The 143,351-nt window shown below is 43.1% G+C and overlaps 6 protein-coding genes across 6 annotated transcripts in view; all 6 read right to left on the bottom strand.

Annotated features, from left to right (window-relative positions):
* The window catches only part of LOC310822770 (myosin heavy chain, fast skeletal muscle-like), a 16,424-nt gene extending 12,096 nt beyond the window's left edge, over positions 1-4,328 (bottom strand). The window contains exons 1-12 of the mRNA XM_083695242.1: positions 4,296-4,328; positions 2,936-3,000; positions 2,592-2,810; positions 2,200-2,343; positions 1,880-2,036; positions 1,735-1,762; positions 1,420-1,534; positions 952-1,044; positions 814-877; positions 628-726; positions 277-380; positions 1-8 (exon numbers count right to left, since the gene is read on the bottom strand). The exon at positions 1-8 is cut by the window's left edge and continues 131 nt beyond it. Of these exons, the coding sequence (XP_083551368.1) occupies positions 1-8; positions 277-380; positions 628-726; positions 814-877; positions 952-1,044; positions 1,420-1,534; positions 1,735-1,762; positions 1,880-2,036; positions 2,200-2,343; positions 2,592-2,798 (1,019 nt within the window). The 5' untranslated portion in view covers positions 2,799-2,810; positions 2,936-3,000; positions 4,296-4,328. The remainder of the gene's footprint in view (positions 9-276; positions 381-627; positions 727-813; positions 878-951; positions 1,045-1,419; positions 1,535-1,734; positions 1,763-1,879; positions 2,037-2,199; positions 2,344-2,591; positions 2,811-2,935; positions 3,001-4,295) is intronic.
* A 16,097-nt stretch (positions 4,329-20,425) lies between these two features.
* LOC310815196 (myosin heavy chain, fast skeletal muscle-like) lies at positions 20,426-36,714 on the bottom strand. Its single transcript, XM_083684888.1, has 41 exons — positions 36,682-36,714; positions 35,319-35,383; positions 34,975-35,193; positions 34,583-34,726; positions 34,263-34,419; positions 34,118-34,145; positions 33,803-33,917; positions 33,335-33,427; positions 33,197-33,260; positions 33,010-33,108; positions 32,659-32,762; positions 32,252-32,390; positions 31,693-31,811; positions 31,126-31,275; positions 30,855-31,025; positions 30,301-30,604; positions 29,804-29,868; positions 29,598-29,685; positions 29,398-29,515; positions 29,157-29,280; positions 28,250-28,386; positions 27,793-28,048; positions 27,364-27,606; positions 26,843-27,019; positions 26,407-26,552; positions 26,106-26,196; positions 25,400-25,789; positions 25,138-25,264; positions 24,805-24,923; positions 24,434-24,630; positions 23,802-23,985; positions 23,456-23,621; positions 23,084-23,208; positions 22,530-22,838; positions 22,237-22,440; positions 22,017-22,142; positions 21,483-21,653; positions 21,259-21,363; positions 21,075-21,170; positions 20,599-20,730; positions 20,426-20,513 (listed from the first exon to the last, which is right to left on the bottom strand). The coding sequence occupies exons 3-41, from the start codon at positions 35,179-35,181 to the stop codon at positions 20,496-20,498; spliced, it is 5,808 nt and encodes a 1,935-aa protein (XP_083541014.1). The 5' UTR covers positions 35,182-35,193; positions 35,319-35,383; positions 36,682-36,714; the 3' UTR covers positions 20,426-20,495.
* Positions 36,715-52,498: 15,784 nt separating this feature from the next.
* Positions 52,499-67,896, bottom strand: LOC310815188 (myosin heavy chain, fast skeletal muscle-like). Its single transcript, XM_083684874.1, has 40 exons — positions 67,829-67,896; positions 67,485-67,703; positions 67,061-67,204; positions 66,741-66,897; positions 66,596-66,623; positions 66,277-66,394; positions 65,809-65,901; positions 65,669-65,732; positions 65,484-65,582; positions 65,128-65,231; positions 64,714-64,852; positions 64,155-64,273; positions 63,592-63,741; positions 63,321-63,491; positions 62,768-63,071; positions 61,827-61,891; positions 61,621-61,708; positions 61,421-61,538; positions 61,173-61,296; positions 60,364-60,500; positions 59,907-60,162; positions 59,464-59,706; positions 58,951-59,127; positions 58,498-58,643; positions 58,171-58,261; positions 57,470-57,859; positions 57,208-57,334; positions 56,884-57,002; positions 56,465-56,661; positions 55,832-56,015; positions 55,518-55,683; positions 55,158-55,282; positions 54,603-54,911; positions 54,284-54,487; positions 54,058-54,183; positions 53,557-53,727; positions 53,333-53,437; positions 53,149-53,244; positions 52,671-52,802; positions 52,499-52,585 (listed from the first exon to the last, which is right to left on the bottom strand). Exons 2-40 carry the CDS (start codon positions 67,689-67,691, stop codon positions 52,568-52,570), a joined length of 5,811 nt encoding a protein of 1,936 aa, XP_083541000.1. The 5' UTR covers positions 67,692-67,703; positions 67,829-67,896; the 3' UTR covers positions 52,499-52,567.
* Positions 67,897-84,403: 16,507 nt separating this feature from the next.
* On the bottom strand, positions 84,404-99,632 carry LOC310815205 (myosin heavy chain, fast skeletal muscle-like; the record flags this gene model as incomplete). The annotated part of the gene is made up of 40 exons (XM_083684899.1): positions 99,575-99,632; positions 99,228-99,446; positions 98,797-98,940; positions 98,477-98,633; positions 98,332-98,359; positions 98,014-98,131; positions 97,543-97,635; positions 97,403-97,466; positions 97,218-97,316; positions 96,862-96,965; positions 96,448-96,586; positions 95,812-95,930; positions 95,301-95,450; positions 95,029-95,199; positions 94,469-94,772; positions 93,683-93,747; positions 93,477-93,564; positions 93,277-93,394; positions 92,984-93,107; positions 92,353-92,489; positions 91,993-92,248; positions 91,528-91,770; positions 91,015-91,191; positions 90,579-90,724; positions 90,251-90,341; positions 89,545-89,934; positions 89,283-89,409; positions 88,950-89,068; positions 88,523-88,719; positions 87,729-87,912; positions 87,383-87,548; positions 87,011-87,135; positions 86,459-86,767; positions 86,140-86,343; positions 85,914-86,039; positions 85,636-85,806; positions 85,384-85,488; positions 85,200-85,295; positions 84,774-84,905; positions 84,404-84,421 (listed from the first exon to the last, which is right to left on the bottom strand). Exons 2-40 carry the CDS (start codon positions 99,432-99,434, stop codon positions 84,404-84,406), a joined length of 5,811 nt encoding a protein of 1,936 aa, XP_083541025.1. The 5' UTR covers positions 99,435-99,446; positions 99,575-99,632.
* Positions 99,633-111,335: 11,703 nt separating this feature from the next.
* LOC310815214 (myosin heavy chain, fast skeletal muscle-like) lies at positions 111,336-126,885 on the bottom strand (the record flags this gene model as incomplete). Its single annotated transcript, XM_083684910.1, has 39 exons — positions 111,336-111,419; positions 111,772-111,903; positions 112,193-112,288; positions 112,380-112,484; positions 112,632-112,802; positions 113,509-113,634; positions 113,735-113,938; positions 114,047-114,355; positions 114,530-114,654; positions 114,894-115,059; positions 115,240-115,423; positions 116,026-116,222; positions 116,453-116,571; positions 116,786-116,912; positions 117,048-117,437; positions 117,754-117,844; positions 118,081-118,226; positions 118,517-118,693; positions 119,030-119,272; positions 119,547-119,802; positions 119,907-120,043; positions 120,538-120,661; positions 120,825-120,942; positions 121,025-121,112; positions 121,231-121,295; positions 122,017-122,320; positions 122,571-122,741; positions 122,843-122,992; positions 123,354-123,472; positions 123,901-124,039; positions 124,315-124,418; positions 124,671-124,769; positions 124,856-124,919; positions 124,996-125,088; positions 125,464-125,581; positions 125,783-125,810; positions 125,928-126,084; positions 126,248-126,391; positions 126,679-126,885. 39 exons carry the CDS (start codon positions 126,883-126,885, stop codon positions 111,402-111,404), a joined length of 5,811 nt encoding a protein of 1,936 aa, XP_083541036.1. The 3' UTR covers positions 111,336-111,401.
* Positions 126,886-138,894: 12,009 nt separating this feature from the next.
* Positions 138,895-143,351, bottom strand: part of LOC310801320 (solute carrier family 35 member F3-like) — a gene marked incomplete at both ends in the record, with an annotated part of 4,781 nt that continues 324 nt past the window's right edge. Inside the window, 7 exons of the mRNA XM_083665315.1 lie at positions 138,895-139,173; positions 139,463-139,569; positions 139,753-139,842; positions 140,468-140,660; positions 140,859-140,984; positions 141,802-142,021; positions 142,919-143,258. Of these exons, the coding sequence (XP_083521441.1) occupies positions 138,895-139,173; positions 139,463-139,569; positions 139,753-139,842; positions 140,468-140,660; positions 140,859-140,984; positions 141,802-142,021; positions 142,919-143,258 (1,355 nt within the window). The remainder of the gene's footprint in view (positions 139,174-139,462; positions 139,570-139,752; positions 139,843-140,467; positions 140,661-140,858; positions 140,985-141,801; positions 142,022-142,918; positions 143,259-143,351) is intronic.

The raw sequence follows: 143,351 nt of genomic DNA, 5'->3' as shown, positions 1-143,351 counted from the left end.
ATGGCTTCCTGAAAAAGAGGGATTTCACATTAGAGAGGACGAAAACAGTGAGGAATTGAAGACAAACTCACTCTGTCAGTGTACGGCTCTGTAAGCTCCAAATCTAGCAGAATGGATGGAAATGTCAGACTTCTCTATTCCTTTAGTAGAGTAGCAGCACAACAGGATTTTAACAATGTTACACAGTAGGCCTTTGTGGATGTACCCGTATAAGAGGATTAATTAACACTCCAAAACAAATTATTGATACAAATAAAAACCCTTTGCGCGACTCACATCTGTGGCGACCAGCTCTACCGTGTCGTCGATGCTGGCCACAGTGATCTGCCCCTGGCTGATCATGGGGAAATCATACGGGTTGGTGGTGATGAGTGTCATTTCTGTGGAGACCAGAGAACAAAGTTGTCCATTAAATCAAATGCAGTATATGGACCACTTGTACTCAATACATATGCTGAAGAGCCAGTGTACTGCTTTACCTATTCCCCCCGCCAGGCACATTTCATCAACTCAACCAAAGCCCAATTCTTATACCATCTCTGACTCTACTTAGTGCAGCAGCTACTGTATGAGTATTTCACTTTGACAGCAGGGCGCTAGTTTTCCCTGCTCTCTGCTTTGGCGTACCGACTATCTCAGGTTTGTGGTTGGTCATCATCTGGTAGAAGATGTGGTAACCCCTCTCATCAGGAAGCTGGAAGGCCACCCTGGACTTCTCCAGCAGATCTGATAGAGAGAACAGGACAGAGATGGGTATTTTGCAACAAAAAAAAAGTGTAGAATGAGTATGGAGAATGACTAATACCAACTTACAGGTCTCAATGTCAGCACTAGCCAGTTTGCCGGACGTAGCGAAGTGAATCCTGATGAATTTACCCTACAGTAGAGCGGGGTGGTTAGAAATCAGTCAACAAAAAAACTACAACTGCCAGTGTATTCCCTCATACTTACAAAGCGAGACGAGTTGTCGTTCCTCACAGTCTTGGCATTACCGTAAGCCTCCAGCAGGGGGTTAGCTGCAATGATCTGATCCTCAAGAGACCCCTGTAAGAGACAAAGTTGCTGAAGTGTGAGTAACTTAAAATCTCTTTTAATTTGTCTTTCGACAAAAGACCTGTTCCTTTTAGCTGAGAAAATGGCAATAATGAGATACAGATCTTAAATAATAAAAATTTAAGAAAAATTATAATCTGAAATGTGATTGGCTCCCACCGTGAAGCCCAGGGTTCCACTCAGATGACTCTGAGCCCACTGGTTCCCAACATCACATATACCCAACCCTAATCCTCTGTCAAACTACTTTTGATATGTAGGACTACAGTATGGAAAACATGACTATAATAGGGTAAAGTTTAGGCGTTTCCTATCATTCATCATTCACCTCAATTTACTCTAAATTGTGACATCAGCACAATTTACCTGTATTTTACCAGCGCTAACAGGTGCTTCCTTCTTCCCGCCAGCCACAGCAATGGTGGCAAAGTACTGGATGACACGCTTGGTGTTGACAGTCTTTCCTGCACCAGATTCTCCACTGGTTTATAGACAGAGAAAGAGGGGTTTAGGGTTCGGATCATATCAGCATTCATTAAGCAAGAAAAGACAATGGCATTGCTTTAACTTTTTTCATAAGCTAACACATATTCTCATTCAGTTACTCGTTATTGTCTTCATGACCCAACATACTGCAAAAGGAACACCTTTTAAAAAGTAAGATGTTAGTGAACAACTTACGTAATCAGGACGGACTGATTCTCTCTATCTGCAAGCAAAGAAACATTGTTCATACTCATTCATTGGATGTTGGTACATTATTGCATTCAAGACATCATCATAAAGTATCTCATCTATCCATCTATCCATCCATGAGAGCTCGTACCAGTCAGCATGAACTGATAGGCGTTGTCAGAGACAGAGAAGATATGGGGTGGAGCCTCCATACGCTTCTTCCCTCTGTAGGCGTTCACACATTCCTGGTCGTACACGGGGAGCCACTTGTAGGGGTTCACCGTGGCACAGAAGAGCCCAGAGTAGGTCTGGATGAATTGGATCAAATATGGGAATTAGCCAAGTCAGATGAACCGGAATGTGGAAGTTTAGGTTTCTTTGAATGTACTGACATGCCATATATTGTGGTTTCTTGTGTTTGCTAATGTGTGCTAGGTTTCTTGTGTTGACCGATGTGTATGTATCTCTTACGTAGATCATCCATGCTGCGTAACGCTCTTTGAGGTTATACAGCACAGAGGCTTCATTCAGGTAGGTCATCATGGCCATGTCCTCAATCTTGTCATACTTTGGGGGGTTCATTTGCAAGACGTCATCTTCTTTGAAGTCTTTAGTCTGAAACAGTGGGATATTTAGATAATACTCAAATCAACACTACATGGATAAGTTTTCACTGATAAACAAATAGAATATTTTTCATGATTTATTGTTTCTAGCATAATCCATGCAATTGATTTATTTGAATTACAGTACCAGTGCTATGCTATACTCCACTCTACTCGAATATTAAAGGTCAAATCAAAGATTCCATTTGTTTTCAATAATATTTTTGTGTGTGTAGTTTGGTGATGTTATAGGCTTACCTCCTGAGTGTCCAGAATCTTCACAGAAATTTTTGCCCCATCCCTGGCAAGAATTAAACCCTTGAGGTACAGCTCCTTGACATCAGTCACATAGCAGGCATTCTTTGCATCAAAGGGTGCACTTTGAGCTTCGATCCTCTCCCTCTCTGGCTTACGAAGGTATATGGCAGCTGCGCCATACATTTTCATTTCCGCATCCGTACTCATGGTGGCGGCTCACTAGGAAATAAAGAATAAAAAACAAACATGTTTGAGTCTGTACTAACCCCTCCCCAGTCAACAGAGTTAGAGGCAGCATATTTAAGGGAATGTATTGTAATAATGTGACTCAAACCATGTCTCACCTTCTTTTCTCCACCCAGATGAAATCGTATCTTTGTGGTGACCCAAGTCCTACAAACACAGTCAGCTAAAAAGCAAACAAAGACATTTAAAGAAGAATTATATCAAGGGTGAATACAGGGATACATACAGTTATCTCTGTAATTATTGGGACGCTGAAGTATCGATTCTCAGGCATTATTCGAGGGTTGTTTTTTTTTGTACATATTGGCATCACCATTTAGAAATAGCAACACCTATTATACATAGTCCCCCTATTTCTTGACCACCGTTTTGGACTGTTTTGGATAATTGTTGTTTTGGATAATTATTGCCTCATTTACCAAAATGTTTCTATTGTATAATTCAAAAGCGAAACTGTCAGGCCAGATTGTATAATTCAAAACTGGAACCAATGTTAGGCCCTACTATATTATTCAAAACTGAAACTGTCAATTTCAAGCTCAAGCTCAATGATGAGTTTTAGCAAACTGTAACCTGACCATCCTGTTTTTGAGTATAACTAGTGGTTTGCACCTTGTAGTGGAGCCTCTGTAGTTTGACTGGTGAAGTCTTCTGTGGATGGTAGTCTCTGACACATACACGCTTACCTCCTGGATATGTATTACCTCCTGTTCCTGATCAGTGGGAAAGTTGTTTTGGGGTTTTTCTTAATCATGGTGAGCATTTTTCAGTCATCCACTATTGAAGTCTTCCCTGGCCTACTCGCTGTTGTTAATGAACTTTTCCAAACTTTTGATTTTGGCAAGCCAAAGGTTTTGGCTATGTTTTTTATAGATTTTTATTTGTATTTTCAGCCTGGCTTCCTTGACTTTCAGTGACACCTCTTTGGTCCTTTTCTTGACGGACACGAATAGCAGACTCCAAAGGCAAACGCAAAGCCAAGAATCAAGACTAGACATTGACAGCTCTCTTATGCCCGCACAAAGTATGTGACAGAACACACCTGACTAACCTGAAACACTTTTTCCAATTTTCCAAATACTTTTGGTGCCATGAAATAGGGGGACAACGTTGTCATTTCTAAATGGTGAAACAAATATGTACACAAATAGCATAAAATAAAATCTAAGACTCTATACTCTAAAGGTACTTTTGACGAGAAAAGTTTTAAGATTGCACCTTTCAATGTCCACTTGGTATAAACATGCCCACTTTCTTTCAAACTATGTGGAGTAAAACATATTTTGAATTATCAAAACATTAAAAACAATGCCATTTTACTGCCAAATAGAATGCAGGACTTGCAATAGAGCTAATCAAGTGTAATGTAAAAACATCCAGAACAACTCTCACAACACATCAGATACAGAGATCATCGATAAGACAAGTGAAATCATGTAAGGAGGTGGAGGGTCTTACCACAGAGGTTGAATCTGCCTGTGGATGTTGTGGTCTCAGACCCCTTATATCTGGTTCCAGATTGCTACCCAAGCAGAAGTTAATTATGGACCACACGGCTAGAGGAGATGGATTGGATGAGAGACTTAGCTGTTTCCTTATGCCCTTTTCTGATATTCTGATGTGATATTCATCTCTTAACGCCAAGTCCAGCCAACTCTAATGGGTCTGATTTCAGATGCACACAAAATCCTGGCTTTTTTGTAGCAGTCATGGCAGGAATAAGAAAACTGAGATCAACCGTTTATTGGCAGATGTTAATGATGAAATGTGATGAAAGCTCTTTTTCTGTGAAATAAATCCAAGCAATCCAGACTCAGGACAGATCCTTGTATTTTCAGATAAAGGTCAGCGATAGAGCAATAATATAGATTTTTCAAACTTTGCTGATGCAAATTACATTTGCCTTTGTCCAAATGTGACTACAATTTGTAATGAATCGTAGTTTTAGCTGTAATGACCCTTTTATAAATGCTGCTTCTCTTGCATATTTATTATTATTATAAATCTTTCCACTGCTACTCCTCCTTCAACTTTGAAGCTATAAATACCAATCCAACTTTACAACATGCAGAGAGGTCTTACCGAAGTTGCAATGTCTTTTGGTTTTTAATAATTGTTAGACTTTTTTATTAAAGTGCAAATGTTAACATGGAGGTCTATGAAAACCAAAATATTAAATGTTTGTTCCTCTGCTGCTCGTACATCTTTCAAACGATTTACACCAATCCAGCTTTAGGGTGCAGAAACCTCCGAATTATGAACTCTGATGAAAAGCTTTCTGATATCTAATATACCTTTTCGAGCTTTTTGTAACTCCAAAAACTCCCACCTGCATGATGGAGTGTTGAGTTAGGTCAGCATTCTGTGAGTTCCATTGTTGCTGCAGGTGCCATGGAGCTTTCAGAACTCTTCAATAAAAGGGAGTGGCTCCTGGACCGTGCCAGAGCTTTTATATCTGAGGTATATGGAAGGCCAAGAGGCTGGTATCGTCTCATTTAAACACACTTCTGGATTCAAAAACAGTGAGTAGTGCTAGAGAAATACAGAACAGAGGAAAACTGAAAACACATGTGTCTGATATTCAAACAAAAACAATTTATATATTTACTCACGTTCTCAGTGAGGCATATTCCTCATTGTAGCCTATTATTCCCAAGTGTTTCATATTCACAACACATCATTATTCCAGAGGCGGACATCAACTCATTATTGGCTCCAAAGTATCAACCTGTCCTGCACAACAGACAGTTGTACTGTGTATGTAAATGTCTTTCTTTCTTTTAAATTTCGCCATCTTTGATCTCCTTGATGTTCCTGTATGTTGATCATGCTGCTCCAAAGTCCAATTAAAGGTATAAAGTGAGAAACAGTAAACCATTCTAGAGTGTATAATATTCACACCTTACATAAGTGGTGGCAGATGCTTCAATCTCCAGTGTATAATATCCACGTCTTACATAATATAAGAATAATAACTAACAGGAAAATATTTCATTTCTGTAGCCCCTCTCACAAACGTACGCATGATCAGAAGTTTGCGTGGAGCTAAGCACACGTGTTGGGGTCTATTTAGTGCACAATGGTTATAAATGAGGCCCCAGAGGCCCAGAAGAGAACAGAAGGGAACAGCTGGAGAGACCCCTGTATTGTATTATCATAGCTGCTGCTGCTGCTGTTGACACCAGGAGGGGTATATGGTCCAAAGCCACAGCCTGCTAACCTGGGCATCTATATTGGCCAGCCTAGCTCTGCAAGGGGTTCAGTATCTCCCATCAAATGTGTACTAAACCAGAGGGGGGAGCTGAAGGGAAGTGGAGAAGGGAACTGTGGATGACAATCAGGAGGAGCAAACCAGCAAGGCTGCTACTGTGTGTGCTCTTCCCATCTCGGCAGCCAAAGCTAATTGTTGTCAGCTTTTTGAATGATTGTGTAGAAGCCAACTATTTTGTACAGCCTCATTCTTGAAGCTATGCCACTGTAAGGGCTCAGAGCAAATGCACTTGACTTGTTTGTGTGTAGAGAGCATTGGCACTATGCAGACATTCAAATGGGAAATTTGCCATTAACATTATTTCCCTGACAGTGCGTTCCAATCAGGCAGTTACTCCCTGCGCCCGGCACTGCACAGGGTATTCAGCCATTCTGACCTGCAACCTGGGCGTAACCATAGGGAACAGGTGTATTCAACCATTCTGACCTGCAACCTGGCTGTAACCGTAAGCAACAACAGGTGTGCCCTATAGAGGAAATGAGAAAGCTGAGCAAGGATTGCGGGAACCTTTAAAAATAAGTTGTTATATTTTCATTGTTGTGTGCATTGTTTGTAGCTATTTGAGAAGTCTGTATAGCATCTAACTTAAAATACTGTAGTTACTTAGCATAAATGTCTGCCGAAGATCTTTAGTTTACGTCTTGTTTGTTTTGGTGACTGAAATACATAACATGGCTTAACCATTTCAGGTAAGAATTTTAAACTGACCTTGGAACAATGTTGAAGGAATATGTGCACACCTGACAGCCTGCTGGAGGGCCTGTACACCTGACTACAAAGACCTCAACTGACTCAAAACCAAGGATCAACTCTAAAAGTCTCACTGTGTTCAGATTGGTAATGGGGGTGACCTGCACAGGTTGAAGTAATGGTGTACTGATGGTGAATGCAGACAACAGATAAATGTTTTATTTTTTTCCTTTTTTACTGAAATAAAAACAAGACATAACAGATAACAACACAATTGGTGAAAAACATCCACATGGGGATACATTAATTATATCCAAAACATGCATTTCAGTGCTGGAATTAAATATATTAGTTAACCAATTCCACTGTTGTTGAGTATATTTAAGGTATTTTGGCAGTAGTCTTAGGGGATCGCGTTGTTACTCTTCATCACATATTTTAAAAGCCACTGTGGTCAAGGGCATTTGGCCCGCATCAGCATTTTGTAACATGATTAAACGATTAAAATGCCCCCACATTAAAAATCTAATTTGGGATATGAAAATGTCACAAGCAATGGCAGGGCTCCATTTGGGATTGCGATTTGACCATCGGCCATAAAGATGACAATCAAGACAGATCTGTGCCATTTGAGCTGTGCACCAGGAAATATGGCCATTTAGGGATCAGCCCTAATATGGTAAATATGTGGCTCCTTTTTTAACAGCTATATTTTTAGATTTTAGATTTCAACACCAGTGGCCATGCCCCCCATGAACCCCGAAACTCAAGGCCAAGGGTTGGGGTTCGTTGGAGATGCTGCTGTTGGGGTACGGGGTCATGGGGGTACAGGAAAGATGTCCAGTCCAACATTTTCTATTTAACAGGTTTTACCAAGCATACTTCTAAATTATAAATCATGTAAATCAATAGAAACAAGTGTCCCTTCTTGTCTTTCCATGAATCTGTCTCTGGTTTAATACTGTGGATATTTAGTCCACCAACACGACCATATCTTGAGGGACTAGAACTTCTACCTGTCATAATAACAGTAAACTTTATTTAGAGATCATTTCAAAAGCGTAGTATGTAATAGGCTACAAAATTAAAGTGATGATGATTTGTTGGATCCAAATTGAATTCTGCTGCAAAGCATTGCCTTGGCTTCTCTGTAAGCTGTCTAGTAAAACTCGGCTGGCCGCCTGGCACCACTGCCTCTACGAGGATACAGTGGTCGCACTGTTCAGTTTTGGTTTTTCACTGTCTTGGCACCACGGTTGTGGAACGAGCTTCCCACTAATGTCAGGACTGCAGAGGTCCACCGTAGACTGAAGACCCATCTCTTCAGGCTGCATCTTGACTGTGCCTCCAAAAGACTGCTTCAACCCCCACTACCCCTCTGTACAGTTCCTCTTCTGTTAATAATACAAAATACAAATAAAAAGAATCCTTCCTTCTTGTTGCATTGTGACTGCCAATGGCACTTGGTCCTAGCATAGATTTTTGCTGATGATGACTGGATGTATAGATGATTCACTTACTTTAGACAAATGTACTTGTTGTAAGTTGTTTGGATAAAAGCCTCTACTAAATGTCTAAAATGTAAATGTAAATGTGAATGTGAATATGAATGTAAATGTAAATGTAAATGTGGATGTAAATGTGAATGTAAATGTAATAGCTGTGTGTGCCTTATAGCCTTACTATGACTTTGTAGCTTACTTCCCTGTCTGTAGTTTATCAGTTAAAATACATATTTTATAATCACCCCCTCACTTATTTACACGATGGTAATTAACAAAAACTTTGAAACATACACTTAATATTTTAATAGGAGCTGTAGCTTGAAATGGTCAGCCCCCAAACTCTGCCTCTGCCTCTACGAGGATGCAGTGGTCACGCTATTCAGTCACGGCTTTTCACTGTCTTGGTGCCCCGGTGGTGGAACGAGCTTCCCACTGCTGTCAGGACTGCAGAGTCACTACCTATCTTCCATCGTAGACTGAAGACCCATCTCTTCAGGCTACATCTCAACGGTCCCTCTTAAAGACCTCTTTATCCCCACTACCCCCCTGTACATCTGGATAATCTGGATAATAGACCATACATGAAAAACAACCATGAATTACCAGGATAATGAGTAAACAATGTGAAAATAACCAAACCAAGGAAAACCCCTGAATTGGTTTTGAGCTTTCTCAAAGACTCAAAGCACTTACATGTCAATGACAGGAGAGTCACAGAGCATACAGCACGACAATATAGGTGATCAATAAGGTGACGAGCAGGGTCATGTAGGTTCTTGTAGATGAGGTGGACTTTATTTTTATTTTATTTTATTTATGCATTATTTATTCAGGGGAGTCCCTTTGAGACCAATATCTCTTTTTCAAGGGTGCCCTGATTACAACATATACAGACATCACAATTAATGACATGAAGATTGGTGGTGTCAGATGAGCAGTCTTATGACCTGCGGGTAGAAGCTGTCCCGGAGCCTGTTGGTCCGGGTCTGGATACTGAGCCTTACGGTCGAGGGCGGTGCAGCTGCCTTACCGGCCGTTCTGATCATTGTATGGGTGTGGTGTGTGGTGGATGTGGATGGGGGCGTGCCCCCCCCCCCCTTCTTTCTGCAGTCCATGATCAGCTCCTTAGTTTTGCTGATATTGAGGGAGAGATTATTGTCCTGGCACCAGTCCACAAGGACTCTTACCTCTTCTCTGTAGGCTGTCTCATCATTCTCAGGGATCAGGCCAACCATTGTGATGTCATTATGTCATTGTTTTATTATTATTATATTGTATTGGAGGAGGGGGTGGATGTGAGGAGTCAAGTCGTAACGATTGAGAAAGGGCTGTAGAGTACAATGATGTGATGGCAGGAGGGGGTGGATGTGAGGAGACGGACAGCAGAGTTCTGTTTGTGTTGTAAACTGCTGAGCAGACGGGAGGGGAGTCAGAGGAGCACGGTGTTACAGTAGGATATGAACGCATGTATGAGTCGATCAGCATCAGAGAAGGAGAGCCACCTTATGTCATTGTTTTATTATTATTATATTGTATTGCATTGTTGATTGTTGCATTGTTGATTGTTTGATTGTTGTTTGCTGCATTGTTGAAGAGCTAGCTTGCTCTAAGCATTTCACTGCATCGCCTACGGCTGCATTTTATGTACATGATGAATAATCTTTGATTTGATTTCAGAAATGGGCGGATCCAGGCAATGTTCCTGAGGTGGAAATAAGACAGCTGTGATATGGGTCTGAAATGACAGGGTCGTGTCAAGGAGAACTCCTAGGTTCTTGGGATGTGGGGAAGCTGTCACCTTCGCAACCTCAATGGTCAGGAGGAAGTTAGGGACGTTGTCGATGTGTGATTTTTAACCGATGAGGATGACCTCTGTTTTGTCACAGTTTAAAAAGCTGCTGTGCATCAAGGTTTTAGGCTTTGTAGACAGTGTGGTCACTGCAGGTGAGGTGTCAGGCTACGTAGATGTAGATTTGCGTGTCGTCTGCGTAGAGGTGGTAGCTAAGACTGTGGCCAAGGGGGAGCATGTAAATACTAACCTCGTCCCCAGGCTATTGTACATATAAACCTGGAATAACGACTCAAACCTGTCCTTAATGGTAATGAATTTACTGAGTAAAGTATATGTCATTATTTGATTTGAAGCAAATCACACAACTATGAGACGTTGCTCCGAACCAGAAATGCGTGGTGTGCAAGCAGTGGGAGATGGTTGATCTGTGGGTAATGCTGAGATGGTAATGCCAATGGATATGAGACCTGCAGTTACTCCTGGCCTTTCTATTGGATAAACGAAAGCCAGGTTTGACGCGTGGGTCCACTAGACCTTCCCTGGCATTTGGCCAGAAGCGTCTGGGGTCAAGATTATGTAAATACAGAACAGCAGAGGACAGAGCCTTGTGGGACACCATAGAGAACAGTGGATGGGGCCAACTGAACACTGCTGATGGTGACAAACTGTTTGACAGTTGATGAGGTATGATTTGAACCAGAACAGGGCCAGGTCAGAGAGACCAGCGAGGCTCTCCAGCCGTTCCTGCAGGATGGTATGAAGGGGAGTTTAGTTATGGGCCTGTAGCTGGTCAGAGCATCTGTGTCTAGGCCTGGTTACACAGGAGTGAGGGAGTCCAGGCGTCCCTTCCCGCCATGGTGGATTCTATTCATAGCTGGCTCATAATGTCTGAAGACTCCGCTATGTGTGTTGCATGATGGACATACTTTAATGGCTGTTTAATGGCTGATGATTAAATACATGCTGACAAAGTGCTGAAGACTTCAGTCAGTGCAACTAGAAGCCACTGGTAAGTGTGGGTAAGAGTAACATTTACTTTGCTGAATATATTAAACACTTGTTTTTATTGTTTCTTGTACAGTCACTACCTTACTGTTACAGAATTAGTGGGAAAGCTTTTCCCTTAAATGGTCAGTCCAACTAAAACTGTGATTTATACCAAACTGTATTCACATTTGAACCAAGGCAGATTAAATTGAGGAATACATTCAAAATGCCCACTCAGGTTAAGAGAAGTAAACAAAGAGCTTTGAAAAGAAGCATATAGCCATATCGCCATGTAACAAGTGAAATTGTGATGTTATCAACTCATCAATAGCTTGCGTCGCAGGTCAGTTCAATTAGTTACTGGATGGCATGAACTTACGGAATGTTTAATTTTTCCACTCCAAGGATAGGGCCATATTAACAATCCGAAACTTGCTATCTGTTTATTTAAAAAGAAGCAATGGAAATAGATTGATGCTTTAGCAGGTGACAGTGTTAAAGGTAGAATTCATGGAAATTGATAACTAACAATCCTCTTCAATGGTCGATTTGAGGAGAGAAGCATTGTTTTTACCAAAAATGATTGTATTTCTCTAATGTCTGAAATATAGTTATAATATAAGTTAATGTATGGGATGTGTCAGACTGGTCGCTTGCTAACATTGACACGTCTGTACACACAATTATAAAAATAAATGATTAAATTAAGTCTTTTTTACCATTAACATGGGCCTCTGCTGCTAGAGAGCTGCTGTAACTGAGCAAGTCGCCCGCATAGTAGTGGACAAACGACTCAATCAGAAGGAGTGGTGGTGGTTATTTCAGTGCTATGTGTGGTCTAGGCTAAGACGACCATGCTACAGTAGGTCAGTGGTAAATCAATTAAACTGTCAGCTTTTATTTGAGGGTATTTGTATCATTTATTACCAGAACATGTCGATACCCTTAACTGCATGCTAGAATTATAGACATGTTATTATGACATATCTATAATTCTAACATGCAGTTAAAGGTGTCAAGATGTTTTGCTATGATACGAATACCCTGCAAAAATATGAGTGAACAAATGAAACTGTCAATGAATATATTTGAAGTATTTTTGCAGTCTAGATATTTTTAAGGGTGCTTTAAAAGCCAAGAGTTATCACCAACAGCATGAGTTTGTTGGAGAGACGTCATGCTGTATGTTGGCTAACAAACCTTTTTTGTAACATGATTTAATCCACTGAATGTCTCCACAGTAAATAGTCTAATTTGGGATGGTGAAATGTCACATGCAGTGGCAGGGCTCCACCAAACAAACATATTTGAAAGACCTTGGAGAGGCTCACTCTTATTTTCCAAGCCACATAACAGGACCAACTAATATGGTCAAACTTATGTGCTGCCTAACACCTGACCTTTCTCACTCTGCAGCACAGTACAGTATTATGTTTTCAGCTGAGTATATGGAGTGCTGAATATGGTCATGTTCAGAAACTGAGGTGTCACAAATACATCTATCCATTACAGCACAGATTGGGTCATTTGGGTGTGCGATATGACCGTCATAGAGATGAGTATCAAAGCAGATCTGCTTCTATTTGAGGTGTGCACCAGGGAATATGGCCATTTAGGGCTCAGCCCTGAAGAAAATAGTGTCTCCTTTTTTATCAACGATATTTTTAGATTTTCAGATTTACTGACACCACAGACTGTCACGAGGCTGTCCAACCAGCAGATGGCGACAGAGAGCACTTCCAGGGGGACCAAGAGGAAGTACCTAGGAGATGCCCATATTTGGTCCTTCCTGCCCTAGGGACTCACCTGCTACCAATGACAGGAGTGATTGTGTTTTGTGTTTATGTTTCTCACCTGTGTTTTACTCGTTAGCCCTTATTAGTTGTAGTATTTTAAGACCTCTGTTAGCAGTGCCTCCTTGCCGAGTTATGAACGTTTATGCCTGAGACAGTTTTGCTGCCTATTGTAAAGATCCCTAAGTTTTCGAGTAAAAGCCTTGGACCTAGTGATTACACGCACGAACACACACACACACACACACACACACACACACACACACACCTCAGTGAGCAGTGTTGGAGAAACTACTTTACTTTTGTAGAAAAGATCTTTTGTTCTGAAGCATCTTTGCTTTGATCACCCTTGGATTTAAAGTATTGTATCGACCCTGTGAAAGGCCCGTTAGCAACTCCGCCAAGGGAATTACTTCTCTTGGTGTTGTGGCTAGCGCGGCCGGTTTGTAAGCGAAAGATTGCGAGTTCGATACCCGCTTAAGGCAAGCTGCCCCGCCGTTGATACAGTATCTTTGCTTTGATGAAATTCTTTGATTGTTTAGAGCGGTTATAAAGTGTTGAGGCACTCAAATTCAAAACTGTCGCAACCTATCACCTGTCAGAATCGAGACGAGGCAGTGCCAGTGAATCACCTGATTGGACCGCGAACCAGTCAGGTGATTCATTCAGGCAACGAAGCAGTTGCTGCTTCGGACGTCATATGTCACATGATTTTTTTCGCACCAAAGCAAGCTTTGAAGCAGTGCTTCGATGGAATTGTTGTTCAGTGTTTGAAGCACGTATCGAAGCTTCAGTGTCACACTGCCATCACTACTTGGACCTCCCTACTGCCTCTGACTCTGCATTTTTGGGGTTTTGCCTGGTTACCATCAGCCTTGGCTAAGGTGTATAGAGCCACTGGTGGTCAACTCTCAATCTACCGTGACACAGACTGTGGAACGGAGAGAAAGTCTGCTGTTTGCAACAACTTGACGTCTGTTTCATTGGTGCCATTACCAAGATATGCAGTTGGGCTCAGCTCGACGGCTGGGTCTGCTGTGGTGGAGTGAGTGTAACCAAGTTTGAGATGGTAAAACTCACTCCTCAAGTTCAAATACCCCCACTGAACGTCTGGAGCCTCTGCTGTTCTTTTCATCAACCGCGATGTCAAATTGATAGATTTTTGGTAGTGTAGCTGGTTTACATCGGGGATTTGAGGAGACGGTCACGTGTATTGGCAAGCCAGAGGTCGCAAATCAACGGAAACATTAAAGTGTCCCTTCTTGTCTATCCATGAATATCTTAAATACAGTATGAGGTTGTTCATTAGTTTAATTTCTTCATGATTTTGTACATGATCTCTATGAAGCAGCTGTTGTCTCTGGTTTGACACTGTGAGTACCACAGGTTTCATTAAAGACGTCATGAAAGGAACCTCAGCTATTTCGTCTTGCAATCCAGCCCACCAACAGGACCATATCTTGACCATATGTTTAGAGATCAAAAGCGTAGTATGTAATAGGCTGTGAAATTGAAGTGATGATTACTTGTTGGATCCAAATTAAATTATACTGCAAACCATTCTTTGTGAGCTGTCTAGAAGTAGCTTCTAATACTGAGTGCCATGTGGTTTTGACTGGGACTGTCTGCCTTCTCCCCAGGCACCCCTTCTTGCCATGGTGGATTCTATTTATAGCCGGCTCATAAATGTCTAGAGCCTCTGCTGTTTTGCATGGTGGGCATACTAGAAATCTGAGATCAGACATTTTGATATGGTTATTTAAAAGGCTTATAAATAAATACATACTGACATAAGGCATAAGTGGCTTAACTTGAAGCCACTGGTAACTGTGAGTAAGTGTAACATTGCTGAATATAAATTAAATAAATTATAAATTACAACTTAGAAAGGCTTAATGAAACTTTCATAAAAACCTTGATAAGGCCTACATAGATGCTTAACCAAACATTTATCAGCAAATTCATATTATAGACACAGTGTTATTACAGGTCCTTACATCTTAACTCTTCATATACTTGATTTGGGAAGCATAGGCCTTATTATAGGTAATGAAGGTTTCTTAAAGCCTTTAAAGTTTATTAAACAGGACAGTATTTTAAAGACTGCTTAATTATAACAGTTTTCCCTGCTTAGGTCACATGGTCAAAACAAAGTCCTGCCCATGACTATATTCCGACCCTGTGTCATTGTTTCCCTTGTATGATTATGTGGTGATAACAGTGTACTGGTCATGCTTGAGATGCATTACACAACCAACAATGGGAATGTTCAACAATGCATGGGTTAGGGTTACCAATATTATCATGCAATATTATCTATGTCTTATATTTTTAATTTTAATGTTTTAATCTTGAGCACTGTGATGCAAATATTGTGCAGTGCGCGGTACAAGCTACGTAGGCCTAATATTAAATAATTTAGACCACTGTAAATCATTGTAAACAATTCCCACCCAATAGTGCTAATTTCCAAACAGGATTCACAATCTGGTTTTATGCTTGGCAGCATTACGCACCATAACATTACGTACCGTAATTGCCACGAGTCCAGTTAAAAGCCGAAACACCTTTTCCTATTTCAAATTCCCTCACCCTGTCTTAGAAATTGTGTGAGCGATGCCGGCTGCAATATATTCTCACTCTGATTGGTCATTACCGTTGCAGATTGGATTAGATCTAATCAAATCCAGTCTATAGAAAAAAGACGACTGTTTCACTGAAACCATCTCAACCCAGCAGTGCTAACCGGGATTTAGAATCTGATTTAACTGAGTGGCACAGGCAACATTGCGCGTACAGTATAGAGGCACAGACTTTTTGGAGTTTTATCTTGGTCATTTGTGACGGCACCACAGTGTTGATAGGTATATCGTTTCCTTAGTGTAGTGGTTATCACGTTCGTACAGTCCAGTTTCTACACATATAATAGGCATGTGTAAGATTGCACTAATATGTACATTTTAAAGATCAAAAATACTTTTTAAAAATGGCTTATACTTTCTGTTGGGTAATTTGTCCTTATTTCAGCAAAAATTAGAGAAAATATTGTGATCCCATCACTTTCCATTCATGTTTTAATTCGCGAAAACTTATTGAAGCTCACAGAACACAGATTGAAAAGATGGTGGAGTATAGCTTGGATATAAATTCAGACAGACGACCCAGTCAAAGACCGTTGAATGCATTGATTATAGTTCTATAGTTCTGGAGGACAGGGTTCTGGAGTACAGCTATGAGTCCAGAGTTCTGGAGGACAAGGTTCTGAAGGAAATTGTTCTGGAGGACAGGGTTCTCGTTATGTCCCCACATTTGTGTGCGTGTGGTGTCGTTTGTCTGTTTGTTTTTCCCTCTGTCTCTCTCCCAGGTATTGGTTCATCCCCCTGTCAATCATCGTTTCGTCCGTCACTCCCCCTGTTGCCCTTCGACCAATGGGTTCACCTGGCGGCTTACATCAACATATCAGACCATCGTCCGTCTCTGTTTAAAAGTCCCGCGCACTCTTCAGGAAGAGAGAGGGGTGTGGTAGCATCGTAGCGGTTTTTTTTTTTCATCTGTCAATTGTAATCCTCGTATCCGACTGTTCTGTTAGTGTCTGTCCTACCATTGTGTCCGCTGCCACACCTGTAGTTAGCCCCAAGGGAGGGCGAGTTAGGCAGGTAAGACGCCCATGGGCTTACATCTCCATCACGCAGGTTGGTCTTGTTATATACATTAGGTTAGTTTCCTCAGGCGGGCGCCACCTCTTGTATTTTGGGTCTAGGGTAGGCGGGCAAGATTTAGTTAGTTAGTTAGCCGATGGTTCGTAGTTAGAACAGATAGGACTAGAAATTAGCTTTGGGGTTATTTTTGTTTTCATTTATTTGGCGCCGTCTGGCGTCCTCCCCTTAGTTCCCTCTCGATGTTTCCCCTGTGTTGTCTGGTTGTTTGTTGTATATATTTCTAATAAATCTGTCTTATTTTCATTTTATACTCAGTAGTTGTGTGTGTTGCATTACCACCGCACCAGCGGGTCTCAGCCGCATACACAGATACAGTATGTTACGTTTCTCCCCCCTTTTATATCCCTAGACGTAGTATCTGGGGGGGGTTCGTAACAGTTCTGATGAACAGAGTTCTGGAGGACAGGGTTTTGGAGGGCAGGGTTCTAGAGGACAGGCTTCAAAAGGACAGGGTTCTAAAGGACAGGGTTCTGGAGGACAGTTTTGAGTCTAGGGTTCTAAATAACAGGGTTCTGGAGGACAGGGTTTTGGAGGACAGGGTTCTAGAGGGCAGAGTTCTGGAGGACAGGTTTCTGGAGGACAGAGATCTGAAGGACAGGGTTCTGGAGGGCAGGGTTCTGGAGGACAGAGTTCTGGAGGGCAGGGTTCTGGAGGACAGAGTTCTGGAGGCAGGGTTCTCGAGGACAGGGTTCTGGAGGACAGGGTTTTGGAGGACAGGGTTCTAGAGGGCAGAGTTCTGGAGGACAGGTTTCTGGAGGACAGAGATCTGAAGGACAGGGTTCTGGAGGGCAGGGTTCTGGAGGACAGAGTTCTGGAGGGCAGGGTTCTGGAGGACAGAGTTCTGGAGGCAGGGTTCTCGAGGACAGGGTTCTGGAGGACAGGGTTTTGGAGGACAGAGACCTGAAGGACAGAGTTCTGAAGGACAGGGTTTTGGAGGACAGAGATCTGAAGGACAGAGTTCTGGAGGGCACAGTTCTGGAGGACAGAAGTTTATGATGTCAAGGCAGCAATGCCAGCAGGTCTGGGTTTGGTCCTTGCCCCTGGGTCAGGCCCGGCCTCCCCCCCCACCAGGCTCTTCTCCCTCCAGCCTCCCTGCCACAGCCCCTCGGCCCAGCACTCTATATGTATATACTGTATGTATCTAGATAGGTGTTGGTAGGAGATAGGAGCTAGGAGGTAGGATAGTAGGTGTTGGTGTTACCCAGGAGCAGGGCGGCCATCACAGCCCCACACAGGACATCAACACACTGGACGCACCCGGACGCACTTGCCCCACACACCTCCTAAACAACACCTGCGCACGCACGCACGCACACACACACACACACACACACACGCACGCACACACCCTCACTGTATGGCCTGTGAGTGTGTGTGTGTGTGTGTGTGGTGAGGACCTTGTTGAGTGCAGAGGTTGAAGCAGAGCCTACTGCCAGTGCCACTCCTGTGATGGAGTCGCAATGGAAACCATCAGTGTATGCCGTTATGACAGATAGACAGACAGACAGACAGACAGACAGATAGGCAGACAGACAGGCAGACAGGCAGGCAGACAGGCAGGCATTGTGACAGACAGACAGGCAGACAGAACAGCCCAAACAGAAACACTCAATCACAAGTCTATCAACACCTTTGACGGCTCTCCCCTGCCACCATGTGGTAGAGAGATGAAAGGCACTCTTGGTTCATCTGTGTTGATCAGCTTAATGGATTTGCTGCCCTTTTAAACCTTTCAACGGCTTAGCCCTTGAACCGTCATGGTGTCCTCTACCAGGAAGTCACCACACTGCCTGGGACCACAACCACAGGTGTTACTGACCTGCCTGTTTCTACTGACCTACCTGTTTCTATTGACCTGCCTGTTTCTACTGACCTGCCTGTTTCTACTGCTGCTTCTGACCTGCCTGTTTGTTCTACTGTTACTAATATGCCTGTTTCTACTGTTGTTACTGACCTGCCTGTTTCTACTGACCTGCCTGTTTCTACTGATCTGAACTGATCTACTTTCGAGAGCGGAGGGTTGTTTGGTCCTGGGGAGGGTTGTTTGGTTCGGCGGAGGGCTGTTTGGTCCTGAGGGCTGTTTGGTCCTGCTGAGGGCTGTTTGGTCCTGGGGAGGGCTGTTTGGTCCTGGGGAGGGCTGTTTGGTCCTGCAGAGGGCTGTTTGGTCCTGCAGAGGGCTGTTTGGTCCAGCGGAGGGCTGTGTGGTCCTGGGGAGGGCTGTGTGGTCCAGCGGAGGGCTGTCAGGCAATGATGTGTGTATGGAGCTTAGAGGTGTTAAAGCAGGGGATCTACCCAGCTAGCCTAGAGATTACTATCATCACCAGCTCTGTGTCCATGGACAGGCCATCTAATACCACTAGCTCTCTCCATGGACAGGGTGTCTAATACCACCAGCTTAACGCTGTGAGCACAACTAACCCTCCTTCTCACCTGCAGCATCCAACTCCCCTCCTTCTCACCTGCATCATCCAACTCCCCTTCTTCTCACCTGTATCATCCAACTCCCCTGCTTCTCACCTGCAGCATCAGGTCCCGCCTCCAACGACAGAAATGATTCTCTCCTTCTAGCTCTACTCAATCTGATGCCGGTATGTGTTGAAGCCAGAGTGTATGATGTTTACATTGGCTTGGATGCTAACTGGTTGAGGGTATCATAATGGGTTAATCATAACTTTCTGTTGTGATCATTGGCCAAAGCTACACTTCCATATCAAACAATGCCCTAGGATAGCACATGAAAGCATTTCTAACATGTTTCTGTTTTTTGTCATCAAAGTTATAAACGTGAAATGCAGGAAGCACGAGAACCAGCACACAGTCAAAACAGAGTCTGTTGCCATGGTATCAGTGTTCCCATATCTCTGTTGCCATGGTATCCGTGTCCCCATGTCTCTGTTACCATGGTATCTGTGTCCCCATGTCTCTGAGAGGTTGAGTACTACTGTACATCTCTCTCACCCTAACAGTGACACCTTCAAACAAGACAATAACTTATCTAACTTTATGGGCTCCATTTTCAGCTGGTGCAAATCAGAACTCATCCAGAATGCTGCCACCCGTCTCGTGTTCAATCTCACCAAATTCTCCCATGTCACCCCCCTCTTTAGCACCCTTCACTGGCTCCCGGTAGCAGCTTACATCAGATTCAAGACCCTGGTGCTCGCCTTCCGGGTGGCAAAGGGAACAGCCCATTCCTACTTTCAACCAATGGTCAGCACCCAAACCGCTGCCCGATCACTCTGCTCTTCCACCTCGGCTGCCCGCCTGCTCTTCCACCTCTATGTGTAGGATTGGAGGACCAGGTCCCTGGTTCTAGCATAGATTACTTCTTGTTATGATGACTGATGGATAGATGATTCACTTACTTGGACAAATGTATTTGTTGTCAGTCGCTTTGGATAAAGGCGTCTGCTAAATGTCATGAATGTAAATGTAAATGTAAATGTAAACGCAATGAGGCACAGTAAAGTCAATAAGCATAGATAATAAGTGTAGAGCATTGGATATTTGGAATATATACAGATAAATAGTATGAATGTAGCAGCAATGATGGAAGTGTGTGTGTGTGTGTGTGTGTGTGTGTGTGTGTTGTGCAGAGAGTGAGTGCAAATTGTCTCTAGTGCAGGTTGTGGACAGTTAGGGGTGATCCTTCAAAAGTATTATGGCCTGGAGATTGAAGCTGTCTTGGTGAGGACTGACGTGTCGTAGAGAGGAAAATCAATGTGTGTTTTTTTCCAGTGCCCTTCACAGATCTTATGAAACATTGTTTGGGCCACAATACAAAGACAAAATGACCACAAAGTCACAAAGGAATTTTTTTTTAATCAATGCTCAGAATTTCACCATGAAAATCATATTTTATGTTTTCACGATCGGTGCACCACAGAGTGTGTGGTCTTGTTTATTCAGCCTCTTTGGCCTGTGAAAAGAAAAAGAAATTAAGGACATGAATGAACCTCTTACGTATGATTACTTCAAAGAACACAATAGACTGTTTAGGGTACCTTTCCAGAATCGCGGCTCTTAGCCCTGAGCTTGTTGACCTGGGACTCAGCGATGTCAGCACGCTCCTCAGCCTCCTCCATCTCATGCTGAACCTTACGCAACTTAGACATGTGGGAGTTGGCTTGTTCCTCCTGGGAGAGGAAAAGAGAGGTAGAGAATGAGAGAGGGAGACAATAACATTCAGCCTACAATGTTTGAAATGTTGTTAAAGCAAATTAACCAAAATTAAAACATTATATTACTCTATAATGATGTTAATATAGAAGCAAACACTATGCACTATGTGTATTATTACCTCAACAGTTACTTGTGATATACATTGTCATTGTGGATAGACATGCGTGAGCAGAAATTACTTAAACTTAACGACTGTATATGGATACCAAATGTTGTAATGTAGGTTGACTAGGGTTAGGGTTACAAAACATGTGTCTTATATGCTGTAAGAATATTTGACTCTCAGTATGTGACTCACCGCTTCCTCAGACTGCCTCTTGTAACCCTTCACTTTAAGCTGCAGCTTGTCTACCAGGTCCTGAAGTCTGGCAACATTCTTCTTATCCTCCTCAGTCTGTGGGAGAAAGTCAATGCCCATACTTCAATTGCATTCAGGTGCCTGACTGTACCAGAATGTGTGAAGGTGTTTCTGTTATTCTTACCTGGTAAGTGAGCTCCTTGACTCTGCGCTCGTACTTGCGGACACCCTTGACTGCATCTACACCCCTTCTCTGCTCAGCATCCACCTCAGTCTCAAGCTCACGCACCTGTATGGAGGGAACACAGCCATGTGTTTAAGGTAGTGAAATCAGTCATGGGTTATTGAAAAGAAGTAGAGGTTGATTCGTCTAAGCTATTATAAATAGACTGTGTGAACAAAAGTTACCCTGGACTCCAGTTTCTGCAGCTGTTTCTTGCCGCCCTTCATTGCCAGGTTCTCAGCCTCATCCAGACGGTGCTGCAGGTCCTTGACGGTGACCTCAAGGTTCTTCTTCATCCTCTCCAGGTGAGAGCTGGTGTCCTGCTCCTTCTTCAGCTCCTCTGCCATCATGGCCGCCTGAAATGGTAGTGTGTGGAATCATTTAATTCATCCACAATGTGTCACAGATCATGTGCTCAGCCCAACTACAATTGGCCCATGGCGTAGAGGTCTTTACAGGTCAGAAGACATGGACCTGTTCTGAAATGGACCCATGCATTTTCGACTCCAACCAGGACCAAGCTTAACTTTCTGTTTTTGACTACCTCGGTAAATTAGGCCTCCTCATGTTCGATACTTGGAGATGGAAAATATGTCATTTACCCTGGTCTCGAGTTTTCGGGTTCTGATGGATCTGTAAAGACCTCTATTTTGGATAACAGATAACAGATAAACAGATAACGTTCATTGTATTGTTTTGTTTTGAATATGGGGACTTACATCAGTGATGGCCTTCTTTGCCTTCTCCTCTGCGTTTCTGGCCTCCTGCACTGTGTCGTCCACCTCTCCCTGCACTTGAACCAGGTCAGTCTCCAGCTTCTTCTTAGAGTTCAGAAGGCTAGTGTTCTGTATGAGGAAACTCAATGATTAGTTGGAACTGTATTTCAAGAAAGCATACAAAAGTCACACTAAGATGAGACTGCCTAGAAATCACCTATACCTGGGAGTGAAGCAGTCCCACACGCTCACTGGCGTCCACCAGCTCCTGCTCGGCCACTTTGCGGCCTCTCTCTGTCTGCTCCAGAGCAACCCTAAGCTCCTCAATCTCAGCCACCATCAGACCGTTCCTGCGCTCCACCATGGCTGCCTGCTCCTTCAAATCTTCTGCTGCACGAACAGCATCATCAAGGTGCAATTGGGCATCCTGGGATTCACAAAGACATAGTGCATTAAAACTTAGGAAAGGTATGGCTAGGGGTAATGCTTACATTGACTGATTTCCCAGCCCCTTACCTTGAGCTGTCCCTGGACGTTCCTCAGCTGTTTCTGGGACTCGGCTGCCTGCCTGTTGGCGTGGCTCAGCTGGACCTCCATCTCGTTCAGGTCTCCCTCCATCTTCTTCTTCACCCTCAGGGCGTCGTTCCTGCTCCTCACCTCTGAGTCCAGGGTGCTCTGCATGGAATCAACCACCCTCTGGCTGTTCCTCTTGATCTGCTCCATCTCCTCATCCTTCTCAGCAAGCTTCCTGTCCACCTCACCCTTGATCTGGTTTAGCTCTAGCTGCACACGCAGAATCTTGGACTCCTCGTGCTCCAGTGTACCCTGAAATAAACAAAACAGTTGTCACACGTTGATTGTGGGAGAGAGTAGTGGACTGGCACTCATTAAGTAAGGCTTGTCCTGGAAAGGGCCCTGCTACTGTATGCAACGAAAATGTGGTAATAGGATAGGAGGACCAGGTCTAAAAAATTATTTTATCTCAATGAGACTAACCTGGACAGTAAAGCTTAAATGAAAGGATGAGTATATGTTCCAAATGAACAGGATTAAACTGCATGAGTTCTTACCTCAGCCTCCTCCAGGGCAGTCTGGATCTCAGACTTCTCTGTCTCCACAGTCTTCTTGGCCTTCTCCAGCTCATGGATGCTCTTGCCAGTCTCCCCGATCTGCTCAGTCAAGTCAGAGATCTCCTCTGCAAACAGAAACACAGAAGTCATTCAGAACAGGGAGATTTTCTTTGAACATTGGAACACACTGGAGTTCATAATGAATTATGAGAAGAATAAATGTAAATGTTTGTTCTGTCTGGCGAAGCTTAGGATCGTAAAAAGTTTTAGACGATTTGAACATTGTTCTGAAGAATCAGGTCACTACATACGTAGCTTGATGAAATAAAACAGCGCATCATGAGCCAAATAAAACTACTGCTGCTCACTCACGTTGCAGGTTCTTGTTCTCTCTCTTCAGAGTCTCCAGTTGATCCAAAGTCTCCTCATAGGAGTTCTTCATTTTGAAGAGCTCCGTGCTCAGAGAACGAGTCTCCTTCTGAGCTCCTTCCAACTCTGCCTGGCCCTCCTCAAACTTCTGCTTCCACTCTGCCAGGACCTAGGGAAATCCATGTGATTTTAATATTTAGCTTTCTTCTTTTATCTGTCTGTTAGCGAATTGATGGGGCTTTTGTAATAAGAAATATGATTTAACAATACACTCTATTTATCATTTCAATTTAAAGAGGTCGATATGGTGCGAGAATGAATACATTTGATTTATTTAGTTATTTCACACCTTGTCAAAGTTCCTCTGCTTCTTGTCGAGGTTGGCAGCAAGAGCATTGGCTCTCTCCACGTCAACCATGAGGTCCTCCACCTCTCCCTGCAGCCTCTGCTTGGTCTTCTCCAGAGAGGCACACTTTGAGTTGGTCGCCTCGATTGTCTCCTCTGCCTCCTGCAGACGCTGGGCCAGCTTCTTCCTGTTAGACAGATGAGGGATCATAAAGCTTCCCCTCTGAGGGATTGTGTCAGAGAATGTCTGTAAATCTGGCTCTTACAGGTGATGGGAGAAACAGTATACAGTAACTCATATGTGTTGTTCTGATGATGAAGTGAAATTAAGAAGCCCTGCTCTGGAGCGTCTACATTTCTACTTCTACATTCTGGTTTCCTTTCATTGTCAACCTGTACCAAACAGTGGGATAGACTGTTTTTGCTGTTATGTGTGACTCACTTGGCTTCCTTCAAATATATATCTGGGAAATAATTCCATTTCTATTTCTACGAAATATAATGGAAAAATTATTTTGCAATAAGTGTCCCCTTTAAATTCTTTGATTAAAATGTGTCAACTCATCTCCAGAATGAACAGAACAGAAATGAAATACCCCCCAACCATGGTAAATAAGATCTTTGTGTGTGACTCACTTGGCCTCCTCTAGCTCCTCAGTGCGCTGGATGGCATCAGTCTCGTACTTGGTCCTCCACTGAGCCACTTCACTGTTGGCCTTGGACATGCCGCGTTGCAGCTCTGCCTTGGCCTCCTGCTCCTCCTCAAACTGCTCCCTCAGGAGGTCACAGTCATGGCGAGCAGACTGGACACCGTGGGCCAGTGCGTTCTTAGCCTAGGGAGAGAAATAGAAGAGGTGACGGGGATAGGGAGAAGAGAGATGAGAGGGAGTAGGAGGTGTGGAGAAGGTGTAAGAGCATTATTGAAAAAGAAAGACAAAGAGAGAGACATGCAGAGAGACTAAATATTACAGTTAGAAGTGACTGGGTGTCTATTTTGAGTTCCTTACCTTGAGCTCCTCCTCAACATGTCTCTTCAGCTCCTCAATCTGCTGGGTGAAGGCCTGTTTGCCTCTGGTCAGCTGGGACACCAGGGCCTCCTTCTCCTCAAGCTGGCGACCAAACTCACCTGTGGGGAACAGAGCATCTTGTTAAGCGGGTCTCTGTTCACTAAGTCCTAATGGTTAATGTTCATTGTTGTCACTGTCAGTCATATTTCTGAGCTTATAGGGTATCAAGTTTGATTTATGGTCAGTTATGTGTTTTTAAGGTTAATGGTAGGATTTGGGGTTGGTAAGCTGGTCCTAGATGAATTTCTACAATATCTGGAGTATCATTGGTACCGTTCTCAGTCAGGAGTCTGGCCCTCTGTCCGCTCATGTCATTGACCTGGCGCACATTCTCTTCATTCTTAGTCTTGATCTCGCTCAGCTGATCCTCAAGAGTACGGCACATCTTCTCCAGATTGCCCTGGTAGTGAAACATAAACCATTATTACTTTCCATGATTATCTTGAGCCAAGCCTTGAATGTCAAGCTTTCCATTTCTAACTTGTATTTGAATTGGCCCCCACAAACACAGCTCCATCCAAACATTGCTACTGACCTTAGCCTTGGCGACGGCCTCCATGTTGCTGGAGAGGTCATCTATCTCCATCTTGTACTCGCTCTTCTCCTTCTCCAGCTTCTGCTTGACGCGCTGCAGGTTGTCGATCTGCTCCCCGAGCTCTGCCACGCTGTCTGCCTGCTTCTTCCTCAGAGCGGAGGCTGTGGCCTCATGCTGCAGGGTGGACTCCTCTAGGTCGCGTCTCAGTTTCTGAAACTCTGCTTCGCGCTTCTTGTTCATCTCTATCTGAGAAGCGGTAGCACCTCCGGCCTCCTCCAGCCTCTCACTGATCTCCTCAAGTTCCCTGGAGAGATCGGCCCTCTGCTTCTCCACCTTAGCTCTGGCAGCACGCTCAGCCTCGATCTCCTCCTCCAGCTCCTCAATACGGGCCTACAATAGGGAGACACAAACAGAGAGATGAAATCTACAACACAGTCAAAGCAAAGGAGCTCACAAAATAATAGTAAACAAATGATTATTTTAATATTAAGATGTGTTTATCCAAAGCAACTTACAATTAACATACAGAATGTACTGTATGGTGTTTAAGCATCATGCTTAAACCAACTGAACCGTTGCAAACCAGGACTGTGCTAACAGGAGAATGAATTGATCACTGTTTCTCATAGTGATCCTGACAATGTTAATTGCAGTGTAGTTAGACACTATACCGACAACTATGCCATCTGATGGTCCTGTTCTGTACCTGGAGTTCCTTGATCTTCTTCTGCATCTGAGCACCCAGAGACTGTTCATCCTCAATCTTGCTGAGAAGCTGGGCGGTCTCAAAGTCCTTCCTAAAGAACACAAACAGATTGATTGCAGTTTGATAGTGGAAATGGAATCGAACTGTTCACTTTGGTCTATAGAAAGACATCTGTTCAGATTTGTCTATTTTCTAATTCAATAGAAACACAATGATCATTCTGACAATGGCAACAATGTAAAGAAAAATGAATGCTCAATTAATATCAAATACAACTTTGTTGTCATTTGTTTGTGTTTACTTCTTGATCTTCTCGTCAGACTGCTGCTTGTCGTTCTCCAGGTCCATTATGGACTCCTGGGCCAGTTTCAGATCTCCTTCCAGCTTTCTCTTGGATCTCTCTAGGTCCATACGGAGCTTCTTCTCTTGCTCCAGAGAACCCTCGAGCTAGAAGATGAACACACATATGTGTCATCAAATTCTAAATAATGAACCACAATGTTGTTGATAAAGTAAACTCGATTAATAAAGTAATGCCTTTGAGAGTATAAACCGGGGTGCAGGTTCATGATGATTGCCTCAAACTGAATGGCTAATCTTGGCTAATAATTCCCACCTTGTATGTGACTGTTTCATTTTCTTGTGTATTTTAACTTGGAATGGAAAACAATTAGCTTTACTCTTCTATTACAATCCTGGTTGACACTAGCACAGCTTTATTTGCATTGCCCACTCACATCGTCCACTTGCTGTTCCAGCTTGGTCTTCGCCTTGGTCAGAGTGTTGACTTTGTCCTCCTCTGCCTGCAGGTCGTCCAGTGTCTGCTGGTGGGCCTCTTGGAGGGCTTTCTTCTCCTTGGTGAGCTTTGCAACAGCCTCATCCTGAGACGCCATTTCCTCAGTCAGGTTTTTCACCTGAACACAGACACAACAGAAATGGTCTTTTGTCACTTCACCTCACAAAGGGAAATGCAGTTTTTATTGCATATAATGTAGCTTGCAAATGTTAGCATGTAATAAAAGTGATCCTCTAGATGGCAGTGTATACCATGAATTCATATCAGATATGGAATGAAGAGTCCAGAATATGCTATGAATGTGGGGAGTACTATGCTGCTGAACTCTGCTACTATTTCATGTCTTCTCATTCCAGGACCAACATCACTTGGATTTAGTTATTATTTTGCTATGGTTGGATTCATTGATTGTTTCACATTGACAGTTTGATCAGATTGTAGTTTGTATGTGTTATATTAGACCTTGTTTTCAGTGGCGTGTTTCTCCTTCTCCACTTTGGCCAGAGTTAGCTCCAGGTCATCAATGTCTTTCTTCAACTCAGAACACTCATCCTCCAGCTTCCTCTTCTTGGCTGTCAACTCAGCATTGATCTCCTCCTCATCTTCCAGCCTCTCGGTCGTCTCTTTGAGTTTGGCCTCCAGCTGGATCTTGCTCTTGATGAGCCCCTCACACCTCTCCTCAGCATCGTTCAGACACTCTCCTTCCTGGTTTCAAAGGGAAGAAAAGGCAAACGGCTTCAAAACTCAATGTGTATGCAAATATAAACTGATTCTTGTCCAAGGGTACACAGCAAATCAATACAAATCTATGAAAAATGCTTGTGTGTTTGTGTTTGCGTGCATGTGTGTGTGTGTGTGAGTGTGTGTGCCCCAGGTTGGTCGCCCACTCACAGATGCAACTTGGAGGGCAAGGTCATTCTTCTCCTGCAGGAGGGATACCATCTTCTCCTCCAGCTCCTTCTTACGGGCCTCTGCCTTAGCCAGGTTGACTTTGCACTTCTCAAAGTCCTCCTTCATGTTGGCCAGCTCCTTCTCTGTCTCAGCGCTCTGCAGCATGGGCTTGATCTTGTAGTAGACCTTCATCCATGGCCAATGTTTGACATTCATGAATGAGCGGACGTTGTACTGGATGGTGTAGATGGACTCTCTGGTTGACGGCAAGGAGGAAGGCAATTGTGGCGTATTGAGTTTTATTCTTTTGAACGGCTCAATGATAACAAAGGTACATGGTAAAGTACCCCAGGCTACATTATGATATGATTATATGATTTCTTGTAAGTGCATTCATATATCATCACATACAGGTGGTTCATATGTAGTGCTAGAGAGATTATCTTTCATCCCATACCTCCTCTCCATCATCTTTGAGAACTCCCTCCTCATCAGGTATCCACGGCAGAGAGCTTGAGTCATGGTTACCAGAGTTGCCAGCTTCTCATCTCGCATTTCCTCCAAGACCCCCAGCAGACCAGCTTTGAAGAACACCTGAGCACAGATAAACAAACATGTCAAATGGAGGAGCTAGACATTGTGACGTACGTATACGAAGGGGCAGAATGGGTGGTTCAACACCACTAGACTTGGTTGTAACAGCATTGAAATGCATGTAATTTCACCATGAGATTTTGAAGAACAGATCGCTAATGCTCTGGGACAGATTAGCTATAGCCATACGACTCAAACACAAAGCATCAAAAAGGAATTAAAGTTATCTGAAGCTTGGGTTCATACAACTTTGAAAATGTTACGGTGTGGGCAATATTTTTCTCCTCTTAATATAGCTCCAAATGCTACATAAGGAAAGAGAGATTAAGAGATGAGGGAGATTTTTTATAGATTGTTTCAATTGAAGAGATGCTTTGCAGGATCTCCGCAACTACAGTATGTCTGTACTTTTTAAACCTGTTATTTTGGGCATGGATGGTCAATGTTTAGTTTGTACAAATATAATCTATCACTGTTTTACCTCATTCAGCCACGGCATCACTAGTTTTTCAGTGCCAATTTTTTGAAGCAGCAGTATTTTAACTTTCATGTTCTGCTAGCGTGCCCGTGGATTGGGCTCAGTGGAATTCTCACGAACACGCCCACACTGCAGGGCATGCGACAGGGACCCGTTTTTGCTCATAAGCTTGACTTTTAGAACTGTATAAGCTCGACTTTTAGAAATGAAATTATCCAAACTATCCTGTAGCATCTCTAATGTTTTAGTCCTGTTATGTGGTAACATTTCCTGGGTGAATTTGAGCCCTTACCTTGGTGTGTCCAAACTTGTACTCATCCTGAGGAACATCAATTGACGCAAGCAGCTTCTCAGAAGCCTTCTTGTTGTCCATGAACTGACCCTCAGGGATGACACCAGCATTCAGTACTTTGTACCTGTATGGGGAGAATTGTTAAATATGTTAGTCTCAAAGCTGTTTCGTATGTTGTCAAGGAAGGGCACTGTATATGAGTGTGTGTCTGTGTGTGTGTACTGTGTATTGTGTACTCTACCTCTGCTTGAAGTCAGCATAGAGGATTCTGCTGGGGAAGCCCTTTCTGCAGATCCTGATACCTTCCAGTACACCGTTACACCTCAGCTGATGGATAACCAGGAAGTTCTCCATCAGACCTGGAAAACACAAAATGCATCTTAACCCCTACATAAACCTGTTATAGGATTTATAGTTTTAAAATTTCTCTCTGTGTTGTACCTGGAGTCTTTGACTCGTTGGGGATCAGGCAGCGCACAAAATGAGGGTGGGTGCTCCTCAAGTTGGTCATCAACTTGCCCAAGTTCTCCTGTGAGGGGATACAAACCATAGTGTTCTCACAAATAATTCAATCTTAACATACATTTTTAAAATATATTAAGTTTCAACAGACACTCAACAGGCAGTCATGACTATCAAAAGCTCACCCTGAACTGGGAGGACACAGTCTGCATGGAACCTCCCTTCTTCTTGCCTCCCTTCTTTGTGGTGTCTTTTTCAAGGAAATGATTTGAGTAAATAAAAGAGTGTTAGAAATTATATAAATCTCTGATTAAGTTCAAGTTGTATCTGCTGCAGTAATTAACTCTAAAGCCAAGGTTCTGGACAGAAACTTCCCATACGATTACATTGTAGCTATTCATTTAAGTATTATATTGTAATGTGGCAAGGAATGTAAAGTCTCATTCACACCGAGTTAATTGTGTGACTTCAAATGTCAGAATACAAATGGGTCTTCTCTTCATGTTGTTGACCAACTCACACTGCGAGTCAAGGTTCACCGCACATGACCTGCGTTTACGTGAACATTTCGTCATGAGAACTTGGCTCTTGGCAAATTTGTGGCTGAAACCGTGTAGTATCTGCCTGGCTTAATGCTAATCATCATCATAATGCTTAGTTATTAACATGATGCTAATGTTACCTTCAGCTGCAGGAGGAGGATAAATGACAGCTAGCAGTTTGACTGAAGACTTCTGGTAGAGCTGCACCACAGAGTCGTTCAGGGGGTCCTTATTCTTGTCCAGCCAGCCAGTGATGTTGTAGTCCACAGTGCCAGCATAGTGCACCAGGGAGAAGTGGGCCTCAGCTTTGCCCTTGGCAGGCTTGGGCTTCTCAAATGCCTTGGTTTTGCCAAGATGCTGGTCGTTCAGCTTGTTCTTGAAGGTTGTGTCTGAAGCTTTGGGGAACATGCACTCCTCTTCAAGGATGGAGAAGATGCCCAATGGCTGTGCAAAAAGACATTTTAATTAAATTAGTATGTTCATATTTTCATGTTCTTTACTTCAACAGTCACCTTTATATGATGATATGCATGTGGTGGAAGCATATTAAACAAGTACTAACATATTGAGTTACGAACAGTAAGATGTGTTGTACCAAAATGAGGACATCTTACAGTAGTCTCAAACACCTACCTCTATTAAGTCTGCTTTTGACACCCATCATTAAATGGTATAATCCTCACAGGCTGCTTACCTTCTCAATAAGCTCAATGCAGGCAGCCAAGTCCATGCCGAAGTCAATGAACGCCCAGACGATTCCCTCCTTCTTGTACTCCTCTTGCTCCAGGACGAACATGGTGTGGTTGAAGAACTGTTGCAGTTTCTCATTGGTGAAGTTAATACACAGCTGCTCCATGCTGTTGTACTGTTGAAGGAATTTCAGAATAAAGGAATCCTTTCGTCATACATGGGGCTGTAATCTTTCATAATCGCAACTTGTTTTCTTGTCTTGACAACATACTCACATCAAAGATCTCAAAACCGGCAATGTCGAGCACACCGATATAGAACTGCCTTGGCTGCTTGGTGTCCAACATTTCATTGATACGGACGACCATCCACAAGAACATCCTTTCATAGATGGACTTAGCCAGAGCCATCACAGAATTATTCACCTGTAAACAATTATACCTCGAGTTAATACATAAGATATTGACCATGTGTAGTTGAGTTGATGCAGGTGGACGGTGGTATGCATATTAGAGAGGTTTTTAGGGCTTAAGGATTAGGACACTGAATCAGAGAAACTATAGGCAAGTGTTGTGACTGCATAAACTTGGTGGAGAGGGAGGGGGGCTGTTTGTTTGTCTTTCTTTTTCTGTGTTGACATCAGAGGGGGGGGCTATTTGATTTTATTTGATACTGGTGTTGACTGATTAGGGAAATTGTGTTTTATGATTTCTTATCATTGTTGAACCACAGCGTGGCACTTTTACACTCAAGCACTATACAACCAATACAAACCAAAAGATTGTTCACAACATGTCAGAGAAGTATCTTATGAATTAAAGAATGATCCATGAATGCCTTACCTGGGCTACTGTCTGTCCCTTGGTCACATACTCATTGCCAACTTTCACTCTGGGGTAGCACATAGCTTTAAGCATGTCGGCTGAGTTCAGGCCCAGGAGGTAAGCGATTTTATCAGCCACTGGAAAGAGAAGGAGCAACAACAGACTCAAGGACAGAGCCATATTATTTAAACTTTATTTAGGCGGGGGTTAAGGCTGACCCTAACCCTACTGAGAGCGAGGTCTCTTTTTCAGAGCAGCCCTGCTTACAAACATGGAACAATCACATGTACATTCAGATTGACAAACATGGTACAGTTTATTTATGACAAATAAATTACAACAACAATTTACACGCTAGCATGTTCTATGTGTTTTATCAGTGAAACTGAAATCTATGTATCTGAAATAACTGTTTTTAATTTGAATCAATCCACATATTTCCATTATTTCAAATAATTGGTAGAGGGTCTACATATTCTGTCTGGCCAGAGTGAACAGCTATTCTGATGTAAGATTTCATGAGGAACAAATTCTAAATGTTCTTTTTTCCATGTTTGGGGCTAGAGGTGGAACTCACCCTCTGTGCCGTCCGGCTCGGCCTGCTCCTCACGCTGCTTCTGCTTGAAATGCATGTTGCCGTGATGCATGACAGCGCCTGTCAGCTTGAAGATGTAAATTTTATCCTCAGCGGTGAAGCCCAGGATGTCAATGGCTTCCTGAAAAAGAGGGATTTCACATTAGAGAGGACGAAAACAGTGAGGAATTGAAGACAAACTCACTCTGTCAGTGTACGGCTCTGTAAGCTCCAAATCTAGCAGAATGGATGGAAATGTCAGACTTCTCTATTCCTTTAGTAGAGTAGCAGCACAACAGGATTTTAACAATGTTACACAGTAGGCCTTTGTGGATGTACCCGTATAAGAGGATTAATTAACACTCCAAAACAAATTATTGATACAAATAAAAACCCTTTGCGCGACTCACATCTGTGGCGACCAGCTCTACCGTGTCGTCGATGCTGGCCACAGTGATCTGCCCCTGGCTGATCATGGGGAAATCATACGGGTTGGTGGTGATGAGTGTCATTTCTGTGGAGACCAGAGAACAAAGTTGTCCATTAAATCAAATGCAGTATATGGACCACTTGTACTCAATACATATGCTGAAGAGCCAGTGTACTGCTTTACCTATTCCCCCCGCCAGGCACATTTCATCAACTCAACCAAAGCCCAATTCTTATACCATCTCTGACTCTACTTAGTGCAGCAGCTACTGTATGAGTATTTCACTTTGACAGCAGGGCGCTAGTTTTCCCTGCTCTCTGCTTTGGCGTACCGACTATCTCAGGTTTGTGGTTGGTCATCATCTGGTAGAAGATGTGGTAACCCCTCTCATCAGGAAGCTGGAAGGCCACCCTGGACTTCTCCAGCAGATCTGATAGAGAGAACAGGACAGAGATGGGTATTTTGCAACAAAAAAAAAAGTGTAGAATGAGTATGGAGAATGACTAATACCAACTTACAGGTCTCAATGTCAGCACTAGCCAGTTTGCCGGACGTAGCGAAGTGAATCCTGATGAATTTACCCTACAGTAGAGCGGGGTGGTTAGAAATCAGTCAACAAAAAAACTACAACTGCCAGTGTATTCCCTCATACTTACAAAGCGAGACGAGTTGTCGTTCCTCACAGTCTTGGCATTACCGTAAGCCTCCAGCAGGGGGTTAGCTGCAATGATCTGATCCTCAAGAGACCCCTGTAAGAGACAAAGTTGCTGAAGTGTGAGTAACTTAAAATCTCTTTTAATTTGTCTTTCGACAAAAGACCTGTTCCTTTTAGCTGAGAAAATGGCAATAATGAGATACAGATCTTAAATAAGAAAAATTTAAGAAAAATTATAATCTGAAATGTGATTGGCTCCCACCGTGAAGCCCAGGGTTCCACTCAGATGACTCTGAGCCCACTGGTTCCCAACATCACATATACCCAACCCTAATCCTCTGTCAAACTACTTTTGATATGTAGGACTACAGTATGGAAAACATGACTATAATAGGGTAAAGTTTAGGCGTTTCCTATCATTCATCATTCACCTCAATTTACTCTAAATTGTGACATCAGCACAATTTACCTGTATTTTACCAGCGCTGACAGGTGCTTCCTTCTTCCCGCCAGCCACAGCAATGGTGGCAAAGTACTGGATGACACGCTTGGTGTTGACAGTCTTTCCTGCACCAGATTCTCCACTGGTTTATAGACAGAGAAAGAGGGGTTTAGGGTTCGGATCATATCAGCATTCATTAAGCAAGAAAAGACAATGGCATTGCTTTAACTTTTTTCATAAGCTAACACATATTCTCATTCAGTTACTCGTTATTGTCTTCATGACCCAACATACTGCAAAAGGAACACCTTTTAAAAAGTAAGATGTTAGTGAACAACTTACGTAATCAGGACGGACTGATTCTCTCTATCTGCAAGCAAAGAAACATTGTTCATACTCATTCATTGGATGTTGGTACATTATTGCATTCAAGACATCATCATAAAGTATCTCATCTATCCATCTATCCATCCATGAGAGCTCGTACCAGTCAGCATGAACTGATAGGCGTTGTCAGAGACAGAGAAGATATGGGGTGGAGCCTCCATACGCTTCTTCCCTCTGTAGGCGTTCACACATTCCTGGTCGTACACGGGGAGCCACTTGTAGGGGTTCACCGTGGCACAGAAGAGCCCAGAGTAGGTCTGGATGAATTGGATCAAATATGGGAATTAGCCAAGTCAGATGAACCGGAATGTGGAAGTTTAGGTTTCTTTGAATGTACTGACATGCCATATATTGTGGTTTCTTGTGTTTGCTAATGTGTGCTAGGTTTCTTGTGTTGACCGATGTGTATGTATCTCTTACGTAGATCATCCATGCTGCGTAACGCTCTTTGAGGTTATACAGCACAGAGGCTTCATTCAGGTAGGTCATCATGGCCATGTCCTCAATCTTGTCATACTTTGGGGGGTTCATTTGCAAGACGTCATCTTCTTTGAAGTCTTTAGTCTGAAACAGTGGGATATTTAGATAATACTCAAATCAACACTACATGGATAAGTTTTCACTGATAAACAAATAGAATATTTTTCATGATTTATTGTTTCTAGCATAATCCATGCAATTGATTTATTTGAATTACAGTACCAGTGCTATGCTATACTCCACTCTACTTGAATATTAAAGGTCAAATCAAAGATTCCATTTGTTTTCAATAATATTTTTGTGTGTGTAGTTTGGTGATGTTATAGGCTTACCTCCTGAGTGTCCAGAATCTTCACAGAAATTTTTGCCCCATCCCTGGCAAGAATTAAACCCTTGAGGTACAGCTCCTTGACATCAGTCACATAGCAGGCATTCTTTGCATCAAAGGGTGCACTTTGAGCTTCGATCCTCTCCCTCTCTGGCTTACGAAGGTATATGGCAGCTGCGCCATACATTTTCATTTCCGCATCCGTACTCATGGTGGCGGCTCACTAGGAAATAAAGAATAAAAAACAAACATGTTTGAGTCTGTACTAACCCCTCCCCAGTCAACAGAGTTAGAGGCAGCATATTTAAGGGAATGTATTGTAATAATGTGACTCAAACCATGTCTCACCTTCTTTTCTCCACCCAGATGAAATCGTATCTTTGTGGTGACCCAAGTCCTACAAACACAGTCAGCTAAAAAGCAAACAAAGACATTTAAAGAAGAATTATATCAAGGGTGAATACAGGGATACATACAGTTATCTCTGTAATTATTGGGACGCTGAAGTATCGATTCTCAGGCATTATTCGAGGGTTGTTTTTTTTTGTACATATTGGCATCACCATTTAGAAATAGCAACACCTATTATACATAGTCCCCCTATTTCTTGACCACCGTTTTGGACTGTTTTGGATAATTGTTGTTTTGGATAATTATTGCCTCATTTACCAAAATGTTTCTATTGTATAATTCAAAAGCGAAACCACTGTCAGGCCAGATTGTATAATTCAAAACTGGAACCAATGTTAGGCCCTACTATATTATTCAAAACTGAAACTGTCAATTTCAAGCTCAAGCTCAATGATGAGTTTTAGCAAACTGTAACCTGACCATCCTGTTTTTGAGTATAACTAGTGGTTTGCACCTTGTAGTGGAGCCTCTGTAGTTTGACTGGTGAAGTCTTCTGTGGATGGTAGTCTCTGACACATACACGCTTACCTCCTGGATATGTATTACCTCCTGTTCCTGATCAGTGGGAAAGTTGTTTTGGGGTTTTTCTTAATCATGGTGAGCATTTTTCAGTCATCCACTATTGAAGTCTTCCCTGGCCTACTCGCTGTTGTTAATGAACTTTTCCAAACTTTTGATTTTGGCAAGCCAAAGGTTTTGGCTATGTTTTTTATAGATTTTTATTTGTATTTTCAGCCTGGCTTCCTTGACTTTCAGTGACACCTCTTTGGTCCTTTTCTTGACGGACACGAATAGCAGACTCCAAAGGCAAACGCAAAGCCAAGAATCAAGACTAGACATTGACAGCTCTCTTATGCCCGCACAAAGTATGTGACAGAACACACCTGACTAACCTGAAACACTTTTTCCAATTTTCCAAATACTTTTGGTGCCATGAAATAGGGGGACAACGTTGTCATTTCTAAATGGTGAAACAAATATGTACACAAATAGCATAAAATAAAATCTAAGACTCTATACTCTAAAGGTACTTTTGACGAGAAAAGTTTTAAGATTGCACCTTTCAATGTCCACTTGGTATAAACATGCCCACTTTCTTTCAAACTATGTGGAGTAAAACATATTTTGAATTATCAAAACATTAAAAACAATGCCATTTTACTGCCAAATAGAATGCAGGACTTGCAATAGAGCTAATCAAGTGTAATGTAAAAACATCCAGAACAACTCTCACAACACATCAGATACAGAGATCATCGATAAGACAAGTGAAATCATGTAAGGAGGTGGAGGGTCTTACCACAGAGGTTGAATCTGCCTGTGGATGTTGTGGTCTCAGACCCCTTATATCTGGTTCCAGATTGCTACCCAAGCAGAAGTTAATTATGGACCACACGGCTAGAGGAGATGGATTGGATGAGAGACTTAGCTGTTTCCTTATGCCCTTTTCTGATATTCTGATGTGATATTCATCTCTTAACGCCAAGTCCAGCCAACTCTAATGGGTCTGATTTCAGATGCACACAAAATCCTGGCTTTTTTGTAGCAGTCATGGCAGGAATAAGAAAACTGAGATCAACCGTTTATTGGCAGATGTTAATGATGAAATGTGATGAAAGCTCTTTTTCTGTGAAATAAATCCAAGCAATCCAGACTCAGGACAGATCCTTGTATTTTCAGATAAAGGTCAGCGATAGAGCAATAATATAGATTTTTCAAACTTTGCTGATGCAAATTACATTTGCCTTTGTCCAAATGTGACTACAATTTGTAATGAATCGTAGTTTTAGCTGTAATGACCCTTTTATAAATGCTGCTTCTCTTGCATATTTATTATTATTATAAATCTTTCCACTGCTACTCCTCCTTCAACTTTGAAGCTATAAATACCAATCCAACTTTACAACATGCAGAGAGGTCTTACCGAAGTTGCAATGTCTTTTGGTTTTTAATAATTGTTAGACTTTTTTATTAAAGTGCAAATGTTAACATGGAGGTCTATGAAAACCAAAATATTAAATGTTTGTTCCTCTGCTGCTCGTACATCTTTCAAACGATTTACACCAATCCAGCTTTAGGGTGCAGAAACCTCCGAATTATGAACTCTGATGAAAAGCTTTCTGATATCTAATATACCTTGTTGAGCTTTTTGTAACTCCAAAAACTCCCACCTGCATGATGGAGTGTTGAGTTAGGTCAGCATTCTGTGAGTTCCATTGTTGCTGCAGGTGCCATGGAGCTTTCAGAACTCTAAAAGGGAGTGGCTCCTGGACCGTGCCAGAGCTTTTATATCTGAGGTATATGGAAGGCCAAGAGGCTGGTATCGTCTCATTTAAACACACTTCTGGATTCACCTGTATTCAAAAACAGTGAGTAGTGCTAGAGAAGTACAGAACAGAGGAAAACTGAAAACACATGTGTCTGATATTCAAACAAAAACAATTTATATATTTACTCACGTTCTCAGTGAGGCATATTCCTCATTGTAGCCTTTTATTCCCAAGTGTTTCATATTCACAACACATCATTATTCCAGAGCTGGACATCAACTCATGATTGGCTCCAAAGTATCAACCTGTCCTACACAACAGACAGTTGTACTGTGTATGTACATTTCTTTCTTTCTTTCTTTTAAATTTCGCCATCTTTGATCTCCTTGATGTTCTTGTATGTTGATCATGCTGCTCCAAAGTCCAATTAAACGTATAAAGTGAGAAACAGTAAACCATTCTACAGTGTATAATATTCACACCTTACATAAGTGGTGGCAGATGCTTCAATCTCTAGTGTATAATATCCACGTCTTACCTAATATAAGAATAATAACTAACAGGAAAATATTTCATTTCTGTAGCCCCTCTCACAAACGTACGCATGATCAGAAGTTTGCGTGGAGCTAAGCACACATGTGTTGGGGTCTATTTAGTGCACAATGGTTATAAATGAGGCCCCAGAGGCCCAGAAGAGAACAGAAGGGAACAGCTGGAGAGACCCCTGTATTGTATTATCATAGCTGCTGCTGCTGCTGTTGACACCAGGAGGGGTATATGGTCCAAAGCCACGGCCTGCTAACCTGGGCATCTATATTGGCCAGCCTAGCTCTGCAAGGGGTTCAGTATCTCCCATCAAATGTGTACTAAACCAGAGGGGGGAGCTGAAGGGAAGTGGAGAAGGGAACTGTGGATGACAATCAGGAGGAGCAAACCAGCAAGGCTGCTACTGTGTGTGCTCTTCCCATCTCGGCAGCCAAAGCTAATTGTTGTAAACTTTTTGAATGATTGTGTAGAGGCCAACTATTTTGTACAGCCTCATTCCTGAAGCTATGCCACTGTAAGGGCTCAGAGCAAATGCACTTGGCTTGTTTGTGTGTAGAGAGCATTGGCACTATGCAGACATTCAAATGGGAAATCTGCCATTAACATTATTTCTCTGACAGTGCGTTCCAATCAGGCAGTTACTCCCTGCGCCCGGCACTGCACAGGGTATTCAGCCATTCTGACCTGCAACCTGGGCGTAACCATAGGGAACAGGTGTATTCAGCCATTCTGACCTACAACCTGGCTGTAACCGTAGGCAACAACAGGTGTGCCCTATAGAGGAAATGATAAAGCTGAGCAAGGATTGCGGGAACCTTTAAAAATAAGTTGTTATATTTTCATTGTTGTGTGCATTGTTTGTAGCTATTTGAGAAGTCTGTATAGCATCTAACTTAAAATACTGTAGTTACTTAGGATAAATGTCTGTTTAGTTTACGTCTTGTTTGTTTTGGTGACTGAAATACATAACATGGCTTAACCATTTCAGGTAAGAATTTTAAACTGACCTTGGAACAATGTTGAAGGAATATGTGCACACCTGACAGCCTTCTGGAGGGCCTGTACACCTGACTACAAAGACCTCAACTGACTCAAAACCAAGGATCAACTCTAAAAGTCTCACTGTGTTCAGATTGGTAATGGGGGTGACCTGCACAGGCTGAAGTAATGGTGTACTGATGGTGAATGCAGACAACAGATAAATGTTTTATTTTTTTCCTTTTTTACTGAAATAAAAACAAGACATAACAGATAACAACACAATTGGTGAAAAACATCCACATGGGGATACATTAATTATATCCAAAACATGTATTTCAGTGCTGGAATTAAATATATTAGTTAACCAATTCCACTGTTGTTGAGTATATTTGAGGTATTTTGGCAGTAGAGTCTTGGGGGATCGCGTTGTTACTCTTCATCACATATTTTAAAAGCCACTGTGGTCGAGGGCATTTGGCCCGCATCAGCATTTTGTAACATGATTAAACGATGATGATTAAAATGCCCCCACGTTAAAAATCTAATTTGGTATATGAAATGTCACAAGCAGTGGCAGGGCTCCATTTGGGATTGCGATTTGACCATCGGTCATAAACATGACAATCAAGACAGATCTGTGCCATTTGAGCTGTGCACCAGGAAATATGGCCATTTAGGGATCAGCCCTAATATGGTAAATATGTGGCTCCTTTTTTAACAACTATATTTTTAGAATTTAGATTTCAACACCAGTGGCCATGCCCCCCATGAACCCCAAAGCTCAAGGCCAAGGGTTGGGGTTCGTTGGAGATGCTGCTGTTGGGGTACGGGGTCATGGGGGTACAGGAAAGATGTCCAGTCCAACATCTTCTATTTAACAGGTTTTACCAAGCATACTCCTTAATTATAAATCATGTAAATCAATAGAAACATTTAAAATGTCCCTTCTTGTCTTTCCATGAATCTGTCTCTGGTTTAACACGGTGGATATTTAGTCCACCAACACGACCATATCTTGAGGGACTAGAACTTCTACCTGTCATAATAACAGTCAACTTTATTTAGAGATCATTTCAAAAGCGTAGTATGTAATATGCTGCAAAATTGAAGTGATGATGATTTGTTGGATCCAAATTGAATTCTGCTGCAAAGCATTGCCTTGGCTTCTCTGTAAGCTGTCTAGTAAAACTCGGCTGGCCGCCTGGCACCACTGCCTCTACGAGGATACAGTGGTCGCACTGTTCAGTTTTGCTTTTTCACTGTCTTGGCACCACGGTTGTGGAACGAGCTTCCCACTACTGCCAGGACTGCAGAGGTCCGCCGTAGACTGAAGACCCATCTCTTCAGGCTGCATCTTGACTGTGCCTCCAAAAGACTGCTTCAACCCCCACTACCCCTCTGTACAGTTCCTCTACTGTTAATAATACAAAATACAAATAAAAAGAATCCTTCCTTCTTCAAGCATTGTGACTGCCAATGGCACTTGGTCCTAGCATAGATTTTTTCTGATGATGACTGGATGTATAGATGATTCACTTACTTTAGACAAATGTACTTGTTGTAAGTTGTTTGGATAAAAGCCTCAACTAAATGTCTAAAATGTGAATGTGAATGTGAATGTGAATGTAAATGTAAATGTAAATGTAAATGTAAATGTGAATGTGAATGTAAATGTAAATGTAAATGTAAATGTAAATGTAAATGTGAATGTAAATGTAATAGCTGTGTGTGCCTTATAGCCTTACTGTGACTTTGTAGCTTACTTCCCTGTCTGTAGTTTATCAGTTAAAATACATCTTTTATAATCACCCCCTCACCTATTTTCATGATGGTAATTAACTAAAACTATGAAATATACACTTAATATTTGAATAGGAGCTGTAGCTTGCAATGGTCAGCCCCCAAACACTGCCTCTGCCTCTATGAGGATGCAGTGGTCACGCTATTCAGTCACGGCTTTTCACTGTCTTGGTACCCGGTGGTGGAACGAGCTTCCCACTGCTGTCAGGACTGCAGAGTCACTACCTATCTTCCATCATAGACTGAAGACCCATCTCTTCAAGCTACATCTCAACGGTCTCTCTTAAAGACCTTTTCATCCCCACTACCCCCCTGTACAGTTCCTCTACTGTAAAATAAATAAATAAAGATTCTAATCTGGATCATAGACCTTACATGAAAAACAACCATAAATTACCAGAAAATAACCAAACCAAGGAAAACCCCTGAAATGGGTTTGAGCTTTCTCAAAGACTCAAAGCACTTACATGTCAATGACAGGAGAGTCACAGAGCATACAGCACGACAATATAGGTGATCAATAAGGTGAGGAGCAGGGTCATGTAGGTTCTTGTAGATGAGGTGGACTTTATTTTTATTTTATTTTATTTATGCATTATTTATTCAGGGAAGTCCCTTTGAGACCAATATCTCTTTTTCAAGGGTGCCCTGATTACAACATATACAGACATCACAATTAATGACATGAAGATTGGTGGTGTCAGATGAGCAGTCTTATGGCCTGCGGGTAGAAGCTGCGGGTAGAGCCTGTTGGTCCAGGTCTGGATACTCTGACGATAATGAATTGTTTTCACCACCCTCTGCTGAGCCTTACGGTCGAGGGCGGTGCAGCTGCTTTACCAGCCGGTGATACAGCTGGACAGGATACTCTCTACGGTGCACCTATAGAAGTTCGTGAGGATCTGGGGGGCCATGCCGAATTTCCTCAGCTGCCTGAAGAAACACAGGCGCTAAAATGCCGTCCTGATCATTGTATGGGTGTCGTGTGTGGTGGATGTGGATGGGGGCGTGCCCCCCCCCCCCCTTCTTTCTGCAGTCCATGATCAGCTCCTTAGTTTTGCTGATATTGAGGGAGAGATTATTGTCCTGGCACCAGTCCACAAGGACTCTTACCTCTTCTCTGTAGGCTGTCTCATCATTCTCAGGGATCAGGCCAACCATTGTGATGTCATTATGTCATTGTTTTATTATTATTATATTGTATTGGAGGAGGGGGTGGATGTGAGGAGTCAAGTCGTAACGATTGAGAAAGGGCTGTAGAGTACAATGATGTGATGGCAGGAGGGGGTGGATGTGAGGAGACGGACAGCAGAGTTCTGTTTGTGTTGTAAACTGCTGAGCAGACGGGAGGGGATTTATTATTATTATATTGGGCCTTTTTTATTATTATATTGTATTGCATTGTTGATTGTTTGATTGTTGCATTGTTGATTGTTTGATTGCTGAGGAGCTAGCTTGCCCTTAGCATTTCACTGCATCGCTTAGGGCTGAATTCTATGTACATGATGAATAAACTTTGACTTGATTTGATTTGAGAAATGGGCGGATTATGGCAATGTTCCTGAGGTGGAAATAAGACAGCTGTGATGTTTTGTTGATATGGGTCTACCGATGAGGATGACCTCTAAACTGTTTTGTCACAGTTTAAAAAGCTGCTGTGCATCAAGGTTTTATGCTTTGTAGACAGTGTGGTCAGTGCAGGTGAGGTGTCAGGCTACGTAGATGTAGATTTGAGTGTCGTCTGCGTAGAGATGGTAGCTAAGACCGTGGCCAATGGGAAGCATGTAAATACTAACCTCGTCCCCAGGCTATTGTACATATAAGCCTGGAATAATGACTCAAACCTGTCCTTAATGGTAGTGAATTTACTGAGTAAAGTATATGTCATTATTTGATTAGAAGCAAATCACACAACTACGAGACGTTGCTACGAACCAGAAATGCGTGGTGTGCAAGCAGTGGGAGATGGTTGATCTGTGGGTAATGCTGAGATGTTAATGCCAATGGATATGAGACCTGCAGTTACTCCTGGCCTTTCTATTGGGTAAACGAAGGCCAGGTTTGACGCGTGGGTCCACTAGACCTTCCCTGGCATCTGGGCAAAAGCGTCTGGGGTCAAGATTATGTAAATACAGAACAGCAGATTATGAAGGACAGAGCCTTGTGGGACACCATAGAGAACAGTGGATGGGGGCAACTGAACACTGTTGATGGTGACAAACTGTTTGACGGTTGATGAGTTTGGTTATGGGCCTGTAGCTGGTCAGAGCATCTGTGTCTAGGCCTGGTTAGACAGGAGTGAGGGAGTCCAGGCATCCCATCCCGCCATGGTGGATTCTATTCATAGCTGGCTCATAATGTCTGAAGACTCTGCTATGTGTGTTGCATGATGGACATACTTTAATGGCTGTTTAACGGCTGATGATTAAATACATGCTGACAAAGTGCTGAAGACTTCAGTCAGTGGAACTAGAAGCCACTGGTAACTGTGGGTAAGAGAGACTTTGCTGAATATATTAAATACTTGTTTTTATTGTTTCTTGTTCAGCCACTACCTTACGTATGTTACAGAATTCGTGGGAAAGCTTTTCCCTTAAATGGTCAGTCCAACTAAAACTGTGATTTATACCAAACTGTATTCACATTTGAACCAAGGCAGATTAAATTGAGGAATACATTCAAAATGCCCACTCAGGTTAAGAGAAGTAAACAAAGAGCTTTGAAAAGAAGCATATAGCCATATCGCCATGTAACAAGTGAAATTGTGATGTTATCAACTCATCAATAGCTTGCGTCGCAGGTCAGTTCAATTAGTGACTGGATGGCATGAATTTACGGAATGTTTAATTTTTCCACTCCAAGGATAGAAGGCCATATTAACAATCCGAAACTTGCTATCTGTTTATTTAAAAAGAAGCAATGGAAATAGATTGATGCTTTAGCAGGTGACAGTGTTAAAGGTAGAATTCATGGAAATTGATAACTAACAATCCTCTTCAATGGTCGATTTGAGGAGAGAAGCATTGTTTTTACCAAAAATGATTGTATTTCTCTAATGTCTGAAATATAGTTATAATATAAGTTAATGTATGGGATGTGTCAGACTGGTCGCTTGCTAACGTTGACACGTCTGTACACACAATTATAAAAATAAATGATTAAATTAAGTCTTTTTTACCATTAACATGGGCCTCTGCTGCTAGAGAGCTGCTGTAACTGAGCAAGTCGCCCGCATAGTAGTGGACAAACGACTCAATCAGAAGGAGTGGTGGTGGTTATTTCAGTGCTATGTGTGGTCTAGGCTAAGACGACCATGCTACAGTAGGTCAGTGGTAAATCAATTAAACTGTCAGCTTTTATTTGAGGGTATTTGTATCATTTATTACCAGAACATATCGATACCCTACATCTCTAACCCTAACCCTAACTGCATGCTAGAATTATAGACATGTTATTATGGCAGTTAACAACATATCTATAATTCTAAAATGCAGTTAAAGGTGTCAAGATGTTTTGCTATGATACAAATACCCTGCAAAGAAAAAAAAGAGTGAACAAATTAAACTGTCAATGAATATATTTGAAGTATTTTTGCAGTCTAGATATTTTTAAGGGTGCTTTAAAAGCCAAGAGTTATCACCAACAGCATGAGTTTGTTGGAGAGACGTCATGCTGTATGTTGGCTAACAAACCTTTTTTGTAACATGATTTAATCCACTGAATGTCTCCACAGTAAATAGTCTAATTTGGGATGGTGAAATGTCACATGCAGTGGCAGGGCTCCACCAAACAAACATCTTTGAAAGACCTTGGAGAGGCTCACTCTTATTTTCCAAGCCACATAACAGGACCAACTAATATGGTCAAACTTATGTGCTGCCTAACACCTGACCTTTCTCACTCTGCAGCACAGTACAGTATTATGTTTTCAGCTGAGTATATGGAGTGTTGAATATGGTCATGTTCAGAAACTGAGGTGTCAGAAATACATCTATCCATCACAGCACAGATTGGGTCATTTGGGTGTGCGATATGACCGTCATAGAGATGAGTATCAAAGCAGATCTGCTTCTATTTGAGGTGTGCACCAGAGAATATGGCCATTTAGGGCTCAGCCCTGAAGCAAATAGTGTCTCCTTTTTTATCAACGATATTTTTAGATTTTCAGATTTACTGACACCACAGACTGTGGAACGTTGAGAAAGTCTGCTGTTTGCAACAACTTGACGTCTGTTTCATTGGTGCCATTACCAAGATATGCAGTTGGGCTCAGCTCAACGGCTGGGTCTGCTGTGGTGGAGTGAGTGTAACCGAGTTGAGATGGTAAAACTCACTCCTCAAGTCCAAATACCCCCACTGAATGTCTGGAGCCTCTGCTGTTCTTTTCATCAACCGCGGTGTCAAATTGATAGATTTTTGGTAGTGTAGCTGGTTTACATCGGGGATTTGAGGAGACGGTCACGTGTATTGGCAAGCCAGAGGTCGCAAATCAACGGAAACATTAAAGTGTCCCTTCTTGTCTATCCATGAATATCTTAAATACAGTATGAGGTTGTTCATTAGTTTAATTTCTTCATGATTTTGTACATGATCTCTATGAAGCAGCTGTTGTCTCTGGTTTGACACTGTGAATACCACAGGTTTCATTAAAGACGTCATGAAAGGAACCTCAGCTATTTCGTCTTGCAATCCAGCCCACCAACAGGACCATATCTTGACCATATGTTTAGAGATCAAAAGCGTAGTATGTAATAGGCTGTGAAATTGATGTGATGATTACTTGTTGGATCCAAATTAAATTATACTGCAAACCATTCTTTGTGAGCTGTCTAGAAGTAGCTTCTAATACTGAGTGCCATGTGGTTTTGACTGGGACTGTCTGCCTTCTCCCCAGGCACCCCTTCTTGCCATGGTGGATTCTATTTATAGCCGGCTCATAAATGTCTAGTGCCTCTGCTGTTTTGCATGGTGGGCATACTAGAAATCTGAGATCAGACTTCAGACCATTTTGATATGGTTATTTAAAAGGCTTATAAATAAATACATACTGACATAAGGCATAAGTGGCTTAACTTGAAGCCACTGGTAACTGTGAGTAAGTGTAACATTGCTGAATATAAATTAAATGAACTATAAATTACAACTTAGAAAGGCTTAATGAAACTTTCATAAAAACCTTGATAAGGCCTACATAGATGCTTAACCAAACATTTATCAGCAAATTCATATTATAGACACAGTGTTATTACAGGTCCTTACATCTTAACTCTTCATATACTTGATTTGGGAAGCATAGGCCTTATTATAGGTAATGAAGGTTTCTTAAAGCCTTTAAAGTTTATTAAACAGGACAGTATTTTAAAGACTGCTTAATTATAACAGTTTTCCCTGCTTAGGTCACATGGTCAAAACAAAGTCCTGCCATAACTGTATCCCGACCCTGTGTCATTGTTTCCCTTGTATGATTATGTGGTGATAACAGTGTACTGGTCATGCTTGAGATGCATTAAACAACCAACAATGGGAATGTTCAACAATGCATGGGTTAGGGTTACCAATATTATCATGCAATATTATCTATGTCTTATATTTTTAAAATAAACATTTTATTTTAATGTTTTAATCTTGAGCACTGTGATGCAAATATTGTGTAGTGCGCGGTACTAGCTACGTAGGCGTAATATTAAATAATTTAGACCACTGTAAATCATTGTAAACAATTCCCACCCAATAGTGCTAATTTCCAAACAGGATTCACAATCTGGTTTTATGCTTGGCAGCATTACGCACCATAACATTACGTACCGTAATTGCCACGAGTCCAGTTAAAAGCCGAAACACCTTTTCCTATTTCAAATTCCCTCACCCTGTCTTAGAAATTGTGTGCGCGATGCAGGCTACAATATATTCTCACTCTGATTGGTCATTACCGTTGCAGATTGGATTAGATCTAATCAAATCCAGTCTATAGAAAAAAGACGACTGTATCACTGAAACCATCTCAACCCAGCAGTGCTAACCGGGATTTAGAATCTGATTTAACTGAGTGGCACAGGCAACATTGCGCGTACAGTATAGAGGCACAGACTTTTTGGAGTTTTATCTTGGTCATTTGTGACGGCACCACAGTGTTGATAGGTATATAGTGTAGTGGTTATCACGTTCGTACAGTCCAGTTTCTACAAATATAATAGGCATGTGTAAGATTGCACTAATATGTACATTTTAAAGATCAAAAATACTACTACACACATTTGTGTGCGTGTGGTGTCGTTTGTCTGTTTGTTTTTCCCTCTGTCTCTCTCCCAGGTATTGGTTCATCCCCCTGTCAATCATCGTTTCGTCCGTCACTCCCCCTGTTGCCCTTCGACCAATGGGTTCACCTGGCGGCCTCCATCAACATATCAGACCGTCGTCCGTCTCTGTTTAAAAGTCCCGCGCACTCTTCAGGAAGAGAGAGGGGTGTGGTAGCATCGTAGCGGTTTTTTTTCATCTGTCAATTGTAATCCTCGTATCCGACTGTTCTGTTAGTGTCTGTCCTACCATTGTGTCCGCTGCCACACCTGTAGTTAGCCCCAAGGGAGGGCGAGTTTGGCAGGTAAGACGCCCATGGGCTTACATCTCCATCACGCAGGTTGGTCTTGTTATATACATTAGGTTAGTTTCCCCAGGCGGGCGCCACCTCTTGTATTTTGGGTCTAGGGTAGGCGGGCAAGATTTAGTTAGTTAGTTAGCCGATGTTTCGTAGTTAGAACAGATAGGACTAGAAATTAGCTTTGGGGTTATTTTTGTTTTCATTTATTTGGCGCCGTCTGGCGTCCTCCCCTTAGTTCCCTCTCTATGTTTCCCCCGTGTTGTCTGGTTGTTTGTTGTATATATTTCTAATAAATAAATAAGTCTTATTTTCATTTTATACTCAGTAGTTGTGTGTGTTGCATTACCACCGCACCAGCGGGTCTCAGCCGCATACACATGTATGTTACGTTTCTCCCCCCTTTTATATCCCTAGACGTAGTATCTGGGGGGGGGGGTTCGTAACAGTTCTGATGAACAGAGTTCTGAAGGACAGAGTTCTGGAGGACAGGGTTCTCAAGGACAGGGTTCTGGAGGACAGGGTTTTGGAGGGCAGGGTTCTAGAGGACAGGCTTCAAAAGGACAGGGTTCTAAAGGACAGGGTTCTGGAGGACAGTTTTGAGTCTAGGGTTCTAAATAACAGGGTTTTGGAGGACAGAGTCCTGGAGGACAGGTTTCTGGAGGACAGAGATCTGAAGGACAGGGTTCTGGAGGACAGAGTTCTGGAGGACAGGGTTCTGGAGGACAGAATTCTGGAGGACAGGGTCTTGGAAGACAGAGATCTGAAGGACAGAGTTCTGAAGGACAGGGTTTTGGAGGACAGATCTGAAGGACAGAGTTCTGGAGGACAGAAGTTTATGATGTCAAGGCAGCAATGCCAGCAGGTCTGGGTTTGGTCCTTGCCCCTGGGTCAGGCCCGGCCTCCCCCCCCACCAGGCTCTTCTCCCTCCAGCCTCCCTGCCACAGCCCCTCGGCCCAGCACTCTATATGTATATACTGTATGTATCTAGATAGGTATTGGTAGGAGATAGGAGCTAGGAGGTAGGATAGTAGGTGTTGGTGTTACCCAGGAGCAGGGCGGCCATCACAGCCCCACACAGGACATCAACACACTGGACGCACCCGGACGCACTTGCCCCACACGCCTCCTAAACAACACCTGCACACACACGCACGCACGCACGCACACACACACACGCACGCACACACCCTCACTGTATGGCCTGTATGTGTGTGTGTGAGTGTGTGTGTGTGTGTGTGGTGAGGACCTTGTTGAGTGCAGAGGTTGAAGCAGAGCCTACTGCCAGTGCCACTCCTGTGATGGAGTCGCAATGGAAACTATCAGTGTAGGCCGTTATGACAGATAGGCAGACAGACAGGCAGGCAGGCAGGCAGACAGACAAGCAGGCAGACAGGCAGGCATTGTGACAGACAGACAGGCAGACAGAGACACAGGCAGGCAGACAGACAGAACAGCCCAAACAGAAACACTCAATCACAAGTCTATCAACACCTTTGACAGCTCTCCCCTGCCACCATGTGGTAGAGAGATGAAAGGCACTCTTGGCTCATCTGTGTTGATCAGCTTAATGGATTTGCTGCCCTTTTAAACCTTTCAAAGGCTTAGCCCTCGAACCGTCATGGTGTCCTCAACCAGGAAGTCACCACACTGCCTGGGACCACAACCACAGGTGTTACTGACCTGCCTGTTACTACTGACCTGCCTGTTTCTTTTTACCTGCCTGTTTCTTTTTACCTGCCTGTTTCTACTGACCTGCCTGTTTCTACTGCTGCTACTGACCTGCCTGTTTGTTCTGCTGTTACTGATATGCCTGTTTCTACTGCTGTTACTGACCTGCCTGTTTCTACTGACCTGACTGTTTCTACTGATCTGCCTGTTTCTACTGACCTGCCCGTTTTTACTGTTCTTACTGACCTGCCTGTTTCTACTGACCTCCCTGTTTCTACTGTTGTTATTGACCTGCCTGTTTCAACTGCTGGTACTGATATGCCTGTTTCTACTGCTGTTACTGATATGCCTGTTTCTACTGACCTGCCTGTTTTGCTGATCTGCCTGGTTCTTCCGATCTGCTTGTTTCTGCTGACCTGACTGTTTCTACCGACCTGCCTGTTTCTACTGACCTGCCTGTTTCTACTGCTGTTACTGACCTGCCTGTTTCTATCGACCTGGCTGTTTCTACTGACCTGCCTGTTTCTACTGATCTGACTGTTTCTACCGACCTGTGGACCCAGCAGGGTGTTACTAAAACAGACAGACCAGGGTTAGAGTTAAGATGATTAAACCAGGAGATTAAGGAACAAAGTGTCCTAAACAGCAGGTTTGATTCTTTAGGTGTTCATAATGCTCTTCAAAGACAACATTTCAGTCACATGTCATTAAAAGACAGTTGGTATAAATCAACATGAAGACGCAAGGTCCAGGTCTGCCCGCCTGGCAAACGATAGTCTGAATGAGACCAACATGAATAAAGGTTCAATGCAATAAAAACAGATGATTTCCCATTTCCTCATCCCATAGTCTCACCTGAAGCAGGAGATAGGTCAAGTAGGGCAAGTCTCCGCCCCCAGCAGATGCCCCAGGTAGAAGAGAGGAAACAGTAGGAGGTTCAAAAACGAACAGAACCAGGTGATGAAGAAGGGAGAGGGGAGCTTCTCCAGCGCCTACCTAGCACTGTGTGTGCCCCCCGCCCACGCCAGCGCCACGCCGCCCCCCAGGACCAGCCCCCAGCTGGCAGCGGCCACAACAGCCCCTCCTGCCCTGCTCCCTCTCCTCCTCCTCTGCCTCTCCTCCACTCTGTCTATCCTCAGCCTCCGTCTGGCCATCCCTCACTCTCTGGTCACTCTCTGCAGACAAGAGGAGAGAAAATGTTGCGTCTCATCACAAAATGACCCATACAGGTGTATGACAGAGTTAAGGTGACTCACCTGGTGTTGTGAGCAGAAACACAGGACTGGGAGAGATGGCAGGACTGGGAGAAACTTTGGACGTTAGTTTGTTCATGTTCACTCCCTGTGCTGCTGTCCTTCTACTTTTTAGACCTCTTCTACTTTCAAGAGCGGAGGGCTGTTTGGTCCTGGGGAGGGCTGTTTGGTCCTGGGGAGGGTTGTTTGGTCCTGGGGAGGGTGTTTGGTCCTGGGGAGGGCTGTTTGGTCCTGGGGAGGGTTGTTTGGTCCTGGGGAGGGCTGTGTGGTCCTGCGGAAGGCTGTCAGGCAATGATGTGTGTATGGAGCTTAGAGGTGTTAAAGCAGAGGATCTATCCAGCTAGCCTAGAGATTACTATCATCACCAGCTCTGTGTCCATGGACAGGCCATCTAATACCACTAGCTCTCTCCATGGACAGGCTATCTAATACCACCAGCTTAACGCTGTGAGCACAACTAACCCTCCTTCTCACCTGCAGCATCCAACTCCCCTCCTTCTCACCTGCATCATCCAACTCCCCTGCTTCTCACCTGCAGCATCAGGTCCCTATCTCTGTTGCCATGGTATCCGTGTCCCCATGTCTCTGTTGCCATGGTATCTGTGTCCCCATGTCTCTGTTGCCATGGTATCTGTGTCCCCCTGTCTCTGAGAGGTTGAATACTACTGTACATCTCTCTCACCCTAACAGTGACACCTTCAAACAAGACAATAACTTATCTAACTTTATGGGCTCCATTTTCGGCTGGCGCAAATCAGACGCAAGTCCCACCACAGGCATATTGGTAATTTGTGTCGGCAGAAACAGGTGAAAATACCATAGCGTTGGAATGCTGTCTCGTCTGTCCTCAGGTGGGTGGAGTAGCAGTACTAGAGGCGTGTTCACAACAATGAGCAGGCCAAGTGCTATAATTAATAGAGCCTCATCATTTTTGGATGATGTGAAAAGACTTGTCTGAAATATACATGACAGATGTACATGTATGACATACACCAGTTCATGATGCATAGTTGTGATCAGAGCCATGTATGGCGATACACTGCCTCAATAAGTAGTTGTGTAACAGGTGTACAGGTAGGCCTACTACCATAAGAATGGCCAGGCTCCCCGCCTCCACCATCAGGCCTCTGCAACTCATCCAGAATGCTGCCGCCCGTCTCGTGTTCAATCTCCCCAAATTCTCCCATGTTACCCCCCTCCTTAGCACCCTTCACTGGCTCCCGGTAGCAGCTTACATCAGATTCAAGACCCTGGTGCTACACCTACCGGGTGGCAAAGGGAACAGCCCCTTCCTACTTTCAACCAATGGTCAGCACCCAAACCGCTGCCCGATCACTCTGCTCTTCCACCTCGGCTGCCCGCCTGCTCTTCCACCTCTATGTGTAGGATAGGAGGACCAGGTCCCTGGTTCTAGCATAGATTACTTCTTGTTATGATGACTGATGGATAGATGATTCACTTACTTAGACAAATGTATTTGTTGTCAGTCGCTTTGGATAAAGGCGTCTGCTAAATGTCATGAATGTAAATGTAAATGTAAATGTAAACGCAATGAGGCACAGTAAAGTCAATAAGCATAGATAATAAGTGTAGAGCATTGGATATTTGGAATATATACAGATAAATAGTATGAATGTAGCAGCAATGATGGAAGTGTGTGTGTGTGTGTGTGTGTGTGTGTGTGTGTGTGTGTGTGTGTGTGTGTGTGTGTGTGTGTGTGTGTGTGTGTGTGTGTGTGTGTGTGTGTGTGTGTGTGTGTGTTGTGCAGAGAGTGAGTGCAAATTGTCTCTAGTGCAGGTCGTGGACAGTTAGGGGTGATCCTTCAAAAGTATTATGGCCTGGAGATTGAAGCTGTCTTGGTGAGGACTGACGTGTCGTAGAGAGGAAAATCAATGTGTGTTTTTTTCCAGTGCCCTTCACAGATCTTATGAAACATTGTTTGGGCCACAATACAAAGACAAAATGACCACAAAGTCACAAAGGAATTTTTTTTTAATCAATGCTCAGAATTTCACCATGAAAATCATATTTTATGTTTTCACGATCGGTGCACCACAGAGTGTGTGGTCTTGTTTATTCAGCCTCTTTGGCCTGTGAAAAGAAAAAGAAATTAAGGACATGAATGAACCTCTTACGTATGATTACTTCAAAGAACACAATAGACTGTTTAGGGTACCTTTCCAGAATCGCGGCTCTTAGCCCTGAGCTTGTTGACCTGGGACTCAGCGATGTCAGCACGCTCCTCAGCCTCCTCCATCTCATGCTGAACCTTACGCAATTTAGACATGTGGGAGTTGGCTTGTTCCTCCTGGGAGAGGAAAAGAGGTAGAGAATGAGAGAGGGAAACAATAACATTCAGCCTACAATGTTTGAAATGTTGTTAAAGCAAATTAACCAAATTAAAAGGGAACATTATATTACTCTATAATGATGTTAATATAGAAGCAAACACTATGCACTATGTGTATTATTACCTCAACAGTTACTTGTGATATACATTGTCATTGTGGATAGACATGGGTGAGCAGCAATTACTTAAACTTAATGACTGTATATGGATACTAAATGTTGTAATGTAGGTTGACTAGGGTTAGGGTTAAAAATCATGTGTCTTATATGCTGTAAGAATATTTGATTGTCAGTATGTGACTTACCGCTTCTTCAGACTGCCTCTTGTAACCCTTCACTTTAAGCTGCAGCTTGTCTACCAGGTCCTGAAGTCTGGCAACATTCTTCTTATCCTCCTCAGTCTGTGTCAGAAAGTCAATGCCCATACTTCAATTGCATTCAGGTGCCTGACTGTACCAGAATGTGTGAAGGTGTTTCTGTTACTCTTACCTGGTAAGTGAGCTCCTTGACTCTGCGCTCGTACTTGCGGACACCCTTGACAGCGTCTACACCCCTTCTCTGCTCAGCATCCACCTCAGTCTCAAGCTCACGCACCTGTATGGAGGGAACACAGCCATGTGTTTAAGGTGGTGAAATCAGTCATGGGTTATTGAAAAGAAGTAGAGGTTGATTCGTCTAAGCTATTATAAATAGACTGTGTGAACAAAAGTTACCCTGGACTCCAGTTTCTGCAGCTGTTTCTTGCCGCCCTTCATTGCCAGGTTCTCAGCCTCATCCAGACGGTGCTGCAGGTCCTTGACGGTGACCTCAAGGTTCTTCTTCATCCTCTCCAGGTGAGAGCTGGTGTCCTGCTCCTTCTTCAGCTCCTCTGCCATCATGGCCGCCTGAAATGGTTGTGTGTGGAATCATTTAATTCATCCACAATGTGTCACACCAACTACAATTGGCCCATGGAGTAGAGGTCTTCACGGGTCAAAAGACATGGACCTGTTCCAAAATGGACACATGCATTTTCGACTCCAACCAGGACAGCTTAACTTTCTGTTTTTGACTACCTCGGTAAATAAGGCCTCCTCATCTCCGATGCTTGGAGAGGCAAAATCTGTCATTTACCCTGGTCTCGAGTTTTTGGGTTCTGATGGATCTGTACAGACCTCTATTTTGGAAACAAATAACGTTCATTGTATTGTTTTGTTTTGAATATGGGGACTTACATCAGTGATGGCTTTCTTTGCCTTCTCCTCTGCGTTTCTGGCCTCTTGCACTATGTCGTCCACCTCTCCCTGCACTTGAACCAGGTCAGTCTCCAGCTTCTTCTTAGAGTTCAGAAGGCTAGTGTTCTGTATGAGGAAACTCAATGATTAGTTGGAATTGTATTTCAAGAAAGCATACAAAAGTCACACTGTGGGTAAGATGAGACTGCCTAGGAATCGCCTATACCTGGGAGTGAAGCAGTCCCACGCGCTCGCTGGCGTCCACCAGCTCCTGCTCGGCCACTTTGCGGCCTCTCTCTGTCTGCTCCAGAGCAACCCTAAGCTCCTCAATCTCAGCCACCATCAGACCGTTCCTGCGCTCCACCATGGCTGCCTGCTCCTTCAAATCTTCTGCAGCGCGAACAGCATCATCAAGGTGCAATTGGGCATCCTGGGATTCACAAAGACGTAGTGCATTAAAACTTGTTGTTTTAGGCCAATAGGAAAATATCTGAAATGTATGGTTAGGGGTAATGCTTACATTGACTAATTTCCCAGTCCCTTACCTTGAGCTGTCCCTGGACGTTCCTCAGCTGTTTCTGGGACTCGGCTGCCTGCCTGTTGGCGTGGCTCAGCTGGACCTCCATCTCGTTCAGGTCTCCCTCCATCTTCTTCTTCACCCTCAGGGCGTCATTCCTGCTCCTCACCTCTGAGTCCAGGGTGCTCTGCATGGAATCAACCACCCTCTGGCTGTTCCTTTTGATCTGCTCCATCTCCTCATCCTTCTCAGCAAGCTTCCTGTCCACCTCACCCTTGATCTGGTTTAGCTCTAGCTGCACACGCAGAATCTTGGACTCCTCGTGCTCCAGTGTACCCTGAACAAAACAAAACAGTCGTCACACATTGATTGTGGGAGAGAGTAGTGGACTGGCACTCATTAATTTAGGCTTGTCCTGGAAAGGGGCCTGCAACTGTATGCAACGGAAATGTGGTAATAGGATAGGAGGACCAGGTCTAAAAAATGATTTTAATCTCAATGAGACTAACCTGGACAGTAAAGCTTAAATGAAAGGATGAGTATATGTTCCAAATGAACAGGATTAAACTGCATGAGTTCCTACCTCAGCCTCCTCCAGGGCAGTCTGGATCTCAGACTTCTCTGTCTCCACAGTCTTCTTGGCCTTCTCCAGCTCATGGATGCTCTTGCCAGTCTCCCCGATCTGCTCAGTCAAGTCAGAGATCTCCTCTGCAAACAGAAACACAGAAGTCATTCAGATGAGGGAGATTTTCTTTGAACATTGGAACACACTGGAGTTCTGAATTATGAGAAGAATAAATGTAAAGGTTTGTTCTGTCTGGCGAAGCTTAGGGTCTTAAAACGTTTTCGACAATTTGAACATTGTTCTGAAGAATCAGGTCACTACATACGTAGCTTGATGAAATAAGACAGCGCTACTAAAAAACTACTGCTGCTGACTCACGTTGCAGGTTCTTGTTCTCTCTCTTCAGAGTCTCCAGTTGATCCAAAGTCTCCTCATAGGAGTTCTTCATTTTGAAGAGCTCCGTGCTCAGAGAACGAGCCTCCTTCTGAGCTCCTTCCAGCTCTGCCTGGCCCTCCTCAAACTTCTGCTTCCACTCTGCCAAGACCTAGAGAAATCCATGCGATTTTAATATTTTCTGTCCATTAGCGAATTGATGGGGCTTTTGTAATAAGAAATATGATTTAACAATACACCCTGTTTATCATTTCAATTTAAAGAGGTCGATACATTTGATTTATTTAGTTATTTCACACCTTGTCAAAGTTCCTCTGCTTCTTGTCGAGGTTGGCAGCAAGAGCATTGGCTCTCTCCACGTCAATCATGAGGTCCTCCACCTCTCCCTGCAGCCTCTGCTTGGTCTTCTCCAGAGAGGCACACTTTGAGTTGGTTGCCTCGATTGTCTCCTCTGCCTCCTGCAGACGCTGGGCCAGCTTCTTCCTGTTAGACAGATGAGGGATTTAAAGCTTCCCCTCTGAGGGATTGTGTCAGAGAATGTCTGCACATTTGGCTCTTACAGGTGAGAAACAGTATACAGTAGGAGAAACAGTATACAGTAAATCATGTGAGGTGTTCTGATGTGAAATTAAGAAGCACTGCTCAGGAGCTTCTACATTTCTACTTCTACATTCTGGTTTTCTTTCATTGTATCAAATAGTGGGATAGACTGTTTTTGCTGTTATTATGTGACTCACTTTGCTGCCATGAAATATATATCTGGGAAATAATTCCATTTCTATTTAGGATTAAATATAATGAAAAAATCATTTTGCAGTAAGTGTCCCCTTTAAATTCTTTGATTAAAATGTGTCAACTCATCTCCAGAATGAACAGAACAGAATTTAAATACCCCCCAACCATGGTGAATAAGAGGTTTGTGTGTGACTCACTTGGCCTCCTCCAGCTCCTCAGTGCGCTGGATGGCATCAGTCTCGTACTTGGTCCTCCACTGAGCCACTTCACTGTTGGCCTTGGACATGCCGCGTTGCAACTCTGCCTTGGCCTCCTGCTCCTCCTCAAACTGCTCCCTCAGGAGGTCACAGTCATGGCGGGCAGACTGGACACCATGGGCCAGTGCGTTCTTAGCCTAGGGAGAGATAGAAGAGGTGACGGGGGATAGGGAGAAGAGAAGTGAGAGGGAGTAGGAGGTGTGGAGAAGGTGTAAGAGCATTATAGAAAAAGACAAAGAGAGACACATGCGGAGAGACTAAATATTACAGTTAGAAGTCACTGGGTGGCATAATCACAGTCAACATGAATCTGTAGTTCAAAACGTTGTGGTTGGTGGTGTCTATTTTGAGTTCCTTACTTTGACCTCCTCCTCAACATGTCTCTTCAGCTCCTCAATCTGCTGGGTGAAGGCCTGTTTGCCTCTGGTCAGCTGGGACACCAGGGCCTCCTTCTCCTCAAGCTGGCGACCAAACTCACCTGTGGGGAACAGAGCATCTTGTTAATCCACGCTAAATTCTAATGGTTAATGTTCATTCTTGTCACTGTCAGTTATATTTCTGAGCTTATAGGGTATCAAGTTTGATTTATGGTCAGTTATGTGTTTTTAAGGTTAAGGGTAGGATTTGGGGTTGGTAAGCTGGTCCAAGATGAATTTCTACAGTATCTGGAGTATCATTGGTACCGTTCTCAGTCAGGAGTCTGGCCCTCTGTCCGCTCATGTCATTGACCTGGCGCACATTCTCTTCATTCTTAGTCTTGATCTCGCTCAGCTGATCCTCAAGAGTACGGCACATCTTCTCCAGATTGCCCTGGTAGTGAAACATAAACCATTATTACTTTCCATGATTATCTTGAGCCAAACCTTGAATGCCAAGCTTTCCATTTCTAACTTGTATTTGAATTGACCCCCACATACACAGCTCCATCCAAACATTGCTACTGACCTTAGCCTTGGCGACGGCCTCCATGTTGCTGGAGAGGTCATCTATCTCCATCTTGTACTCGCTCTTCTCTTTCTCCAGCTTCTGCTTGACGCGCTGCAGGTTGTCTATCTGCTCCCCGAGCTCTGCCACGCTGTCTGCCTGCTTCTTCCTCAGAGCGGAGGCTGTGGCCTCATGCTGCAGGGTGGACTCCTCTAGGTCGCGTCTCAGTTTCTGAAACTCTGCCTCGCGCTTCTTGTTCATCTCTATCTGAGAAGCGGTAGCACCTCCGGCCTCCTCCAGCCTCTCACTGATCTCCTCCAGTTCCCTGGAGAGATCAGCCCTCTGCTTCTCCACCTTAGCCCTGGCAGCACGCTCAGCCTCAATCTCCTCCTCCAGCTCCTCAATACGGGCCTACAATAGGGAGACACAAACAGAGAGATGAAATCTACAACACAGTCAAAGCAAAGGAGCTTACAAAATAATAGTAAACAAATGATTATTTTAATATTAAAATGTGTTTATCCAAAGCAACTTACAGTTAACATACAGAATGTACTGTATGGTGTTTAAGCATCATGCTTAAACCAACTGAACTGTTGCAAACCAGGACAGTGCTAACAGTAGAATGAATTGATCACTGTTTCTCATAGCGATCCTGACAATGTTACTGTAGTATCGTTAAACACTATCGTTAAACACCATCTGATGGTCCTGTTCTGTACCTGGAGTTCCTTGATCTTCTTCTGCATCTGAGCACCCAGAGACTGTTCATCCTCAACCTTGCTGAGAAGCTGGGCGGTCTCGAAGTCCTTCCTAAAAAACACAAACACATTGATTGCAGTTTGATAGTGGAAATGGAAAGTCTATCGTACCGTTCGCTTTGGTTTATAGAAAGACATCTGTTCATTTTTGTCTATTTTCTTATTCAATAGAAACGTTTTTTCATTTTGTTTCAACACAATGATGATTCTGACTATTGCAACAATGTAAAGACAAATGAATGTTCAATTAATATCAAATACAACTTTGTTGCATTTGTTTGTGTTTACTTCTTGATCTTCTCATCAGACTGCTGCTTGTCGTTCTCCAGGTCCATTATGGACTCCTGGGCCAGTTTCAGATCTCCCTCCAGCTTTCTCTTGGATCTCTCTAGGTCCATACGGAGCTTCTTCTCTTGCTCCAGAGAACCCTCAAGCTAGTAGATGAACAGACATATTTCTCATCAAAATCTAAATAATGAACAATAATGTCCAAACCATTAATAAGTAGGTTAATGAAGTGAATCATTTGGGCGATAACACAGGGTGTAGTTTCATAATGATTGCCTCAAACTAAATTACTAACCTAGACTTTCATACTATTATGGCCATCTAATAATTCCACGCTCGCATGTGACAGTTTCATATTCTTGTGTGTCTTAAGTTCTGTAAAACAATTAGCTTTACTGTACTCTTACAATCCTGGTTGACACTAGCACAGCTTTATTTGCATTGCCCACTCACATCGTCCACTTGCTGTTCCAGCTTGGTCTTCGCCTTGGTCAGAGTGTTGACTTTGTCCTCCTCTGCCTGCAGGTCGTCCAGAGTCTGCTGGTGGGCCTCTTGGAGGGCTTTCTTCTCCTTGGTGAGCTTTGCAACAGCCTCATCCTGAGACGCCATTTCCTCAGTCAGGTTTTTCACCTGAACACAGACACAACAGAAATGGTCTTTTGTCACTTCAGCTCACAAAGGGAAATGCAGTTTTTATTGCATATAATGTGGCTTGCAAATGTTAGCATGTACTAAAAGTGATCCTCTAGATGGCAGTGTATACCATGAATTCATATCAGATATAGACTGAAGAGTCCAGAATATGCTATGAGCGTGGGGAGTACTGAACTCTGCTACTATTTCATGTCTTCTCATTCCAGGACCAACATCACTTGGATTTAGTTATTGTTTTGCTATGGTTGGATTCATTGATTGTTTGACATTGACAGTTTTATCATATTGTAGTTTGTATGTGTTATTTGAGACCTTGTTTTCAGTGGCGTGTTTCTCCTTCTCCACTTTGGCCAGAGTTAGCTCCAGGTCATCAATGTCTTTCTTCAACTCAGAACACTCATCCTCCAGCTTCCTCTTCTTGGCTGTCAACTCAGCATTGATCTCCTCCTCATCTTCCAGCCTCTCGGTCGTCTCTTTGAGTTTGGCTTCCATCTGGATCTTGCTCTTGATGAGCCCCTCACACCTCTCCTCAGCATCGTTCAGACACTCTCCTTCCTGGTTTCAAAAGGAAGAAAAGGCAAATGGCTTCAAAACTCAATGTGTATGCAAATATAAACTGATTCTAGTCCAAGGGCACACAGCAAATCAATACAAATCTAAGAAAAGTGCTTGTGTATTTGTGTTTGCATGCATGTGTGTGTGTGTGTGTGAGTGTGTGAGTGTGTGTGCCCTTGTGAGGCTGGTCGCCCACTCACAGATGCAACTTGGAGGGCAAGGTCATTCTTCTCCTGCAGGAGGGATACCATCTTCTCCTCCAGCTCCTTTTTACGGGCCTCTGCCTTGGTCAGGTTGACTTTGCACTTCTCAAAGTCATCCTTCATGTTGGCCAGCTCCTTCTCTGTCTCAGCGCTCTGCAGCAGGGGCTTGATCTTGTAGTAGACCTTCATCCATGGCCAATGTTTGACATTCATGAATGAGCGGACGTTATACTGGATGGTGTAGATGGACTCTCTGGTTGACGGCAAGCAGGAAGGCAATTGTGGCGTAGTGAGTTTTATGCTTTTGAATGGCTCAATGATAACAAAGTTACATGGAAAAGTAGCCCAGGCTACATTATGATATGATTATATGATTTCTTGTAAGTGCATTCATATATCATCACATACAGGTGGTTCATATGTAGTGCTAGAGAGATTATCTTCCATCCCATACCTTCTCTCCATCATCTTTGAGAACTCCCTCCTCATCAGGTATCCACGGCAGAGAGCTTGAGTCATGGTTACCAGAGTTGCCAGCTTCTCATCTCGCATCTCCTCCAAAACCCCCAGCAGACCAGCTTTGAAGAACACCTGAGAACAGATAAACAAACATGTCAAATGGAGGAGCTAGACATTGTGACGTATGTATAAGAAGGGACAGAATGGGTGGTTCAACACCACTAGACTTGGTTGTAACAACATTGAAATGCATGTAATTTCACCATGAGATTTTGAAGAACAGATCGGTAATGCTCTGGAACAGATTAGCTATAGCCATACGACTCAAACACAAAGCACTCAAAAAGGAATTAAAGAGAAGAATAAATTAAGAAGAAGAGAAATTACGAGCTGAGGGAGATTTTTTATGGATAGTTTACATTGAAGAGATGCGTTGATCTCCGCAAGTACAGTATGTATGTACTTTTTAAACCTCTTATTTTGGGCATGGATGGTCAATGTTTAGTTCGTACAAATATAATCTATCACTGTTTTACCTCATTCAGACACGGCATCACTAGTTTTTCAGTGCCAATATTTTGAAGCAGCAGTATTTTCACTTTCACGCTAGCGTGCCCGTGGGTTGGGCTCAGTGGAATTCTCACGCACACACCCACACTGCGGGGCATGCAACAGGGACCCGTTTTTGTTCATAAGCTCGACTTTTAGAACTGTAGGCTGAAATTATACAAACTAACCTGAAGCATCTCTAATGTTTTAGTCCTGTTATGTGGAAACATTTCCTGGGTGAATTTGAGCCCTTACCTTGGTGTGTCCAAACTTGTACTCATCCTGAGGAACATCAATTGACGCAAGCAGCTTCTCAGAAGCCTTCTTGTTGTCCATGAACTGACCCTCAGGGATGACACCAGCATTCAGTACTTTGTACCTGCATGGGGAGAATTGTTAAATATGTTAGTCTCAAAGCTGTTTCTTATGTTGTCAAGGAAGGGCACTGTGTATGAGTGTGTGTTTGTGTGTGTGTACTGTGTATTGTGTATTGTGTACTCTACCTCTGCTTGAAGTCAGCATAGAGGATTCTGCTGGGGAAGCCCTTTCTGCAGATCCTGATACCTTCCAGTACACCGTTACACCTCAGCTGATGGATAACCAGGAAGTTCTCCATCAGACCTGGAAAACACAAAATGCATCTTAACCCCTACATAAACCTGTTATAGGATTTATATTTTAAAAATGTCTCTCTGTGTTGTACCTGGAGTCTTTGACTCGTTGGGAATCAGGCAGCGCACAAAGTGAGGGTGGGTGCTCCTCAAGTTGGTCATCAGTTTGCCCAAGTTCTCCTGTGGGGGTTTACAAACCATAGTGTTCTCACAAATAATTCAGACTTAATACACACTTTTAAAAGATATTAAGTTTCAACAGACACTCAACAGGCAGGCAGGACTATCAAAAGCTCACCCTGAACTGGGAGGACACAGTCTGCATGGAACCTCCCTTCTTCTTGCCCCCCTTCTTTGTGGTGTCTTTTTCAATTTGAGTAAATAAAAGAGTGTTAGAAATGATATACATCTCTGATTAACTATCTGCTGCAGCAATTAACTCTAAAGCCAATTCTCACAAATGCGATGAGAGGGTCACATACTGCAAGACAAATTATCCACGCCACGCTGTCTTGATGCAATGTATGCTGCACATGTAGACCTGATTGTAGCCCTCACGCTGGGCGAGGCGACCGAGCCCACTCTCACCCTTGCCTTCAAATGCTTTTTCATTGGTAGAAATGGCGCTAGCCGCGTAATAGTAAAATATTTTGTCTGTATAGCCGTAGTCTATGTCTTATTCACAGAGAAAAAGCCTTAATAACATAAGGCGAATTTGGACACAATCTCCAGGCACAAACTATGGCAGCCTGGTTGTCAATTCTTCAGAAATAATTGGAATTTGTAACGATCATCATCATTTTCGCGTGATATTGTACAACAGCTGTCTTTCTGCAGTTTTTCTTTAATTTCATGATTCCAAACCAATAATTAGAATGTATATTGTAGCTATGTAGAAAAGAGGTTCTGAACAGAAACTTGATCCCTATAAGATTACATTGTAGCTATTCTTTTAAGATTCATTTTGTAATGTGGCAAGGAATGTAAAGTCTCATTCACACCGAGTTAATTGTGCGACTTCAAATGTCAGAATTCAAATGGATGAGCTCTTCATTTTGTTGACCAACTCACACTGTGTGAGTCAAGGTTCACCTCAGATGGATGACCTGCGTTTACATGAACATTTAGTCATGAGAAATTGTCTCTAAGCAAATTTGTGGCTGAAACCGTGTAGTATCTGTCCGGCTTAATGCTAATCATCATCCTAATGCTTAGTTATTAACATGATGCTAATGTTACCTTCAGCTGCAGGAGGAGGATAAATGACAGACAGCAGTTTGACTGAAGACTTCTGGTAGAGCTGCACCACAGAGTCGTTCAGGGGGTCCTTGTTCTTGTCCAGCCAGCCAGTGATGTTGTAGTCCACAGTGCCAGCGTAGTGCACCAGGGAGAAGTGGGCCTCAGCCTTGCCCTTGGCAGGCTTGGGCTTCTCAAACGCCTTGGTTTTGCCAAGATGCTGGTCGTTCAGCTTGTTCTTGAAGGTTGTGTCTGAAGCTTTGGGGAACATGCACTCCTCTTCAAGGATGGAGAAGATGCCCAATGGCTGTGCAAAAAGAGATTTAATTAAATTAGTATGTTCATAATGTCATGTTCTTTACTTCAACAGTCACCTTTATATGATGATATGCATGTGGTGGAAGCATATTAAACAAGTACTAACATATTGAGTTACGAACAGTAAGATGTGTTGTACCAAAATGAGGACATCTTACAGTAGTCTCAAACACCTACCTCTATTAAGTCTGCTTTTGACACCCATAATTAAATGGTATAATCCTCACAGGCTGCATACCTTCTCAATAAGCTCAATGCAGGCAGCCAAGTCCATGCCGAAGTCAATGAACGCCCAGACGATTCCCTCCTTCTTGTACTCCTCTTGCTCCAGGACGAACATGGTGTGGTTGAAGAACTGTTGCAGTTTCTCATTGGTGAAGTTAATACACAGCTGCTCCATGCTGTTGTACTGTTGAAGGGATTTCAGAATAAAGGAATCCTTTCGTCATACATGGGGCTGTAATCTTTCATAATCGCAACTTGTTTTCTTGTCTTGACAACATACTCACATCAAAGATCTCAAAACCGGCAATGTCGAGCACACCGATATAGAACTGCCTTGGCTGCTTGGTGTCCAACATTTCATTGATACGGACGACCATCCACAAGAACATCCTTTCATAGATGGACTTAGCCAGAGCCATCACGGAATTATTCACCTGTAAACAATTATATCTTGAGTTAATACATGAGATATTGACCATGTGCAGTTGAGGTGATGCAGGTGGACGGTGGTATGCATATTAGAGAGGTTTTTAGGGCTTAAGGATTTCACTGAATCAGAGAAACTATAGGCAAGTGTTGTGACTGCATAACCTTGGTGGAGAGGGAGGGGGGCTGTTTGTTTGTCTTTCTTTTTCTGTGTTGACATCAGAGGGGGGGGCTATTTGATTTTATTTGATACTAGTGTTGACTGATTTGGGAAATTGTGTTTTATGATTTCTTATCGTTGTTGAACCACAGCGTGGCACTTTTCACTCAAGCACTATAAAACCAATACAAATCAAAAGATTGTTCACAACATGGCAGAGAAGTATGTCATGAATTAAAGAATGATACATGAATGCCTTACCTGGGCTACTGTCTGTCCCTTGGTCACATACTCATTGCCAACTTTCACTCTGGGGTAGCACAGAGCTTTAAGCATGTCGGCTGAGTTCAGGCCCAGGAGGTAAGCGATTTTATCAGCCACTGGAAAGAGAAGGAGCAACAACAGACTCAAGGACAGAGCCATATTATTTAAACTTTATTTAGGCAGGGGTTAAGGCTGACCCTAACCCTACTGAGAGCGAGATCTCTTTTTCAGAGCAGCCCTGCTTACAAACATGGAACAATCACATGTACATTCAGAATGACAAACATGATACAGTTTATTTATGACAAATAAATTACAACAACAATTTACACGCTAGCATGTTCTATGTGTTTTATCAGTGAAACTGAAATCTATGTATCTGAAATAACTGTTTTTAATTTGAATCAATCTACATATTTCCATTATTTCAAATAATTGGTAGAGGGTCTACATATTCTGTCTGGCCAGAGTGAACAGCTATTCTGATGTAAGGTTTCATGAGGAACAAATTCTAAATGTTCTTTTTTCCATGTTTGGGGCAAGAGGTGGAACTCACCCTCTGTGCCGTCTGGCTCGGCCTGCTCCTCACGCTGCTTCTGCTTGAAATGCATGTTGCCGTGATGCATGACAGCGCCTGTCAGCTTGAAGATGTACACTTTATCCTCAGCGGTGAAGCCCAGGATGTCAATGGCTTCCTGAAACAGAGGGAATTCACGTTAGAGAGGAAGAAAACAGTGAGGAATTGAAGACAAACTCACTCTGTCAGAGTACGGCTCTGTAAGCTCCAAATCTAGCAGAATGGATGGAAATGTCAGACATCTCTATTCCTTTAGTAGAGTAGCAGCACAATAGGATTTTAACAATGTTACACAGGGGGCCTTTGAGGATGTACCCATATAAGAGGATTCATTAACACTGGATACTCCAAAACAAATCATTGATACAAATAAAAACCCTTTGCGAGGCTCACATCTGTGGCGACCAGCTCTACCGTGTCGTCGATGCTGGCCACAGTGATCTGCCCCTGGCTGATCATGGGGAAATCATACGGGTTGGTGGTGATGAGTGTCATTTCTGTGGAGACCAGAGAACAAAGTTGTCCATTAAATCAAATGCATGTAGATATATGGACCACTTGTACTTAATACATATGCTCAATAGCCAGTGGATTGCTTTACCTATTCCCCCCGCCAGGCACATTTCATCAACTCAACCAAAGTCCAATTCTTATACCCTCTCTGACTCTACTTAGTGCAGCAGCTACTCTATGAGTATTTCACTTTCACAGCAGGGCGCTAGTTTTCCCTGCTCTCTGCTTTGGCGTACCGACTATCTCAGGTTTGTGGTTGGTCATCATCTGGTAGAAGATGTGGTAACCCCTCTCATCAGGAAGCTGGAAGGCCACCCTGGACTTCTCCAGCAGATCTGATAGAGAGAACAGGACAGAGATGAGTATTTTGCAACAAAAAATGTGTAGAAGAAGTATGGAGAAATGACTAATACCAACTTACATGTCTCAATGTCAGCACTAGCCAGTTTGCCGGACGTAGCGAAGTGAATCCTGATGAATTTACCCTACAATAGAGCGGGGTGGTTAGAAATCAGTCAACAAAAAAACTACAACTGCCAAAGTGTATTCCCTCATACTTACAAAGCGAGACGAGTTGTCGTTCCTCACAGTCTTGGCATTACCGTAAGCCTCCAGCAGGGGGTTAGCTGCAATGATCTGATCCTCAAGAGACCCCTGAATGAGACAAAATCGCTGAAGTGTGAGTAACTGAAAATCTCTTTTAATTTGTCTTTCGACAAAAGACCTGTTCCTTTTAGCTGAGAAAATGGCAATAATGAGATATAGACCTTAAATAATAAAAATGTAAGAAAAATTATAATCAGAAATGTGATTGGCTCCCACCGTGAAGCCCATGGTTCCACTCAGCTGACTCTGAGCCCACTGGTTCCCAACATCACATATACCCAACCCTAATCCTCTGTCAAACTACTTTTGATATGTAGGACTACAGTATGGAAAACATGACTATAATAGGGTAAAGTTTAGGTGTTTCCTATCATTCATCATTCACCTCAATTTACTCTAAATTGTGACATCAGCACAACTTACCTGTATTTTACCAGCGCTGACAGGTGCTTCCTTCTTTGCGCCTCCAGCCACAGCAATGGTGGCAAAGTACTGGATGACACGCTTGGTGTTGACAGTCTTTCCTGCACCGGATTCTCCACTGGTTTAAAGACAGAGAAAGAGGGGTTTAGGGTTCGGATCATATCAGCATTCATTAAGCAAGAAAAGACAATGGCATTGCTTTAACTTGTTTCATAACCATAACACATATTCTCATTAAGTTACTCGTTATTGTCTTCATGACCCAACATACTGCAAAAGGAACACTTTTTGAAAAGTAAGATGTTAGTAAACAACTTACGTAATCAGGACGGACTGATTCTCTCTATCTGCAAGCAAAGAAACATTGTTCATACTCATTCATTGGATTTTGGTACATTATTGCATTCAAGGCATCATCATGAAGTATCTCATCTATCCATCTATCCATCCATGAGAGCTCGTACCAGTCAGCATGAACTGATAGGCGTTGTCAGAGACAGAGAAGATATGGGGTGGAGCCTCCATACGCTTCTTCCCTCTGTAGGCGTTCACACATGACTGGTCGTACACGGGGAGCCACTTGTAGGGGTTCACCGTGGCACAGAAGAGCCCAGAGTAGGTCTGGAAGAATTGGATCAAATATGGGAATTAGCCAAGTTAGATGAGCCGGAATAGTGAAGATTAGGTGTTTTTGAATGTACTGACATGCCGTATATTGTGGTTTCTTGTGTTTGCTAATGTGTGCTAGGTTTCTTGTGTTGACCGATGTGTATGTATCTCTTACGTAGATCATCCATGCTGCGTAACGCTCTTTGAGGTTATACAGCACAGAGGCTTCATTCAGGTAGGTCATCATGGCCATGTCCTCAATCTTGTCGTACTTTGGGGGGTTCATTTGCAAGACGTCATCTTCTTTGAAGTCTTTAGTCTGAAACAGTTGGATATTTAGATAATACTCAAATCAACACTACATGGATAACTTTTCACTGATAAACAAATAGAATATTTTTCATGATTTGTTGTTACAAGCATAATCCATGCAATTGATTTATTTACATTATAGTACCAGTGCTATGCTATCCTCCACTCTACTTGAATATTAAAGGTCAGATCAAAGATTCCATTTGTTCTAAATAATATTTTTGTGTGTGTTGAAAGGTTTATCCTGCTTATGGAAGCTGCAGTTTGGTTATATGTTATAGGCTTACCTCCTGAGTGTCCGTAACTTTCACAGAAATTTTTGCCCCATCCCTGGCAACAATTGTACCCTTGAGGTACAGCTCCTTGACATCAGTCACATAGCAGGCGTTCTTTGCATCAAAGGGTGCGCTTTGAGCTTCGATCCTCTCCCTCTCTGGCTTACGAAGGTATATGGCAGCTGCGCCATAAATGGCCATCTCCGCATCCGTACTCATGGTGGCGGCTCACTAGGAAATAAAGAATAAAAAACAAACATGTTTGAGTCTGCACTAACCCCTCCCCAGTCAACAGAGTAAGAGGCAGCATATTTAACAGAATGTATTCTAATAATGTGACTCAAACCATGTCTCACCTTCTTTTCTCCAACCAGATGAAATCGTATCTTTGTGGTGACCTACAAGTCCTACAAACACAGTCAGCTAAAAAGCAAACAAAGACATGTAAAGAAGAATTATATCAAGGGTGAATACAGGGTTACATACAGTTATCTCTGTAATTATTGGGACGCTGAAGTATTTTTTCTTCACGAGGTATCGATTCTCAGGCATTATTTGAGGGTTGTTTTTTTTTGTACATATTGGCATCACCATTTAGAAATAGCAACACCTATTATACATAGGCCCCTATTTATTGACCACCGTTTTGGACTGTTTTGGATAATTATTGCCTCATTTAGCAACATTTTTCTATTGTATAATTCAAAAGCGAAACCACTGTCAGGCCAGATTGTATAATTCAAAACTGGAACCAATGTCAGGCCCTACTGTATTATTCAAAACTGAAACTGTCAATTTCAAGCTCAATTATGAGTTTTAGCAAACTGTAACCTGACCATCCTGTTTTTGAGTATAACTAGTGGTTTGCACCTTGTAGTGGAGCCTCTGTAGTTTGACTGGTGAAGTCTTCTGTGGATGGTAGTCTCTGACACATACACGCTTACCTCCTGGATATGTATTACCTTCTGTTCCTGATCAGTGGGAAAGTTGTTTTGGCTGTTTTTCTTAATCATGGTGAGCATTTTTCAGTCATCCACTATTGAAGTCTTCCCTGGCCTACTAGCTGTTGTTAATGAACTTTTCCAAACTTTTGATTTTGGCAAGCCAAAGGTTTTGGCTATGTTTTTAATAGATTTTTCTTTATATTTTCAGCCTGGCTTCCTTGTCTTTCAGTGACACCTCTTTGGTCCTTTTCTTGACAGACACGAATAGCAGACTCCAAAGGCAAACGCAAAGCCTAGAATCAAGACTAGACATTGACAGCTCTCTTATGCCTGCACAAATTATGTGACAGAACACACCTGACTAACCTGAAACACTGTTTCCAAATTTCCAAATACTTTTGGTGCCATGAAATAGGGGGACAACGTTGTCATTTCTAAATGGTGAAACGAATATGTACACAAATTGCATTAAATAAAATCTAAGACTCTATACTCTAACCTCATACTTTTGGAGTACAGAACCAAAGAGGTACTTTTGACGAGAAAAGTTTTAAGATTGCACCTTTCAATGTCCACTTGGTGTAAACATGCCCACTTTCTTTCAAACTATTTGAAGTAAAACATATTTTGAATTATCAAAACATTAAAAACAATGCCACTTTACTGTCAAATAGAATGCAGGACTTGCAATAGACCTAATCAAGTGGAATGTAAAAACATCCAGAACAACTCTCACAACACATCAGATACAGAGATCATCGATAAGACAAGTGAAATCATGTAAGGAGGTGGAGGGTCTTACCACAGAGGTTGAATCTGCCTGTGGATGTTATCGTCTCAGACCCCTTATATCTAGTTCCAGAGTGCTACCCAAGCAGAAGTTAATTATGGACCACACGGCTAAAGGAGATGGATTGAAGGAGAGACATAGCTGTTTCCTTATGCCCTTTTCTGATATTCTGATGTGATATTCATCTCTGAAAGCCAAGTCCAGCCAACTCCAATGGCTCTGATTTCAGTTGCACACAAAATCCTGGCTTTTTTGGAGCAGTAATGGCAGCAATAAGAAAACTGAGATCAACCGGTTATTGGCAGATGTTAATCAGCAACTATGTGATGAAAGCTCTTTCTCTGTTAAATAAATCCAAGCAATCCAGACTCAGGACAGATCCTTGTATTTTCAGATAAAGGTCAGCGATAGAGAAATAATATAGATTTTTCAAACTTTGGTGATGCTAATTACATTTGCCTTTGTCCAAATGTGACTACAATTTGTAAAGAATCATAGTTTTAGCTGGAATGACCCTTTAATAAATGCTGCTTCTCTTGCATATTTATTATTATTATAAATCTTTCCACTGCTACTCCTCCTTCAACTTTGAAGCTATAAATACCAATCCAACTTTACAACATGCAGAGAGGTCTTACCGAAGTTGCTATATCTTTTGGTTTTTAATAATTGTTAGACTTTTTTATTAAAGTGCAAATGTTAACATGGAGGTCTATGAAAACCAAAATATTAAATGTTTGTTCCTCTGCTGCTCGTACATCTTTCAAACGATTTACACCAATCCAGCTTTAGTTTGCAGAAACCTCCAAATTATGAACTCTGATGAAAAGCTTTCTGATATCTAATATACCTTTTCAAGCTTTTTGTAACTCCAAAAACTCCCACCTGCATGATGGAGTATTGAGTTAGGTCAGCATTCTGTGAGTTCCATTGTTGCTGCAGGTGCCATGGAGCTTTCAGAACTCTAAAAGGGAGTGGCTCCTGATCTGTACCAGAGCTTTTATATCTGAGGTATATGGAAGGCCAAGAGGCTGGTATCGTCTCATTTTAAACACACTTCTTTATTCACCCAGCAAAAACAGTGAGTAGTGCTAGAGAAATACAGGACAGAAGAAAACTGAAAACACGTGTCTGATATTCAAACAAATTTTTTTTTTTCAGAAAGGATATTCACTCACGTTCTCAGTGAGGCATATTCCTCATTGTAGGCTATTATTCCCAAGTGTTTCATATTCACAACACATCATTATTTCAGAGGCGGACATCAACTCATGATTTGCTCCAAAGTATCAACCTGTCCTACACAACAGACAGTTGTACTGTGTATGTACATTTCTTTCTTTCTTTTAAATTTCGCCATCTTTGATCTCCTTGATGTTCCTGTATGTTGATCATGCTGCTCCAAAGTCCAATTAAACGTATGAAGTGAGAAACAGTAAAGCATTCTACAGTGTATAATATTCACACCTCACATAAGTTCTTCAATCTCCAGTGAAAATATCCACGTCTTACATAATATAAGAATAATAACTAACAGGAAAATATTTCATTTCTGTAGCCCCTCTCACAAACATACGCATGATCAGAAGTTTGCGTGGAGCTGAGCACACGTCTTGGGGTCAATTTAGTGCACAATGGTTATAAATGAGGCCCCAGAGGCCCAGAAGAGAACAGAAGGGAACAGCTGGAGAGACCCCTGTATTGTATTATCATAGCTGCTGCTGCTGCTGTTGACACCAGGAGGGGTATATGGTCCAAAGCCACGGCCTGCTAACCTGGGCATCTATATTGGCCAGCCTAGCTCTGCAAGGGGTTCAGTATCTCCCATCAAATGTGTACTAAACCAGAGGGGGGAGCTGAAGGGCAGTGGAGAAGGGAACTGTGGGAACTGTGGTTGACAATCAGGAGGAGCAAACCAGCAAGGCTGCTACTGTGTGTGCTCTTCCCATCTCGGCAGCCAAAGCTAATTGTTTTCAGCTTTTTGAATGATTGTGTAGAGGCCAACTATTTTGTACAGCCTCATTCTTGAAGCTATGCCACTGTAAGGGCTCAGAGCAAATGCACTTGGCTTGTTTGTGTGTAGAGAGCATTGGCACTATGCAGACATTCAAATGGGAAATCTGCCATTAACATTATTTCTCTGACAGTGCGTTCCAATCAGGCAGTTACTCCCTGTGCCAGGCACTGCACAGGGTATTCAGCCATTCTGACCTGAAACCTGGGCGTAATCGTAGGGAACAGGTGTATTCAGCCATTCTGACCTACAACCTGGGCGTAACCGTAGGCAACAACAGGTGTGCCCTATAGAGGAAATGAGAAAGCTGAGCGAGGATTGCGGGAACCTTTAAAAATAAGTTGTTATATTTTCATTGTTGTGTGCATTGTTTGTAGCTATTTGTGAAGTCTGTATAGCATCTAACTTAAAATACTGTAGTTACTTAGCATAAATGTCTGCCGAAGATCTTTAGTTTACGTCTTGTTTGTTTTGGTGACTGAAATACATAACATGGCTTAACCATTTCAGGTAAGAATTTTAAACTGACCTTGGAACAGTGTTGAAGGAATATGTGCACACCTGACAGCCTTCTGGAGGGCCTGTACACCTGACTACAAAGACCTCAACTGACTCAAAACCAAGGATCAACTCTAAAAGTCTGAGATTGTTCATGGGGGTGACCTACACAGGTTGAAGTAATGGTGTACTGATGATGAATGCAGACAACAGATAAATGTTTTATTTTTTTCCTTTTTTACTGAAATAAAAACAAGACATAAAAGATAACAACACAATTGGTGAAAAACATCCACATGGTGATACATGAATTATATCCAAAACATGTATTTCAGTGCTGGAATTAAATATATTAGTTAACCAATTCCACTGTTGAGTATATTTGAGGTATTTTGGCAGTAGAGTCTTGGGGGATCGCGTTGTTACTCTTCATCACATATTTTAAAAGCCACTGTGGTCAAGGGCATTTGGCCCCCATCAGCATTTTGTAACATGATTAAACGATTAAAATGCCCCCACAGTAAAAATCTAATTTGGGATGTGAAATGTCACAAGCAGTGGCACGGCTCCATTTGGGATTGCGATTTGACCAGCGGTCATAAAGATGACAATCAAGACAGATCTGTTGCCATTTGAGCTGTGCACCAGGGAATATGGCCATTTAGGGATCAGCCCTAATATGGTAAATATCTGGCTCCTTTTTTAACAAATATATTTTTAGAATTTGATTTCAACACCAGTGGCCATGCCCCCCATGAGCCCCGAAAGCTGAAGCCCAAGGGTTGGGGTTCATTGGAACTGCTGCTGTTGGGGTACAGGGTCATGGGGGTACAGGAAAGATGTCCAGTCCAACATCTTCTATTTAACAGGTTTTACCAAGCATACTCCTAAATTATAAATCATGTAAATCAATAGAAACATTTAATGTGTTCCTTCTTGTCTTCCCGTGAATCTGTCTCTGGTTTAACACTGTGGATACCACAGGTTTCATTAAAGATGTCATGAATGGAGCCTCAGCTATTTAGTCTTGCAATCCAGCCCACCAACATGACCATGTCTTGAGGGACTAGAACCCCTACCTGTCATAATAACAGTAACATTTATTTAGAGTTCATATCAAAAGCGTAGTATGTAATAGGCTGTGAAATTGAAGTGATGATGAGTTGTTGGATTCAATTTAAATTCTGCTGCAAGCATTGCCTTGGCTTCTCTGTAAGCTGTCTAGGAAAACTCGGCTGGCCGCCTGGCACTGCCTGGCACCACAACCTCTATGAGGATGCAGTGGTCGCACTGTTCAGTTATGGCTTTTCACTGTCTTGGCACCCCGGTTGTGGAACGAGCTTCCCACTGCTGTCAGGAATGCAGAGGTCTGCCGTAGACTGAAGACCCATCTCTTCAGGCTACACCTTGATTGTGCCTCCAAAAGACTGCTTCAACCCCCACTACCCCTCTGCACAGTTCCTCTACAAAATAAAAATAAAAATAATCCTTCCTTCTTGGTCCTAGCATAGATTTTTTCTGATGATGACTGATGTACAGATGATTCACTTACTTTAGACAAATGTACTTGTTGTAAGTTGTTTGGATAAAAGCCTCTACTAAATGTCCAAAATGTAAATGTGAATGTAAATGTGAATGTAAATGTAAAAGTAAATGTGAATGTAAAAGTAAATGTAAATGTAAATCTGAATGTAAATGTAAATGTAAATGTGAATGTAAATGTAAATGTAATAGCTGTGTGTGCCTTATAGCCTTACTATGACTTTGTAGCTTACTTCCCTGTCTGTAGTTTATCAGTTAAAATACATATTTTATAATCACCCCCTCACTTATTTACATGACGGTAATTAACTAAAACTTTGAAATATACACTTAATATTTGGATTTGAGCTGTAGAAATCATATCAAGCTGACTGAAGACCCATCTCTTCAGGCTACATCTCAACGGTCCCTTCTAAAGACCTCTTCATCCCCACTACCCCCCTGTACAGTTAATCTCCTGTAAAATAAATAAATAAATAAAGATTATAATCTGGATCATAGACCATACATGACAAACAACCATAAATTACCCGAATAATGAGTAAACAATGTGATAATAACCAAACCAAGGAAAAACCCTGAAATGGCTTTGAGCTTTCTCAAGCACTTACATGCCAAATAAAACCAAGAAAGAAATGACAGGAGAGTCACAGAGCATACAGCACGACAATATAGGTGATCAATAAGGTGAGGAGCAGGGTCATGTAGGTTCTTGTAGATGAGGTGGACTTTATTTTTATTTTATTTTATTTATGCATTATTTATTCAGGGGAGTCCCTTTGAGACCAATATCTCTTTTTCAAGGGTGCCCTGATTACAACATATACAGACATCACAATTAATGAAGATTGGTGGTGTCAGATGAGCAGTCTTATGACCTGCGGGTAGAAGCTGCGGGTAGAGCCTGTTGGTCCAGGTCTGGATACTCTGACGGTAATGAATTGTTTTCACCACCCTCTGCAGAGACCTTACGGTCGAGGGCGGTGCAGCTGCCTTACCAGCCGGTGATACAGCTGGACAGGATACTCTCTACGGTGCAGCTATAGACATTTGTGAGGATCTGGGGGACCATGCAGAATTTCTTCAGTCGTCTGAAAAAAAACTGGCGCTAAAACGCCGTCCTCATCATTGTATGGGTATGGTGTCACCATGTTAAGTCTTCAGTGAAGTGGACACAGAGGAACATGAAGCTGCAGACTCTCCACTGCAACCCCACCGATGTGGATGGGGGCGTGCCCCCCCATCTTCTTTCTGAAGTCCATGATCAACTCCTTAGTTTTGCTGATATATAGGGAGAGATTATTGTCCTGGCACCAGTCCACAAGGACTCTTACCTCTTCTCTGTAGGTTGTCTCATCATTCTCAGGGGTCAGGCCAACCATTGTGATGGCGGTGGATGTGAGGAGATGGACAGCAGAGTTCTGTTTGTGTTGTAAACTGCTGAGCAGACGGGAGGGGATTTATTATTATTATATTGGGGTTTTTATTATTATTATATTGTATTGCATTGTTGATTGTTTGATTGTTGAGGAGCTAGTTTGCCCTTAGCATTTCACTGCATCGCTTAGGGCTGAATTCTATGTACATGATGAATAAACTTTAACTTGATTTGATTTGAGAAATGGGCGGATCAGGGCAATGTTCCTGAGGTGGAAATAAGACAGCTGTGATGTTTTGTTGACATGGGTCTGTCGATGTGTGATTTTTAACCGATGAGGATGACCTCTAAACTCTTTTGTCACAGTTTAAAAAGCTGCTGTGCATCAAGGTTTTATGCTTTGTAGACAGTGTGGTCAGTGCAGGTGAGGTGTCAGGCTACGTAGATGTAGATTTGAGTGTCGTCTGCGTAGAGGTGGTAGCTAAGACCGTGGCCAACTGAACACTGCTGATGGTGACAAACTGTTTGACGGTTGATGAGGTATGATTTGAACCAGGACAGGGCCAGGCCGGAGAGACCAGCGAGGCTCTCCAGCCGTTCCAGCAGGATGGTATGAAGGGGAGTTTAGTTATGGGCCTGTAGCTGGTCAGAGCATCTGTGTCTAGGCCTGGTTAGACAGGAGTGAGGGAGTCCAGGCATCCCTTCCCGCCATGGTGGATTCTATTCATAGCTGGCTCATAATGTCTGAAGCCTCCGCTATGTGTGTTGCATGATGGACATACTTTAATGGCTGTTTAATGGCTTATGATTAAATACATGCTGACAAAGTGCTGAAGACTTCAGTCAGTGCAACTTGAAGCCGCTGGTAACTGTGGGTAAGAGAGACTTTGCTGAATATATTAAATACTTGTTTTTCTTGTTTCTTGTTCAGCCACTACCTTACGTATGTTACAGAATTAGTGGGAAAGCTTTTCCCTTAAATGGTCAGTCCAACTAAAACTGTGATTTATACCAAACTGTATCCACATTTGAACCAATGGAGATTAAATTATCATCACCACTATTGTAAAATCAATAGTATTGTTCTATCTGTTGGCCTTTATATGAAATACATCATCGCTCATTAACATCTGCCAACAACGTGTTGATCTTATAAGCCACAAATAGCTATCTGTTTATTTAAAAAGAAGCAATGGAAATAGATTGATGCTTTAGCAGGTGACGGTGTTAAAGGTAGGATTCATGGAAATTGATAACTAACAATCCTCTTCAATGGTCGATTTGAGGAGAGAAGCATTGTTTTTACCAAAAAGGATTGTATTTCTCTAATGTCTGAAATATAGTTATAATATAAGTTAATGCATGGGATGTGTCAGACTGGTCGCTTGCTAACGTTGACACGTCTGTACACACAATTATAAAAATAAATGATTAAATTAAGTCTTTTTTACCATTAACATGGGCCTCTGCTGCTAGAGAGCTGCTGTAACTGAGCAAGTCGCCCGCATAGTAGTGGACAAACGACTCAATCAGAAGGAGTGGTGGTGGTTATTTCAGTGCTATGTGTTGTCTAGGCTAAGACGACCATGCTACAGTAGGTCAGTGGTAAATCAATTAAACTGTCAGCTTTTATTTGAGGGTATTTGTATCATTTATTACCAGAACATATCGATACCCTAACTGCATGGTAGAATTATAGACATGTTATTATGGCAGTTAACAACATATCTATAATTCTAACATGCAGTTAAAGGTGTCAAGATGTTTTGCTATGATACAAATACCCTGCAAAAATATGAGTGAACAAATGAAACTGTCATTGAGTATATTTGAAGTATTTTTGCAGTCTAAATATTTTTAAGGGTGCTTTAAAAGCCAAGAGTTATCACCAACAGCATGAGTTTGTTGGAGAGACCTCATGCTGTATGTTGGCTCACATCATTTTTTGTAACATGATTTAATCCACTGAATGTCTACACAGTAAATAGTCTAATTTGGGATGGTGAAATGCCACATGCAGTGGCAGGGCTCCACCACGCAAACGTCTTTGAAAGACCTTGGAGAGGCTCATTCAGATCTTAATTTCCAAGCCACATAACAGGGCCAACTAATATGGTCAAACTTATGTGCTGCCTAACACCTGACCTTTCTCACTCTGCAGCGCAGTACAGTATATGTTTTCAGCTGAGTATATGGAGGGCTGAATATGGTCATGTTCAGAAACTGGGGTGTCAGAAATACATCCATCCATCACAGCACAGATTGGGTCATTTGGGCATGCGATATGACCGTCATAGAGATGAGTATCAAAGCAGATCTGCTTCTATTTGAGATGTGCACCAGCGAATATGGCCATTTAGGGCTCATCCCTGAAGCAAATCGTGTCTCCTTTTTTATCAACGATATTTTTGGATTTTCAGATTTACTGACACCACAGACTGTGGAACAGAGAGAAAGTCTGCTGTTTGTAACAACTTGACGTCTTTTTCATTGGTGCCATTAACAAATACCCCCACCCGCGCTGTCAAATTGCTAGATATTTGATAGTGTCTTGAATGTCTTAAATACAGTATGAGGTTGAGCTGATGCTGTTGGGGTACGGGGTCTTGAGGGAGCAGGAAAGATGTCTAGTCCAACCCCTTCTACTTAACAGGTTTGACCTAGCACACTTGGAATATTATAAATCATGTAAATCAACTGAGACATTTAAAGTGTCCCTTCTTGTCTATCCATGAATTTCTTAAATACAGTACGAGGTTGTTCATTAGTCTAATTGCTTCATGTACATGATCTCTATGAAGCAGCTGTTGTCTCTAGTTTAACACTGTGAGTACCACAAGTTTCATTAAAGACGTCATGAAAGGAGCCTCAGTTATTTTGTCTTGCAATCCAGCCCACCAACAGGACCATATCTTGACCATATGTTTAGAGATCAAAAGCGTAGTATATAATAGGCTGTGAAATTGAAGTGATGATTACTTGTTGGATCCAAATTAAATTATACTGCAAAGCATTGCCTAGTCTGTCTAGAAGTAGCTTCTAATACTGAGTTACTTGTGGTTTTGACTGGGACTGTCTGCCTTCTCCCCAGGCACCCCTTCCTGCCACTGTGGATTCTATTCATAGCCGGCTCATAAACGTCTAGAGTTTTGCATGGTGGGCATACTAGAAATCTGAGATCAGACATTTTTATATGGTTATTTAAAAGGCTTATAAATAAATACATACTGACATAAGGCATAAGTGCCTTAAGTTAGTACAACTTGAAGCCACTGGTAACTGTGAGTAAGTGTAACCTTGCTGAATATATGAAAATAAATTAAATAAATTATAAATTACAACTTTGAAAGGCTTAATGAGACTTTCATAAAAACCGTTATAAGGCCTACATAGATGCTTATCCAAACATTTATAAGCAAATTCATATTATAGACATAGTGTTATTACAGGTCCTTACATCTTAACTCTTCATATGCATGATATTTGATTTGTGAAGCATAGGCCTTATTGTAGGTCATGAAGGTTTCTTAAAGCCTTTAAAGTTTATTAAACAGGACTGTTTATTAAACAGGACAGTATTTTAAAGACTGCTTAATTATAACAGTTTTCCCTGCTGAGGTCACATGGTCAAAACAAAGTCCTGCCCATGACTATATTCCGACCCTGTGTCATTGTTTCCCTTGTATGATTATGTGGTGATAACAGTGTACTGGTCATGCTTGAGATGCATTAAACAACCAACAATGGGAATGTTCAACAATGCATGGGTTAGGGTTAGCAATGTTATCATGCAATATTATCTATGTCTTATATTTTTAATTTTAATGTTTTAATCTTTAGCACTGTGATGCCATCATTGCACAGTGCGCGGTACAAGCTACGTAGGCCTAATATTAAATAATTTAGACCACTGTAAATCATTGTAAACAATTCCCACCCAATAGTGCTAATTTCCAAACAGGATTCACAATCTGGTTTTATGCTTGGCAGCATTACGCACCATAACATTACATACCGTAATTGCCACGGGTCCAGTTAAAAGCCAAAACACCTTTTCCTATTTCAAACTCCCTCACCCTGTCTTAGAAATTGTGTGAGCAATGCAGGCTGCAATATATTCTCACTCTGATTGGTCATTACCGTTGCAGATTGGATTAGATCTAATCAAATCCAGTCTATAGAAAAAAGACGACTGTATCACTGAAACCATCTCAACCCAGTAGTGCTAACCGGGATTTAGAATCTGATTTAACTGAGTGGCACAGGCAACATTGCGCGTATAGAGGCACAGACATTTTTTCAGTCCAGTTTCTACAAATATAATAGGCATGTGAAAGGTTGCATTTGAAAGATGGCATGTAATTGCACCAATATGTGCATTTTAAAGATCAAAAATACTTAAAAATGTCATATACTTTCTGTTGGGTAATTTGTCCTTATTTCAGTTGGAGCTCAGAGAACACAGATTGAAAAGATGCACGGACGGGTGGAGTATAGCTCGGATAGAAATTCAGACAGGCGACACAGTCAAAGACCGTTGAATGCATTGATTATAGTTCTATAGTTCTGGAGGACAGGGTTCTGGAAGACAGTTATGAGTCCAGAGTTCTGGAGGACAGGGTTTTGGAGGATAAGGTTCTGAAGGAAAGGGTTCTGGAGTACAGGGTTCTGATGGACAGAGTTCTGGAGGACATGTTTCTAAAGGACAGGGTTCTGGAGGACAGGGTTCTAGAGGACAGGGTTCTGGAGCACAGATCTGAGTTTAGGGTTCTGGAGGACAGTTATGAATCCAGGGTCCTGAAGGACAGAGTTCTGGAGGACAGGGTTCTAAAGGACAGGGTTCTGGAGGACAGGGTTTTGGAGGGCAGGGTTCTAGAGGACAGGGTTCTAAAGGACAGGGTTCTGGAGGACAGTTTCGAGTCTAGGGCTCTGTAGGACAGGGTTCTAAAGGACAGGGTTCTAAAGGACAGGGTTCTGGAAGACAGAGTTCTGAAGGACAGATTTCTTGAGGACAGACTCCTGGAGGACAGGGTTCTGGAGGACAGATTTCTGGAGGACAGGGTTCTGGAGGACAGAGTCCTGGAGGACAGGGTTCTGGAGGACAGGTTTTTGGAGGACAGAACCCTGGAGGACAGGGTTCTGGAGGACAGAGTTTTGGAGTACAGGGTTCTGGAGGACAGAGATCTGAAGGACAGGGTTCTGGAGGACAGAGATCTGAAGGACAGGGTTCTGGAAGGCAGGGTTCTGGAGGACAGGGTTCTGGAGGACAGTTCTGAAGGACAGGGCTTTGGAGGACAGGGTTCTGGAGGACAGAGATCTGAAGGACAGGGTTCTAGAAGGCAGGGTTCTGGAGGACAGAGTTCTGGAGGACAGGGTTCTGGAGGACAGAGTTCTGAAGTCAGGGTTTTGGAGGACAGAGTTCTGGAGGACAGGTTTCTGGAGGACAGAGATCTGAAGGACAGGGTTCTGGAGGGCAGGGTTCTGGAGGACAGAGTTCTAAAGGACAGGGTTCTGGAGGGCAGGGTTCTGGAGGACAGTGTTCTGGAGGACAGGGTTCTGGAGGACAGAGATCTGAAGGACAGGGTTCTGGAGGACAGAGATCTGAAGGACAGGGTTCTGGAGGACAGAGTTCTGAAGGACAGGGTTTTGGAGGACAGAGTTCTGGAGGACAGGGTTCTGGAGGACAGAGATCTGAAGGACAGGGTTCTGGAGGGCAGGGTTCTGGAGGACAGAGTTCTGGAGGACAGAGTTCTGGAAAACAGAGATCTGAAGGACAGGGTTCTCGAGGGCAGGGTTCTGGAGGACAGAGTTCTGGAAGACAGGGTTTTGGAGGACAGAGTTCTGAAGGACAGGGTTCTGGAGGACAGAGATCTGAAGGACAGAGTTCTGGAGGGCAGGGTTCTGGAGGACAGAAGGTTATGATGTCAAGGCAGCAATGCCAGCAGGTCTGGGTTTGGTCTTTGTCCCTGGGTCAGGCCTGGCCTCCTCCCCCACCAGGCTCTCCTCCCTCCAGCCTCCCTGCCACAGCCCCTCGGCCCAGCGCTCGCTCTCTCTCTCTCTCTCTCTCTCTCTCTCTCTTCTCAGACAGGCAGACAGACAAGCAGGCAGACAGGCAGGCATTGAGACAGACAGACAGGCAGACAGAACAACCCAAACAGAAACACTCACTCACAAGTCTATCAACAACTTTGACAGCTCTCTACTGCCACCATGTGGTAGAAGGATGAAAGGCACTCTTGGTTCATCTGTGTTGATCAGCTTAATGGATTTGCTGCCCTTTTAAACCTTTCAAAGGCTTTGCTGCAGCAGATCCCTCCTCTCTGTCCCCTTCTTACCCGTACTCCCATGAAGCGGTCTTTGAGGCCGATCCAGGAGAGCAGAAAGATGAAGGCTTGGCTGCAGCAGAGGATGGCACTGGCATTGCCGGGGGCGATGCGTCGCAGGGCCAGTAGGTACAGGTAACCAGAGAGACTCCATAGCAAAGAGAAAGGAGCCGCACCCCAAACCAGCCCTCGAATCATCATGGTGTCCTCTACCAGGAAGTCACCGCACTGCCTGGGACCACAACCACAGGTGTTACTGACCTGCCTGTTTCTACTGACCTGCCTGTTTCTTCTGCTGTTACTGACCTGCCTGTTTCTTCTGCTGTGACTGACCTGCCTGTTTCAACTGCTGTTACTGACCTGCCTGTTTCTACTGACCTGCCTGTTTCTACTGACCTGACTGTTTTACTGATCTACCTGTTTCTACTGACCTGCCCGTTTCTACTGTTGTTAATGACCTGCTTGTTTCTACTGACCTCCCTGTTTCTACTGTTGTTATTGACCTGCCTGTTTCTACTGCTGTTACTGATATGCCTGTTTCTACTGACCTTCCTGTTTTGCTGATCGGCCTGGTTCTTCCGACCTGCTTGTTTCTGCTGACCTGACTGTTTCTACCGACCTGCCTGTTTCTACTAACCTGCCTTTCGACTGACCAAGGCATTGATGTGTGTATGGAGCTTAGAGGTCTTAAAGCAGGGGATCTACCCAGCTCGCCTAGAGATTACTATCATCACCAGCTCTGTGTCCATGGACAGGCCATCTAATACCACTAGCTCTCTCCATGGACAGGCTATCTAATACCACCAGCTTAACGCTGTGAGCACAACTAACCCTCCTTCTCACCTGCTTTATCCAACTCCCCTGCTTCTCACCTGCATCATCCAACTCCCTAATCGAATCTAATACCACTAGCTCTTCTTCTTCTTCTTGTAGCGAGCTATCTCCTCCATCTGGAGTGATTGGGCCATTTGTCTGAAGTATACATGACAGATGTACATGTATGACATACACCAGTTCATGATCCATAGTTGTGATCAGAGCCATGTATGGTGATACAGTGCCTCTATAAGTATAGTGTAACAGGTGTACAGGTAGGCCTATTACCATTCCAGAATGTAATAGGTGTACAGGTAGGCCTACTACCATTCTAGAGTGTAACAGGTGTACAGGTAGGCCTACTACTATTCTCGGGTGTAACAGGTGTACAGGTGCACAGGTAGGCCTACTACCATTCTAGGGTGTAACAGGTGTACAGGAAGGCCTACTACCATTCTAGAATGTAACAGGTATACAGGTAGGCCTACTATCCATTCCAAAATTCAATCATCTGCCTCTGACCCAAGGAAAGGCTGACCCTTTGTCACCTACTTTGAAAAGAAGGTTGATGACATTAGCAGCTCTTTCCCTCTCCCTCTCGCCAACACTGCTACCTCTCCTCCCAAACCCACTGCGATACACCCAGTTTCTGGTTTATCAGCTTTTTCCCTCCTCTCCCCTGATGATATTCTGAAACTGGTCACATCCTAGCAGGCAACCACCTGCCCTCTCGATCCTATCCCTTCCCCCTTTCTCCAATCCATCTCCAAAGACCTCCTTTGTTCCTTACCACCTTAATCAATTCCTCTCTAGCCACAGGATTTGTCCTAGCTGCCTTTAAGACAGCCAGAGTCAAGCCTCTTCTCAAGAAACCAACTCTTGACCCGTCTGCTGTCCATAACTACAGACGGGTATCCCTTCTTTCCTTCTTATCTAAAACCCTTGAACGTGCTGTCTCTAACCACCTGTCTCACTACCTCCTTCAGAACAACCTCCTTGACCCTCACCAATCGTCTTTAAGGCTGGGCACTCTACTGAGATTGCTCTCCTTGCTGTCATGGAGGCCCTCCACTCTGCTCGAGCTTCCTCCCTCTCCTCTGTTCACATTCTTCTGGACCTGTCTGCTGCATTCGACACAGTAAACCACCCAATCCTTCTCTCCACCCTCTTAAAACTGGGCATCTCTGGCTTTGCACTCTCCTGGTTTGCATCCTACATGGCCAATCGGTCTTACCAGGTGACGTGGAGAGGGTTCCTCCTGGGGAAAGCCTGCCCTCTCCAAGACTTCTCCATCACAGTAGAGAACTTTATTGTGACCTCCTCCCAGACAGCTAAGAACCTTGGGGTGATCCTTGACAACCACTTATCCTGTGCGGCGACACACAAGGACAGCATGCTCCTGTAGATTCTTCCTCTACAACATCAGAAGGATACGACCATTCCTCACCAGAGAAGCAGCACAACTCTTGTCCCAGACACTTGTGATCTCTCGCCTTGACTACTGCAACGCACTCTTGGCCAGGCTCCCTGCCTCCGCCATCAGGACTCTGCAGCTCATCCAGAATGCTGCCGCCCGTCTAGTGTTCAATCTCCCCAAATTCTCCCATGTCACCCCCCTCCTTAGCACCCATCACTGGCTTCCGGTAGGAGCTCAAGACCCTGGTGCTCGCCTACCGGGCGGCAAAGGGAACAGCATAGCTTGCAAGCAATGGTCAGCCCCCAAACCCCTGCCCGACCACTCCGCTCTTCCACCTTGGCCAGCCGCCTGGCACCACAGCCTCTACGTGGATGCAGCAGTAGCGCTACTTGGTCACAGCTTTTCACTGTCTTGGTGCCCCGCTGGTGGAACGTGCTTCTCACTGTTGTCAGGACTGCAGTCACAACCAATCTTCTGCCGTAGATTGAAGACCCATCTCTTCAGGCAACATCTTAACTGTCCGTCCTCAATACATCTTCATCCCCACTACCCCCCTGTACAAGTTTCTCTCCTGTCAAAAAAAAAAAAAGTAATTATTCCTTCTTCTAGCAGTGTGACTGCCAATAGCCCCTGGTCCTAGCATAGATTACATTTTCTTATGATGACTGATGGATAGATGATTCACTTACTTAGACAAATGTATTTGTTGTAAGTTGCTTTGGACAAAAGCATCTGATAAATGCCATAAATGTAACTGTAAATGTAAATGTAAATGTAAATGTAAATGTAAATGCAATAAGGCACAGTGAAGTCAATAAAATTGAAGTCAAATTGTCTCTAGTGCAGGTAGAGAGTGCTCTAGTGCTGCTGGGCAGCTAGAGGTGACCGTTCAAAAGTATTATGGCCTGGAGATTGAAGCTGTCTTGGAACCTGCTGGTCCGAGACCGGAGGATAGCAGAGAAAACAGGGCGTGACACTCAAGGGCGTTGACACTCAAGGTGAGGACTGATGTAACGTAGAGAGGAAAGTCAATGTGTGTTTTTTACCAGTTCCCTTCACAGATCTTATGAAACATTGTGTGTACCACAATTCAAAGACGAAACGACCACAAGTCACAAAGGAAACGTTTTTTAATCAATGCTCAGAATTTCACCATGAAAACCATATTTTATGTTCACAATCGGTGCATCACAGAGTGTGTGATCTTGTTTATTCAGCCTCTTTGGCCTGTGAAAAGAAAAAGAAAATAAGGACATGAATGAACCTCTTATGTATGATCACTTCAAAGAACACAATAGACTGTTTAGGGCAAGCAGTTCTTTGGCTCTGGGCTCAGCTTTGAGTTTAAGTTTGAGTGTCAGCTTGGATTGTATTAATCTGTTATTAACAGGAGGACCCTAATGCATTGTGCAATGCCAAAAAGAACGTTTTTACCCCCCCGAAGGATACGTTTCTCAGAGATGTCCAAGACAGTTGTGAATGGAAAAGTCAATATTGACCTCTATGTGGACACTGAACCTGAAATGGTGTGATCATATTTGGACGTGAGTCAGGTATTGGTTTGATAGCAGCTTTGTACCTTTCCAGAATCGCGGCCCTTAGCCCTGAGCTTGTTGACCTGGGACTCAGCGATGTCAGCACGCTCCTCAGCCTCCTCCATCTCATGCTGAACCTTACGCAACTTAGACATGTGGGTGTTGGCTTGTTCCTCCTGGGAGAGAAAGAGAAGTAGAGAATGAAAGAGGGAGACAATAACACTCAGCCTACAATGTTTGAAATGTTGTCAAAACAAATGAACCAAAATGATATTAGTTATATTGATTACTTAATTGTTTCTTATAGTGATGGTAATATAGAAGCAAAGGAAGCACTGTGTGTATTATTTCCTTAACATTTACTTGCAATGTACATTGTGGATACCAAATTTGGTCATGTATGTTGACTATGAACACAACCATGTGTCTTATATGCTGTAAGAATATTTGACTGTCAGTATGTGACTCACCGCTTCTTCAGACTGCCTCTTGTAAACCTTCACTTTAAGCTGCAGCTTGTCTACCAGGTCCTGAAGTCTGGTAACATTCTTCTTATCCTCCTCAGTCTGTGGGAGAAAGTCAATGCCCATACTTGAATTGCATTCAGGTTCCTGACTGTACCAGAATGTGTAAAGGTGTTTCTGTTTCTCTTACCTGGTAAGTGAGCTCCTTGACTCTGCGCTCATACTTGCGGACACCCTTGACTGCGTCTACACCCCTTCTCTGCTCGGCTTCCACCTCAGTCTCAAGCTCACGCACCTGTATGGAGGGAACACAGCCATGTGTTTAAGGTGGTGAAATCAGTCATGAGTTTTTGGAAAGAAGTAGAGGTTGATTCTTCTATGGTGTTATAGATAGATTGTGTGAACAAACGTTTATTGAATACATTAAGTTCTGCAAAATTACCCTGGACTCCAGTTTCTGGAGCTGTTTCTTGCCGCCCTTCATTGCCAGGTTCTCAGCCTCATCCAGACGGTGCTGCAGGTCCTTGACTGTGACCTCAAGGTTCTTCTTCATCCTCTCCAGATGAGAGCTGGTGTCCTGCTCCTTCTTCAGCTCCTCTGCCATCATGGCCGCCTGAAATGGTCGTGTGTGGAATCAATTAATTCAAAGATCTGTAAAGACCTATACTTTGGAGACAAATAACGTATATTGTATTGTTTGTTTTGAATATGGGGATTTACATCGGTGATGGCCTTCTTTGCCTTCTCCTCTGCGTTTCTGGACTCCTGCACAGTGTCGTCCACCTCTCCCTGCACTTGAACGAGGTCAGTCTCTAACTTCTTCTTAGAGTTCAGAAGGCTAGTGTTCTGTATGAGGAAACTCAATGATTAGTTGGAACTGTATTTCAAGAAAGCATACAAAAGTTACACTGTGGGTAAGATGAGACTGCCTAGAAATCACCTATACCTGGGAGTGAAGCAGTCCCACGCGCTCACTGGCATCCACCAGCTCCTGCTCAGCCACTTTGCGGCCTCTCTCTGTCTGCTCCAGAGCAATCCTAAGCTCCTCAATCTCAGCCACCATCAGACCGTTCCTGCGCTCCACCATGGCTGCCTGCTCCTTCAAATCTTCTGCTGCGCGAACAGCATCATCAAGGTGCAATTGGGCATCCTGGGATTCACAAAGACGTAGAGCATTAAAACTTGTTGTTTTTGGCCGAAAGGAAAATATCTGAAATATATAGTTGGGGGTAATGTTTACATTGACTGATTTCCCAGCCCCTTACCTTGAGCTGTCCCTGGACGTTCCTCAGCTGTTTCTGGGACTCGGCTGCCTGCCTGTTGGCGTGGCTCAGCTGGATCTCCATCTCGTTCAGGTCTCCCTCCATCTTCTTCTTCACCCTCAGGGCATCATTCCTGCTCCTCACCTCTGAGTCCAGGGTGCTCTGCATGGAATCAACCACCCTCTGGCTGTTCCTCTTGATCTGCTCCATCTCCTCATCCTTCTCTGCCAGCTTCCTGTCCACCTCACCCTTGATCTGGTTTAACTCTAGCTGCACACGCAGAATCTTGGACTCCTCGTGCTCCAGTGTACCCTGAACAAAACAAAATAGTAGTCGCGTTGATTGTGGGAGAGAGTAGTGGACCGGCACTTATTAAGTAAGGCTTGTCCTAGAAAGGGGCCTGCTATTGTATGCAAGGAAAATGTGGTAATGGCATAGGAGGACCAGATCTAAAAACAATTTTTATCTCAATGAGATTAACCTGAACAGTAAAGCTTAAATGAAAGGATGAGTATATGTTCCAAATGAACAGGATTAAACTGCATGAGTTCCTACCTCAGCCTCCTCCAGGGCAGTCTGGATCTCAGACTTCTCTGTCTCCACAGTCTTCTTGGCCTTCTCCAGCTCATGGATGCTCTTGCCAGTCTCCCCGATCTGCTCAGTCAAGTCAGAGATCTCCTCTGCAAACAGAAACACAGAAGTCATTCAGAACAGGGAGATTTTCTTTGAACTATGGAACACACTGGAGTTCATATTGAATTATGACAAGAATAAATGTAAATGTTTGTTCTGTCTGGCGAAGCTTAGGGTCTTAAAACGTTTTCGACAATTTGAACATTGTTCTGAAGAATCAGGTCACTACATACGTAGCTTGCTGAAATAAGACAGCACATCATGAGCCAAATAAAACTGCTGCTGCTGACTCACGTTGCAGGTTCTTGTTCTCTCTCTTCAGAGTCTCCAGTTGATCCAAAGCCTCCTCATAGGAGTTCTTCATTTTGAAGAGCTCCGTGCTCAGAGAACGAGCCTCCTTCTGAGCTCCTTCCAGCTCTGCCTGGCCCTCCTCAAACTTCTGTTTCCACTCTGCCAAGACCTAGGGAAATCCATGTGATTTTAATATTTCGCTTTCTTCTTTTATCTGTCTGTTAGCGAATTGATGGGGCTTTTGTAATAAGAAACATGATTTAACAAAACATCCTGTTTATCATTTCAATTTAAAGAGGTCGATATGGTGCTAGAATGAATACATTTGATTTATTTAGTTATTTCACACCTTGTCAAAGTTCCTCTGCTTCTTGTCGAGGTTGGCAGCAAGAGAATTGGCTCTCTCCACGTCAATCATGAGGTCCTCCACCTCTCCCTGCAGCCTCTGCTTGGTCTTCTCCAGAGAGGCACACTTTGAGTTGGTCGCCTCGATTGTCTCCTCTGCCTCCTGCAGACGCTGGGCCAGCTTCTTCCTGTTAGACAGATGAGGGATTTAAAGCTTCCCCTCTGAGGGATTGTGTCAGAGAATGTCTGCACATCTGGCTCTTACAGGTGATGGGAGAAACAGTATACAGTAACTCATATGTGGTGTTCTGATGATGAAGTGAAATTAAGAAGCCCTGCTCAGGAGCTTCTACATTTCTGCTTCTACATTCTGGTTTCCTTTCGTTGCCAACCAGTAGCAAACAGTGGGATAGACTGTTTTTGCTGTTATGTGTGACTCACTTGGCTTCTTTGAAATATATATCTGGGAAATAATTCCATTTTTATTTAGGTTTAAATAGAATGAAAAAATCATTTTGTAATAAATGTCCCCTTTAAATTCTTTGATTAAAATGTGTGAACTCATCCTAATATAATAATATATATATGCCATTTAGCTGACGCTTTTATCCAAAGCGACTTACATTGCAGTGAGTGAATACATTTCAGTATATATGGTCCCAGCAGGAATCAAACCCACAACCTAAGCGTTGTTCGTGCCATGTTCTACCAACTGAGCCACAGAGGACGCCAGAATTAACAGAACAGAAATGAAATACCCCCCAACCGTGGTGAATAAGGGGGTTGGGTGTGACTCACTTGGCTTCCTCCAGCTCCTCAGTGCGCTGGATGGCATCAGTCTCGTACTTGGTCCTCCACTGAGCCACCTCACTGTTGGCCTTGGACATGCCGCGTTGCAGCTCTGCCTTGGCCTCCTGCTCCTCCTCAAACTGCTCCCTCAGGAGGTCACAGTCATGGCGGGCAGACTGGACACCGTGGGCCAGTGCGTTCTTAGCCTAGGGAGAGAAATAGAAGAGGTGACGGGGGATAGGGAGAAGAGAGGTGAGAGGGAGTAGGAGGTGTAGAGAAGGTGTAAGAGCATTATTGAACAAGAAAAAGACAAAGAGAGAGACATGTGGAGAGACTAAATATTACAGTTAGAAGTCACTGGGTGGCATAATCACAGTCAACATGAAGCTGTAGTTCAAAACCTTGTGGTTGGTGGAGTCATTTTTGAGTTCCTTACCTTGACCTCCTCCTCAACATGTCTCTTCAGCTCCTCAATCTGCTGGGTGAAGGCCTGTTTGCCTCTGGTCAGCTGGGACACCAAGGCCTCCTTCTCCTCAAGCTGGCGACCAAACTCACCTGTGAGGAACAGAGCATCTTGTTAAGCGGGTCTCTGTTCGCTAAGTTCTAATGGTTAATGTTCATTGTTGTCACTGTCAGTTGTATTTCTGAGCTTTTTGGGTATCAAGTTTGATTCATGGTCAGTTATGTGTTTTTAAGGTTAAGGGTAGGATTTGGGGTTGGTAAGCTGGTCCTAGAGGAATTTCTACAGTATCTGGAGTATCATTGGTACCGTTCTCAGTCAGGAGTCTGGCCCTCTGTCCGCTCATGTCATTGACCTGGCGCACATTCTCTTCATTCTTAGTCTTGATCTCGCTCAGCTGATCCTCAAGAGTACGGCACATCTTCTCCAGATTGCCCTGGTAGTGAAACATAAACCATTATTACTTCACATCATTTTCTTGAGCCAAGCTATGAATGCCAAGCTTTCCATTTCTAACTTGTATTTGAATTGGCCCCCACAAACACAGCTCCATCCAAACATTGCTACTGACCTTAGCCTTGGCGACGGCCTCCATGTTGCTGGAGAGGTCATCTATCTCCATCTTGTACTCGCTCTTCTCCTTCTCCAGCTTCTGCTTGACGCGCTGCAGGTTGTCGATCTGCTCCCCGAGCTCTGCCACGCTGTCTGCTTGCTTCTTCCTCAGAGCGGAGGCTGTGGCCTCATGCTGCAGGGTGGACTCCTCTAGGTCGCGTCTCAGTTTCTGAAACTCTGCCTCACGCTTCTTGTTCATCTCTATCTGAGAAGCGGTAGCACCTCCGGCCTCCTCCAGCCTCTCACTGATCTCCTCAAGTTCCCTGGAGAGATCGGCCCTCTGCTTCTCCACCTTAGCCCTGGCAGCGCGCTCAGCCTCAATCTCTTCCTCCAGCTCCTCAATACGGGCCTACAATAGGGAGACACAAACAGAGAGATGAAATCTACAACACAGTCAAAGCAAAGGATCTCACAAAATAATAGTAAACAAATGATTATTTTAATATTAAGATGTGTTTATCCAAAGCAACTTACAGTTAACATACAGAATGTACTGTATGGTGTTTAAGCATCATTCTTAAACCAACTGAACCATTGCAAACCAGGACAGTGCTAATAGGAGAATGAATAGATCACTGTTTCTTATAGCGATCCTGACAGTTTTAACTGTAGTGTAGTTAGACACTATACAGACAACTATGCCATCTGATGGTCCTGTTCTCTACCTGGAGTTCCTTGATCTTCTTCTGCATCTGAGCACCCAGAGACTGTTCATCCTCAATCTTGCTGAGAAGCTGAGCGGTCTCAAAGTCCTTCCTAAAGAACACAAACACATCGATTGCAGTTTCTATTGGAAATGGAAAGTCTATTGTACTGTTCACTTTGGTTTATAGTAAAGACATCTGTTCAGATTTGTTTATTTTCTAATTCAATAGAAACTTTTTTTCGTTTTGTTTCAACACAATGATGATTCTGACTATTGCAACAATGTAAAGAAAAATGAATGTTCAATTAATATCAAATACAACTTTGTTGTCATTTGTTTGTGTTTACTTCTTGATCTTCTCGTCAGACTGCTGCTTGTCGTTCTCCAGGTCCATTATGGACTCCTGGGCCAGTTTCAGATCTCCCTCCAGCTTTCTCTTGGATCTCTCTAGGTCCATACGGAGCTTCTTCTCTTGCTCCAGAGAACCCTCAAGCTAGAAGATAAACACACATATTTGTAATCAAAATCTAAATAATGAACAACAATGTTGTTGATAAAGTAAACAAGATTAATAAAGTAATGCCTTTGAGAGTATAAGCCAGGGTGCAGGTTCATGATGACTGCCTCAAACTAAATGAATAACTTTGGCTAATAATTCCCACCTTGTATGTGACTGTTTCATGTTCTTGTGTATTTTAACTTGGAATGGAAAACAATTAGCTTTACTCTTCTATTACAATCCTGGTTGACACTAGCACAGCTTTATTTGCATTGCCCACTCACATCGTCCACTTGCTGTTCCAGCTTGGTCTTCGCCTTGGTCAGAGTGTTGACTTTGTCCTCCTCTGCCTGCAGGTCGTCCAGTGTCTGCTGGTGGGCCTCTTGGAGGGCTTTCTTCTCCTTAGTGAGCTTTGCAACAGCCTCATCCTGAGACGCCATTTCCTCAGTCAGGTTTTTCACCTGAACACAGACACAACAGAAATGGTCTTTTGTCACTTCACCTCACAAAGGGAAATGCATTTTATATTGCATATAATGTAGCTTGCAAATGTTAGCATGTACTAAAAGTGATCCTCTAGATGGCAGTGTATACCATGAATTCATATCAGATATAGAATGAAGAGTCCAGAATATGCTATGAATGTGGGGAGTACTGAACTCTGCTACGATTTCATGTCTTCTCATTCCAGGACCAACATCACTTGGATTTAGTTTTTGTTTTGCTATGGTTGGATTCATTGATTGTTTCACATTAACAGTTTGATCAGATTGTAGTTTGTATGTGTTATATGAGACCTTGTTTTCAGTGGCGTGTTTCTCCTTCTCCACTTTGGCCAGAGTTAGCTCCAGGTCATCAATGTCTTTCTTCAACTCAGAACACTCATCCTCCAGCTTCCTCTTCTTGGCTGTCAACTCAGCATTGATCTCCTCCTCATCTTCCAGCCTCTCGGTCGTCTCTTTGAGTTTGGCCTCCAGCTGGATCTTGCTCTTGATGAGCCCCTCACACCTCTCCTCAGCGTCGTTCAGACACTCTCCTTCCTGGTTTCAGAAGGGAAGAAAAAGCAAAACGCTTCAAAACTCAATGTGTATGTAAATATGAACTGATTCTAGTCCAAGAGAACACAGCAAATCAATACAAATCCATGAAAAATGCAAACTTGGGGACAAAAGTGTGTGTGTGTGTGTGTGTGTGTGTGTGTGTGTGTGTGTGTGTGTGTGTGTCAGTGTGTGTTGCCCTTGTGAGGCTGGTCGCTCACTCACAGATGCAACTTGGAGGGCAAGGTCATTCTTCTCCTGCAGCAGGGATACCATCTTCTCCTCCAGCTCCTTCTTACGGGCCTCTGCCTTGGTCAGGGCAATTTTGCACTTTTCAAAGTCCTCCTTCATGTTGGCCAGCTCCTTCTCCGTCTCAGCACTCTGCAGCAGGGGCTTGATCTTGTAGTAGACCTTCATCCATGGCCAATGTTTGACATTCATGAATGAGCGGACGTTGTACTGGATGGTGTAGACGGACTCTCTGGTTGACAAGAGGAAGGCAATTGTGGCAAAGTGAGTTTTATGCTTTTGAAAGGCTCAATGATATAATAAGTAGTGCTAGAGAGATTATCTCCCATCCCATACCTCCTCTCCATCATCTTGGAGAACTCCCTCCTCATCAGGTATCCACGGCAGAGAGCTTGAGTCATGGTTACCAGAGTTGCCAGCTTCTCATCTCGCATCTCCTCCAAGACCCCCAGCAGACCAGCTTTGAAGAACACCTGAGTACAGATAAACAAGCATGTCCAATGGAGGAGTTAGACACAGTAACGTAGGAAGGAGCAGAATAGAAAGGGTAGGAAGAGGCAGAATAGAAAATCAAAGGGAGGTTCAACACCACTATACTTGGATGTCACAGGAAAAGCATTGAAATGCATGTAAAGAGAAATTAAGAGGTGAGGTTTTGAATGGATATCTTACATTAAAGAGATGGTATGTGATCATCACGATTTTGTGTGTATTTTTTTAACCTCTCATTTTGGGCACAGATGGTCAATTTATAGTTTGTGCAACTCTAATCTATGAACTGAATCACTGTTTTATCTCATTCAGCCACGGCATCACTAGTTTTACACCGCCAATATTTTTGAAGCAGCAGTACTTTTACTTTCACGTTCAGCTAGCGGTGTTTTAGAACTGTAGGCTGAAATGACACCAATGATCCTGTAGCATCTCTTTGATGTTTCAGTCCTGTTATGAGGTCACATCTGCTGACCTTGGTGTGTCCAAACTTGTACTCATCGTGAGGCACATCAATCGACCCAAGCAGCTTCTCAGAAGCCTTCTTGTTGTCCATGAACTGACCCTCAGGGATGACACCGGCATTCAGTACTTTGTACCTGTATGGGGAGAATTGTTAAATATGTTAGTTTGAAAGCTCTTGCTTATGTTGTCAAGGAAGGGCTGTGTGTGTGTGTGTGTGTGTGTGTGTGTGTGTGTGTGTGTGTGTGTGTGTGTGTGTGTGTGTGTGTGTGTGTGTGTGTGTGTGTGTGTGTGTATGTTCTGTACCTCTGCTTGAAGTCAGCATAGAGGATTCTGCTGGGGAAGCCCTTTCTGCAGATCCTGATACCTTCCAGTACACCGTTACACCTCAGCTGGTGGATAACCAGGAAGTTCTCCATCAGACCTGGAAAACACAAAATGCATCTTAACCCCTACATAAACCTGTTATAGGATTTATATTTTTAAAAATTCTCTCTGTGTTGTACCTGGAGTCTTTGACTCGTTGGGGATCAGGCAGCGCACAAAGTGAGGGTGGGTGCTCCTCAAGTTGGTCATCAGTTTGCCCAAGTTCTCCTGTGAGGCGTGACAAACCATAGTGTTCTCACAAATAATTCAGACTTAATTTACACTTTCAAAAGACATTACGTTTCAACAGATACTCAACAGGCAGTCAGGACTATCAAAAGCTCACCCTGAACTGGGAGGACACAGTCTGCATGGAACCTCCCTTCTTCTTGCCTCCCTTCTTTGTGGTGTCTTTTTCAAGGAAATAATTTGAGTAAATAAAAGAGTGTTAGAAATTATAGAAATCTCTGATTAACTTCAAGTTGTATCTGCTGCAGTAATTAACTCTAAAGCCAGACGAACACTGTCCAATTTTCACAAATGCAGACGATTCCAAACGATGAGAGGATCTCAAACTGCAAGACAAATTATCCACGCCATGCTGTGTTGATGCAATGTATGCTGCACGTGTAGACCTGATTGTAGCCCTCACACTGGGCGATGCGACCGTGCCCCCTCTCACCCTTGCCTTCAATGCTTTTTCATTGCCAAGACAATGGTAGAAATGGCGCTGGCCACGTAATAGTAAAATATTTTGTCTCTATAGCCGTAGTCTATGTCTTATTCACAGAGTAAAAGACTTAAAAACATGAGGATAATTTGGACAGTTGTAGCTATGTAGCTATTCTTTTAAGTATTATATTGTAATGTGGCAAGCAATGTAAAGTCTCATTCACACTGAGTTAATTGTGTGAGTTCAAATGTCAGAATTCAAATGGATCTTCTCTTCATGTTGTTGACCAACTCACACTGTGCGAGTCAAAGTTCACAGCAGATGACGTGCGTTTACGTGAACATTTAGTCATGAGAACGTGGCTCTTGGCAAATTTGTGGCTGAAACCGTGTAGTATCTGTCCGGCTTAATGCTAATCATCATCCTAATGCTTAGTTATTAACATGATGCTTATGTTACCTTCAGCTGCAGGAGGAGGATAAATGACAGACAGCAGTTTGACTGAAGACTTCTGGTAGAGCTGCACCACAGAGTCGTTCAGGGGGTCCTTGTTCTTGTCCAGCCAGCCAGTGATGTTGTAGTCCACAGTGCCAGCGTAGTGCACCAGGGAGAAGTGGGCCTCAGCCTTGCCCTTGGCAGGCTTGGGCTTCTCAAATGCCTTGGTTTTGCCAAGATGCTGGTCGTTCAGCTTGTTCTTGAAGGTTGTGTCTGAAGCCTTGGGGAACATGCACTCCTCTTCAAGGATGGAGAAGATGCCCAATGGCTGTGCAAAAAGACATTTTAATTAAATTAGCATGTTCATATTTTCATGTTTTTTACTTCAATAGTCACCTTTATATGATGATATGCATATCGTGGAAGCAAATTAAGCAAGTACTAACATATTGAGTTACTAACAGTAAGATGCGTTGTACCACAATGAGGACATCTTACAGTAGTCTCAAACACCTACCTCTATTAAGTGTGCTTTTGACACCCATCTTTAAATGGTATAATCCTGGTATAAACAGGCTGCTTACCTTCTCAATAAGCTCAATGCAGGCAGCCAAGTCCATGCCGAAGTCAATGAACGCCCAGATGATTCCCTCCTTCTTGTACTCCTCTTGCTCCAGGACGAACATGGTGTGGTTGAAGAACTGTTGCAGTTTCTCATTGGTGAAGTTAATACACAGCTGCTCCATGCTGTTGTACTGTTGATGGAATTTCAAAAGAATAAAGGAATCTTTTCGTCATACATGGCTGTAATCTTTCATAATCGCAACTTGTGTTCTTGTCCTGACATCATACTCACATCAAAGATCTCAAAACCGGCAATGTCGAGCACACCAATATAGAACTGCCTTGGCTGCTTGGTGTCCAACATTTCATTGATACGGACGACCATCCACAAGAACATCCTTTCATAGATGGACTTAGCCAAAGCCATCACGGAATTATTCACCTATAAACAATTATACCTCGAGTTAATACATGAGATATTGACCATGTGCAGTCGAGGTGATGCAGGTGGACGGTGGTATGCATATTAGAGAGGTTTTTAGGGCTCAAGGATTAGGGCACTGAATCAGAGAAAATATAGGCAAGTGTTGTGACTGCATAAACTTGGGGGAGAGGGAGGGGATTTTATTTGATACTGGTGTTGACTGATTTGGGAAATTGTGTTTTATGATTTCTTATCGTTGTTGAACCACAGCGTGGCACTTTTCACTCAAGCACTATAAAACCAATACAAATCAAAAGATTGTTCACAACATGGCAGAGAAGTATGTCATGAATTAAAGAATGATACATGAATGCCTTACCTGGGCTACTGTCTGTCCCTTGGTCACATACTCATTGCCAACTTTCACTCTGGGGTAGCACAGAGCTTTAAGCATGTCGGCTGAGTTCAGGCCCAGGAGGTAAGCGATTTTATCAGCCACTGGAAAGAGAAGGAGCAACAACAGACTCAAGGACAGAGCCATATTATTTAAACTTTATTTAGGCAGGGGTTAAGGCTAACACTAACCCTAACCCTAACCCTAACCCTAACCCTAACCCTAACCCTAACCCTTTATTTAGGCAGGGGTTAAGGCTGACCCTAACCCTACTGAGAGCGAGATCTCTTTTTCAGAGCAGCCCTGCTTACAAACATGGAACAATCACATGTACATTCAGAATGACAAACATGATACAGTTTATTTATGACAAATAAATTACAACAACAATTTACACGCTAGCATGTTCTATGTGTTTTATCAGTGAAACTGAAATCTATGTATCTGAAATAACTGTTTTTAATTTGAATCAATCTACATATTTCCATTATTTCAAATAATTGGTAGAGGGTCTACATATTCTGTCTGGCCAGAGTGAACAGCTATTCTGATGTAAGGTTTCATGAGGAACAAATTCTAAATGTTCTTTTTTCCATGTTTGGGGCAAGAGGTGGAACTCACCCTCTGTGCCGTCTGGCTCGGCCTGCTCCTCACGCTGCTTCTGCTTGAAATGCATGTTGCCGTGATGCATGACAGCGCCTGTCAGCTTGAAGATGTACACTTTATCCTCAGCGGTGAAGCCCAGGATGTCAATGGCTTCCTGAAACAGAGGGAATTCACGTTAGAGAGGAAGAAAACAGTGAGGAATTGAAGACAAACTCACTCTGTCAGAGTACGGCTCTGGAGGCTCCAAATCTAGCAGAATGGATGGAAATGTCAGACATCTCTATTCCTTTAGTAGAGTAGCAGCACAATAGGATTTTAACAATGTTACACAGGGGGCCTTTGAGGATGTACCCATATAAGAGGATTCATTAACACTGGATACTCCAAAACAAATCATTGATACAAATAAAAACCCTTTGCGCGACTCACATCTGTGGCGACCAGCTCTACCGTGTCGTCGATGCTGGCCACAGTGATCTGCCCCTGGCTGATCATGGGGAAATCATAGGGGTTGGTGGTGATGAGTGTCATTTCTGTGGAGACCAGAGAACAAAGTTGTCCATTAAATCAAATGCATGTAGATATATGGACCACTTGTACTTAATACATATGCTCAATAGCCAGTGGATTGCTTTACCTATTCCCCCCGCCAGGCACATTTCATCAACTCAACCAAAGTCCAATTCTAATACCCTCTCTGACTCTACTTAGTGCAGCAGCTACTCTATGAGTATTTCACTTTCACAGCAGGGTGCTGGTTTTCCCTGCTCTCTGCTTTGGCGTACCGACTATCTCAGGTTTGTGGTTGGTCATCATCTGGTAGAAGATGTGGTAACCCCTCTCATCAGGAAGCTGGAAGGCCACCCTGGACTTCTCCAGCAGATCTGATAGAGAGAACAGGACAGAGATGAGTATTTTGCAACAAAAAATGTGTAGAAGAAGTATGGAGAAATGACTAATACCAACTTACAGGTCTCAATGTCAGCACTAGCCAGTTTGCCGGACGTAGCGAAGTGAATCCTGATGAATTTACCCTACAATAGAGCGGGGTGGTTAGAAATCAGTCAACAAAAAAACTACAACTGCCAAAGTGTATTCCCTCATACTTACAAAGCGAGATGAGTTGTCGTTCCTCACAGTCTTGGCATTACCGTAAGCCTCCAGCAGGGGGTTAGCTGCAATGATCTGATCCTCAAGAGACCCCTGAATGAGACAAAATCGCTGAAGTGTGAGTAACTGAAAATCTCTTTTAATTTGTCTTTCGACAAAAGACCTGTTCCTTTGAGCTGAGAAAATGGCAATAATGAGATATAGACCTTAAATAAGAAAAATGTAAGAAAAATTATAATCAGAAATGTGATTGGCTCCCACCGTGAAGCCCATGGTTCCACTCAGCTGACTCTGAGCCCACTGGTTCCCAACATCACATATACCCAACCCTAATCCTCTGTCAAACTACTTTTGATATGTAGGACTACAGTATGGAAAACATGACTATAATAATAGAGTAAAGTTTAGGCGTTTCCTATCATTTATCATTCACCTCAATTTACTCTAAATTGTGACATCAGCACAACTTACCTGTATTTTACCAGCGGTGGCAGGTGCTTCCTTCTTTGCGCCTCCAGCCACAGCAATGGTGGCAAAGTACTGGATGACACGCTTGGTGTTGACAGTCTTTCCTGCACCGGATTCTCCACTGGTTTATAGACAGAGAAAGAGGGGTTTAGGGTTCGGATCATATCAGCATTCATTAAGCAAGAAAAGAAAATGGCATTGCTTTAACTTGTTTCATAACCTAACACATATTCTCATTCAGTTACTCGTTATTGTCTTCATGACCCAACATACTGCAAAAGGAACACTTTTTGAAAAGTAAGATGTTAGTAAACAACTTACGTAATCAGGACGGACTGATTCTCTCTATCTGCAAGCAAAGAAACATTGTTCATACTCATTCATTGGATTTTGGTACATTATTGCATTCAAGACATCATCATAAAGTATCTCATCTATCCATCTATCCATCCATGAGAGCTCGTACCAGTCAGCATGAACTGATAGGCGTTGTCAGAGACAGAGAAGATATGGGGTGGAGCCTCCATACGCTTCTTCCCTCTGTAGGCGTTCACACATGACTGGTCGTACACGGGGAGCCACTTGTAGGGGTTCACCGTGGCACAGAAGAGCCCAGAGTAGGTCTGGATGAATTGGATCAAATATGGGAATTAGCCTAATCAGATGAGCTGGAATGTGGAAGTTTAGGTGTCTTTGAATGTACTGACATGCCTATTTTTTTTATTCATTGCGTTTGCTTATGTGTGCTAGGTTTCTTGTGTTGACTGATGTGTATGTATCTCTTACGTAGATCATCCATGCTGCGTAACGCTCTTTGAGGTTATACAGCACAGAGGCTTCATTCAGGTAGGTCATCATGGCCATGTCCTCAATCTTGTCATACTTTGGGGGGTTCATTTGCAAGACATCATCTTCTTTGAAGTCTTTAGTCTGAAACAGTGGGATATTTAGATAATACTCAAATCAACACTATATGGATAACTTTTCACTGATAAACAAATAGAATATTTTTCATGATTTGTTGTTACAAGCATAATCCATGCAATTGATTTATTTGAATTACAGTACACCTGCTATGCTATCCTCCACTCTACTTGAGTATTAAAGGTCAAATCAAAGATTCCATTTGTTCTAAATAATATTTTTGATAACTATGTGTGTTGAAAGGTTTATCCTGCTTATGGAAGCTGCAGTTTGGTTATATGTTATAGGCTTACCTCCTGAGTGTCCGTAACTTTCACAGAAATTTTTGCCCCATCCCTGGCAACAATTGTACCCTTGAGGTACAGCTCCTTGACATCAGTCACATAGCAGGCGTTCTTTGCATCAAAGGGGGCGCTTTGAGCTTCAATCCTCTCCCTCTCTGGCTTACGAAGGTATATGGCAGCTGCGCCATAAATGGCCATCTCCGCATCCGTACTCATGGTGGCGGCTCACTAGGAAATAAAGAATAAAAAACAAACATGTTTGAGTCTGTACTAACCTCTCCCCAGTCAAAAGAGTTAGAGGCAGTATATTTAACAGAATGTTTTCTAATAATGTGAATACTCAAACCATGTCTCACCTTCTTTTCTCCACCCAGGTGAAATCGTATCTTTGAGGTGACCCAAGGTCCTACAAACAAAGTCAGCTAAAAAGCAAACAAAGACATTTAAAGAAGAATTATTTTAAGGGTGAATACAGGGTTACATACAGTTATCTCTGGACACTGTATGTCACTTGTGTTTCACTGGGACACTGAAGCATTTCTTCTTCACAAAGTATCGATTCTCAGGCATTATTTGAGATTGGTTTTTTTGTACATATTAGCTTCACCATTTAGAAATAACAACACTTTTTATACATAGTCCCCCGATTTCTTGACCACCGTTTTGGACTGTTTTGGATAATTGTTGATGTTCAGTGGGCCTCATTTACCAACATTTTCCTGAATTAATTGTATAAGCCCTATTGTATAATTCAAAACTGAAACCACTGTCAGGCCTTGTTGTATAATTCAAAACTGAAACCACTGTCAGGCCCTACTGTATTATTCAAAACTGAAACTGTCAATTTCAAGCTCAATGACGAGTTTTTGCAAACTTTAACCTGACCAGCCTGTTTTTGAGTATAACTGGTGGTTTGCACCTTGTAGTGGAGCCTCTGTAGTTTGACTGGTGAAGTCTTCTGTGGATGGTAGTCTCTGACACATACACGCTTACCTCCTGGAGAGGTATTACCTCCTGTTCCTGATCAGTGGGAAAGTTGTTTTGGGGTTTTTCTTAATCATGATGAGCATTTTTCAGTCATCCACTGTCAAAGTCTTCCAGACACGAATAGCAGACTCCAAAGGCAAACGCAAACAAATTATGTGACAGAACACACCTGACTAACCTGAAACACTTGTCAAGCGAATTTTCCAAATACTTTTGGTGCCATGAAATAGGTGGACTATGTTGTCATTTCTAAATGGTGAAACAAATATGTACACAAATAGCATCAAATAAAATCTGAGACTCTATACTCTAACCTCATACTTTTGGAGTATAAAGCCAAAAAGGTAATTTTGACAAGAAAAGTTTTAAGATTGCATCTTTCAATGTCCACTTGGTATAAACATGCCCACTTTCTTTCAAAGTATGTGGAGTAAAACATATTTAGAATTATCTATTACAATTTAAAAACAATGGCACTTTACTGTCAAATAGCATGCAGGACTTGCAGTAGAGCTAATCAAGTGGAATGTAAAAACATTCAGAACAACTCTCACTATGCAACAGATACGGATCTCATAGACAAGTGAAATCATGTAAGGAGGTGGAGAGTCTTACCACAGAGGTTGAATCTGCCTGTGGATGTTGTGGTCTCAGACCCCTTATATCTGGTTCCAGAGTGCTACCCAAGCAGAAGTTAATTATGGACCACACGGCTAGAGGAGATGGATTGGAGGAGAGACATAGCTGTTTCCTTATGCCCTTTTTTGATTTTCCTATGTGATATTCATCTCTTAAAGCCAAGTCCAGCCAACTCCAATGGCTCTGATTTCAGTTGCACACAAAATCCTGGCTTTTTTGTCACAGTCATGGCAGGAATAAGAAAACTGAGATCAACCGGTTATTGCCAGATGTTAATGAGCAACGTTGTGATGAAAGCTCTTTCTCTGGGAAATAAATCCAAGCAATCCAGACTCAGGACAGATCCTTGTATTTTCAGATAAAGGTCAGCGGACAGGACAATAATATAGATTTTTTACATTTTGGTGATGCTAATTTCATCTGCCTTGGTCCAAATGTGACTACAAGTTTTAGCTGGAATGACCCTTTAATAAAATGTTGCTTCTCTTGCATATTTATTATTATTATAAATCTTTCCACTGCTACTCCTCCTTGAACTTTGAAGGTATAAATACCAATCCAACTTTACAACGTGCAGAGAGGTCTTACCGAAGTTGATATATCTTTTGGTTTTTAATAATTGTTAAGACTTTTTTTACTAAAGTGCAAATATTAACAAGGTCTATGAAAACCAAAATATTACATGTTTCCCCAAAAACTCCCACCTGCATGATGGAGTGTTGAGTTAGGTCAGCATTCTGTGAGCTCCATTGTTGCTGCAGGTGCCATGGAGCTTTCAGAACTCTTCAATAAAAGGGAGTGGCTCCTGGACCGTGCCAGAGCTTTTATATCTGAGGTATATGGAAGGCCAAGAGGCTGGTATCGTCTCATTTAAACACACTTTTGGATTCACCCGGCAAAAACAGTGAGTAGTGCTAGAGAAGTACAGAACAGAGGAAAACTGAAAACACATGTGTCTGACATTCAAACAAAAACAATTGTTTTATTTTTCTTGAGAAAGGATATTCACTCACGTTCTCAGTGAGGCATATTCCTCATTGTAGCCTATTATTCCCAACTATTTCATATTCACAACACATCATTATTCCAGAGGCGGACATCAACTAATGATTGGCTCCAAAGTATCAACCTGTCCTGCACAACAGACAGTTGTACTGTGTATGTAAATTAATTTATTTCTTTTAAATTTTGCCATCTTTGATCTCCTTGATGTTCCTGTATGTTGATCATGCTGCTCCAAAGTCCAATTAAACGTATAAAGTGAGAAACAGTAAACCATTCTACAGTGTATAATATTCACACCATACATAAGTGGTGGCAGATGCTTCAATCTCTAGTGTATAATATCCACGTCTTACATAATATAAGAATAATAACTAACAGGAAAATATTTCATTTCTGTAGCCCCTCTCACAAACGTACGCATGGTCAGAAGTTTGCGTGGAGCTGAGCACATGTGTTGGGGTCTATTTAGTGCACAATGGTTATAAATGAGGCCCCAGAGGCCCAGAAGAGAACAGAAGGGAACAGCTGGAGAGACCCCTGTATTGTATTATCATAGCTGCTGCTGCTTTTGTTGACACCAGGAGGGGTATATGGTCCAAAGCCACAGCCTGCTAACCTGGGCATCTATATTGGCCAGCCTAGCTCTGCAAGGGGTTCAGTATCTCCCATCAAATGTGTACTAAACCAGAGGGGGGAGCTGAAGGGCAGTGGAGAAGGGAACTGTGGGAACTGTGGTTGACAATCAGGAGGAGCAAACCAGCAAGGCTGCTACTGTGTGTGCTCTTCCCATCTCGGCAGCCAAAGCTAATTGTTGTCAGCTTTTTGAATGATTGTGTAGACGCCAATTATTTTGTAAAGCCTCATTCTTGAAGCTATGCCACTGTAAGGGCTCAGAGCAAATGCACTTGGCTTGTTTATGTGTAGAGAGCATTGGCACTATGCAGACATTCAAATGGGAAATCTGCCATTAACATTATTTCTCTGACAGTGCGTTCCAATCAGGCAGTTACGCCGGCCACTGCACAGGATATTCAGCCATTCTGACCTGCAAGCTGGGCGTAACCGTAGGGAACAGGTGTATTCAGCCATTCTGACCTGCAATCTGGGCGTAACCGTAGGCAGCAACAGGTGTGCCCTATAGAGGAAATGAGAAAGCTGAGCGAGGATTGCGGGAACCTTTAAAAATAAGTTGTTATATTTTCATTGTGGTGTGCATTGTTTGTAGCTATTTGTGAAGTCTGTGTAGCATCTAACTTAAAATGTTGTAGTTACTTAGCATAAATGTCTGCCAAAGAGTCTCTTTTGTGTGGGTGACTGAAACACATAACATGGCTTAACCATTTCGGGTAAGTATTTTAAACTGACCTTGGAACAGTTTTGAAGGAATATGTGCACACTTGACAGCCAGCTGGAGGGCCTGTACACCTGACTACAAGGACCTCAACTGACTCAAAACCAAGGATCAACTCTAAATACATGTCACTTGTGTTTCAGTTTGATGATTCTGCAGGGCATTCAGAACTAATACATTGTTCACATATTTTAAAAGCCACTGTGGTCGAGGGCATTTGGCCCGCATCAGCATTTTGTAACATGATTAAACCATTAAAATGCCCCCACCGTAAAAATCTAATTTGGGATGTGAAATGTCACAAGCAGTGGCAGGGCTCCATTTGGGATTGCTATTTGACCATCGGTCATAAAGATGACAATCAAGACAGATCTGTTGCCATTTGAGCTGTGCACCAGGGAATATGGCCATTTATGGATCAGCCCTTATACGGCAAATATGTGGCTAACTATATTTTTAGATTTTAGGGTTAAGACAGGACAAGTAAATTACACACAACATGTTTAATACCAGAGGCCATGCCCGACACAACCCCGAAACTCAAAGCTAAGGCTTGGGGTTCGTTGGAGCTGCTGCTGTTGGGGTACGGGGTCTTGGGGGTGCAGGAAAGATATCCAGTCCAACCCCTTCTACTTAACAGGTTTGACCTAGCACACTTGGAATATTATAAATCATGTAAATCAACTGAAACATTTAAAGTTTCCCTTCTTGTCTATCCATGAATGTCTTAAATACAGTACAAGGTTGTTCATTAGTTTAATTGCTTCATGATTATGTACATGATCTCTATGAGGCAGCTGTTGTCTCTGGTTTAACACTGTGGATACTACAGGTTTCATTAAAGAAGTCATGAAAGGAGCCTCAGCTATTTAGTCTTGCAATTCAGCCCACCAACATGACCATGTCTTGAGGAACTAAGTTGCTCAAGACATTGCACTGTTTAAATTATTTTTATTGAATGTTTTACTTTTAGTATGTGTTATCTGTTGTGCCTGGGCACTTTATCTGTCTCACCGTGGGAGAGTGAGAAACGTCCTCTCGATTCCTTTGTATGTCTTGACATGTGAAGAATTGACAATAAAGCCACTTTGACTTTGACTTTGAACTAGAACCCCTACCTGTCATAATAACAGTAAACCTTATTTAGAGATCATATCAAAAGCGTAGTATGTAATAGGCTGTGAAATTGAAGTGATGATGACTTGTTGGATCCAAATTAAATTCTGCTGCAAAGCATTGCCTTGGCTTCTCTGTAAGCTGTCTAGGAAAACTTGGCTGGCCACCTGGCATTGCCTGGCACCACCGCCTCTACGAGGATGCAGTGGTCGTGCTGTTCAGTCATGGCTTTTCACTGTCTGCTGTCAGGACTGCAGAGGTCCGCCGTAGACTGAAGACCCATCTCTTCAGGCTACACCTTGACTGTCCCTCCTAATGACCGCTTTACCCCCCACTACCCCTCTGTACAGTTCCTCTACTGTTAATAATCATACAAAATAAAATTAAGAATAATCCTTCCTCCTTCTAGCATTGTGACTGCCAATGGCACTTGGTCCTAGCATAGATTTTTGCTAATGATGACTGATGATTCACTTATTATAGACAAATGTACTTGTTGTAAGTCGTTTGGATAAATGCGTCTGCTAAATGTCTAAAATGTAAATGTAAATGTAATAGCTGTGATTATGTGTGCCTTATAGCCTTACTATGACTTTGTAGCTTACTTCCCTGTCTGTAGTTTATCAGTTAAAATACATATTTTATAATCACCCCCTCACTTATTTACATGATGGTAATTAACTAAAACTATGAAATGTACACTTAATATTTTAATAGTAGCTGTAGCGGCATTCTAACTTCAAATAAGACGTTGGTAAAACCAGGTGAGTCTTTTGAGACACACATCCAATGTAAATCCAATTAATGAATAATGCCTCACCTGCTCCCACACCAAACATGTTGCCATGAGGAATGCATCCTATACCCAGCATGCCACACCTGAATAGACCCACCCCCACCCACCTGTAACTCTCACCTGAATGGATCCATCCCCACCCACCGATAACTCTCACCTGAATGGACCCATCCCCACCCACCTGTAACTCTCACCTGAATGGACCCATCCCCACCCACCTGTAACTCTCACCTGAATGGACCCATCCCCACCCACCTGTAACTCTCACCTGAATGGACCCACCCCCACTCACCTGTAACACTCACCTGAATGGACCCACCCTCATCCACCTGCAACTCTCAAAATTGAGGCCAGATGGGTTAGATGGATGATTCTAATCCGGACCATAAACCATACATACCAAACGACCATAAATGACCAGAATAATGAGTCATGAACAATGCTTTTGGAACCTCCCCTTAGATTTTGTCCTTCAATGGTTTTTGAGAAGGAAGCAAGTAGAGGATGGAGGAGAGGACATGAGGAGTCGTGTTGCTAAATATTGAGAAAGGGCCCTAGAGTACAGTGGTGATGTGATGGCGGGAGAGGTGGATGTGAGGAGATGGACAGCAGAGTTTTGTTTGTGTTGTAAACTGCTGAGCAGACGGGAGCGGAGTCAGAGGAGCACGGTGTTACAGTAGGATATGAACGCATGTATGAGTCGATCAGCATCAGAGAAGGAGAGCCACCTTATGTCATTGTTTTATTATTATTATATTGTATTGCATTGTTGATTGTTGCATTGTTGATTGTTTGATTGTTGTTTCCTGCATTGTTGAGGAGCAGCAGATGTAGATTTGAGTGTCGTCTGCATCGAGGTGGTAGCTAAGACCATGACTAGCAAGAATGTGGCCAAGTACATGTGGAGCATGTAAATACTAACCTTGTCCCCAGGCTATTGTGCATATAATCCTAGAATAACCGCTCAAACCTGTCCTTAATGGTAGTGAATTTACAGAGGAAAGTATATGTCATTTTTTGATTTGAAGCAAATCACACGACTGCTAGGCGTGGCCCCGAATCAGAAATGTGTGGAACTTGGGGGGGGGGGGAAGTGCTGTGAGAGATGGTTGATGCGAGGTAATGCCAATGGATATAAGACCTGCAGTTTGTCTGGCCTTTCTATTGGGTAAACAAAGGCCAGGTTTGATGTGTGGCTCCACTAGACCTTCCCTGGCATTTGGGCAGAAGCATCTGGGGACAAGATTATGTCAATACAGAACAGCAGAGGATGAAGGACAGAGCCTTGTGGGACACCATAGAGAACAGTGGATGGGGCCAACAGAACACTGTTGATGGTGACAAACTGTTTGACAGTTGATGAGGTATGTGAAAACGTGTTCTTTATTTGAAGGAGAAGACAAACTACTTCTTACTTTTAGCTATTTATTTATATGTCAAAATTCTAGGCTTGTACAAGGACCACTTTTGGCGAAGAAAATCACAGTCAGCAAGCTGTTAATCTGTAACCAACCCTCCAAAAATGGATGCATTCAAACAGTCAAACAAAGCATTTACAGTAAACAAAATGATTGTGATTGGCTATTTGGTTGGGGAGGAACCGTGGTTTAGACTTGGCTCCATCCCTTGTTGTTCACAGGCTGGTCACACGATTCGTCCCATCTGTGGAGTCAGCACCCTGTTAGAGATAAGATACCTACTCTGGTATGTCCTCCCTAGCCTGGTACTTTTCCACTATAGCTCTTTGTGTAAGCGTGTGTTGCAACATCTTTCTTGATGACCTGGCTTAACCTCTCCATGTATTAATCCAACGTACTATGGGACTAATGCTTGATTCATCTCTCATTTATCAACAGGCCACCACATTAGTAAATTTAGCGCACTGCAGTAATGTATTTTTATTATAGCAATAATAAACTGTTTTTATAAAAATAATTTCTAACAGGTATGATTTGAACCAGGACAGGGCCAGGCCGGAGAGACCAGCGAGGCTCTCCAGCCATTCCAGCAGGATGGTGTGAAGGGGAGTTTAGTTATGGGCCTGTAGCTGGTCAGAGCATCTGTGTCTAGGCCTGGTTAGACAGGAGTGAGGGAGTCCAGGCATCCCTTCCCGCCATGGTGGATTCTATTCATAGCTGGCTCATAATGTCTGAAGACTCCGCTATGTGTGTTGCATGGTGGACATACTTTATGTGGCTGTTTAATGGCTTATGATTAAATACATGCTGACAAAGTGCTAAAGCCTTAAGTCAGTGCAACTTGAACTGGATGGCATGAACTTAGGGAATGTTTAATGTTTCCACTCCAGTCAGCGCATCTGTGCATTTAAAAAGAAAAAATAGAAATAGATTGATGAAAGTTAGCAATCCTCTCCAATGGTCGATTTGAGGAGAGAAGCATTGTTTATACCGAAAATGATTGTATTTCTCTAATGTCTGAAATATTGGATAAATTACAAGTTAATGTATGGGATGTGTCAGACTGGTCGCTAGCTAATGTTGACACGTCTGTACACACAATAATAAAAATAAAACTATGAAATTGCTGTAACTGAGCAAGTCGCCCGCATAGTAGTGGACAAACGACTCAATCAGAAGGAGTGGTGGTGGTTATTTCAGTGCTATGTGTGGTCTAGGCTAAGACGACCATGCTACAGTAGGTCAGTGGTAAATCAATTAAACTGTCAGCTTTTATTTGAGGGTATTTGTATCATTTATTACCAGAACATGTCGATACCCTACATCTCTAACCCTAACCCTAACTGCATGCTAGAATTATAGACATGTTATTATGGCAGTTAACAACATATCTATAATTCTAACATGCAGTTAAAGGTGTCAAGATGTTTTGCTATGATACAAATACCCTGCAAAAATATGAGTGAACAAATGAAACTGTCATTGAGTATATTTGAAGTATTTTTGCAGTCTACATATTTTTAAGGGTGCTTTAAAAGCCAAGAGTTATCACCAACAGCATGAGTTTAACAATATGGTCAAAATTATGTGCTGCTCATCAACGATGTTTTTAGATTTTCAGATTCACTGACACCACAGACTGTGGAACAGAGAGAAAGTCTGCTGTTTGCAACAACTTGACGTCTGTTTCATTAAACCATTACCAAGATATGCAGTTGGGCTCAGCTCAACGGCTGGGTTTGCTGTGGTGGAGTGAGTGTAACCGAGTTGAGATGGTAAAACTCACTCCTCAAGTTCAAATATCCCCACCCGCGATGTCAAATTGCTAGATTTTTTATAGTGTAGCTGGTTTACATCGGGGATTTGAGGAGACGGTCACGTGTATTGGCAAGTCACAAATCAACGGAAACATTTAAAGTGTCCCTTCTTGTCTATCCATGAATGTCTTAAATACAGTATGTGGTTGTTCATTAGTTTAATTGCTGCATGATTATGTACATGATCTCTATGAAGCAGCTGTTGTCTCTAGTTTAACACTGTGAATACCACAGATTTCAAAGAAGTCATGAAAGGACCCTAACCCAACAACGGGACCATATCTTGACCACATGTTTAGAGATCAAAAGTGTAGTATATAATAGGCTGTGAAATTGAAGTGATGATTACTTGTCGGATCCAAATTAAATTATACTACAAAGCATTGCCTTGGCTGTCTAGAAGTAGTTTCTAATACTGAGTGACATGTGGTTTTGACTGGGACTGTCTGCCTTCTCCCCAGGCACCCCTTCCTGCCACTGTGGATTCTATTTATAGCCGGCTCATAAACGTCTGGAGCCTCTGCTGTTTTGCATGGTGGGCATACTAGAAATCTGAGATCAGACATTTTTATATGGTATTTAAAAGGCTTATAAATAAATACGTAATGACAAAAGGCATAAGTGCCTTAAGTCAGTGCAACTTGAAGCCATTGGTAACTGTGAGTAAGTGTAACATTACTGAATATATGAATATAAATTAAATAAATTATGAGTATGACTTTGTCACCAACTTTGAAAAGAAGGTTGATAAAATTAGTAGCTCTTTCCCTCTACCGCTCGCCAACACTGCTACCTCTCCTCCCAAACCCACTGCGCTACACCCGGTCTCTGGTTTATCAGCTTTTTCCCTCCTCTCCCCTGATGATATTCTGAAACTGGTCACCTCCAAGCAGGCAACCACCTGCCCCCTCGATCCTATCCCCTCCCCCTTTCTCCAGTCCATCTCTAAAGACCTCCTTTCATTCCTTACCACCTTAATCAATTCCTCTCTATCCACAGGATCTGTCCTAGCTGCCTTTAAGACAACCAGAGTCAAGCCTCCTCTCAACAAACCAACTCTTGACCCGTCTGCTGTCCATAACTACAGACCGGTATCCCTTCTCTCCTTCTTATCTAAAACCCTTGAATGTGCTGTCTCTAACCACCTGTCTCACTACCTCCTTCAGAAAAACCTCCTTGACCCTCACCAATCCGTCTTTAAGGCTGGGCACTCTAATGAGACTGCTCTCCTTGCTGTCACGGAGGCCCTCCACTCTGCTCGAGCTTCCTCCCTCTCCTCTGTTCACATTCTTCTGGACCTGTCTGCCGCATTCAACACAGTAAACCACCCGATCCTTCTCTCCACCCTCTTAGAACTGGGCATCTCTGGCTCTGCACTCTCCTGGTTTGCATCCTACATGGCCGATCGCTCTTACCAGGTGACGTGGAGAGGATTCCTCCCAGGGAAAGCCTGCCCTCTCCAAGACTTCTCCATCACAGTAGAGAACTCTACTGTGACCTCCTCCCAGACAGCTAAAAACCTTGGGGTGATCCTTAACAACCACTTATCCTGTGCGGCAAACATCACAGCGACAGCACGCTCCTGTAGATTCTTCCTCGACAACATCAGAAGGATATGTCCATTCCTCACCAGAGAAGCAGCACAACTCTTGTTCCAGACACTTGTGATCTCTCGCCTTGACTACTGCAACACACTCTTGGCCGGGTTCCCCGCCTCCGCCATCAGGCCTCTGCAGCTCATCCGTCTGGTGTTCAATCTCCCCAAATTCTCCCATGTCACCCCCCTCCTTAGCACCCTTTACTGGCTCCCGGTAGCAGCTCACATGAGATTCAAGACTCTGGTGCTCGCCTACCGGGTGGCAAAAGGAACAGCCCCTCCCTACTTGCAAGCAATGGTCAGCCCCCAAACCTCTGCCCGATCGCTCTGCTCTTACACCTCGGCTGGCCGCCTGGCCCGCCACCTCTACGTGGATGCAGCAGTCGCTCTACTTGGTCACGACTTTTTACTGTCCTGGCGCCCCGCTGGTGGAACGAGCTTCCCACTGCTGTCAGGACTGCAGTCACTACCAATCTTCCACCGTAGATTGAAGACCCATCTCTTCAGGCAACATCTTAACTGTCCATCCTAAATACCTCTTCATCCCCACTAACTCCCTGTACAAGTTTCTCTTCTGTAAATAAATAAATTAAAACAAATATATAATTATAATAATTATTCCTTCTTCTCATTGATTACTTTTTCTTATTATGACTGATTGATAGATGATTCACTTACTTATTCAAATGTATTTGTTGCCAGTCGCTTTGGATAAAGGCGTCTGCTAAATACCATAAATGTAAATGTAAATGTAAATGTAAATGTAAATGTAAATGCAAGAAGGCACAGTAAAGTCAATAAGCATAGATAATAAGTGTAGAGCATTGGATATGGTGGAATATACACAGGTAAATAGTATAAATGTAGCAGCAATGATGGAAGTGTGTGTGTGTGTGTGTGTGTGTGTGTGTGTGTGTGTGTGTGTGTGTGTGTGTGTGTGTGTGTGTGTGTGTGTGTGTGTGTGTGTGTGTGTGTGTGTGTGTGTGGTGCAGAGGGTGAGTGCAAATTGTCTCTAGTGCAGGTAGAAATGTAAATGCAATAAGGCACAGTGAAGTCAACAAAATTGAAGTCAAATTGCCTCTAGTGCAGGTAGAGAGTGCTCTAGTGCTGCTGGGCAGCTAGAGGTGACCGTTCAAAAGTATTATGGCCTGGAGATTGAAGCTGTCTTGGAACCTGCTGGTCCGAGACTGAATGCTCCGGTACTGCCTGCTGATAGCGGAGAGAACAGGTCGTGACGCTCAAGGTGAGGACTGACGTGCCGTAGAGAGGAAAATCAATGTGTGTTTTTTTCCAGTGCCCTTCACAGATCTTATGAAACATTGTGTGTACCACAATTCAAAGACAAAACAATCACAAAGTCACAAAGGAAACATTTTTTAATCAATGCTCAGAATTTCACCATGAAAACCATATTTTATGTTTTCACGATCAATGCATCACAGAGTGTGTGGTCTTGTTTATTCAGCCTCTTTGGCCTGTGAAAAGAAAAAGAAAATAAGGACATGAATGAACCTCTTATGTATGATTACTTCAAAGAACACAATAGACTGTTTAGGGCAAGCAGTTCTTTGGCTCTGGGCTCAGCTTTGAGTTTAAGTTTGAGTGTCAGCTTGGTTTGTATTAATCTGTCATTAACAGGAGGACTGTAATGCATTGTGCAATGCCAAAAATCAGGGTTTTACCCCCCTGAAGGATAGGTTTCTCAGAGACTTCCAAGACTATTGTGAATGTAAAAGTCAATATTGACCTCTATGTGTACACTGAACCTGAAATGGTGTGATCATATTTGGACGTGAGTCAGGTATTGGTTTGATAGCAGCTTTGTACCTTTCCAGAATCGCGGCTCTTAGCCCTGAGCTTGTTGACCTGGGACTCAGCGATGTCAGCACGCTCCTCAGCCTCCTCCATCTCATGCTGAACCTTACGCAACTTAGACATGTGGGTGTTGGCTTGTTCCTCCTGGGAGAGAAAGAGAGGTAGAGAATGAGAGAGGGAGACAATAACACTCAGCCTACAATGTTTGAAATGTTGTCAAAACAAATGAACCAAAATGATATTAGTTATATTGATTACTTACTTATTTCTTATAGTGATGGTAATATAGAAGCAAAGGAAGCACTGTGTGTATTATTTCCTTAACAGTTACTTGCGATGTACATTGTGGATACCAAATTTGGTCATGTATGTTGACTATGAACAAAACCATGTGTCTTATATGCTGTAATTTGACTGTCAGTATGTGACTCACCGCTTCTTCAGACTGCCTCTTGTAAGCCTTCACTTTAAGCTGCAGCTTGTCTACCAGGTCCTGAAGTCTGGCAACATTCTTCTTATCCTCCTCAGTCTGTGGGAGAAAATCAACTAAATCAATGCCCATACGTCAATTGCATTCAGGTGCCTGACTGTACCAGAATGTGTGAAGGTGTTACTCTTACCTGGTAAGTGAGCTCCTTGACTCTGCGCTCGTACTTGCGGACACCCTTGACTGCGTCTACACCCCTTCTCTGCTCAGCATCCACCTCAGTCTCAAGCTCACGCACCTGTATGGAGGGAACACAGCCGTGTGTTTAAGGTGGTGAAATCAGTCATGGGTTATTGGAAAGAAGTAGAGGTTGATTCTTCTAAGCTAATATAGATAGACTGTGTGAACAACAGTTTATTGAATACAATAAGGTCTGCAAAGTTACCCTGGACTCAAGTTTCTGCAGCTGTTTCTTGCCGCCCTTCATTGCCAGGTTCTCAGCCTCATCCAGACGGTGCTGCAGGTCCTTGACTGTGACCTCAAGGTTCTTCTTCATCCTCTCCAGGTGAGAGCTGGTGTCCTGCTCCTTCTTCAGCTCCTCTGCCATCATGGCCGCCTGAAATGGTTGTGTGTGGAATCATTTAATTCATCCACAATGTGTCACAGATCATGTGCTCAGCCCAACTACAATTGGCCCAGGGCGTAGAGGTCTTTACGGGTCAAAAGACATGGACCTGTTCCAAAATGGACCCGTGCATTTCAACTCCAACCTGGACGAAGCTTAACTTTCTGTTTTGGACTACCTCGGTAAATAAGGCCTCCTCATCTGCGATGCTTGGAGAGGCAATTGATCCACGCACCAATAAAGTTGGAGTGATTGATTGAATGTGACATGATGAACATGACTGTGCAAACACTAAATATTATGACGTGATGGTTGATATGTGTGATGTTATGATGTGGTACATATCTTCTGTCGTTGTAGGAATAGGGACAAATAGCCAAAATGTGGTGAGTGTGTTCACCCGGCTCCATCTGGCATACAATTGCTTTCTCTCTCACGATGTGCAATCACATTGTGTGATGGTGTATGTGGCCAGAGGCACCAAGACTGAAGTGCAGGTTTTCATGAGTTGGGATTGATGGTGACAACTGTATATGCAACGCTCTTGTGATCAGAATTGTTTATCAGGTCCGCTCCGGTAAATCTGTCATTTACCCTGGTCTTGAGTTTTCGTGGATCTGTAAAGATCTGTAAAGACCTTTACTTTGGAGACAAATAACGTTTATTGTATTGTTTTGTTTTGAATATGGGGACTTACATCAGTAATGGCCTTCTTTGCCTTCTCCTCTGCGTTTCTGGCCTCCTGCACTATGTCGTCCACCTCTCCCTGCACTTGAACCAGGTCAGTCTCCAGCTTCTTCTTAGAGTTCAGAAGGCTAGTGTTCTGTATGAGGAAACTCAATGATTAGTTGGAACTGTATTTCAAGAAAGCATACAAAAGTCACACTGTGGGTAAGAAGAGACTGCCTAGAAATCACCTATACCTGGGAGTGAAGCAGTCCCACGCGCTCGCTGGCGTCCACCAGCTCCTGCTCGGCCACTTTGCGGCCTCTCTCTGTCTGCTCCAGAGCAACCCTAAGCTCCTCAATCTCAGCCACCATCAGACCGTTCCTGCGCTCCACCATGGCTGCCTGCTCCTTCAAATCTTCTGCTGCACGAACAGCATCATCAAGGTGCAATTGGGCATCCTGGGATTCACAAAGACGTAGAGCATTAAAACTTGTTGTTGAAAGGAAAATATCTGAAATGTATAGTTGGGGGTAATGTTTACATTGACGGATTTCCCAGCCCCTTACCTTGAGCTGTCCCTGGACGTTCCTCAGCTGTTTCTGGGACTCGGCTGCCTGCCTGTTGGCGTGGCTCAGCTGGATCTCCATCTCGTTCAGGTCTCCCTCCATCTTCTTCTTCACCCTCAGGGCATCATTCCTGCTCCTCACCTCTGAGTCCAGGGTGCTCTGCATGGAATCAACCACCCTCTGGCTGTTCCTTTTGATCTGCTCCATCTCCTCATCCTTCTCTGCAAGCTTCCTGTCCACCTCACCCTTGATCTGGTTTAGCTCTAGCTGCACACGCAGAATCTTGGACTCTTCGTGCTCCAGTGTACCCTGAACAAAACAAAACAGTCGTCACACGTTGATTGTGGGAGAGAATTGTGGACTGGCACTCATTAATTTAGGCTTGTCCTGGAAAGAGGCCTGCTACTGTATGCAACAAAAATGTGGTAATAGGATAGGAGGACCAGGTCTAAAAAATGATTTTATCTCATTGAGAGTTCCTACCTCAGCCTCCTCCAGGGCAGTCTGGATCTCAGACTTCTCTGTCTCCACAGTCTTCTTGGCCTTCTCCAGCTCATGGATGCTCTTGCCAGTCTCTCCGATCTGCTCAGTCAAGTCAGAGATCTCCTCTGCAAACAGAAACACAGAAGTCATTCAGAACAGGGAGATTTTCATGGAACACACTGGAGTTCATATTGAATTATGACAAGAATAAATGTAAATGTTTGTTCTGTCTGGTGAAGCTTAGGGTCTTAAAATGTTTTCGACAATTTTAACATTGTTCTGAAGAATCAGGTCACTACATACGTAGCTTGATGAAATAAGACAGCCCATCATGAGCCAAATAAAACTGCTGCTGCTGACTCACGTTGCAGGTTCTTGTTCTCTCTCTTCAGAGTCTCCAGTTGATCCAAAGCCTCCTCATAGGAGTTCTTCATTTTGAAGAGCTCCGTGCTCAGAGAACGAGCCTCCTTCTGAGCTCCTTCCAACTCTGCCTGGCCCTCCTCAAACTTCTGTTTCCAGTCTGCCAAGACCTAGGAAAATCCATGTGATTTTAATATTTCGCTTTCTTCTTTTATCTGTCTGTTAGCGAATTGATGGGGCTTTTGTAATAAGAAACATGATTTAACAATACACCCTGTTTATCATTTCAATTTAAAGAGGTTGATATGGTGCTAGAATGAATACATTCGATTTATTTAGTTATTTCACACCTTGTCAAAGTTCCTCTGCTTCTTGTCGAGGTTGGCAGCAAGAGCATTGGCTCTCTCCACGTCAATCATGAGGTCCTCCACCTCTCCCTGCAGCCTCTGCTTGGTCTTCTCCAGAGAGGCACACTTTGAGTTGGTCGCCTCGATTGTCTCCTCCGCCTCCTGCAGACGCTGGGCCAGCTTCTTCCTGTTAGACAGATGAGGGATTTAAAGCTTCCCCTCTGAGGGATTGTGTCAGAGAATGTCTGCACATCTGGCTCTTACAGGTGATGGGAGAAACAGTATACAGTAACTCATATGTGGTGTTCTGATGATGAAGTGAAATTAAGAAGCCCCGCTCAGGAGCTTCTACATTTCTACTTCTACATTCTGGTTTCCTTTCGTTGCCAACCAGTAGCAAACAGTGGGATAGACTGTTTTTGCTGTTATGTGTGACTCACTTGGCTTCTTTGAAATATATATCTGGGAAATAATTCCATTTTTATTTAGGTTTAAATAGAATGAAAAAATCATTTTGTAATAAATGTCCCCTTTAAATTCTTTGATTAAAATGTGTGAACTCATCCTAATATATATATGCCATTTAGCTGACGCTTTTATCCAAAGCGACTTACATTGCAGTGAGTGAATACATTTCAGTATATATGGTCCCAGCAGGAATCAAACCCACAACCTAAGCGTTGGTCGCGCCATGCTCTACCAACTGAGCCACAGAGGACGCCAGAATTAACAGAACAGAAATGAAATACCCCCCAACCGTGGTGAATAAGGGGGTTGGGTGTGACTCACTTGGCTTCCTCCAGCTCCTCAGTGCGCTGGATGGCATCAGTCTCGTACTTGGTCCTCCACTGAGCCACCTCACTGTTGGCCTTGGACATGCCGCGTTGCAGCTCTGCCTTGGCCTCCTGCTCCTCCTCAAACTGCTCCCTCAGGAGGTCACAGTCATGGCGGGCAGACTGGACACCGTGGGCCAGTGCGTTCTTAGCCTAGGGAGAGAAATAGAAGAGGTGACGGGGGATAGGGAGAAGAGAGGTGAGAGGGAGTAGGAGGTGTAGAGAAGGTGTAAGAGCATTATTGAACAAGAAAAAGACAAAGAGAGAGACATGTGGAGAGACTAAATATTACAGTTAGAAGTCACTGGGTGGCATAATCACAGTCAACATGAATCTGTAGTTCAAAACCTTGTGGTTGGTGGAGTCTATTTTGAGTTCCTTACCTTGACCTCCTCCTCAACATGTCTCTTCAGCTCCTCAATCTGCTGGGTGAAGGCCTGTTTGCCTCTGGTCAGCTGGGACACCAAGGCCTCCTTCTCCTCAAGCTGGCGACCAAACTCACCTGTGAGGAACAGAGCATCTTGTTAAGCGGGTCTCTGTTCGCTAAGTTCTAATGGTTAATGTTCATTGTTGTCACTGTCAGTTATATTTCTGAGCTTTTTGGGTATCAAGTTTGATTCATGGTCAGTTATGTGTTTTTAAGGTTAAGGGTAGGATTTGGGCTTGGTAAGCTGGTCCAAGATGAATTTCTACAGTATCTGGAGTATCATTGGTACCGTTCTCAGTCAGGAGTCTGGCCCTCTGTCCACTCATGTCATTGACCTGGCGCACATTCTCTTCATTCTTAGTCTTGATCTCGCTCAGCTGATCCTCAAGAGTACGGCACATCTTCTCCAGATTGCCCTGGTAGTGAAACATAAACCATTATTACTTCACATCATTTTCTTGAGCCAAGCTATGAATGCCAAGCTTTCCATTTCTAACTTGTATTTGAATTGGCCCCCACAAACACAGCTCCATCCAAACATTGCTACTGACCTTAGCCTTGGCGACGGCCTCCATGTTGCTGGAGAGGTCATCTATCTCCATCTTGTACTCGCTCTTCTCCTTCTCCAGCTTCTGCTTGACGCGCTGCAGGTTGTCGATCTGCTCCCCGAGCTCTGCCACGCTGTCTGCTTGCTTCTTCCTCAGAGCGGAGGCTGTGGCCTCATGCTGCAGGGTGGACTCCTCTAGGTCGCGTCTCAGTTTCTGAAACTCTGCCTCACGCTTCTTGTTCATCTCTATCTGAGAAGCGGTAGCACCTCCGGCCTCCTCCAGCCTCTCACTGATCTCCTCAAGTTCCCTGGAGAGATCGGCCCTCTGCTTCTCCACCTTAGCCCTGGCAGCACGCTCAGCCTCAATCTCTTCCTCCAGCTCCTCAATACGGGCCTACAATAGGGAGACACAAACAGAGAGATGAAATCTACAACACAGTCAAAGCAAAGGATCTCACAAAATAATAGTAAACAAATTATTATTTTAATATTAAGATGTGTTTATCCAAAGCAACTTACAGTTAACATACAGAATGTACTGTATGGTGTTTAAGCATCATTCTTAAACCAACTGAACCATTGCAAACCAGGACAGTGCTAATAGGAGAATGAATAGATCACTGTTTCTTATAGCGATCCTGACAGTTTTAACTGTAGTGTAGTTAGACACTATACAGACAACTATGCCATCTGATGGTCCTGTTCTGTACCTGGAGTTCCTTGATCTTCTTCTGCATCTGAGCACTCAGAGACTGTTCATCCTCAATCTTGCTGAGAAGCTGAGCGGTCTCAAAGTCCTTCCTAAAGAACACAAACACATCGATTGCAGTTTCTATTGGAAATGGAAAGTCTATTGTACTGTTCACTTTGGTTTATAGAAAGACATCTGTTCAGATTTGTCTATTTTCTAATTCAATAGAAACGTTTTTTCGTTTTGTTTCAACACAATGATGATTCTGACTATTGCAACAATGTAAAGAAAAATGAATGTTCAATTAATATCAAATACAACTTTGTTGTCATTTGTTTGTGTTTACTTCTTGATCTTCTCGTCAGACTGCTGCTTGTCGTTCTCCAGGTCCATTATGGACTCCTGGGCCAGTTTCAGATCTCCCTCCAGCTTTCTCTTGGATCTCTCTAGGTCCATACGGAGCTTCTTCTCTTGCTCCAGAGAACCCTCAAGCTAGAAGATAAACACGCATATTTGTCATCAAAATCTAAATAATGAACAACAATGTTGTTGATAAAGTAAACAAGATTAATAAAGTAATGCCTTTGAGAGCATAAGCCAGGGTGCAGGTTCATGATGACTGCCTCAAACTAAATGAATAACCTTGGCTAATAATTCCCACCTTGTATGTGACTGTTTCATGTTCTTGTGTATTTTAACTTGGAATGGAAAACAATTAGGTTTACTCTTCTATTACAATCCTGGTTGACACTAGCACAGATTTATTTGCATTGCCCACTCACATCGTCCACTTGCTGTTCCAGCTTGGTCTTCGCCTTGGTCAGAGTGTTGACTTTGTCCTCCTCTGCCTGCAGGTCGTCCAGAGTCTGCTGGTGGGCCTCTTGGAGGGCTTTCTTCTCCTTAGTGAGCTTTGCAACAGCCTCATCCTGAGACGCCATTTCCTCAGTCAGGTTTTTCACCTGAACACAGACATAACATAAATGGTCTTTTGTCACTTCACCTCACAAAGGGAAATGCAGTTTATATTGCATATAATGTAGCTTGCAAATGTTAGCATGTACTAAAAGTGATCCTCTAGATGGCAGTGTATACCATGAATTCATATCAGATATAGAATGAAGAGTCCAGAATATGCTATGAATGTGGGGAGTACTGAACTCTGCTACGATTTCATGTCTTCTCATTCCAGGACCAACATCACTTGGATTTAGTTATTGTTTTGCTATGGTTGGATTCATTGATTGTTTCACATTGACAGTTTGATCAGATTGTAGTTTGTATGTGTTATATGAGACCTTGTTTTCAGTGGCGTGTTTCTCCTTCTCCACTTTGGCCAGAGTTAGCTCCAGGTCATCAATGTCTTTCTTCAACTCAGAACACTCATCCTCCAGCTTCCTCTTCTTGGCTGTCAACTCAGCATTGATCTCCTCCTCATCTTCCAGCCTCTCGGTCGTCTCTTTGAGTTTGGCCTCCAGCTGGATCTTGCTCTTGATGAGCCCCTCACACCTCTCCTCAGCGTCGTTCAGACACTCTCCTTCCTGGTTTCAGAAGGGAAGAAAAAGGAAAACGCTTCAAAACTCAATATGTATGTATATATGAACTGATTCTAGTCCAAGAGAACACAGCAAATCAATACAAATCCATCCATGAAAAATGCAAACTTGGGGACAAAAGTGTGTGTGTGTGTGTGTGTGTGTGTGTGTGTGTGTGTGTGTGTGTGTGTGTGTGTGTGTGTGTGTGTGTGTGTGTGTGTGTGTGTGTGTGTGCGTGTGTCAGTGTGTGTTGCCCTTGTGAGGCTGGTCGCTCACTCACAGATGCAACTTGGAGGGCAAGGTCATTCTTCTCCTGCAGCAGGGATACCATCTTCTCCTCCAGCTCCTTCTTACGGGCCTCTGCCTTGGTCAGGGCAATTTTGCACTTTTCAAAGTCCTCCTTCATGTTGGCCAGCTCCTTCTCCGTCTCAGCACTCTGCAGCAGGGGCTTGATCTTGTAGTAGACCTTCATCCATGGCCAATGTTTGACATTCATGAATGAGCGGACGTTGTACTGGATGGTGTAGACGGACTCTCTGGTTGACAAGAGGAAGGCAATTGTGGCAAAGTGAGTTTTATGCTTTTGAAAGGCTCAATGATATAATAAGTAGTGCTAGAGAGATTATCTCCCATCCCATACCTCCTCTCCATCATCTTGGAGAACTCCCTCCTCATCAGGTATCCACGGCAGAGAGCTTGAGTCATGGTTACCAGAGTTGCCAGCTTCTCATCTCGCATCTCCTCCAAGACCCCCAGCAGACCAGCTTTGAAGAACACCTGAGTACAGATAAACAAGCATGTCCAATGGAGGAGTTAGACACAGTAACGTAGGAAGGAGCAGAATAGAAAGGGTAGGAAGAGGCAGAATAGAAAATCAAAGGGAGGTTCAACACCACTATACTTGGATGTCACAGGAAAAGCATTGAAATGCATGTAAAGAGAAATTAAGAGGTGAGGTTTTGAATGGATATCTTACATTAAAGAGATGGTATGTGATCATCGCGATTTTGTGTGTATTTTTTTAACCTCTCATTTTGGGCACAGATGGTCAATTTATAGTTTGTGCAACTCTAATCTATGAACTGAATCACTGTTTTATCTCATTCAGCCACGGCATCACTAGTTTTACACCGCCAATATTTTTGAAGCAGCAGTACTTTTACTTTCACGTTCAGCTAGCGGTGTTTTAGAACTGTAGGCTGAAATGACACCAATGATCCTGTAGCATCTCTTTGATGTTTCAGTCCTGTTATGAGGTCACATCTGCTGACCTTGGTGTGTCCAAACTTGTACTCATCGTGAGGCACATCAATCGACCCAAGCAGCTTCTCAGAAGCCTTCTTGTTGTCCATGAACTGACCCTCAGGGATGACACCGGCATTCAGTACTTTGTACCTGTATGGGGAGAATTGTTAAATATGTTAGTTTGAAAGCTCTTGCTTATGTTGTCAAGGAAGGGCTGTGTGTGTGTGTGTGTGTGTGTGTGTGTGTGTGTGTGTGTGTGTGTGTGTGTGTGTGTGTGTGTGTGTGTGTGTGTGTGTGTGTGTATGTTCTGTACCTCTGCTTGAAGTCAGCATAGAGGATTCTGCTGGGGAAGCCCTTTCTGCAGATCCTGATACCTTCCAGTACACCGTTACACCTCAGCTGGTGGATAACCAGGAAGTTCTCCATCAGACCTGGAAAACACAAAATGCATCTTAACCCCTACATAAACCTGTTATAGGATTTATATTTTTAAAAATTCTCTCTGTGTTGTACCTGGAGTCTTTGACTCGTTGGGGATCAGGCAGCGCACAAAGTGAGGGTGGGTGCTCCTCAAGTTGGTCATCAGTTTGCCCAAGTTCTCCTGTGAGGCGTGACAAACCATAGTGTTCTCACAAATAATTCAGACTTAATTTACACTTTCAAAAGACATTACGTTTCAACAGATACTCAACAGGCAGTCAGGACTATCAAAAGCTCACCCTGAACTGGGAGGACACAGTCTGCATGGAACCTCCCTTCTTCTTGCCTCCCTTCTTTGTGGTGTCTTTTTCAAGGAAATAATTTGAGTAAATAAAAGAGTGTTAGAAATTATAGAAATCTCTGATTAACTTCAAGTTGTATCTGCTGCAGTAATTAACTCTAAAGCCAGACGAACACTGTCCAATTTTCACAAATGCAGACGATTCCAAACGATGAGAGGATCTCAAACTGCAAGACAAATTATCCACGCCATGCTGTGTTGATGCAATGTATGCTGCACGTGTAGACCTGATTGTAGCCCTCACACTGGGCAATGCGACCGTGCCCCCTCTCACCCTTGCCTTCAATGCTTTTTCATTGCCAAGACAATGGTAGAAATGGCGCTGGCCACGTAATAGTAAAATATTTTGTCTCTATAGCCGTAGTCTATGTCTTATTCACAGAGTAAAAGACTTAAAAACATGAGGATAATTTGGACAGTTGTAGCTATGTAGCTATTCTTTTAAGTATTATATTGTAATGTGGCAAGCAATGTAAAGTCTCATTCACACTGAGTTAATTGTGTGAGTTCAAATGTCAGAATTCAAATGGATCTTCTCTTCATGTTGTTGACCAACTCACACTGTGCGAGTCAAAGTTCACAGCAGATGACGTGCGTTTACGTGAACATTTAGTCATGAGAACGTGGCTCTTGGCAAATTTGTGGCTGAAACCGTGTAGTATCTGTCCGGCTTAATGCTAATCATCATCCTAATGCTTAGTTATTAACATGATGCTAATGTTACCTTCAGCTGCAGGAGGAGGATAAATGACAGACAGCAGTTTGACTGAAGACTTCTGGTAGAGCTGCACCACAGAGTCGTTCAGGGGGTCCTTGTTCTTGTCCAGCCAGCCAGTGATGTTGTAGTCCACAGTGCCAGCGTAGTGCACCAGGGAGAAGTGGGCCTCAGCCTTGCCCTTGGCAGGCTTGGGCTTCTCAAATGCCTTGGTTTTGCCAAGATGCTGGTCGTTCAGCTTGTTCTTGAAGGTTGTGTCTGAAGCCTTGGGGAACATGCACTCCTCTTCAAGGATGGAGAAGATGCCCAATGGCTGTGCAAAAAGACATTTTAATTAAATTAGCATGTTCATATTTTCATGTTTTTTACTTCAATAGTCACCTTTATATGATGATATGCATATCGTGGAAGCAAATTAAGCAAGTACTAACATATTGAGTTACTAACAGTAAGATGCGTTGTACCACAATGAGGACATCTTACAGTAGTCTCAAACACCTACCTCTATTAAGTGTGCTTTTGACACCCATCTTTAAATGGTATAATCCTCACAGGCTGCTTACCTTCTCAATAAGCTCAATGCAGGCAGCCAAGTCCATGCCGAAGTCAATGAACGCCCAGATGATTCCCTCCTTCTTGTACTCCTCTTGCTCCAGGACGAACATGGTGTGGTTGAAGAACTGTTGCAGTTTCTCATTGGTGAAGTTAATACACAGCTGCTCCATGCTGTTGTACTGTTGATGGAATTTCAAAAGAATAAAGGAATCTTTTCGTCATACATGGCTGTAATCTTTCATAATCGCAACTTGTGTTCTTGTCCTGACATCATACTCACATCAAAGATCTCAAAACCGGCAATGTCGAGCACACCAATATAGAACTGCCTTGGCTGCTTGGTGTCCAACATTTCATTGATACGGACGACCATCCACAAGAACATCCTTTCATAGATGGACTTAGCCAAAGCCATCACGGAATTATTCACCTATAAACAATTATACCTCGAGTTAATACATGAGATATTGACCATGTGCAGTCGAGGTGATGCAGGTGGACGGTGGTATGCATATTAGAGAGGTTTTTAGGGCTCAAGGATTAGGGCACTGAATCAGAGAAAATATAGGCAAGTGTTGTGACTGCATAAACTTGGGGGAGAGGGAGGGGATTTTATTTGATACTGGTGTTGACTGATTTGGGAAATTGTGTTTTATGATTTCTTATCGTTGTTGAACCACAGCGTGGCACTTTTCACTCAAGCACTATAAAACCAATACAAATCAAAAGATTGTTCACAACATGGCAGAGAAGTATGTCATGAATTAAAGAATGATACATGAATGCCTTACCTGGGCTACTGTCTGTCCCTTGGTCACATACTCATTGCCAACTTTCACTCTGGGGTAGCACAGAGCTTTAAGCATGTCGGCTGAGTTCAGGCCCAGGAGGTAAGCGATTTTATCAGCCACTGGAAAGAGAAGGAGCAACAACAGACTCAAGGACAGAGCCATATTATTTAAACTTTATTTAGGCAGGGGTTAAGGCTGACCCAAACCCTACTGAGAGCGAGATCTCTTTTTCAGAGCAGCCCTGCTTACAAACATGGAACAATCACATGTACATTCAGAATGACAAACATGATACAGTTTATTTATGACAAATAAATTTACACGCTAGCATGTTCTATGTGTTTTATCAGTGAAACTGAAATCTATGTATCTGAAATAACTGTTTTTAATTTGAATCAATCCACATATTTCCATTATTTCAAATAATTGGTAGAGGGTCTACATATTCTGTCTGGCCAGAGTGATCAGCTATTCTGATGTAAGGTTTCATGAGGAACAAATTCTAAATGTTCTTTTTTCCATGTTTGGGGCAAGAGGTGGAACTCACCCTCTGTGCCGTCTGGCTCGGCCTGCTCCTCACGCTGCTTCTGCTTGAAATGCATGTTGCCGTGATGCATGACAGCGCCTGTCAGCTTGAAGATGTACACTTTATCCTCAGCGGTGAAGCCCAGGATGTCAATGGCTTCCTGAAACAGAGGGAATTCACGTTAGAGAGGAAGAAAACAGTGAGGAATTGAAGACAAACTCACTCTGTCAGAGTACGGCTCTGTAAGCTCCAAATCTAGCAGAATGGATGGAAATGTCAGACTTCTCTATTCCTTTAGTAGAGTAGCAGCACAATAGGATTTTAACAATGTTACACAGGGGGCCTTTGAGGATGTACCCATATAAGAGGATTCATTAACACTGGATACTCCAAAACAAATCATTGATACAAATAAAAACCCTTTGCGCGACTCACATCTGTGGCGACCAGCTCTACCGTGTCGTCGATGCTGGCCACAGTGATCTGCCCCTGGCTGATCATGGGGAAATCATAGGGGTTGGTGGTGATGAGTGTCATTTCTGTGGAGACCAGAGAACAAAGTTGTCCATTAAATCAAATGCATGTAGATATATGGACCACTTGTACTTAATACATATGCTCAATAGCCAGTGGATTGCTTTACCTATTCCCCCCGCCAGGCACATTTCATCAACTCAACCAAAGTCCAATTCTTATACCCTCTCTGACTCTACTTAGTGCAGCAGCTACTCTATGAGTATTTCACTTTCACAGCAGGGCGCTAGTTTTCCCTGCTCTCTGCTTTGGCGTACCGACTATCTCAGGTTTGTGGTTGGTCATCATCTGGTAGAAGATGTGGTAACCCCTCTCATCAGGAAGCTGGAAGGCCACCCTGGACTTCTCCAGCAGATCTGATAGAGAGAACAGGACAGAGATGAGTATTTTGCAACAAAAAATGTGTAGAAGAAGTATGGAGAAATGACTAATACCAACTTACAGGTCTCAATGTCAGCACTAGCCAGTTTGCCGGACGTAGCGAAGTGAATCCTGATGAATTTACCCTACAATAGAGCGGGGTGGTTAGAAATCAGTCAACAAAAAAACGACAACTGCCAAAGTGTATTCCCTCATACTTACAAAGCGAGATGAGTTGTCGTTCCTCACAGTCTTGGCATTACCGTAAGCCTCCAGCAGGGGGTTAGCTGCAATGATCTGATCCTCAAGAGACCCCTGAATGAGACAAAATCGCTGAAGTGTGAGTAACTGAAAATCTCTTTTAATTTGTCTTTCGACAAAAGACCTGTTCCTTTGAGCTGAGAAAATGGCAATAATGAGATATAGACCTTAAATAATAAAAATGTAAGAAAAATTATAATCAGAAATGTGATTGGCTCCCACCGTGAAGCCCATGGTTCCACTCAGCTGACTCTGAGCCCACTGGTTCCCAACATCACATATACCCAACCCTAATCCTCTGTCAAACTACTTTTGATATGTAGGACTACAGTATGGAAAACATGACTATAATAGGGTAAAGTTTAGGCGTTTCCTATCATTCATCATTCACCTCAATTTACTCTAAATTGTGACATCAGCACAACTTACCTGTATTTTACCAGCGCTGACAGGTGCTTCCTTCTTTGCGCCTCCAGCCACAGCAATGGTGGCAAAGTACTGGATGACACGCTTGGTGTTGACAGTCTTTCCTGCACCAGATTCTCCACTGGTTTATAGACAGAGAAAGAGGGGTTTAGGGTTCGGATCATATCAGCATTCATTAAGCAAGAAAAGAAAATGGCATTGCTTTAACTTGTTTCATAACCATAACACATATTCTCATTCAGTTACTCGTTATTGTCTTCATGACCCAACATACTGCAAAAGGAACACTTTTTGAAAAGTAAGATGTTAGTAAACAACTTACGTAATCAGGACGGACTGATTCTCTCTATCTGCAAGCAAAGAAACATTGTTCATACTCATTCATTGGATTTTGGTACATTATTGCATTCAAGACATCATCATAAAGTATCTCATCTATCCATCTATCCATCCATGAGAGCTCGTACCAGTCAGCATGAACTGATAGGCGTTGTCAGAGACAGAGAAGATATGGGGTGGAGCCTCCATACGCTTCTTCCCTCTGTAGGCGTTCACACATTCCTGGTCGTACACGGGGAGCCACTTGTAGGGGTTCACCGTGGCACAGAAGAGCCCAGAGTAGGTCTGGATGAATTGGATCAAATATGGGAATTAGCCTAATCAGATGAGCTGGAATGTGGAAGTTTAGGTGTCTTTGAATGTACTGACATGCCTATTTTTTTTATTCATTGCGTTTGCTTATGTGTACTAGGTTTCTTGTGTTGACTGATGTGTATGTATCTCTTACATAGATCATCCATGCTGCGTAACGCTCTTTGAGGTTATACAGCACAGAGGCTTCATTCAGGTAGGTCATCATGGCCATGTCCTCAATCTTGTCATACTTTGGGGGGTTCATTTGCAAGACATCATCTTCTTTGAAGTCTTTAGTCTGAAACAGTGGGATATTTAGATAATACTCAAATCAACACTATATGGATAACTTTTCACTGATAAACAAATAATATATTTTTCATGATTTGTTGTTACAAGCATAATCCATGCAATTGATTTATTTGCATTACAGTACACCTGCTATGCTATCCTCCACTCTACTTGAGTATTAAAGGTCAAATCAAAGATTCCATTTGTTCTAAATAATATTTTTTATAACTATGTGTGTTGAAAGGTTTATCCTGCTTATGGAAGCTGCAGTTTGGTTATATGTTATAGGCTTACCTCCTGAGTGTCCGTAACTTTCACAGAAAGTTTTCCCCCATCCCTGGCAACAATTGTACCCTTGAGGTACAGCTCCTTGACATCAGTCACATAGCAGGCGTTCTTTGCATCAAAGGGGGCGCTTTGAGCTTCGATCCTCTCCCTCTCTGGCTTACGAAGGTATATGGCAGCTGCGCCATAAATTTTCATCTCCGCATCCGTACTCATGGTGGCGGCTCACTAGGAAATAAAGAATAAAAAACAAACATGTTTGAGTCTGTACTAACCTCAGGCAGTATATTTAACAGAACGTTTTCTAATAATGTGAATACTCAAACCATGTCTCACCTTCTTTTCTCCACCCAGGTGAAATCGTATCTTTGAGATGACCCAAGGTCCTACAAACAAAGTCAGCTAAAAAGTAAACAAAGACATTTAAAGAAGAATTATATAAAGGGTGAATACAGGGTTACATACAGTTATCTCTGTAATTATTGGGACACTGAAGCATTTCTTCTTCGCAAAGTATCGATTCTCAGGCATTATTTGAGATTGTTTTTTTGTACATATTAGCTTCACCATTTAGAAATAACAACACTTTTTATACATAGTCCCCCGATTTCTTGACCACCGTTTTGGACTGTTTTGGATAATTGTTGATGTTCAGTGGGCATCATTTACCAACATTTTCCTGAATTAATTGTATAGACCTTATTGTATAATTCAAAACTGAAACCACTGTCAGGCCTTATTGTATAATTCAAAACTGAAACCACTGTCAGGCCCTACTGTATTATTCAAAACTGAAACTGTCAATTTCAAGCTCAATGACGAGTTTCAGCAAACTGTAACCTGACCATCCTGTTTTTGAGTATAACTAGTGGTTTGCACCTTGTAGTGGAGCCTCTGAAGTTTGGCTGGTGAAGTCTTCTGTGGATGGTAGTCTCTGACACATACACGCTTACCTCCTGGAGAGGTATTACCTCCTGTTCCTGATCAGTGGGAAAGTTGTTTTGGGGTTTTTCTTAATCATGGTGAGCATTTTTCAGTCATCCACTGTAAAAGTCTTCCTTGGCCTACTAGCTGTTGTTCATGAACTTTTCCAAACTGTTGATGTTGGCAAGCCTAAGGTTTTGGCTATGTTTCTAATAGATTTTTCTTTATATTTTCAGCATCAAAATGGCTTCCTTGACTTTCAGTGACACCTCTTTGGTCCTTATCTTGACAGACATGAATAGCAGACTCCAAAGGCAAACGCAAAGCCTAGAATCAAGACTAGACATTGACAGCTCTCTTATGCTTGTACAAATTATGTGACAGAACACACCTGACTAACCTGAAACACTTGTCAAGCGAATTTTCCAAATACTTTTGGTGCCATGAAATAGGTGGACTATGTTGTCATTTCTAAATGGTGAAACAAATATGTCCACAAATAGCATCAAATAAAATCTGAGACTCTATACTCTAACCCCATACTTTTGGAGTATAAAGCCAAAAAGGTAATTTTGACAAGAAAAGTTTTAAGATTGCATCTTTCAATGTCCACTTGGTATAAACATGCCCACTTTCTTTCAAAGTATGTGGAGTAAAACATATTTAGAATTATCTATTACAATTTAAAAACAATGGCACTTTACTGTCAAATAGCATGCAGGACTTGCAGTAGAGCTAATCAAGTGGAATGTAAAAACATTCAGAACAACTCTCACTATGCAACAGATACGGATCTCATAGACAAGTGAAATCATGTAAGGAGGTGGAGAGTCTTACCACAGAGGTTGAATCTGCCTGTGGATGTTGTGGTCTCAGACCCCTTATATCTGGTTCCAGAGTGCTACCCAAGCAGAAGTTAATTATGGACCACACGGCTAGAGGAGATGGATTGGAGGAGAGACATAGCTGTTTCCTTATGCCCTTTTCTGATTTTCCTATGTGATATTCATCTCTTAAAGCCAAGTCCAGCCAACTCCAATGGCTCTGATTTCAGTTGCACACAAAATCCTGGCTTTTTTGTAGCAGTCATGGCAGGAATAAGAAAACTGAGATCAACCGGTTATTGCCAGATGTTAATGAGCAACTATGTGATGAAAGCTCTTTCTCTGGGAAATAAATCCAAGCAATCCAGACTCAGGACAGATCCTTGTATTTTCAGATAAAGGTCAGCGGACAGGACAATAATATAGACTTTTTACATTTTGGTGATGCTAATTTCATCTGCCTTGGTCCAAATGTGACAACAAGTTTTAGCTGGAATGACCCTTTTATAAATGTTGCTTCTCTTGCATATTTATTATTATTATAAATCTTTCCACTGCTACTCCTCCTTGAACTTTGAAGCTATAAATACCAATCCAACTTTACAACGTGCAGAGAGGTCTTACTGAAGTTGCTATATCTTTTGGTTTTTAATAATTGTTAAGACTTTTTTAACTAAAGTCCAAATATTAACAAGGTCTATGAAAACCAAAATATTAAATGTTTCCCCAAAAACTCCCACCTGCATGATAGAGTATTGAGTTAGGTCAGCATTCTGTGAGTTCCATTGTTGCTGCAGGTGCCATGGAGCTTTCAGAACTCTTCAATAAAAGGGAGTGGCTCCTGCTCCATACCAGAGCTTTTATATCTGAGGTATATGGAAGGCCAAGAGGCTGGTATCGTCTCATTTAAACACACTTCTGTATTCACCCGGCAAAAACAGTGAGTAGTGCTTGAGAAATACAGAACAGAGGAAAACTGAAAACTCATGTGAAAAATTGTTTTATTTTTCTTCAGAAAGGATATTCACTCACATTCTCAGTGAGGCATATTCCTCATTGTAGCCTATTATTCCCAAGTGTTTCATATTCACAACACATCATTATTCCAGAGGCGGACATGAACTCATGATTGGCTCCAAAGTATCAACCTGTCCTGCACAACAGACAGTTGTACTGTGTATGTAAATGTATTTATTTCTTTTAAATTTCGCCATCTTTGATCTCCTTGATGTTCCTGTATGTTGATCATGCTGCTCCAAAGTCCAATTAAACGTATAAAATAAGAAACAGTAAACCATTCTAGAGTGTATAATATTCACACCTTACATAAGTGGTGGCAGATGCTTCAATCTCCAGTGTATAATATCCACGTCTTACATAATATAAGAATAATAACTAACAGGAAAATATTTAATTTCTGTAGCCCCTCTCACAAACGTACGCATGGTCAGAAGTTTGCGTGGAGCTGAGCACACGTGTTGGGGTCTATTTAGTGCACAATGGTTATAAATGAGGCCCCAGAGGCCCAGAAGAGAACAGAAGGGAACAGCTGGAGAGACCCCTGTATTGTATTATCATAGCTGCTGCTGCTGCTGTTGACACCAGGAGGGGTATATGGTCCAAAGCCACAGCCTGCTAACCTGGGCATCTATATTGGCCAGCCTAGCTCTGCAAGGGGTTCAGTATCTCCCATCAAATGTGTACTAAACCAGAGGGGGGAGCTGAAGGGCAGTGGAGAAGGGAACTGTGGGAACTGTGGGAACTGTGGGAACTGTGGGAACTGTGGTTGAGGATCAGGAGGAGCAAACCAGCAAGGCTGCTACTGTGTGTGCTCTTCCCATCTCGGCAGCCAAAGCTAATTGTTGTCAGCTTTTTGAATGATTGTGTAGAGGCCAACTATTTTGTACAGCCTCATTCTTGAAGCTATGCCACTGTCAGGGCTCAGAGCAAATGCACTTGGCTTGTTTGTGTGTAGAGACATTCACACTATGCAGACATTCAAATGGGAAATCTGCCATTAACATTATTTCTCTGACGGTGCGTTCCAATCAGGCAGTTACTCCCTGCATTGGGCACTGCACAGGGTATTCAGCCATTCTGCCACCGTAGGGAACAGGTGTATTCAGCCATTCTGACCTGCAACCTGGGCGTAACCATAGGGAACAGGTGTATTCAGCCATTCTGACCTGCAACCTGGGCGTAACCGTAGGCAGCAACAGGTGTGCCCTATAGAGGAAGTGAGAAAGCTGAGCAAGGATTGCGGGAACCTTTAAAAATAAGTTGTTATATTTTCATTGTTGTGTGCATTGTTTGTAGCTATTTGTGAAGTCTGTATAGCATCTAACTTAAAATGTTGTAGTTACTTAGCATAAATGTCTGCTGAAGATCTTTAGTTTACGTCTCGTTTGTTTTGGTGACTGAAATACATAACATGGCTTAACCATTTCGGGTAAGTATTTTAAACTGACCTTGGAACAGTGTTGAAGGAATATGTGCTTACTTGACAGCCAGCTGGAGGGATCAACTCTAAATATATGTCACTTGTGTTTCAGTTTGATGATGCTGCAGGGCATTCCGAACTAATACATTGTTCACATATTTCAATATTGAATCACAGGTTGAAGTCAAGGTTTACTGATTATGAATGCAGACTGAAATAAAAAAACAAGACATAACAGATAACAACACAATTGGTGAAAAACATCCACATGCGGATACATTAATTATTACCAAAACATGTATTTCAGTGCTGGAATTAAATACCAATTCCACTGTTGTTGAGTATATTTTAGGTATTTTGGCAGTAGAGTCTTGGGGGATCACGTTGTTACTCTTCATTCCATATTTTAAAAGCCACTGTGGTCGAGGGCATTTGGCCCGCATCAGCATTTTGTAACATGATTAAACCAATAAAATGCCCCCACCGTAAAAATCTAATTTGGGACCTGAAATGTCACAAGCAGTGGCAGGGCTACATTTGGGATTGCTATTTGACCATCGGTCATAAAGATGACAATCAAGACAGATCTGTTTCCATTTGAGCTGTGCACCAGGGAATATGGCCATTTATGGATCAGCCCTTATACGGCAAATATGTGGCTAACTATATTTTTAGATTTTAGGGTGAAGACAGGACAAGTAAATTACAGACAACATGTTTAATACCAGAGGCCATGCCCCCCACAATCCCGAAGCTCAAAGCCAAGGCTTGGGGTTTGTTGGAGCTGCAGCTGTTGGGGTACGGGGTCTTGGGAGTACAGGAAAAATGTCCAGTCCAACCCCTTCCACTTAACAGGTTTGACCTAGCACACTTGGAATATTATAAATCATGTAAATCAATAGAAACATATCCAGTGTCCCTTCTTGCCTATCCATGAATGTCTTAAATACAGTATGAGGTTGTTCATTAGTTTAATAGCTTCATGATTATGTAGGTAACCTCTATGAAGCAGCTGTTGTCTCTAGTTTAACACTGTGGATACCACAGGTTTCATTAAAGACGTCATGAAAGGAGCCTCAACTATTTAGTCTTGCAATCCAGCCCACCAACATTACCATGTCTTGAGGGACTAGAACCCCTACCTGTCATAATAACAGTAAACTTTATTTAGAGATCATATCAAAAGCGTAGTATGTAATAGGCTGTGAATCTGAAGTGATGATGGCTTGTTGGATCCAAATTAAATTCTGCTGCAAAGCATTGCCTTGGCTTCTCTGTAAGTTGTCTAGTAAAACCTGGCTGGCCACCTGGCACCGCCTGGCACGGCCACCTCTACGAGGATTCAGTGGTCGCGCTGTTCAGTCATGGCTTTTCACTGTCTTGGCACCCTAGTTGTGGAACAAGCTTCCCACTACTGTCAGGACTGCAGAGGTCCGCTGTAGACTGAAGACCCATCTCTCTGAAGACTGTCCCTCCTAAAGACCGCTTCACCCCCCACTACCCCTCTGTACAGTTCATCTAGTGTTAATAATAATTTAAAAAAAATAAGAATAATCCTTCCTTCTTCAAGCATTGTGACTGCCAATGGCACTTGGTCCTAGCATAGATTTTTGCTGATGATGACTGGATGTATAGATGATTCACTTACTTTAGACAAATGTACTTGTTGTAAGTCGTTTGGATAAAAGCCTCTGCTAAATGTCAGAAATGTAAATTAATGAATAATGCCTCACCTGCTCCCATACCAAACATGTTGCCATGAGGAACGCATCCTATACCCAGCATGCCACACCTGAATAGACCCACCCCCACCCACCTGTAACTCTCACCAGAATGGACCCACCCCCACCCACCTGTAACTCTCACCTGAATGGACCCATCCCCACCCACCTGTAACTCTCACCTGAATGGACCCACCCCCACCCACCTGTAACTCTCACCTGAATGGACCCATCCCCACCCACCTGTTGTCCTCACCTGAATGGACCCACCCCCACATTATATTGTATTGCATTGTTGATTGTTTGATTGTTGTTTACTGCATTGTTGAGGAGCAGCGGATGTAGACTTGAGTGTTGTCTGCATAGACGTGGTAGCTAAGACCATGACTACCGAGAATGTGGCCAAGTATTTACAAGCATGTAAATACTAACCTTGTCCCTAGGCCAGTGTTTTTCAACCTTTTTTGAGCCACGGCACATTTTTTACATTGGAAGAATCTTGCGGCACACCACCAACCAAAAATGTTACAAAATGACATTCTGTAGCCTGATACAGTATATATAATTACAATATTAGTCTCTAATGGCATCTCCATCCACAAAACGCACATTGGCCAAGAGCTGAGAATGTCCACTAATATCCGTAGACTCATCAAGTTGCAACGCAGATTTCCTACTGATGCGTATCTTTCCCAAAACATGACTTTCGATGTCTGTAGACATGTCATCAATACGCCTGGCAATTGTGTTATCTGAGAGCGGGACTTTAGCTATGTCTTTAACCGCGTCAGGGCCGAGCATCTCGTTGACAATGGCTTTGCAGGCAGGTAGTATTAATGTCTCTGCCACAGAGTGGGACTTTTTTGATTTAGCTACGAGTTCAGCAACTAGGTAACTAGCTTTGAGGGCTTTCTCATTTACCTTTGTGGTTTTTATCATAAAAGTTGCCTGTTTCTCTGTGTTTTCACGCAGGCGAACAAAATAGTCCATCGGCTTGTTTTGAAGCGACGGGTGTTTCGTTTGGAGATGGCGTTTAAGCTTGCTTGGCACCATGGCGCTGTTGGACAGCTTCTCGCCACACACCAAGCATAATGGAGTCGGTGTCGTCTCATCCCCGGTGAAAGTAAATCCGAACGAAAGATAGCTTTCGCTGTATTGCCTCGAGCTCACCGTCTTTGCTTTCTTTTTACCACCACTCACACTAGGGCCTTCACCTGGGTCAGAATCTTGTCCAGGGCCCAGTTCGGAGTTTGCATTTTTCCTTTTTCTAAGAAGGAACGAGGCAATTAGCTACCTGCTGCCACCCAGACGAATATTACATTACTCTGCCAGTCACTATATTACAGCACAGACACTAGACAATGGCATATTATTTACAGATAATAATTAATAAATGTTAATTTAAAAAAATGTGAAATTGGATAATTTCTCACGGCACACCCAACGATCTCTCACGGCACACTAGTGTGCCGCGGCACAGCGGTTGGGAAATGCTGCCCTAGGCTATTGTGCATATAATCCTGGAATAACCTGTCCTTAATGGGGGTGAATTTACTGAGGAAAGAATATGTCATTATTTGATTTTAAGCAAATCACACAACTGTTTGGCGTGGCTCCGAATCAGAAATGTGGGGAACTTGGGGGAGACAGACAGTTTGTCCCGGCCATTCTATTGGGTAAACTAAGGCCAGGTTTGATGCATGGGTCCAAGAAACCTTCCCTGGCATTTGGGAAGAACTATCTGGGGACAAGATTATGTAAATACAGAACAGCAGAGGATGAAGGACAGAGCCTTGTGGGACACCATAGAGAACAGTGGATGGGGCCAACTGAACACTGTTGATGGTGACAAACTGTTTGACGGTTGATGAGGTATGATTTGAACCAGAACAGGGCCAGGCCAGAGAGACCAGCGAGGCTCTCCAGCCGTTCCAGCAGGATGGTGTGAAGGGGAGTTTAGTTATGGGCCTGTAGCTGGTCAGAGCATCTGTGTCTAGGCCTGGTTAGACAGGAGTGAGGGAGCCCAGGCATCCCTTCCCGCCATGGTGGATTCTATTCATAGCTGGCCCATAATGTCTGAAGCCTCCGCTATGTGTGTTGCATGGTGGACATACATATGGCTGTTTAATGGTTGATGACTAAATACATGCTGACAAAGTGCTAAAGCCTTAAGTCAGTGCAATTTGAACTGGATGACATGAACTTATGGAATGTTTAAGGTTTCCACTCCAGGGATTAGTCAGGGCTATATTAACAATCCGAAACTTGCTGTCTATGCATTTAAAAAGAAGCAATGGAAATAGATTGATGCTTTAGCAGGAGACGGTGTCACAGGATTCATAGAAATTGATAGCTAACAATCCTCTTCAATGGTCGATTTGAGGAGAGAAGCATTGTTTTTGCCTAAAATGATTGTATTTCTCTAATGTCTGAAATATAGTTATAATATACGTTAATGTATGGGATGTGTCCGACTGGTCGCTAGCTAACATTGACACGCCTGTACACACAATTATAATAATAATAAATGAAATTAAGTATTTTTTACCATTAACATGGGCCTCTGCTGCTAGAGAGCTGCTGTAACTGAGCAAGTCGCCCGCATAGTAGTGGACAAACGACTCAATCAGAAGGAGTGGTGGTGGTTATTTCAGTGCTATGTGTTGTCTAGGCTAAGACGACCATGCTACAGTAGGTCAGTGGTAAATCAATTAAACTGTCAGCTTTTATTTGAGGGTATTTGTATCATTTATTACCAGAACATGTCGATACCCTTAACTGCATGGTAGAATTATAGACATGTTATTATGGCAGTTAACAACATATCTATAATTCTAACATGCAGTTAAAGGTGTCAAGATGTTTTGCTATGATACAAATACCCTGCAAAAATATGAGTGAACAAATGAAACTGTCATTGAGTATATTTGAAGTATTTTTGCAGTCTAGATATTTTTAAGGGTGCTTTAAAAGCCAAGAGTTATCACCAACAGCATGAGTTTGTTGGAGAGACGTCATGCTGTATCTTGGCTAACAAACTTTTTTTGTAACATGATTTAATCCTCTAAATGTCTCCACAGGAAAGAGTCTAATTTGGGATGGTGAAATGTCACATGCAGTGGCAGGGCTCCACCACGCAAATGTCTTTGAAAGACCTTGGAGAGGCTCAGTATTATTTTCTGAGGCACATAACAGGACCAACTAATATGGTCAAACTTATGTGCTGCCTAATACCTGACCTTTCTCACTCTGCAGCACAGTACAGTATATGTTTTCAGCTGATGGCCATTTAGGGCCCAGCCCTGAAGCAAATAGTGTCTCCTTTTTTATCAACGACACCACAGACTGTGGAACGGAGAGAAAGTCTGCTGTTTGCAACAACTTGACGTCTCGTTCATTGGTGCCATTACCAAGATATGCAGTTGGACTCAGCTCAACGGCTGGGTTTGCTGTGGTGGAGTGAGTGTAACCGAGTTGAGATGGTAAAACTCCAAATACCCCCACTGAACGTCTGGAGCCTCTGCTGTTCTTTTCATCAACCGCGATGTTCAAATTGCTAGATTTTTGGTAGTGTAGCTGGTTTACATCGGGGATTTGAGGAGACGGTCCTGTGTGTTGGCAAGCCAGAGGTCACAAATCAACTGAAACATTTAAAGTGTCCCTTCTTGTCTATCCATAAATGTCTTAAATACAGTACAAGTTTGTTCATTAGTTTAATTGCTTCATGATTATGTACATGATCTCTATGAAGCAGCTGTTGTCTCTGGTTTGACACTGTGAATACCACAAGTTTCATTAAAGACGTCATGAAAGGAGCCTCAGCTATTTAGTCTTGTAATCCAGCCCACCAACAGGACCATATGTTGACCATATGTTTAGAGATCAAAAGTGCAGTATGTAATAGGCTGTGAAATTGAAGTGATGATGAGTTGTTGTATCTAAATTATACTGCAAACCATTCTTTGTGAGCTGTCTAGAAGTAGCTTCTAATACTGAGTGCCATGTGGTTTTGACTGGGACTGTCTGCCTTCTCCCCAGGCACCCCTTCCTGCCACTGTGGATTCTATTTATAGCCGGCTCATAAATGTCTAGAGCCTCTGCTGTTTTGCATGGTGGGCATACTAGAAATCTGAGATCAGACATTTTTTTCATCTTTTAATGGTTATTTACAAGGCTTATGAATAAATACATACTGACATAAGGCACAAGTGCCTAAAGTCAGTGCAACTTGAAGCCACTGGTAACTGTGGGTAAGTGTAACATTGCTGAATATATGAATATAAATTGTTTATATATGAGCTTGAACATCTTTTACTTTTGATAGTGTGTAATGTTACAGTATATCAACAATAAACAGTACATGGCCCCACTAATTGGAACTTAGAAATGGTTGATGACTTTTTCATAAAAACCGTTATAAGGCCTACATAGATGCTTCACCAAAAATGTATGAGCAAATTCATATTATAGACATAGTGTTATTACAGGTCCTTACATCTTAACTCTTCATATACTGTCGCATGATATTTGATTTGTGAAGCATAGGCCTTATTGTAGGTAATGAAGGTTTCTTAAAGCCTTTCAAGTTTATTAAACAGGACAGTATTTTAAAGACTGGTTAATTATAACAGTTTTCCCTGGTTAGGTCACATGGTCAAAACAAAGTCCTGCCCATCTGCCCAACTATGTTCCGACCCTGTGTCATTGTTTCCCTCGTATGATTATGTGGTGATAACAGTGTACTGGTCATGCTTGAGATGCATTAAACAACCAACAATGGGAATGTTCAACATTGCATGGGTTAGGGTTAGCAATATTATCATGCAATATTATCTGTCTTATATTTTTAATTGTAATGTTTTAATCTTGAGCACTGTGATGCCATTATTGCGCACCTAATCTATAGAAAAAAGACGACTGTATCACTGAAACCATCTCAACCCAGCAGTGCTAACCGGGATTTAGAATCTGATTTAACTGAGTGGCACAGGCAACATTGCGCGTACAGTATAGAGGCACCGACTTTTTGGAGTTTTGTCTTGTTCAAAAGTGACGGCACCACACAGTGTTGATAGGTATTTTGTTGTCGTAGTGTAGTGGTTATCACGTTCGCCTCACATGCGAAGGTCACTGGCCCGAAACCGGGCGGAAACATTTATATTCTCCTCTCACCAAGTACCGCGGTGGTTTCTCTCCGTAGCCGTAACATTATTGTACTGAGATCGTTGTGTAAAATAAAAACTCTGAATAATGAGTTCAGTACACAGAACATAGCAAGCTAGCGTTGAAGGCTGTTTTCAGAGTTTCCGTCCGAACACGTTCGGGCTGGTCGCGGGTAGTCGTTGGTTGGTTAGTAGAGATTTTGACCTTTTCTTGCCGTGCTTTCACACTGGGTTCCAATCCTACCTCAGGACACCACTCTCAAGACATATGTTCTTAATGAACTAAATGTTTAATGGAACACAACATTCTGATGATGTTTCATTTAATTAAAGAAAACATGAGATTTTATGTCACTATTGGTTTCATTTGACATTTAACAGTGTCCAATTTTACCTTGCGATTGTACCTTGGGAAGACTGTAGTGGTCTTTCTCACACCCAAATCTTACCAGACAACAACATTTGCTAAGACATCGCTTTAGACTCAAACTGATCTGATCCATTTTCTAGAAGTGTTGCCAAGTAGAGTGGTACCAGAGATGAATTGAAATCTTTGAACAGTATTTCTGTACAGTCCAGTTTCTACAAATATAATAGGCATGTGTACGATTGCATGTAATTGCACCAATATGTACATTTGAAAGATCAAAAATACTTTTTAAAAATGACATATACTTTCTGTTGGGTAATTTGTACTTATTTCAGCAAAAATAAGAGAAAATATTGTGATCCCATCACTTTCCATTCATGTTTTAACTCGCTAAAGAAATTCAGACAGGCGACACAGTCAAAGACCGTTGAATGCATTGATTATACATTGATGATTGATTACATATGGTTCGCAAATCCCTCGGACAGTCCAAAGATATATCAAGGAGGGGAGTGAACTACTTTTTGTGACATTATAGATAATGAATGAATTAAAGACAAACAGTTAAAAGAAGAAACTTTAAGTCTGAGTCATCCGATGGCAATTAAAGTTAGGAAACATTTTATGAGTCATGGTCCTAGGTGGAAGAGCATCCACAGTAACACAGTTATGAGAACACTTCAACTGTCAACACACATAATAACAGAGTTCAGTTCTGGAGGACAGAGATCTGAAGGACAGAGTTCTGGAGGATAGTTCTGGGGGACAGAGTTCTGGAGGACAGTTATGACTCCAGAGTTCTGGAGGACAGAGTTCTGGAGAACAGGGTCCTGAAGGACAGAGTTCTGGAGGACATAGTTCTGGAGGACAGGGTTCTGGAGGACAGGGTTCTGGAGGACATTTCTGGAGGACATACTTCTGGAGGACAGAGTTCTGGAGGACAGGGTTCTGGAGGACATTTCTGGAGGACATACTTCTGGAGGACAGAGTTCTGGAGGACAGGGTTCTGGAGGACAGTTATGGGTCCAGAGTTCTGGAGGGCAGAGTTCTGGAGGACAGGGTTCTAATGGACAGGGTTTTGGAGGACAGGGTTATGGAGGACAGGGTTCTAGAGGACATGGTTCTAAAGGACAGGGTTCTGACAGACAGTTATGAGTCCAGGGTCCTGAAGGACAGAGTTCTGGAGGACAGGATTCTAAAGGACAGGGTTCTGGAGGACAGGGTTCTAGAGGACATGGTTCTAAAGGACAGGGTTCTGGAGGACAGTTATGAGTTCAGGGTTCTGGGGGACAGTTATGAGTCCAAGGTCCTGAAGGACAGAGTTCTGGAGGGCAGAGTTCTGAAGGACAGGCCCAGCGCTCTGGCAGCAACAGCAGCAGGTAGCCTACCCCGATCACACCTGCAGCCGGCACCCGGACCTGGCTCACCTGGGGGGCCGCCGAGAAACACGCGTCCACAGCTTGAAGGTGTGGGGGGGGGGCACATAGGGAGGCTGTTTGATATGCTTACAATGACTCTAACAATGTACCTGTGCTGGCTGGTATGTCCAGTAACATTCTAATGTACCTGTGCTGGCTGGTATGTTCAGTAACATTCTAATGTACCTGTGCTGGCTGGTATGTTCAGTAACATTCTAATGTACCTGTGCTGGCTGGTATGCTCAGTAACATTCCCAGAGACAGGAGGCTAGGGTAGGCCAGAGCACTGCCAAGGTTCACCAACACGTTGAACGCTGAGAGGGATAGAGACACCGGGGAAGGATTGGTTAGAGACAGGGTTAGGGTTGGTTGGTTAGGGTTAGGGTTGGTTGGTTAGAGACAGACCTGACATGACAGAGGGTTAGGGTTGGTTGGTTAGGGTTAGGGTTGGTTGGTTAGAGACAGACTTGACATGACAGGGCTAGGAAGTAGGAGCTAGGGGGTAGGAGGCAGGAGGTAGGACATAGGGGCTAGGAGATATAAGCTTGGGACTAGGAGGTAGGAGCGAGGGACTAAGGACCAGGAGGTAGGAGCTCAGGGCTAGGAGGTACGAGATAGCGACTACGAGGAAGGAGATAGGGGCTAGGATGTACGAAATAGCGACTAGGAGGTAGGAGATAGGGACCAGGAGGTAGGAGCTCAGGGCTAGGAGGTACGAGATAGCGACTACGAGGAAGGAGATAGGGGCTAGGATGTACGAGATAGCGACTAGGAGGTAGGAGATAGGGACCAGGAGGTAGGAGATAGGGACTAGGAGGTTGGAGCTAGGGGCTAAGAGGTAGGAGATAGGGACTAGGAGGTTGGAGCTAGGGGCTAGGAGGTAGGAGATAGGGACTAGGAGGTAGGAGATAGGGACTAGGAAGTAGGTGTTGGTGTTACCCAGGAGCAGGGCGGCCATCACACACAGCGTGTCCCAGGGCATGACCTGATTGGCTGGCCAGTACTCCAGGTGTGTGAGGTAGAGCAGCAGACACACCCAGGAGTGGAGGACGAAGCTGCACAGCCCCACACAGGACATCAACACACTGGACGCACCCGGACACACCTCCCCCACACGCCTCCTAAACAACACCTGCACACACACACACACACACACACACACACACACACACACACATACACACACACACACACACTCACTGTATGGCCTGTATGTGTGTGTGAGTGTGTGTGGATGTGTGTGTGTGTGTGTGTGTGTGTGTGTGTGTGTGTGTGTGTGTGTTGTGTGTGTGTGTGTGTGTGTGTGTGTGTGTGTGTGTGTTGTGAGGACCTTGTAGAGGGCAGAGGTTGAAGCAGAGCCTACTGCCAGTGCCACTCCTGTGATGGAGTCGCTATGGAAACCATCAGCGTAGGCCATCATGACGATCCCAGTGATGGAGAGAATAACTGCTACTATCTGGAGAGACAGACAGGCAGGCAAAGAGACAGACAGGCAGGCAGAGAGACAGACAGACAGATAGGCAGACAGACAGACAGGCAGGCAGACAGACAAGCAGGCAGACAGGCAGGCATTGAGACAGACAGACAGACAGACAGACAGACAGACAGACAGACAAGCAGGCAGAAAGAACAGCCCAAACATAAACACTCAATCAGAAGTCTATTAACACTTTTGACAGCTCTCCACTGCCACCATGTGGTAGAGAGATGAAAGGCAGTCTTGGCTCATCTGTGTTGATCAGCTTAATGGATTTGTTGCCCTTTTAAACCTTTCAAATGTTCTCCCCCCTCTCCTCCTCACCCATACTCTCCCCCTCCCTCCTCTCCCCCTCCCTCATCTCCCCCTCTCCTCCTCACCCATACTCTCCCCCTCCCTCCTCTCTCTCCTCTCCTCACCCATACTCCCATGAAGCAGACTTTGAGGCTGATCCAGGATAGCAGGAAGATGAACCCTAACCCTAACACCCCCTCATCTCCCCCCCACCCCCCTAGACCCACCTCCACCCATCTCCCCCTCCTCCCCTCCCCCTGACCCGTACTCTCCACTCCCCCTCATCCTTACCCCCATCCTCAACCCCTTCCCACCCCCATCCTCACCCCATCCCCACCCCCATCCTCACCCCATCCCCACCCCCATCCTCACTCCCATCCCCACCCCCATCCTTACCCCATCCCCACCCCCATCCTTACCAACCACACTCCCACCCACTCCCTCACCTCCCCCCTCCCTTCTCCCCCTGCTCTCCCCTCCCTCCTCTCTCTCCTCTCCTCACCCGTACTCCCATGAAGCGGTCTTTGAGGCCGATCCAGGAGAGCAGGAAGATGAAGGCTTGGCTGCAGCAGAGGATGGCGCTGGCGTTGCCGGGGGCGATGCGTCGCAGGGCCAGTAGGTACAGGTAACCAGAGAGACTCCATAGCAAAGAGAAAGGAGCCGCACTCCGCACCAGCCCTCGAACCGTCATGGTGTCCTCTACCAGGAAGTCACCGCACTGCCTGGGACCACAACCACAGGTGTTACTGACCTGCCTGTTTCTACTGACCTGCCTGTTTCTACTGTTGTTACTGACCTGCCTGTTTCTACTGGCCTGCCTGTTTCTACTGTTGTTACTGACCTGCCTGTTTCTACTGACCTGCCTGTTTTGCTGACCAGCCTGTTTCTTCCGACCTGCTTGTTTCTGCTGACCTGACTGTTTCTACCGACCTACCTGTTTCTACTGACATGACTGTTTCCACTGACCTGCCTATTTCTACTGACCTGCCTGTTTCAACTGACCTGACTGTTTCTACTGACCTGTCTGTTTCTGCTTATCTGACTGTTTCTGCTGACCTGTATTTTTCTACTGATCTGCCTGTTTCTACTGGCCTGCCTGTTTCTACTGCTGTTACTAACCTGCCTGTTTCTACCGACCCGGTTGTTTCTACTGACCTGCCTGTTTCTACTGATCTGATTGTTTCTACTGACCTGCCTGTTTCTACTGCTATTACTGACCTGCCTGTTTCTACTGAACTGCCTGTTTCTACTGATCTGCCTGTTTCTACCGACCTGGCTGTTTCTACTGACCTGCCTGTTTCTACTGATGTGACTGTTTCTGACTGTTTCTACCGACCTGTGGACACAGCAGGGTGTTACTAAGACAGACAGACCAGGGTTAGAGTTAAGATGATTAAACCAGAAGATTAAGGAACAAAGTGTCCTAAACAGCAGGTTTGATTCATTAGGTGTTCATAATGCTCTTAAAAGACAAAAACAACATTTCAGTCACGTCATGAAAAGACAGTTGGTTTGAATCAACATGAAGATGCAAGGTCCAGGTCTGCCTGCCTGGCAAGCGATACCAACCTGAATAAAGGTTCAATACAATAAAAACAGGTGATTTCCCGTAGTCTCACCTGAAGCAGGAGGCAGGCCAGAGGCGGGTCTCCGCCCCCAGCAGATGCCCCAGGTAGAAGAGAGGGAACAGGAGGAGGTTCCAGAGCGAACAGAACCAGGTGATGAAGAAGGGAGCGGGGAGCTTCTCCAGCACCTGCCTAGCGCTGTGTGTGCCCCCCGCCCACGCCAGCGCCACGCCGCCCCCCAGGACCAGCCCCCAGCCGGCCCGGCGGACCGCCCGCAGCGGGCAGCGCCCACAACAGCCCCTCCTGCCCTGCTCCCTCTCCTCCTCCTCTGCCTCTCCTCCACTCTGTCCATCCTCAGCCTCCATCTGGCCATCCCTCACTCTCTGTTCACTCTCTGCAGACAAGAAGAGAGAAAATGTTGCGTCTGATCAAAAAAAAAATCCTTTTGGTCAAATGTGTCTAATGTCTCATTGTGTATCATGTATAA

This window comes from Argentina silus (genome assembly GCF_951799395.1).
Source record: "Argentina silus genome assembly, chromosome: 2".
Classification (NCBI taxonomy): Eukaryota; Metazoa; Chordata; class Actinopteri; order Argentiniformes; family Argentinidae; genus Argentina; species Argentina silus.
This window is presented reverse-complemented; position numbering and strand designations above follow the sequence as displayed.

Bases quoted from the DNA above. Each gene is read 5' to 3' on its own strand.
- LOC310815196 (XM_083684888.1), bottom strand. From the start codon at position 35,181: ATGAGTACGGATGCGGAAATGAAAATGTATGGCGCAGCTGCCATATAC. The intron at 32,763-33,009 runs GTACGCCAAAGC...TGGTCTCCACAG, and splicing joins CCACAAACCTGAGATAGTCG to AAATGACACTCATCACCACC. The intron at 28,049-28,249 runs GTATGGGATGAA...GCCGTCAACCAG, and splicing joins TCAAAGATGATGGAGAGGAG to AGAGTCCATCTACACCATCC.
- LOC310815188 (XM_083684874.1), bottom strand. From the start codon at position 67,691: ATGAGTACGGATGCGGAGATGGCCATTTATGGCGCAGCTGCCATATAC. The intron at 57,335-57,469 runs GTCAGTAGCAAT...TTTCACTACCAG, and splicing joins AGGCCGTCGCCAAGGCTAAG to GGCAATCTGGAGAAGATGTG. The intron at 56,662-56,883 runs GTAAGGAACTCA...ATCTCTCCCTAG, and splicing joins ATGTTGAGGAGGAGGTCAAA to GCTAAGAACGCACTGGCCCA.